The sequence below is a fragment of the Columba livia genome, chromosome Z, assembly GCF_036013475.1.
Source record: "Columba livia isolate bColLiv1 breed racing homer chromosome Z, bColLiv1.pat.W.v2, whole genome shotgun sequence".
Classification (NCBI taxonomy): domain Eukaryota; kingdom Metazoa; phylum Chordata; class Aves; order Columbiformes; family Columbidae; genus Columba; species Columba livia.
In genome coordinates this window covers 5,500,997-5,645,175 of record NC_088642.1, presented here as the reverse complement: position 1 = coordinate 5,645,175, position 144,179 = coordinate 5,500,997, and the positions used below count along the sequence as shown (strand labels likewise).

Below are 144,179 nucleotides of genomic sequence, written 5' to 3'. Positions count from 1 at the left end.
AACCATCCATGCAAAACATTAATTCATGTTTTTATTTATTTCATTTGGCAGTTTGTTTTGCCACCTTCTCTGCACCCAGATTTATCAGTAGTCTGGCAACCTTCAAAGACCATTTGAGAAGTGGTACTAGTTTTGGCAAGGGCTAAATCCTAGCAGAAGACTCTCTAAAACTCACAGTAAATCTCTCTGTTCTGCTGCTCTACAGACTCTGCTTCACCATCTGCCTTGTGAATTGCATTTTTGTTGTGGTATTTCATAAGTTTTAAAATATGGTTATTATGAGCCATAAACCGACTTTCACAGAGATTATTAATTAAGTACAAAATATTGTACTGACGTGCCTTGTGAAGTATGGCTCATACGTCACAGTACTGCTGCCATTATAACCATCTGCATAATATCAGATTGGAGTGCTGGAAAGCTTTAAGTTTTTTGTTTGTTGCAGGGGGGAGGTTTGTTTTGTTTTCCCTTGTAGCAGTCCAAGAAGTAAAACATGGAGCCTTAAAGTCAGGTGGATGAGATAAATTCAAACAGATCTTATTGCTCCCAAACACTCTCCTGGAAATAATGGCATCTTGACATTTTATCAGTCACTCATGCGGTCATTCTCAGCGGTATCAGCCAGAGCTTGAAGGATAGAGCCGTAAAGAAAGGATTGTCAGCCATAAACATTCCTCAAAACCATGAAAGCCACAAATGAAAGCTTAAGTAATGGAGGACGGAATACCCTTGATATTTCAACAATTACCTGCAACAACAGGCTTTGTTCAGAGCCCTGGCCATTTTTTCAAAAGCCTTTAGTTGTCATGGCCAGAATAGGATAGGGAAAAAAAAAGAAAAAGGAAATAAAAAGAAAGAGAGAAAGAGAAAAAGATCTCTGATGTGAAAAGATAAACTTGAGTGACTACATATATGAGGAAGTTTATGGAAATTCTTAATTTTTTTAAAAAAAACAAGATTTATTGCCAGGTGTTAGAATTATTTGGCTTGTAGTGAGATTCTTTTTTTTCCCCTTTTTTCTACAAGAGATCATTAGAAAGACATTCATGCTGCTGAGCTGTTACCTCTGTGGCCATTTCTGATGTCAAATTATGGAGGAAAAAAATGACACTTGCAAGCACATGGCAATTGAAGGAGCTTCAGCAACAGACAGAAGCGAGCAAGTGGGAAAGCAGAAGTGAATTCAACTTCATTACGCTTTGGAAAAATATCGTATTTCTGTGGAAGACAAAAAAGAAGAAAAGCTAGTTTTAAATAGTCTTTGTGCCATTAATTTAGAGCTCATAGAAACTAAGTAAAATGTAGTGCTTGGTATCCAAGTCAACCCAAGCTCTGGAGGCAGCAAACATGAAAGGTTAAATGCTCTAGAAATTGCATTTATAGAGTTTCTCAACTTAGGAGATTAATAGTTACTCAAAGCAATAGATAAATATTAGCAAAGGACCATTAGCAGAGAAAAACACGTCAGTGAATCAGAGCTGCCCAGCTTATCAGATCAATTTTAAACAGGTTTATCTTGGACTTCTCCAGCACCTTAATGAGGAACAAATTGGTTTTTTACCCCTTTTTGTTTCCTGAGCCTTTGTTGACTTTTTGATGTTACCTACATACAACCATTAATACAAATGGGTCAGTGGCATAAGAGTGTTAATTCCCTCTCCCCCGCAGGTTCCTGAACACAGTCATTTTATAAAAGTTCCCTTTTATTACTCTGCTCATGGTCACCTAAAGTTTAAGAACAAATGAGTTACTGTTGTTTAGTGATTCCTACTAAGGGAGAAAAGATGAAGTAATGAATGGAAATGAGACCTAGAGGCAGGAAGCCAGCTTTTCTTTTATGTATATATAGAAAACAATATGAACAGCTAAGGCAGAGCTTGTACATTGGTGTGAATGAGTCTATGGCCAGAGAGGAAGCAATCACATCCTGTGTTTTCAAGCAAATATTGGACACAGTTGAGTAGGGAAGCTCCATTTTACCCCATAAACCTCAAGCAGGGAGAAAAGAAAAAAAAAAAAAAAAAACAAAGAAAGGAAAAAGAAAGGGAAAGTGACGTTTGAAATATTTTACTTGTTAAAACAATACACATGGGTTGCACTTTGTTAATGGTAGAGAGCAGAGCAAGGACACTCTTTCTTATCTAAACTCATTTGCTCACATGTAGAAAACTGAGCACATTTGAAAAGCCCCAGGACATGCCCGTGGCCTCTCACAGCCATCTTAGAATGCTGCAGGTCCTTATAAATCCTGGACCATTTCTGACACTATGATGCAGATCTCTTGAACACCCAAAATTGTTTCAGATGATTCAAAGCACATAAGAGAAGGAAACTGGAATGAACTTGGAATGTTAAACCTCCCAAGACACGGAGACACCTGCCTCTGGGCCAGGCATTTCATTGACTATTGACTTCCGTGGGCTTCTAATGACATCTGGTACCTAAACACTTCTATGGAGCTGACTGGAGGATACTTTCCCTGGGTTACCTCTGTCAGGAGTTCATAACATTGCTCTGCAAGCTGGGGACTTGGTTTTGCTCCTGACCAGCTGAAGTCATCTTGACAATCCACTACCCACCTTTGCGTTCATTTGTCATTGTATAAGTTTGATTTATTTAAACGGCTGATCGCAAGGCTGAATTATTCTATGTGCCGGTTAACAGAGCCTCAGTCTTCTTTAGACACCAGTAAATGCTGGGGTAACAAAGCAGTTTTATTGGCCTTCGGATGCTGAGGTGCAGGTGATCATTTTAAAAGGGTGCTGGAAGCTCTTCATGCTCTGGGACATCTGTGACATGGGAAGTAGCTGCTCTGTGGACCTGTGAAGTAGTGTCAAGAAGGAACATGCTCCCACCTCCATCAGCATTTGTGTGTCTCTACAATGAGGTACATAATGCAATCCCTTTCCACCCACAGACCTCACAGACTAGAGACATCTGCTCATTCTACTCCCATGATCCACTAGCCAAAAAAAGCTGGTAGGCTTCTGCAGAGGTCTTTACTTTAGATAAAGCAGAAATCTTAAAAAAAAAAAAAAAAAAAAAAAAAGAGAGAGAAAAAAATCTAACAGGACTTTACATCAGTATTTGGTTTTACAGATTATTTGGATGTATAAGGTCTGACAGGATAATGTAGGAAACTCTTTTATACCAATTGCAGCTGACAAGCCAACGCAGCTACCCTTATCTTTTTTTTTTTTTTCTTATAGTGGGAATCTCTGAGTCCTTCAAATAATGATTCAGGTAAGTTTAGAAAACTTCATTTGGATTCATATATTCATCCCATTTTTCATGACAAAACAAGTGAGGTTTTTTTGTGTGAACACCTCATGCTATTATAGAGGGAAGAACAGAGTTACCATAAGGTTAAATGTTGCAATGTAAGTCTGAGCAAGTTGAAATACAGAATAACTTTTCTACTTTCTCCAATGAAATATGCATTTTATCTTCTATGAAGACTTGTTTCTTGCTAGTCTCTGTCAGCAGGAACCATCAACATAATAGTGTTTTGCTGACCTGTGAAAGAGCTTCTGGTAACCACTACTCAAGAGCTCCATTAAGACGGAATCATTTAAGCTGATTCCATAACACTGTGAAAGTTTTGTAAAATGAGGTTAGGAGGTTGACGCATTTTATATAACCAAATGCAACCATTTTGGGCCTGAACTTGTGAGCTGCTGAATAGTCTCAACTTTCATTAATGTTATAGACATGCTCAGCATTTTATGAGACCAATATCAATGGAAACTAAAATTTTAAGATAATGCTCTAGTTACAGTAACAGCAATGAAAGTGCACAGGAATTTGAAGACATTTCCAAACCAGAAGAAACAAAACCCATGGCATCTTTACTTGTTACTGATGGCAGTTTCTAGTTAAAACCTCGCCTTGCATTGCCTTGCCTTCCTTCCTCCTCTTTAGTCTGATACGCCTCTTAGAGAACTGAGTAAAGTTAATCTGATTCATGACTTACTGCATTTTTGACACTGTTCCTCAAGTATCACCAAATATATGATATGCTAATAATTACTCAGGCAGCTCTGGCTTTTATTAAGTATAACATAACACAGAGAGCCCATTAAACATGAATGTCAATGCCAGTATCCAATATAGATGAATCAGATCAGAAACTAGCCTGGAAAGAATCCAGTCCAGTTTCCTATTTTCTCAGGAAAGCTTGTAATTTAGTCCCACATATAAATGTACTGAACACTGTTTAAAGCGTTGTTCAGTTTGGTTGACTCCAACAGGAGACAAGTTTCAGGGCCATATTCCTCTAATAAATACAATCTTTATCACCTTTTCCAGGCTAAATATGTTTATTTCTAGTTTATCCATATCAGAAAGACCTTGGTGATACCAGAATGTCTATGACACCTGAACCCGTGGTGTTTTAGACTTTTTCTGTAACATGTTCAGAATCCTCTGTTCCTACTGACTGCACCAGACCTGGACAGATTCCACCAACCAGATCAGAGCAAGAATGCCTTCAAAATTAAATTCCATCAGTGTAAGTAGAAACATCACTGCTAAAAAACAGGTTAAATAATAGTTTGTGGGAAGTTATAGACAATTTCCGAAACAAATTCTTTCCTCTTGAAACTCCTAGGACTTGAACACACAAATCACTCCTGTTTCTCAGGCTATTTATCATTTTTAGAGGCTATAAATTATACACACCAAGCACCAATTTTATACACCAACAACCATAACAATGCAGTTGCAAAACAGAACACTCTGAAGGGTACGTTCCCCTTTCAAAAAGGAAAGGAAAGAATAATAATGCAATGCCTAGGTCTGCAGTAACACTTTTCAATCAAAGATCTCAAACTGGTTATAAAGGGGATTTTAACCTCATTAAACACCTTAAAGACTGGAATTTAGCCATTATCTTCATTGCTTTCCATGAAAGGGGACAGGGGGAAGAGTCTTTTAAGTTTGTGTACCTTAAGGGGAAGTTTTGCAAGTGTTTTCCAATCTTGTTATGACTGGTTCAACTCCAACTGTTTTCAGCAAATTTGGGAGCAATGTATTGATTATTCTGAACCAAGATAGATTACATGATATATAACATGCTGACAGCAATACTGGATAGATCAGGCTCCTAACACCAACCAACTGACTGTTGTTAGTATTGCCATTGAATTAATTTGTAGGGTAGAGATGTTGTCCCAGGAAATCAAAGGTGTATATCACTGCTTCTCTGAAGCCATGGATTCACCGATGGAGTTCGGAGTCTTCCACTGTTTAGAAAGGATTATGTTTGTCTTTTGGGAGAGCTTATCACAAACTGGAAGTGGAAAGTGACCCTCAACTCCCTGACAAGAGGGACAGCCTGAGTGAAGAGAGGCAACTCACAAACCCAGGGCCAGCAGGATGAAAGCTCAGAGACACCATCTGCATCACAGTTCTCCTTCTGGCTAGTTCTTTTTAACTCACACTTAGCCAATTTCTGGGTCACAGATCAGCACAATCTCCCTCTAGTCACTAAGCACCTACTATGGCCTGGGATACACGTCAGGCCAGATTCAGGCCTTCATGCTTTTTGTCAAGATGGAGATGCCTACAAATGAGCTTAGAATCCTGAGCTTTCATTATATTCAGCAGTGATTCAGTCAGTAGTATATGGAGCACTATTTGATTCACCCCAAAGTGGATAGTAACATTTGCTTAGCTGTAGGTCACCACCAGTGCTATCAACTTGTTCAAAGAACAGCTCTTAATACTCCATGGACTGGACTGGACTAACCGCAACACACATATAGACGCACAGCACATATGGAAACATTTACCTGTAAGACCCTGAATTTAGAGCTGAATCCCACCCTGAATTGCACTGCTGCTTGTCAGACATCTATTTTTTTCAGATACTGAAACACCAAAGTTAGTAGAGTCTTGTCCTCTGTGCTTGTTGTTTGTGTGATATTTTGTCTCCTGCTTTTGCTTTACTAACAGCATTTTTTACAAACTTTTCTGGACAAATGGGCCCAGGGAGGCTCAGCTGCTTACTCAGGGTCACTGGCACAGAAATATAATCCAAATTTCCTGCATCTTCTGCCCCAAATCACTAGGAAAAGCTTCTTCTCCTGTGGAAAACATGGCTTTTATTAGATTCAGCTTATTTTGCAGAAAAAAAAGTCTCCTCCAAAAACTCTCTCTGACTGTCTCCAGAGGCTGGTCTTCTCCATTTGAAAATCACTCAGCTCAACTCTGACATTGCCACTGGTTCAGGGAGATCATGCTGTACTGCTACACACTTATCTTTCAATTTTGATGTTTTCTCTCTTTTTAATACCACATGTAGATGGTTACAAATCCTTAGGAGATCACAGGTATTTTATATTCCCCTAGAAACATGTAAACTAATAAGCTATTTCCAAGATACCTGGATTTTAAGTAATATTTAGGTTCAGAGAGCACTCAGGAGGAAATTTCCAATTTCTGTTTTGCCTCATAACCACTATGTAGGTCAGTCTTTGTTCACCCTTGTTACAAAGCAAATTTCCTTATAAATGTAAAAATTGTAACGTGAAAAATGTCTGTTTCTTTACTTGTTTCATCAGTTTGGACCTCAAGAGACACATCCTATGTGGTGAGGATATTAAGGGAGTTTGGTGTTGAGAGATGTAGGAGACTGGTTCCCCAAACTCTAGCACAGCCATTCTGGTAAGAGCTGTACATGCCGTGAGTCAGAGCATCTCTGAAGCACTAAACAGCCAACTGAGACAAAAGATAAGAAAGGAAATGTCCATCGAGGCACCTGGCAAAAGTTATAGCATAGGTCAAGAGGAGAACGAAACACGGATTACAAATCCCTCAGCTTGCACTAAGTCTTCTTGCCACAAGGTGAAATATGAAAGGACTTGTTCATCTAGCCTTTCTATTCCAGTAGCCATCACTAGATGAGATTCCCCTACATTTTGTCCAGACTAATTAGGCAGTTTTAAAGTTCCTGAGTTTTCTTCTGGAGTTTCAGGGGTCAGAATGAGATGCAAAACAAAATGAACCAGAAGAAGGAAAATCTATTTGCTTTACCCTTACTGCAGAGATGTTCATAGGATACATACGTGTCATCTGCTGATTCTCCCCAGGGAAAGATACATCACAGTTTTGAACTGTGGTCTTAAACAAAGGTGCTTGTCTTCTACCCACCCCCAAAATGTGTGTAAAACCCTAAAATGTGTAGTCTTTGCTCTTTGTAAATATGTTTACCTGGGATATGAATTCAAGTCTGAGCTGTGTTTTGCCTGATCTGGAACTCACTTTGCCAAGAGGATGCAAGCAAGAACACATAAGTGCTGACAGTTCTCCAATGCCATTTCCACAAATTGTCCTCCAGGGACAGATAAATAATGAAACAGCTCGATGGGAAATAACACTAAAACATCTCAGTCCACCGAACCACAGGATATGCACCAGACACACATGGGTGAATGCAGAAACGCTGAGAACATTTAGCAACCCAGAAAGGACTTTAGGAATCCTCATGCCTGCCCAGGATAACTGAAGCATAAATCTGGAGTAAATGGAGCAACAGTGATGTAAACTGTCATAACAGATTGAGAACCAGACTCAGAGCACCTACCATCCACCTACATGATAGGGAAAATATTCATTATCTCTGTATCAAGGCATATTTCTTGATATTTCTCTTTAGAATGCCTACCCTGCCTGTTTTAGCGGCGCTGAAATGCAAAATAGTCATCTTGCATTTTCCACAGCTGCCTCCCATTCTGCTAATTCAGTTATGCAAGACTTGACCCAAATGATTCCTCTCTCTTGACTCTTTTTTACTACTTTGCTGATATTTGTAGGCAGTTTTTATGTCTGACACTGTCAGTGAACTGAGTTTGATCAGGCAAATTTTTACTCCCAAGACTGTGCTGCTGAATTAGAATGGTAGAGTGTGCTCTCAGCTAAGTGCGTTAAGTAAAACAGCATAACAGCATGCAGCATTTTAGACCTGTAGCCTTCAATTTCCCCTCCTGCTCAGAACTTATCAGGGACATCTATTAACATCCTGCAAGCACAGGATTTTTTTCCATTCAGTGACCATTTCCTTTCCTATTCATAACTAACATGCAAATAACCATTTCAAACACTGCTAAGCATTGAACACTGAGCATTCTAAAATTATTTTACTGCCTTCTTGATTGTAAAGTATTTCCTTAAAGATCTCCTTGAGCTTTATAATTACTATAAGAATATAAAAACTTTTTCCTTATTTGGTAAGCAGTTTGGATCTCTCTAATTTTAGGAGAGATAGATACTGCCATGGACCTACATATGATCTCTGGGATTTCTCAGACACATTAGGGACTCCCAGATAGACAATTTAATGCTTGTTATTGACAGGATTAACTTCAGTTTTTCCTAAGCAAAAGACAGCTGGAGGACCTACAATATTTTGGTGCAGTCATTAAGCTGCATGTCGATCTCCTCTCCCCATTCAAGAGTTTCCTTTTGACTCCACTTTCTCAGCCAGGGAGATGGAGCATTGGCTCTGATTTGAGAAGATATCATTAGTGGTCCAATTTCCTATCATTGGTTTTAGGTATAACACATCTTTTTTAGTTATTGAGTACCATTTTTTAGCTGCGAAAATGGCTGTGGAGCAAACTGTAAGTTTCTATTAATATGGTATCTGTTGTTCTTTGGAAGGTTTTGTGGTTTTTATGCAAGACTGCAGTATCCCACTTGGAACCACCTTTAACAACAAGAGGCAGGAGAGGGTCTTTAACCACCTTAAAAGGGAAATGTTTTTCATATAGCAGCTCTTCAGTTTTCATATGGCTCTTGCTCATTGTGCTTTGATCCTATTGACGATGAATGCTCTCTTGCTATACCTCAGTGTGATATAATGGAAGGAACGCCATGTGGTAGTCTGCAGAAAAGTCGATTAAACTAGCAGATATAAAACTGCAAACAGCTTTTATGCGTCACTAATGGACTGGGACCGCTTGGCTTTTATGATAGCTCAGAAAACCTTACACACCTGAGGTGCCGTAAAAATGAGTAACAGTTAAAAACAGGAAGAAATGTAAAGGATGAGGGGCAAAGCTAGATGGCTTTTGGCATTAGCTGTTCAACAATGTCAGACCATGGTCTGTTTATAGGTACAAACAGAATGAGCTCTCCTTCTCATGGGAGACCTGCCTTGATCCCACACATACCCTGGAAACTTTGTGATCAAAAACTTTATTGTTAATAGAGTCCCTTTCCATCTGTTAAAAAGAGGGAATGGCTCTGGTCAACAGGGACATTTCAATTGTAGGTTCAATGTTTAGCTAACTAAGGATGTGATTTGGCACTTTCCTCTGAGTTAGCATAAATACTGGTCATTAAATATTTCCCCACATTGTGCTTAGCTCTGGCTAGTGCTGTCTGCCCTTTGCTTTCAGAGGAATTAGACCCTCAAGGCTTTTTGCCTTATCACCAAGTTGCCACATGCAAGCTCTGCATTGTGCTGTTTTCCTTTTTAGGGCCCAGGACTCAAAACGACAAAAGTTCTGCAAAATTCTCTTCTTCTGTACTCTGCTGGCAGACACACAGACTAACTCTCCAAGACAAGCTTAACAAAGCAGTATCAGAGAAATTACAAATTTCTGTAAATAATGCTGAATACTGCAAATGATATGCCTCAAAAATCACTTGATCGTTAAGCAATAGAAGATTTCTTCTGTAAAATAAATAAACTGTGAAAAGAGAAGGTAAATTTGTAATTTAAGATTAATATGATCTGAAGGAAGATGTTGACCAAATACAAAGATACATTATGTGTCATACACCTTTGAAAGATTTTGTCCCCAAAATGAAACTGAAGTCAGGTCTGACACCTGATTCATACCAACAGAGAAGTCTCCAGCACTGGCTCAACTAGGCAGCAGGCAGTAGGGTTTTTTATGGCGAAATCTTTTGACCATCATAAATTTTCACGCTCTGTACTTGGATACCATGGTGAATGGCAATAGATTAGATCCATTTTTCATTCTTCTCTGAGTCACTGCCTTAAAGGAACGTGACACTTAGCAATCTAGTCATGAAAAAATAAAAACTCTGTGATGTCTTATTAATATTCCTGCACATAGTTGGAGGAAAAAAGTTAACTTACAGATAGTATAGCTCAATTAAGTGAAAAACACACATCCCAAAGAAAACCCAAGCCTAATTGCATAGCCTTGACTTAAAATGAATCAGGTTTGATTTTAACTTGCTGGGCACCAAAATTTATATTCTATTATTTTTTATCTTGCTGTGGTAATTAATGTAAGAAATGTTTCATGCCAAGTTAGCTTTGCCTGTAGTGTCCCTAGATTAAAGGAAAATGGAAATAGCATCTCTGTCAGAGTGGTTGCAAAGTGTTCTCATCCCCTGAAGGAAACCCAGGCTCTGCTGACTAAGAAGACTTCAGCTTTTGATCATGAGTTATTGGATATCGACCCGTCATTCAGTCAGGGTTGCAAACTGACTGTCCTGAACTGAAAGGGTTGGAATCGGATCGCATCCAGGGGGAACAGTTCTCCCAGCAAAACTTCCTTCCCATCTAAATCAAGCCTACAAATAGCAACTCACATTTGTCAGACATTCATCAAATGTGACATGCTTCATGGAGCCAGGCCACAAAAACAGAGGAACCTGTCATAATAACCTCACGCAAGACAGTAGGCAATCCTGGTGCTGCATGACATGCCGAGTAGCAGATATCATGCTTCCCAAACAGGTGAATGTAAAACTCAATCTCGTAGAAAGAAAAATTGTCACTCATAAATTGAAAAAAAAAAAAAAAAAAAAAATGACAACTATCTGATCCAATTAAAACATACATTGATTAATGTCAGGTTGTGTAAATGCTGACACACAGGGATTGATCCCGCTTGGAAATACTGCATAAAGCAGCAAACCCCAAAACTGAAAGTTATCAGTATTTCCAAACCCACCAGGAGTAGCTGCTCATCCCAGGCAAAACGGTTCTCCAAAGTTAGACAGGTATCTCAGCCTAGCACTTTGAAGCACTACTCATTTTGACAATGATAATCACTGTTTTTGTTATTTTTCAATACCGCTTGCTACAATTTAGACACTTTGGTACACTATCAACCTCATTCACTGATCCTCACGCAGTAACGCAAAGTTTGCAAGACCTGGGATTATAGAAGTACCGACTCCAATGACACAGAGAATACAAGATATGATGAGCGAGAGCAGTCAGTGTCTATCCAAGCCCAGCTTGCTTCAGCAATACAGCAGAACTGCATCAACAGGTATCATAAGAGGGAGATTTTGAGATGTAGCTGAAATCAACAGTGAAAGAGAAGTAAAATAAGACAAACTTTTAAAACCAAGGATATTTTTAATAAAGCTGTCTCAATTTCAAAACTAGGGAATGGCTTTGGAGAAAACTATTTTGCCCCCTAATGATTTGTCTCTCCTAAAATATTCTCTAAGTGGACATTTCTACCCTCAACTATTTTTACATCCCTTTCTATCTTGTATCTTCCCACCCCTTTTTTTCTATCTTGTGTCTTCCTACCACCCCCTTTTCCATGGGGGAAAGGAGAAATGAAATTAGAAAAATTTTTGCTGAGAAAGGTTGGATGAGGTGACCCTGGAGGTCCCTTCCAACCTGTTATTCTATGATTTTATGAAATTAGAAAAATGAAATTACAATGGAACACTTCAATAAAACTTCAGTGACAAAAAACCTCAAATAAGCAAAAAATCATCTGATTTGGAAAGTCGGAAATTTTCATGAAAATAAAATATTTTCTTTCTTTAGTAGGTTTACTGGGAAACTCCCATATCCAATAACAAGTTTGTTTTTTCTTGTACCAAAAGAAATTTAAAATGGATGGTTTTGTTTGGTTTTTGACTGTTTTTTGAAGCTTGTTTTCCCATATACCCACTTGCCAACGGGATTATGTGTTGTGAGGAAAAGCCAAAGTTCTAAGTATAGATAGATCCATAGTATATGTACTGCTGAGGTATAAATACAATAGGTCAGGGCTCCCAGTCAGTGATTCAGGTGCCCAGTTCTGTCTGGTAGTGTCACACAGGTGGATGTTTCAATATAAAATGATACCTACATTTAGGTACCTGAATGGCCCCTTTGGATATGACTCAGACAGTATCCTCTTGGGCAAAATTACATTGATTTTCCTTGTATCAGTTCATTCACCTTCAAAAAAAAAATTGAATACTGATATCTCTTGTTCATCACTTAGAAAATTCTATTTAATCCATTGAAAAAAATACAGACACAAACTATTAAAATAAATTGACCTATCTATCCAAGCTATTGATGTATTTTAGATCACTAGATGAAGTAATGCTATATACCAAGAAAATATTCCAGCTGACTGGACAGAAGGAAAGTAAAACTCAGACTTCCCCTAGAAGAAATCATGACTGCTCAACTCAGTCTTATGTCCTTTAGGACAACAGATAACTGTGATAGTAGGTAATAGTTCATAGTTGTTTTTTTTCAGGTAAAACAATAGATGTCAGTAATTTGCTGATAGAAATTTTTGCCTTTTTGGTGGTCAAGTTCTAAATTACTCTGACAGGCATTTCACTGACAACCTGTGATAGTACTGTATGGTTAGAGACAGGTAACAGTGCCCATCTGGTTTATGTACGCCTAGCAGTCTGTGAGCTAGAACTTATAAAACTCCTAAAACTGCAAGTCACCTTGGAAAAAAACTCCATAAAGAACTTCACACAGGCAGATTCTTCTTCTTAACACAGACATAAGAAATCCTTTATGTCGTGACAAAAAAATGAGGAAAAAAAGCCTCTGCATTTTTGACTATTTGCAGCTGGAATCAGGTGCCTCATGAGTAATGCCCCGTGAGGAAGAGGCTGTAAACAAAACATTATTTTGTATTGTGAATAAATGGGTCTGCTAAGTACTGTGTAAATCCCCCCAGGTACCACTGGACTGTAGCTCTGACAAAAATGCATTTGCAGAGCACTTAGTGTCAAGAAATCCCATCTCTTGGTGCCAAAGGGTTAAGAGTCTCTCCAAATCAGAGGATAAACTCATTAAAATGGGCCATTATGGGAGGAAGAAGAACCCCCAAGACTCTTTCCCCATTTCTTTGACAGGTTAGCAGGAGGAACCAAAGAACATAATACAGGTTTGAGTGCACATAAAACGATAGTAAGCTCCATAAGGAGTGAGGATACCGAAGTAAATAGAATACTGAAAGTCAGCAGAGGCAAAAGTTAACTTAATATAAAATACTTGACCCTCAGGTAAGGCATTAAGATGCTGGTTTGGCAGTCAGAACTGATAGCAGACTTGCTGAAAGGGTATTGGCTTCAGAAAGAAGACAAATACAATCCTAATCCCTTTTTCCTGCCACACACTGGAGATGAGTGAAACCCAAGGGGGAAATTCTTATTACAGCAAATAGGTGCAAGTCCAGAGGAAAAATTAAGTCAACTTGACAATTTACAAATTTCCTTTCAAGCATGAAAGGTGGATGAAAACAGAAGGTTATTTTTAAACCCAAACCACAGTATTTTGTATCTGTTAATATCACTGCCAAAGAATAAGGGACACAGGAAAAGAGTTCATAATGAACCCAAGCTTCCACTTACTGGAACAAAGCCAGGACAAAATAACTTGTGTCAGACAAGCAATATTAGAAAATCTAATACAAGCGTTCTTCCCATCAGGGGCAGTGAGACCTGGCGGTTTATCTACAGCTTTCCGGGTGAAGATGCAAACCAAGGTAAAATCTGCTTATGCCTGACTTTTCTGGTGTAAGGAATATACAGCACAATGTTCCTCAGGAAAAATAAATAAATAATAATATATATATATATATATATATATTATTATGTGTATATATATATTCCTCTGCTGTTTGCTTTATGTTCCTCCTGATGTATTCCCCTGCAGACAAAAGAGGATTAGGAAGATTAGGTACAGTCAAAATATGCTATCAGCATACCTGTACTGTTCCACAAATGAAACAACCTGAGCTTTGTGGAAAATGCCCATAATGTTAGGTGGGCATCTGCTTAACCCTTATGGACCTTTAACACGTATTTTGAAGTGCTCAGGCATACCAGGACCTAGCAGTATTAAATCTTTCATTTTCAGGTGGAAAAATTGCAATCCATGCTATGTTACAGCGAAGTGATTGAACAGATCAAATTATATCCTGCCCACTAGATAGAGCCAGATACTCTCTGATCCTGAATCTTGTGCTCGAGTGCTCCTACCTCCCCTCTGACACCCAGCAATCTGTACTTCCACTGTTTATTTTGGGGGTGGAAAGTTATCCCCTTTCCAAGTGCATTGTGGGTTTACACCAACACAATCATGATAGTGTCAGCGAAGATTACACCTAGGGCCGAAATAGCTAGCATGGGGATGAAATGCAAAATGCTGAAATCACATCCTTTCTCAATCCTCCAACAAGCTGTTGCTTGGCCTTTTTATTCCCTCACTGAAGAGCCAGATGCCTCTTCCTGTTGAGTAAGGAAATCAAATAAGACCATTCTCTTCAAGGAGCTGCATGAGCCCTAGGCACCCGTGGCTGCGATAGAGTCATTGAATAGTTTGGGTTAGAAGGGACTTTTCATGAAATCATGTGCTACAATTAAGAAAGATCTGATGCTGAGAAGCAGATAAATGGTGGAGGAAAAGAAACTGCATCTCAGGGACTTGCCCTTCCTTTGCAGACCACAGAGGAGCCAAAGTGAGGTGGCAGCTCAGAGAATTGTTTTGGAAATCTGCTTTCTTGCTTCTTGCAGAGGTCACCCACGTGGAGAAACATGTCTATTACTAGGGACAGTCTGCAAACTGAAGGCTGAAGCTGTGGACAGTTTTGCAGAGATAATTGCCTGGAGGAGAGAACATCAATTAAAATTCTGAAATGGAAAACATCACGGAGGCTCATAAAAAGACTACATTTAAATGTCTCTGTCAGCAGATACGCTAGATTATCATTTACTACCTCAGACAGAAAAAGGGTGACTAACCAGTGAATACAACAAAAATATCAAGCGCAACCACAACAAAATACTACCGGAAATTTCCACTCCAAGAAAGGAGTCCATCTAGTGACATATTTTTATTATTTTCCTCTATATGACTTATAGCTGAATATGACATATATGTACGTAAACTAGCATGATGGCGTCTAGTGTTGTACAGATGAAAGTAACTACATAATTACTGACACAAATTGGGCTGTAATTTTATTAATATACAGCAAGCATTTGCAGGATTGGGGCCTCATGCAAACTTTCCCCAAATCTCAAATTATTATTTTTTAAATACTGCTCTTCTTTGACAGCACCTAATTAGAGAACAGTTTGGTGGAGAGACCTATATGAATAATTACATGAGTATATAAATATTCATCTAAATAAACATATAAATATCTACAGATGAATATATAAATATCTTTACATAGGGAGATTTGAATAATCATTGAAATACATCGTGGTTCCAGCAATATCAACAAAATTGTAACTAGAATGCAGAACAAAATTCCAGTTGGCTTGGTTTTTAAGATTTGTCACCACAGATTCATCCTCTCTAATTTTATATATTTAGTTAATATCTATAAGAGAGGACTTGGTCACCCTTGAATTTCTCTGTAGTTTAAAGAGAGAGAAAGAGAGGAAGATACTCTGAGAAGATTACTCTGATATTTTGGGGGGTTGAATCACCCTCTGGATGTGTCGATTTTACCCCTTGTCTAAGAAGACAAAGTAGAATTGTTTCTTGTTAAGCATGTTGGCTAAAAAACTAGAACTTGAATTTGGTCCCTAGTTCCAAATTTTTTGATCAACCAAATAAAACAATGCCTCTCCTTATCTGGTGCAGATCAGTAGAAAGGTGTTTGAAGCCAATGAATTCAGTCTAATTCGCACAGTGACTGACTTAATCTTGAGACAGGCATCTGAGGCTGGTGACATCAATTCTAGAGGTGTCAGCCTAGCATGTCTAGCCTCAGACATTAATGTTATAACTTTTTGACACCTGAAGTTACATAGAATCATAAAATGGGTTGGAAGTCACCTTTTAAGGTCATCTAGTCCAAACCCCCTGCAACGAGCAGGGACATCTTCACTCAGACCAGGTTGCTCAGAGCCCTGTCCAGCCTGACCTGGGATATCTCCAGGGATGGGGCATCCACGACCTCTCTGGGAAATCTGGGCCAGTGTTTTGTCACCCTCCGTGTAAAAAATTTCTTCCTTATATCTAATCTGAATCTCTCCCTTTTAGTTTAAAACCAATACTTCTTGTTTTGTCACAACAGGCCCTGCTCAAAAGTCTGTTCCCATCTTTCTTATCAGCTACTTTTAAGCACTGAAAGATCACAATAAGGTCTCCCCAGAGCTTCTCTTCTCCAGCTGAACAACCCCAGCTCTCTCAGCCTGTCCTCCCAGCAGAGCTGTTCCAGCCTCGGATCATTTCTGGGTCTCCTCTGGCCCCTCTCCAGCAGGTCCATGTCTGTCCTGTGCTGAGGACCCCAGAGCAGGATGCAGTAGTGCAGGTGAGGACAGGTTACATGAGATGATCCTCTCCCTCCTCTTTTCATTAAATGCTTGTTTCAACTCATCTGGGTGAATCTTAGATTTCCTTGCAAAATCATTTCCTAAAATTCAAGAACAGCTAGAATGAAACACATCAGGTTTTTATCAATTGCTAACAACACTGCACCTACTGTTCAGGACAGAAAATGATTTAAGTTTGAGCTATACACGTAGGCTTCATCACAGATAATAGAAAGAGGTAAACATCTTCAGAGGGCAATTAATCCGCAGGCTCAGTCTTGCTTTTGGTGAAGTGAAAGTCATTTCGGGGTGGATATGAAATGTAGGACTGTCTTACAACAGTGATAAATATAAGGAGAGGTGTCATGAGACAAGAAGAGTGAAGGTAACAGTACAGCTGCTAAATATCTGAGCTAGGAGTATACAGGCTGGAATTCATCTCATTCAACTTCACCCACTTAAAAGATCATCATCAGACCCAAGTTAATCATCTAGGCTCCCTTCTAGTTGACGGAGAGAGACAGCATGACCAGATGGTCTATCTAATTCTTGTCCACTATTGGCAGGCTGAAATATTCATGGCATGTTCCAGAATTTGCCATCAGCTTTAGCAAAAACCATGGTAACTAATTACTAGATTCCTTACTTCTAATAAACTTAAGTGAGGTGAGGTGAGTTCCATACCAGGTATTTCCTACGGAGGCATATTTGCTTGATTTAACTGTGGAGTCATGAACTGGCCATGATCCTTCAAAAATTCTTCCATGTTATTGGCTCAGGGAACATAAGGCCTAGGAAAAGAGTATTAGCTCCACAGCCTAAACACTTGGATATTATCAGCTATTCACTGTCACATAATTATAACTATATGAAACCCAGTCACTTGGTTTTGCTTAGACATAATCAATATTTGTCTGTATTTACTTTTCAGTCCTGAATGGAAGATATCAAAAGGAAGAGAATTCCCCTCGTCATAGTACTTTTTTCTGAAAGTCAATCCCCTTCTCCACTGTAAATGTACACTTTTTTCCCCATTTGTATTTGCCTGGCTTCCAGCCACTGACGCTTGTTAAGACTTTTTCTTCAAGACTCAATATGCTTTTACAAGCCAGCATATTTCCCTTAGGAGACAACTTGCACATGGTCACAAAGGGATTATACAACAAATCAAGGAACGAAACCTCAGACTCCGAAATCTCAGGATAATGCCCAGATCATCAGCTCATCCATGCTGTTGACAGCACTTTGGAGAATGGGAATGGATAACGGTTATTAATGCAGCATGCAGAAAGGGCTGTACAGGTGAGACTATGAGAAAGGACAGTGCTACCTCTTCCTATTCCAGTGTCGCAGAGACCAGTGCTTTGTGGCTGGGGGACAAGAGAAGTGACCTGATTTTAAAGGACAGAAATCCTCAGGAATTCAGCTCTGCGAGGCTCTGGTCTATGATGAGGCTCACTGTTTCCTAGATATCTGTTTCAACCTGTTGTTAATGCAATAAAAATTGTCTGCCTTGATCGTCCTCTGACTTTCATGGACCAAGTGGTGCTACCTGCAACACTGCAAGAATCAGGTGCCCACGAACTCAGTATCCCTCCTCCTCCTCCAGCTTTCATTCCTGGCACTCTGAGGCTTTTGTGGCAAAGGCCCACGAAAAAGGATGCAACTTTTTACAGAAAGTGGCAAATTTCATATATGAGAAAGCACCTTCCCCCTCCCTGGGATTTCACCTTGGCATTGTGAACTGAAGCTCTGTTCTCTGTCTGCTGAAGCCCCACATAAAAAGAAAATTGTTTCTCATAAATTACTTCGGAAATGCACATTGCATGTTAATTGTAAAATAAACAGTTTAAATTCATTTCATTGAGCACAACATCAGAAAGAAAATGAGCCGACTGCAGTAGATTATTTTTGTTGGATAGGTTTCAATCATCTTTACTGATGCCCTTCATCCTTCTCCTGATTACCATCACTAAAAACCCCTATAGCAAATTTCGTCTGAGTATCTAAAAATAGAGATATTTATAACTTGTCTGGTTTTGTCTCACATCTCTCCTCCCCTTTTCCTCCTTGCATTTCTGATCAGACTTATTTCAGACCCTGGTGAAATATGTAAAGCACCCATGCAAACACTATACACAGAGGGGAATATGGAGGTTTCACAGTCTTCTTTTTTATCTGTATTTTTGTCTCCTGGCCAAAGGAGTAACCTCAGTCCATTCTCAGTTGCTCTACTAGGGGATGTCATCCCATGAGACTTGCTCGCTTAACTGCTCGTGTGAATGTTGTTTATTATCACTCATGTTCATACAGATTAGCAAAGACTTCTTAGACCAGTTAAACCAACCTAGTTCATTTTCACTAAATAAAGAGTGGAAGAGACAACACAAATAGTCCATCCAGCAGGCCAGCAAGGGCAGCGGTGAATGGATGGGGTTGGACAGGGAACAGCAACTTCTTCAACTAGTTGCACTATAGCCACAGAGATGTGTGGTCAAGGCCTTAGTGCAAGACCTCACTTGGAATAAAAGTGGCATAGCTCTACAGACAACACATGGTGAGAAGGTGGATGCAAAAATAGCAGGTTTCACAAATCTCAGAAGCAGGTGAATGTCACCCTTCTGAGCTAGTTCCTCATTGATCTTTTGGCTGACATCCCAAAAATTAAGCAATTCGTATTGAAGACAGGTGTCTACATGTTGAACCTTTGTAGGTTGTAAGTCATACCTTAAGGCACAAGATAACTTGAAACTTAGCCCAGGCTTGTTCAAAATTCAGCTCAGGTTCATAAAACTACAAACCTCAGTGAACCCTGTGAACTTGGCTCAGTTTTAGGGTTTGAATAGTCCAGGTCTAAAAACATTTAAAATACTTCTCAAAAAGAGCCTGGGCAACAACAGAAAGCCTTGGGAAAAGTTCCTCCGCATAGGAAAATAGCTAATGCATCAAGTTATGGTTTCTTAATGGCATTCAATTAACACATCACCGTTGTTACTTGATTAAAAATTAACTGTGAATACACATTTAACATTTAGTACTTACAAATGTTCCTTGATTTATTAAAATTGTCAGGAGTTAAGGAGTCTTGGGATAAGGAAGGAATATTTTCTTTGCCTATTTTGGTAGCTCTGTAATGAAGCAAGCAGCTTTTAATAGAGAATTCAGACTTGCTGAAAACTTTTCTGGAAAGAACGTTATAAATCATTCCTCACATATTAAATACTAATTTTGCTCAATTCGTTTTTGTGAAAGTGTGTATTGGCTAGCAGCAGTTGCACTAGAAGAAACCCGCTTTTTGAGGAGTGCAGCTGAGTTTCCACTCCTATCAGTGTTTGCTAATGGGGAATCCTCTGAACAACACTTGCTTCTTTGGAATAACCTGGTATCTCATCTGAGGGTCAACAACGGCAGAATGGCATTACAGAGGTTTTTCACACTGACTTTTTGGGTTGCTATATGCAAAAAAATGCCACCACAGGCCTTTTGCTGCACGGTGCTGCTGCTACGGGACAAGAGGTGACACCCCCAGCATGCTGTCACAAGCAAGCAGGAGGAAAGCTGGACTCAGGAGAAGCGCAGCCACATGCTGGACGATGATGTGCATCCTATGTGTGGAGGGTTTTCAAGAGACCAGCAATCCCATCCAGCCCCTGATGGTATTTACAGAACTATTATTATTTGACATCAGTGTAGCTCTTCCTCCTGTGCCTGATCTTGCTAAATTTGGACATGCCAGCACCGATGCTGTACACAGGGCTGGCTCTGACCGCACGTGCAGTTACTGCAATCACATGTTCAAACAGACATTTAAGCCTCTGAAGAAATATTTGTACTCTCAGATGTGGCTAATGTGTTTACTGAACCAGGTCCAGGCAATGACAGGCATGAGGACACTGCGGAAATGGAAACAGTCCAACCAAGAAGTAGCAATAGGATTGCAAGTGCTCAGCATTTCAGCTAAAGAAGTCAGGGGGAAGAGGGCTTTCCTCCTACCTGAGCACTGACATTTCAGATCTGCCTGCTTTAGTCCACGACTGTGCCTCTCTGATTAAGTGTGTGACATACGGATGCAGATCACGGAAACAAGACCCCTACAATGTGAGCATTTGGTCACCCTGCTCGTGAGATGTTGACAAAAATCTTTTGAACACAGAAGCTGGTTTTCAGCACTATAATTTTCCGCCTTTGCCCTCCCATATTATTCTGCCCTCGGTATTACACAAATATAAACTAGAAAAAAAAAAAGAAAAAAAAAAGCATTAAAAATAAAATAAACAAAAAAAAAGCTTGAAAACACTTTATATCACATCCCTCTCTGACTTTCTCCCAGTGAATGCAGCAGTATTTTTCCCTAGTTCTGTACCTAATCAAACTCTTGTCGTGACACAGGGATTAATCTGATTATTAATTATTTGCATTAGGAAGATACCATCTGCCCTTCCCTCCCCTCTCTTCTTCCCTGCACGATTAGCGATTTATTGTGTTGAGCAAGACAGGTATCATGTTAAGAAAAGGTTGTTTTCCCTGTTTTAGGGAAGGGCGGTGAGATGGGGGGAATTTCATGATTTAGCTGAAGCAGTCAAAAGCATCCTATCCATTTCTGTGGACTCCAGATCAGCCTCTAAGTGCAAAACTGCTCTGCATAAGACATCACTGCAAGACAGAGATTTAAATTGGCTCCAAAATAGCTGAGTGCCCGCACTGCAGCATCGCTGACTGAAGAGATGTTAGTTCTGGCTGCGGGGACAGACTGGCCATCCCAGCTTGGTGATGGTAAACTGAGGTTCTGCAGCCTCCTCGTTCAGAGCTGGCTCAATGTACAGTGCTCCACAACGCCCAGGATAACCTTCTTCAATTCACCCCGTAAGCATTGTAGTAAAATAAGAAAATAGTGCACTATTTGTAAACCCTGCTTTCCACTGTACACTTTTAAAGTGTATCTGCTGTGCTGATAAAACAGGGTTCAGGATGAATGTCAAATCAAAGTATAGCTTTTGCTTTTGTCTCTTGTCAAGACTTCTGTCATGTTTAGTGTGTTCTTGTTAATTTCTAAAAATCCATCTTGTCCAACAATGATGTGACTAATCATTCCCTAGGAAAAAGGGTAACCATTGATCTATGATACCAACAGTATAATGCCTAAACATTCTGGTAGATTTTTTTGTCTGTAATACTTATTAAATGAAGGACTTTCTACCTAGAAGTTCTCAGAGAAGTTTTTAGAGACATCTAGATACTTAAAGATACTAATAAGTGGTAAGTGTAGTTAAGAAAAAATGCTTATCTCCTGCTGAAGTTATGGGAATGAAATACGTAAAATCTTTTGAAAATCTTCCTTCTCATCTGCTGATCTTTAATGTAAGCATCCTTGAAAATCTGAGTCTTGTACGCACTTAAAAATGAGATCCCATTGTGCATGTCTGACACTCTTAACTGTTGAACTATTTTGCGAGCATTACTTGCAGCCTGTGATGCCCCAAGAGAAATCTAGCACTGATATCACCTTTTACCAAGTGAGAATGCTGACTTTCACATGGTTAAAAGTCCATGAGCTGATGACCAACTCCCAGAGTCTCTCCAGATACTCCCTACTCTGTTTACTAGACTGGTTTCATCTCACATTCTTCCGACATGAACCACATCTCTGCTGTTACTGGCATTTACTGCTTAAGTCTGAGCCTGACATTCTTCAAGAAAATGAAGAGAAAGGGATAACTCACCCCAGTGCTCTTCACGTAATGAGTATGACAGAGCTTATACAAGTCAGAGACAGAGAAGGATCTACCCAGGCAACAAAAGAATCTCACGGAAAGCAGGTATTTGCCAGGCTGTGAGATAATAGGTCCATCTTCACACACACAGAGAAGCACAGAGCATAACAACATGAATGGGAGGACCCAAATAACCTGAGGGAAGAAATGTGTCCCTGCTGTGGTCCCCTCCAGGGCTGCTCCAGGAGAGCATCACTCCACCATGGTGCTCTCTGGAGCACCCTCGGGACAGAGAGAGGTCACCACCCAGGGACTCATTGAACGGGACTTACTATGGGATGGTTAGGGGAGGAAAACAAAGGTGGGAAAGGGAAGTATCAAGGTGGGGTGGGAGAACTGAATGTGGGAAAACTGAGGGGAAAGAGGATGAAATGGCCAGCTGTGCGTAAACAGAGCTTGTCAATGCTCTTGTCTGGATCCATTATCTGTGTGTGTGTGCGTGTGTTTGTGTGGTGGTGTGTGCATGGGTTTTGTACCTCTGCACCGCCCCCAGAGTGGGGTTTTTGCCTCAGGACCTCTTATGTCCAATTGCCAGCAACATGGGAGAGATTGGGATAAGCAGGAAGCTACAGGGCAGACTGAGTGTCTGAGAACAGCTACTGGGGGATCCATATGTTATACATACCTGTATATTTCGCACTGACAGACTTGCGTCCCAGTCAGCCAGAGGGGGGCACAATGAGGCTGTTGGTGCTGATTATGTTTGTGCAAGTGCTCAGTGAGTCTGTTTGTGATCTGTGCAGATCTGAATACATCTATATATAAATATGTATGCTGTATATGTGTGTTTGTGTGTGTGTGCCTACTGGGAATACATGCTTAGTTTCTCTACTGGTTGGACCTGGGATATTGATCTGCAGTAATTCCCTAGCAATATTCTCAAGTCATTAAAAAATGCAGGAGCACCATATGCTAAACTGCAACAAATTCAGTGATCTCAGTATTTGGAGTCAGGCTTTTGAGGTTGGAAGAGGTTACTATGTCGTAACATTCCATTTGATAAGCTTCACCAGCCAGATCCGAGGAAGGGAATGAGAAAAGGAGGTACCTTTGGACAGGCCTGCCAGGCGTATGGACAGGGGAGCCTTTCTTTTCAGTTGGATGATCTCAAGCACAATTGCATGGAACAGTTTATTGTGCAAAAGGAAATATAACAAGAATCTAATGTGGAAGAAATTTTCTGGTAATTACTGTCTTCTCTCTCTCTACAGGCTGATATTGCTTGGTGCTTTTATTTATGGATGCTCTTTACATCCAAGATGACTGAAGTCTCCCTTGATGAAGGCACTGAGACAAATAGCAGTTGGGTACCTAAATATCTCTGAATGCCTCTGAAGACCCTGAGCACTCAAAATTCAAAATGGGCTTAGATACCTCCAGCTGCAGAACAATAACTTTAATAGTCCTTTTCCCCAGACAGTCTCAAACTCTGGAATTTGAGACGATAGTGAGAGGTTTAGAGCCATTACAGTCTCTTATTTCATATCCATCTGAATGAGGACAGCCTGGAACCTGGAATATCTCACTTTTTGGTTAAACAACTAGACCAGTTTTATCTGTGAAAGGAGCCCTAATTGAAGTAAGGCCTCGTACTGGACTTGAATACGTCAGGGATGGTTCAAGATCTACCTGTCAGTTTCAGAGGTTTAATTCAGCATAATCCACGTATCTCATTGGGATTTAGGTAGCAATTAGCTGGCCCACTACTCAAACTTAAGGGTGCCCAGGGTATGATTTCAGGGTAAAAGCATGGACACCCAGAGAGTTTATGATTCTCATGGATTAAGCAGTTGAAAGGCATGTGGTTTGGATGACAGTTTGAGAATAATTTTGGCACCAAAGTCCTTCTTTGCGACTGCTCCTGAGATGCAACTCTGAGCTGCAGAGCAATGAGCTGTGCAGGCAGTGTTTGCAATTAGAAAAGGTTTAATTTCACCGTGTTTTTTCCATTTCATTGTGTAGCACTGAACCTAGAGCCACCTGGAGCCACCCGGGCTCCCTCCAGTGTCCCAGGTAAGCAGAAGGGACGCCCTCGTCTTTAAGCCCTGCAGCATGAATTACTTTTTTCATAGTTTCCTCTTTCATCTATAAGAACGAACCTGGATGTTCAGCTTAGACTAAGATAAAGGCAGGCAGAAAAGATGTATCTTGCCTGCCACAGCACCCTTTCCCAAAGCCCTGTCCTAACTGATACTGAGTACAAATGAGAGAAAACTTTGGGAACTGACTACTTATTTCAAAATCTTACTGTATAATTGGAAGATGTTCATTAGAGCAATACAGCTTGTTAATTACGAAGCATTAAACATACGGGGCCAGATTTTGACATCTTGACGATGACGGCAATTGTGTATACAAATAGTCCTGCTGCAATAAATTGGACCATTTGTGCAATGGGATCTACCCAAGGCTACGAGTGACTCAGTGTGAATCCAAATCTGACACCTAATATTTATAACGGGGGACTAGATGACTCAGGGCTTTGTAACAAAACACAGAGTTTTTCAGCCTCCGGCTACCTGCTTTAATCTCACCGCTGTCAGCCGTGACAAAAAGTCAGCGCCACATGACAGCTGTTCAGAGACATCCTAATGAGCGGGTGATGTTGGAGGTCCTAGTGGACATCACCCGGGAAAGCAGAGCTACACCCGGACCTCCACGCTGGCAGCCGCAGCGAAAGAGCAGTGGCCTCCAGGTCAGGGTTGGAGCATGTCAGGTGGCATAAAGAAACCGTCACCACCGCAAGTTCTGCAGCATCTGCTTGAGGAGAAAGGCACGTCCCAGCTCTCTGGGCACTGTGAGGACAGAGCTCCCCATCAGCATGCAGGACCGAAAATAAAAAATCCCCCCTTGACAACTTTGGCTTACAAGTGAGGCCTAAACCATGTATTCTTCAGGGAGCGCAGCAAACCCAGAGACCATAATTAAAATATGTTAATCTACACTGGGCACTTACCCATGGATAAACACTTCCATTTGGCACAATTTCCAGCAATCTTCTTCTGAGATTTGAGCCTGATTTCAGAACCCCAGTCCTTTCCCTTTTGACATTTTTGGTATTACTTTTGAGCCAAAAATATTTTTTTAAAAAAATTGAAATAAAAAAGAAAATTAAAATAATTAAAAAAAAAAAAAAAGAGAGAAAATGAACAACAGCAACAAAAAGACACTTGTTTTCTTCATAAGCTTTGTAATTCCAGTTTGTTTTTACTGGGGGTGGGAGAATGCTGTAGCTAAGCTATGTGTTCATTACAGCCAGGGGGGAAAAATGAGGTTGGCTCCTAGTTTTGCTTATGTTGTTAAAAGAGGCTCTGAAGCTGCAGTTCTGGAACAGGTCTCCTCTTTCTTTGAAAGCATGCTGTTTGATAGACTGTCATTTGTCCCCTCCTTTCAGAAGAGCCAGCTGGCAGCTAAGTGCTAAAGCCAGTGACTTGCATGTGTTTTTCTGACATTTAACAAATGGGAACAGCTTGCAAATCTGCATTAACTCACTCTGTCTCACAAATAATCATCGGCTACGCAGTGTAGACATTTGGAACATTAGCGCAAACACAAAAGGGAGCGGGAGTCTGTGGGAAAAACAAGTTGGCAAATAAAAGATGTTTTACTAAGGGACAGATATAGCTTTTTGCTTCAGATGGAGGGTTCGGATACAGATCCTGAAGATGGGGGGTGGGTGGAGGTATGAAAAGTGCACGGCAAAGGGAAATAATCCTCTCCCTCGAACCACAGGGGAAGAGGTCGGATTTGCACCTGAAATGAGAGCTTCTTTCACCTACCATTCACAAGTACTAATCAGTGAAGCATTTTCATTTTGCAGGCACCACCTGAGATAGTCTGAGGAAAATACAGAAAAGTGCACCCAATGCCTGGTTGTTTCCTCATCAGTGCTTCTGTTCGAGAGCTTATGGATGTCCCTGAGATTTTCTCTTTGTAAATTATTGTAGAGCCTGTTACCAGGATAAAGAATACTATGGGATGGTTCAGGTAATAAAGGAGCACGGATAAAGCCAACACATGATCAGTTCCAAGGCTAAAATATAGCACTCAAAACATTTACATTTGAGGCTTAGGCCAGAGATTTGGACTTTTCACTTGAAAAAGAAATGGATACTTAATTCTTTTAGCCTTACTGAAAACTGTAGCCACAGCTTTCAGGGAGAGAAATAAAAGCCCAGCTGTTATTTAATCTTAACCACTCTTTTTATTTCCCATTCTGGTGACTGAGAAAGGCATGTCTGCAGGTAACAATGCAGACTTTTTCCCCTGCTTTAAAACAAAAAACCCCTTCTTTGTAGGTTCACAATCTTGTAGGTCATGAAGGGACACAAAGCACATGAAAAGTGATGCGAAAGCCTCACGTACAGGCCATATTCATTTGAGGTGATTATCTTCCTTTGTAATAGCAACCAATCCAGGATTCCAGAATTTGGACCAAAACACCTTTCTTGCTGAAGCTAAGGACTAAGCCTGTGAATCATCATAGGTTCACGGCACCTGCAGGTGCTGCTCTGGAAGCCGTGAAGAATGAGTTGCAGTGACAGACTTGGTCCGCCTCCTAGGGCAGAATAAAACCGACACAACAGCGTCACAGTTGAGCAGATGCTGAGGCAGGCAGGACATGGAATTTCCAGACAGCACCTTACGGATTTGAGTGCCATCAAAAACATAATTTTGCAGAGTGGACAGGTACATTACTTTGCATTACTAGTAGCTGAGGAGGAAACATGCCTTGGCTGCCTCCATGTAGCACACTTACATTTCAGAAAATATCGCTCAGTGTGGACATATTCCTATTTCTGAGAGAATTTAACCAAGAAGATAGAAACGATATACTGTATCAGTTTGCCTTTGAGTTATCCTGCCTGACATTAGTTGCAGCTTAAAATATAGACTATAGATAAGTTTTTAACTAGTCTCACTAGTGCCAGAAAGGCCTAGGATTAAACCTGGTGCCAGCTTTTCCACTAGGTAGGATTCAGCAGCCCGCAAAACCCCAGGAGGATGTGTCCCTTCAGGAACGCGGCTGGCCAGCAGGAAAAGCCTTAGTGTGCTCTCGAAATCATGGAAAGCTGAACACTCCATCCATTGGGAGTAAAAGCAGCCCCAGAGCTTCCTGGGTCTGCCTGTGCAGGCAAGTCCTTCTCGGTGTGCAAAACTTGTCTCAGAAAGAGCAGCAGAGCCATAGGTGCTGGGTGGTTTTGTTTCCCCTCACCTGAACCTCCGCAGGCATGCTTTTTGTCTTTTGAAGGTTAAAGATTCAGTATCCTAGGCAAATGAGACTTATTCTTTCTCACTCAGCTCTGTTTCCCCCACCTTTCTCTTGCAGATATTTAGTCTACTACTAAAAATCATATGGTCATTCAAATCAGCTACGGGAAGTTCAAGACCATGGATGATGAATGATGTGCACCATCGCTAATTATTCTGTCATCTTTTTCCTGTAAGTACTGGGCAATTTCAGTGAAGCTTTAAGTAGGGAACCCAAGTCACACTTCTTATCACTTGTGCACTGTAGTGTGTTTGCCTCTTTGAAATACAAGAGCTGCCATTTCTCCTGTAGCATCAACATTTCTTTTCACTGCATCCCTCCACCTCCTTCTCTATCCTTCCCCCTCTCTCTTTCACAGCACTTGGCAAGTTTCTCCCTGACAAAATGTCCATCTGTAAAATATAAACAGAACAATAACACCTTGTAGGCATGATGTAAGTGTTGATGTGGTTTTATTTTTGTACAGGTATTTATATGTTAAATTAAATACAGTCCTGGCAGCTTTGTAATTGCTTAAGAGTATACTAACAAAAGCCCAACTGCTGAAGTGGGCAGAATTGCATGTTCCTTCATTTTTCTTCCTCTCCTTTAGCGTATTCTGTGCAGCACAGCAATGAGTGTATGATTTACTACTGTCCTAGAACAATGTCTGCAAAACTTTACATTTGATTCTCTTCCCTATCTCTGGCTGTTCATACGCACAGATACACATTTTGTATCTGGAGTCGTCCCAAGCAAAGATCAAATTCATCCTGTGCATAACCACCTTGAAATCAGTGAAGTTTCGCCACCACGGATGAGTTTGGCCATTTCAAATAAAGCTCTGCAGTGCTTACAAGATATATATGAAACAAACCAAAAGGTATTCCCTTCCAGACTGTGAAGCAGCAGATCAGACAGACAGATGGAGCAACAGACAGACAGGAACAGATAGGATTTGGGCTAAGAAGAAGAAATGGTGAATCCTTTCATGGCTGAGCTAAGGGCAATAAAGTTCAGGAAAATTTTGGAAAGGATTCCAAGGACTCAGAAGCAAGTCGGAACTAATGAAACAGAAGTTACCAACTAGAAGAAAGACAAAAGTGTTTTCAGGCATGCTTACATCAGGTCCTAAACCTTAACCTTCTTGCTGTCATAGGACATGTCTGGTCAATAGGTACAACAAGTCTGTGATTTCTGAAGATGTTACAATGCATCTTTATAAAACACCACACTGCAAAACAACAACTGCCCAGAAGGTTAAGTCTGGACAAGCTTGGTTCTAGAAGATAAGTACCTCCCAGCCAGCAGCTGGTCAAACTCAGGAACTGCAGAGTAAACATCAGATTCAAAGGTTTTGCACATGATTCGTTACCAAATCCAAGTCCTTTGGTGCAAAGCCATAAAGCAAGAGCAAATCTCAGTGACGAGACCAATGATACAGCTATCTGTAAAACTTCGCTTTTGTGAAAAAAAATGTTCCTGCTCATGTGTGCTGTCATGAATCTAATAAATGTGTTTTGTTTTTTTTTTCCTGAGGAAGAACTTGTCCTGTGCTCAAAGAGCTTTGGATCAGGCCCAAAACTGCTGGTTTTGTCACAGACAAGCAAAGAAATAGGAAGAAGCAGCCAGAGACTCAGTTTTTTCCTAAAGAACAGGTAGATCTTGGTAACAAAGTCACTTTCTGCTAACTCTCTGGGTGATCTATCACTTCATAACATTTTAGATGCACCTTTCCCACCTTAATGTCATTCATGGTTGTTTGTATAAAGACATAGCAAGATTCTTTGATCCTTTTTTGTCGTTGTTGTTGCATAATCAGAGACACCAAAGAGACATTTGGAGGTTTTAGAGCTCAATGGCACAGAATACCTCAGAGACAAATCATTTGAGATACTTTTAGAAAAGATCTAGTGGCATTTTTTTTTAAGGAATAAGAATCAGACTAACCTTTTTATGCACATTAAGCAACAGTATTGATCTGCATACCTCTGGGGACACTTTGTTGGCAGAAGAGGTCAGGAAGAAATGCTCCCAGTTGCTCAGCAGTGTGTTGAATGGGAGGAACTACCGGGAGATATTTGTTATTCATTATTACCTGGGAAATCTCCTTGGCCTCTCCAGTGCCACTCCTTGCCGTAAAAGTTTATGTGGGGAGTGAGCCCAAGACAAAGCACCAGATTAAACAGTTGAGCCTGGGATGAATTCGGAGAGGTGACCCAGCATGGGGTGAATAACAGTTTTGACTCATGAGGTTTCAAAGTCGGACTGAAAGTCCAAAATCTGTAGCCAAGGTGCTTTTTCAAACTTCCAAGTATTGACTGTGATATCATTCCTACAGATGGAAATCTCTCCCCTAGTCACGTTTGGAAACAGACTCTCCTTTCTGGGAACTGGAGCTGGAAATATGGAGCAGCTTCAATTGAGCCATCTTTCCTCTGGATCCTGCTCCCTATCTCTTCCAGTTTTTCCCACAGAAAATATAAAAATTGCAAAGTGTCAAAAAAGTAACACCCAGGTGTTTATGGATGTGCAGGTATGTATTTACACACATGTGAAAGAGAGAGATAGGGAGAGGATTCCTGCCCCAGAAGTGTGATTAAATCCAAAGAAGGTTGATAAAGGATCTACTATAGTAGGATGTAATAAAAGAAAGAGTTATTGTATCTTAGAACTGATCAAGGTGATAAAGTAACTGATCACACAGAAGAACTGCACCCAATTCTACTCTATGAGTAAACCATCCCGTGGCTCATTCAAGAGGCTGTAAATTTAAGCTTAGTATTTCAGGTCTACATCTAAAGAGTGACAGAGCCTCATATCTCCTGATTCATCCAGAAAGAATACATCATCTTTTTGTACCAATCTAATCAGGAATCTTTTTGCCATGTCCATTTTTCTTTTGAAGTCAAAAAGCACTGAGTAGACTTAGCTTGGGGTGTTTTTTTTTTGTTTTTGTTTTTATTTTTCTTTTTCTTTTTCTGGATATGGGGAAAATAAAACCAACCTCGACTTCGCTAAAGCTTCTGACACAGGTACCTTCACTATACGTCTCACAGTACAGCAGTTCATTTCAACCCTGTGCTTTAAGTACCATCTAGTGGTTAGAAATATATTTGCGTCCCTGTTGTTGCAGGATCTTCTGATTCAGATTTCTGTGTCTTTTAGAGATGAACTAGTCTTACCATTTTCTGAAATGAAATAATAACAAACATGCTTCCATTTATTATTCTTCCTTTTTAAAAAATAAAATAAAACCTTCATGTCTTTTTACTTACCCTGTGTCAGTTCCAACAGAACCACTGCAATATTTAGGAACTTCAGAGAAAAAAGGGGTCAATAAAAGTGTATATGTGCCTGTTTTTCTTTACAGACAGAAAATAAATGTCACTGTGTGATCCTTCTTTTCCTTATACTTTTCAAAACAACAACAAAAAGATTTTTTCATTAAGAGTTGAACCCATAGGTCTCTGAATATGCATTTGAGAATTCGCCTTCAATTTGAGCCATTTGTTACTGTTGAAAGTATTGCTCCATCTATCTGCCTGTCTTAAATTAATATCTTTCTTTGTGTGTTCCCCCTTCCATATTGTCTGCCATCTGTTATATGATCACTGAGAGATAACGCCTGGTTCGCTTGTTTGATTAGTTATCTTGCTTTCTGTTTCAGTGGACATTGGTTAAATGTGCCCACAGTGTTACTCTCCTGATATCAGCAGTTATGCCATGAAGAGGTAGAGGTGACCTCCTCCTTTCCAGTAAATCCGTGTGATTCTTTTCTACCTTACGGGTCCAAAAGCTAGGTTTGTAAATCATAGGCAGTCACCTTTAAATAATCATTAGGGAGAAATTAGAGTTTGTATCATTCTAAAATAGGCATTTATGACAGATTAAATGAAAATGCTCCTTAAGGCACCTGTCTTCTCCCCTGATTACAGAAGGAGCTCACCGATGTAGGTTAGGTGATGTCCCTGGACCACGATTCAATTCCTTGCTGTCAACCCCCAGCATTGGTCAAGCTGTCCCAAGCATGAAACATCCTGCAGGAGACCTGCCCTCTCCCTGTCTGGCAGCCCAAGGCTGGAGGATATTAACAACAGCTCAAAGCACCTGAAATCAGGGAGTCTGAGTTGAGTCTTTTATGCCTGGGATCTCCTTACATGCAGGGGGGACTTGTCAGTACAGTCGGATGGAGCCGGGGGACAATGCTGCTCACCCAACACTAGAACTACTGCAGTAGTTCCCACCGGCAGCACTGACGAGCTCTTCACCAGCTCTAATGACAGTTTAAACATCAGCCTGGGCATAAACATCCCTAGGTGTCTAAATTAAAGCATTTCACCTGTGCACGACATCGCGCTTAACATTTAGTCAGGTAAAATTTTGGCAAGAAAAACTCGGAAGGTGGCTAATTTCACCTTGTAAGTCTAACTGGCAAGTGATGTGAGAAAAATAAAGACAATAAAACATTTATCATTTTCACACTGCCGCAGCACGGGTTATTACCTTCCCAGAGTTTGTCCCCACAAACATTCAATTTGGTGTTTGTCACAAGTGATGGAGCAGGTTCCCATAAAGAAGGTCCTGCTGCTGCTGGAAAATGTTTCTGTCCCTGGTTCTTGGACCCAGCTGCTCATTCCCTCTCTCCCACACTTGAGATTTCCAGACAGATCTACATGTAGTCATAGTCTGACTCTAGAGATACCGACAATGTGTGCATGGGAGGAATCCGTATACGACAGTTTTAAAAACTCTGTTAAGTTCCTGAGAAAAGCAAGAATCATTTACCTACTTCCCATTTGACAAAATTTAGAGATTAGCCCTTTTCCTGTTAGAATACTGCTCATGCTGCTTGTACCATAAATCAAAAATCTCTGCCTAATGTTGAGCTGTGAGGTTTCATCCTGGAAATTCTGCCAGAGACATTTTGACATGAGCACAAGATTTATTGCTGGGCAGCTAGTGGATCTGAAGTCTGTGATGACAGATAGTCTCTTTTGAAATGAGTATAACGACACTGAAAGGATCAACCTTAACATCCCTGGAATCTTCTTCTGCAAGCTGCAGGCATACACACATGCATATTTTTGAGGAATCCCTGTCAGTAAAAGCAGCAACACCACACAAGGTTAGTGAGCAAAAGAAAATGTACATATTAGTTTTGCCTGCATGGGTGGGGGCCCAGAGGGTGTGATGGAGTCCTGGATTTAAGTTAAACTAGTGGGGAGATGCTGCTCTTACACTGGAAGATATTGCACACCTGCACGCTAAAGCACATTGCTGTTATGTTACCCAGAGTGAATAGTTTATTACGTATCATTACCTCGAACAACAGATAATCAATTTGGATGTGTCCTTATTTACCTGGACAAACACTGCAAGGCTTTGCAATTTAATGGCCTAACTGTTTGTTAGAACAAATAGACCTATTCAGTTCTGAGATCACAGTCAATCTGACGGTTTATAGCCGGTTGGTTTCTGCTTTCGAACTGTGAAACCCTGATTTGTTTACAAGGTGTAAAATTACCAGTAAAATTCTCACATGCAAACGGATAAGTCCCTTATTGAAACATATGACGGCACTTGCTCATTGCAGAGTGAAAACAGCCTTGCTCAAAAACCCAGCTCAAAGCCTCTGGCCTGCCTGAACTTCACATCAGCCCTGATGTGATGCCAGATGTGAAGTGGCCCAGACACCAGTTGTCTGCACAAGAGTGAATTTCAACTATTAATTTACAGGTTGAAGTAGGAGCTTTTCTGCTCATTATTAAATTACACTATTTGTGTATAGCCCTGTTGAGCAGCAATGGGGTACTTGAACCTAACATAGCATTTAAAACAGTAATTCTTCACTCCATCTTTGAAATTATTAGCCTCGGTAAAACATTATAAACCTGAAAAAGAGTGCTAAATCATGTCCCCTTGGTTTAGCAACATACTCCATCTTGTAATCACACCAGTGTAAACAAGCTCAAGGTTAAAATATGAAGGAATATCTGATCTGAAACCTCTGCCTTTAGATCTTAGAAACCAAAAGAGTCAGAACAAGATGTAAGGAAAGAAAAGGCAACAAGAGGAGAAAATGCAATTTACCATACTAATGTGTTGGTTATTTTTTCTGTTCAGTTGGGTAAGCCAAGCTACATCCTGAGAATCAGAGAGCCAAGGTAAATTTTGAAAATATCAAAGTGGACCTCAGTGGGAGCTGAAGACGGAGAAAGGAAAAGTCTGGCAAGTGAAACAGGCAGCAGATGTAGCAGTTCAAGTGAAAAGCATCAGGCCTGTAAATTTGCTTTTTGGCCCACATGGAATGAGTTGCTGTGTTCAGTACAAACACCACCATATCCAGCAATATACCAGCACTGATCTGCTTGAGAGATTCATTGGAGTTTGGTCTTCTAAAGAAGACACTTACCAGGACACAATGAATTATTATATATATGTGGATTGTATGCAATAAGGAGATGCTTCAGAATACACAGGGTGTTTCAAAAAGATGGACCAAATTTCAAAACAGTATATTTCGCAATATCTCATGAATGACTGAGGCCAGGGCCTGTTTGTGCACTGGGAGAAGCATCCTGCAGGAATTATTTAAAACTCTATGTCCCACCCTTTCAAGTGGTGAGAGTTTCATTCATGGGCAGTTTGTGGTTGCAGAGACAGACTGATTTCAAATTGGGTCCATCTTTTTGAAACAGTCCACATAGTGATGTTCAAAGAGGACACTTCAAAGTGGCATGTGGATGTCTCCAGTGCCCTTCATCCAGAGGACCGCTGTATCTATCTGCATTTTTCAGTGTTTAAATTTTCCTCCTTCCAGGGATTTCCATCATGTTTTTAATTAAATAGTAATAACAAATTGTAACACTTCCCATGTTTCATTTAAGAACCCAGTCTGTTTTAACCTCTCTACATAAACTAGGTTCTCCATTTGACTGTTCTTTTTAATAGTCCTTCTCTGTACCCACTCTGTTTTGGATTTGCCTTTTTGTGGCCATTAGTGCCTCCAATTTCCCATTACAATTATTCTGTAGTCATCTTCCTTTTAGTTGCATCACTCCAATCACAGACACCACACAACTTCTAGAAAGCCCAGCTCTTGCCTCTTTCTCAGTAACAACTGATGGTCTCTCAATTAAAACCAGCAATGGCTAGGTTAAAATTCCCCCAAAGCTTATGAATGATATCACAGAACTAATTCAAAGGGATCCGGTCAGCAACCTGAAGGAAAGATCCACATCTGACCCAATGTTTTGATAAAGTTCATTTAAGTCTTAGTTATCTCACCCTTGTCTATGCTGAGATAATATTGCCACTTAAATCATGTTACTAGACACATCACCAGCATCTGAAGGAGGTTTATGTGAGATGTAAAACCGCACAAGAAACACAGAACACAACAAACCCGTAGCTCTAACTCAGGAGTATTCATGAACTTAGGATGCTTCATTGCCCTATTCATCTTCCAGTGATACTATTAACAACTTTGTTTAAAGGCTCTGTCATCTAATAATAAAGTTAGTACACACTGCCACTTAGATTTCCCCATCATGAGCACTCTGAATTGGTGGTATTTTGCTCACTCTTCTAAAGCCTTAGACTTTTTTTTGTTTTCAGTTCTTGGCATTAGTGATCATATTTGTCAATCTTTTCCTCGGATTTTCAATTTAAGGTTTTCATCAAGTGGAAGAAAAAAAATCCACGGCTAATCCTTCTCCCTCTTATTACAATTATCACTAATATTATCATTGTAATTATCCAACACAGATGTAAGTTCTTTAGCTTTTTTCCCTAAGGCTTCTTGCCTCAGAATATCTGTGAGTGACATAGGAAAGGCTTTTATTTGAGATCCTGAATAAACTTTCAGAAACATTTTCAGGCCAGGGTGCTATGAGGATTTATTTAGTTATTGCCAGGGATTCATCTTTAAATTAACTGTGCCTTTATAGTACTAAAATTCTGCTTTTTCATTAATGACATAGCTTAATTGCTTCACAATCAGGGAAAAAAAAAAATAGAAATAAGAAGAAGAAAGAAAAAAAGAAGAGTTGCAAACACCTGCCTGACTTAACCACATTAAGCAGCGTGGTGCAGAATATAACTTAACAGTCCAGTGAACTGTCAGTGGCAGAAGTAATTGGAAATTGGTGGGATAGTTCTTCATGTGATGGGGATGGGAGTTTTTCATGCCTATTTTTAATGGGCAAATAGCTCTTAGGGCAGCTTCATATTCTGTCATTAATTTGTAAAGATCCTTTATAATGTAGAAAAGTTAAGATAGCAAAAAAAAAAAAAAAAATCCAATTACATGTTTAATGACTTGGCATTTGTGGTAATGCTATCTAGCACTAATTCACCTGTTAGAAAACAGTCTATCTTTTAGCCCCTGGGGTTAATAGAGTGCAAAAGCCCAGCCTTATCAGAGGGTGGGAGAAAAGTGATTAATTTTTTCCTACAAGTAAGAAAGAAAAGCACAAATGACAAAATTGATTATGAGTTTTCAAAAGCTTTTTGAGCCTAGACTGTTTATGAAATATATATATATTTTTTTTTAAATAAAATAACAAACTTCTAAATGCTGGTGTCTCTCTGTCCCTCAGCATTTTTCAGAAAGGCATGTGGGTCTTTGGTCCCTTTGTACCCAGCAGGAGCACCCACCAGACTGAAGCATTTACATCATGTCACGGGGCTGCAGCGATGGTGCTGCACAGCCTGTCCTTGAGATCAAGGCCTGCTTCACTTCTATATGGAAATAGGATCCATAATAAAAAATGTGGTTTGATTAGTCAATAGGTAGATGGATGGATTTATCCTGTCCTCAGCTGCACACTCGTAACTACACTGAAATCAATAGCAGATGCATAAATGTAACTAAGAGCAGAATTTTCTCCACAATGGCAAAGAAATATAGTTCATGCAAACATCCATATTCATTTACATGTTTTTCTTTATCGCTCACTACTGTATTTGCATCTCACCCTGGACAAAAGGCTAGAAAAGGCATTTGTAATGAACTCTTCCATTTTAAAACATTTAAATAGCCTGTACTGTGAATTGCATATTCTAACTGACTGCCCTGGTGTGAATTTCTGAGTCCACTGAAAGGAAAAGAGGCAGGATTTACTATGTTTATGCAAGATCTTCCTTTGCTTAATATCAGATTTGTCTGTGTCAAGGCTAAACCACGATTAGCAGCAGAAATACTAAATGATGTGAGAATTCATGCAGTACTGTCTAGCTCATGTAGACCATGGAGATACTGGTAATAGTAAAAAAAACAAAACAAAACAAAACAAAAAACAAAAAACAAAAAACAAAAAAAACCAAACAAAACAAAACAAAAACAAAAACAAAAACAAAAACAAAAACAAAACAAACAAACAAACAAACAAACAAACAAAAAAAAAAGCACAAACAAAAATAACCACAATTGCCATCAGTCCAATTTCTAAAACTAGGGGTTTCACATTAAAGATAAGTGCCGGCTAATGGCTGGAAAACAAGCCCAGAAATCAAGGCTTATCTCCCCTGCTCCTAACTCAGCTCGTGGTTCATCTGTCAGGAGCTAATGAAGGCTTAATACTGAGTATTCAGAACACTGAAATCCAGTGATTTCATCAGAAATTCTCTAACCTTGGGTTTTCTCAGCAGTCAGCACGTATAACTTGTTCCTGAGCCCTTTAGGCTCAGTTATGGTTTTGTCATTAGCTTCAGTTGGAGAAGAAAACATTGAAATTTATATTCCCTGTCCCTGAGCACCGCCCATCTGTGGCATGGAAGCACCAAAACCCAGTGCACCCTGAACAATTTGTATGTGTCTGGTCCTTAAGAGAACTAACACTTAGAATGTGCCCTTTAGTGATCTGGTGGACACAGAGAAATTACATACATCTCAACTTAAGGGCAGGATTGACCTTATCTAATATATAGCTTATAAAAGCAGTATTTAATACAATTACATCACCTATATTCCGTTAAATATTTTTGGAGAAAAACAGGATTGCAAACAATTATTGAAGGTAAGTGTGATTATATTCCTCTTAAATGTCTCTTTCCATGGGCTCCAAAGCAAGGTGAGGATCCCCTAAACAAGGTAAAATTATTTATCCCAACATAACAAAGTAATTTTAAAGAAATTATCAATCTATTTTTTTATATCCTGAAGCTTTATTTGGACTCAGATCCTATGAAAATGGACCCCACAGTAAGTGGATGGATGGATGGATGGATGGATGGATGGATGGATGGATGGATGGACAGATGGACTAAATTCTGTCTTTATTCATTTAAAAGTTGCTGTTATTGATGCTTCTTATTTGGAACAACCTAAAACAGATGTTCAGCTAGTTTGGGGAAGCATGGGGTGCAGGTGAAAGTACGTCTCACTATTAAAAAGACTCAAACTTGTTTTCTCTAAGTTAGTTGAAAGTGATGTGCCCTCATTCCCATGGCAAGGAACATTTCCTTTAGTGCAGCTGACAAGTTTTTCAAGGTGTTTCTGCACATTCTGTAGGGAAAGCAAATTGTCATCAAAATTGAAAATTCAGAATATTTTTTTTTTCCCCTGAAGGTCCTTAGGGCTCTTGAAATGCTAAGTAGAAAACTGAGCTCAATACATATGGAGATTTTCATATTTTAAAAGACAGAGTGTCAGCCGGCAGACGCAGCAACTCCAAGAATCTTCAAAAAGGCAGGAGCAGAAAAGTTTACTGCTTGTTCGGTGGACACATTATTTTACCCCGTGTTCTGCAGACTGAGAGGCAGATTGCCTAGGGTCAGAGAGTGACCCTGCCCTGCAGCATGAGTATTATTCGTTCTTTTTTTTTTTTTAAAGTGTAAATTTACATTTGGCTGCAACCTGTCTCCTTAATGATGGATCAGCTTTTTGCACAGGTAGAAGCTCTGATTGATGGGGCACAGGGATAGGAGAGGAGAATGGAGAAAACAAGTTTATAAATTTGACATAAGATTTGAATCGCAGCAGGAACTCTGCCAGTCTCCTTAGGCATAAAATTGGACTGGCTGGAGATATATACTGCATGTGTGATGTTTCAGCACTTATTGCTTTCATTATATCTTTACTTACTCAGTTAACAGACTACTGAACTTGCAAAATCTGGCAGACTGGGTATTTTTTTTAAACAAATTTTATGATGGGGGGAGAGGAGGAGGAACTGAAAAAAGAATGAAAATTACATACAAGATCTTCATCTGGTGTAATCCAATATAATTTAATTGATTTCACTGAGTTACACTGATTTTCTCTATTTGATGACCTGACTTAGTATTTTTGTTTTGCTTTAGCTTTTTTTTTTCCTTCTGAACAGGCTGTGTTGACATTTCATGGTTCCTATTATTATTATTCCTTCTCCTTCCTTGTTTCGGGAATTATATGGCTTATTGACTAAGCAACATTAGAAAATTAACGTTAATGAGTCAAACTCTTCTCTAGTGAAACTTTATTTGGTTCAAGTAATATAGGGATGAATGAGTTCAGGGACTCCTCCAAAGAGGGTTATTGCAGATGTCGACTCTGTAATGAAATGGAAGTCCACCACTTTGTTGTCATTACAACAGAAATCAAATGTTGCAAGAAGCCCAGTGCTTCAGTTGATGTGAGGAAACCTGAGGGTACCGAGCACAAAAAAGGTTAAATTATACCTCATTTTAATGGATTGGAACAAATCCTTTAATATTACCAAAAATGCATTTAATAATACTCCTGCTGGTGTTTACCTGTTCTCTTTAGCACTCTAAGTTGTATGGCCAAGCAGAATGGCCATCTTCTCCACCGTACCTCTGTCAATGGCAAGTTTGGGAGGGGCTTACTGACTGGTATGACATCTGTTCCAGAAGCAAGATGACACTGTGAAGATTTGACTCCTTAAAATAGCAGAAATGCAGCACCAGTCTGGATATGTCTCAGTGAAAACAGACTGTTATGGACAGGATGAAAAAATAAAGAAGGTGGTTCCTACCTTATTGTGGTCTTAGCAGAGCTGAAACCCTTTTTTTCTTGTAAAGAGGCAGACAATGAGACAGATCTAAACAGCTGGTGCTGGTAATAGTAAAAGACGGGACTGCAGATGTGAAGAGATGTCTGCAAATCCTGGGTTTTTTTGAGCACAAAGAATGATGCTGGACAGAAGGTCGGAGGAACAAGCACCTGGAAAGTTTGTTCAGCGTCAGTGTCATTTACTAAGAAAAGGTCCAACACACAGTAGACAGAAAACATTGTACCTTTTACTGTAGTGTTTAGGAGCCAAGTCCTACAATAGCAAGGTACAGTAGAAATGTAGAAGTCCAGATGAATTCTTCCTCAAAGCACTCTAGTCTATATCTAACAGTTGTTAATCATGGAAAAATATAAAATCAGCTGGCAAGTGAATCTTGTTAGGTAAAATCTCATTCCATACACTTATTGCTGCTCTGAGTTTTCAAACTGTGCTTTATGCATGGCTTTTTGTTATCTGGGTAAGCAACCGCAGGGCCACCCTTGTGAGAGCCTCAGCTCCCTTCAGGGCTATATGCTGCTGGCTGAATACTCTCTGTTAGACTTGGGACATTTGCTCCCTGTTCCATATGGTCTAGATCTGAATGTGTTGTGAGCACATTACAGGTACAGCTTTGTAACAAGACTAGATTTGTAAGAATGATCTAGTTTTGGACACAAATTACACTAGTAGGTTTTCATTTAACCCCAAACTAATGTGTTGGGTTTTATATCTCACTACTTTTGCACAAAAGGGCTTATAAGAAAGATGGGTACAAACTTTTTAGCAGGGCCTGTTGTGATAGGAAAAGGGGTAATGGTTCTAAACTAAAAGAGGGGAGATTTAGGCCAGACATGATGAAGAAATTTTTTACACTGAGGGTGGTAGAACACTGGCCCAGGTTGGCCAGAGAGGTGGTGGATGCCCCGTCCCTGGAGACATCCCAGTCCAGGCTGGACAGAGCTCTGAGCAACTTGATGTGGGTGAAGATGTCCCTGCTCATGGCAGGGGGCTAGAGTAGATGAGCTTTAAAGCTCTCTTACGATTCTGTGATTCTACAGATACTTCAAAGTATTCAGTATCAACTGTATATGAATCTGTGACATATATTTGAGGAAAGTTGTATACTTTTCTTAAACGGCATTTCTACTCATTTTTAAAAGAAATAAGTTGGCCACCGTGTTAACTACCTCTCTGTTGTGGTCCTGAAGACCTGTCTGTCATTGTGGTATCTGAACAGCAGAAATATCCACCATGTAAAGTCTCTCTCAGGATATTACTGGAGGGAAAAAGGCAGTTGCCAATTCATTTTTTTTCCAGTTCATTAGTGACTCAAAGTCATTACCATCTGACAGATGTACTAATAGTTATGTATAGTTTTTAGTTATCTCAGTCTGGTTTCTAGTGGACAGATGTCCACATTCAGAATAGAGGAAACTAAGTCTGACAACACAGGCACCTTCAGCAACTTTGCTGAAAGTTTTTGCCAAGAATGTAGGATCTGGCTGAACATCTGAACTGATCAGGCCTCTGGCTTATCTTGGTAGTCCCACTAGCAGAAAACAGATGGTATATGAGGAAGAAATGCTGTCCTCTGGAAGATGGCATATATTTCCTGGTAGGATTGAGAGCTTACATATTTCTCTGTGGCTATCAAACGAATATGGACTGTGAGTGATATTTTTGCTTCAAAGCAAGAAAAATAGCTTCATTCCCTCCAAAGAGAATCATGCCAGCAGCAGAGTTCTCCACTGCTCCCACTGTTTTCTTGATGCTTCATCTCATCAGGCTTCTAGGATCCGACAAACTGTCACACTGAAAAACGGGGAAGGGATGGGAGAGATTTTAATGCATGAACAAAGCAATGAAGACTGTCAATCTCACACTTGCTGTAAGTTTTCCAATTACAAGAAAGGCAAAATAACGGTGACTAACTAAATCTAGGTCTAGCTAGCCAGCTTCTTATACTCTTCATAAAAAAAAAAAAAAAAAGTACATTTAATCAAAAAGTTTGCAAATGCTTCCATGTGTGGAGTTAGATTGAAGATTTAAGACCAAACACTTAGGTAAATGTTAGGCACTACATGAACATGCGGTTGAGCAGCGCTGTGGCAAAAAAACAGGCTGTGTCCCAGTGCCTCAGCCAGGGAGCAAGGCAGGCTGGGGGACAGCCAGGGTACCCCAGACCTGGCCATCAGGCACTCCCATGGTGATGGGCTGATGCCAGGCCAGGACATCTGCCCAAGAGTGGGCTTTGTCTCAGTGGAGTCCACAGCTGGGTCAGGCAGGAGCAGGAAACTGATACCTATGGTGTTGCTGGGATGCAGATCCCCCCAAAATGGGGTCCTGGGGCACAAGCAGGGGAGACTGGTGACTAGAAAGGCATATCACAGTATCACAGTATCACAGTATGTTTGGGATTGGAAGGGACCTCAAAAGATCATCTAGTCCAATCCCCCTGCTGGAGCGTCCATCAAGTCACTCTCAGTTTCCCAAGGGAAGAGAGAGATGTCCTTTTTATGTCAACATAACGAAGGTCAGAGTTTACTTCACAACACACTTGAAGCATGAGCAGCCTTGACACTCTGGTTCACTTCCAGAACTTATTCCTGCTGTCACATATATGCAATTGCCTGTACAGTGTGTGTGGTACTTCACTCCTGGACTGTTTTCTGGAATATACTAATAAGTCCCCTTAAAGAAGAAACCCAAGTAGAGTTGCCGGGATAGTTTGCTTACAGGTGTGCTGCACCTGTAAGAACAGTCATCCCTTGTTTGACACCTGGTGCTTGGAATAACCCTGCGCTACTTCAGTAGTCCACAAACACACAACCACCACATAATGTCTTCATGCCACACCCTAGATGTCACACTATGTCACATTATATCAGGCTCTTTAAGCTAGAAAACCAGCAGTGTGGTCCTCTGCATTCCCAACTCGGCTTCCTCCTGTCACTCTGATCAAGCAATAACCACCGGTGGTGGTCATGATGGGTGCATCTGGTCTTGATGGATGTACCAGGCTCAAGGTTCAAGGTGAATTCAGGGAATGCAGATAACAGCACAATAAACAAGGTGTAATTTATGATGATGTGATGATGTGCCCACCTGGTTACAGTGTTGGTCTCTGCCTGACTCAAGCTGAAGTTGGAAGAGCCTGGCACCTGTGGTTGGTATGCAAATATGACTCCGAGTCAATCATCTCATTCCATGAACAGGGGACAGCACATAGCTCTTTGAGCTTTCCTGCATGTCAGCAGGCTGCACGTCAGGATCTCCTCTTGGGTAGGGACACCTCTCAAGGTTATTCCTTGAGACTGAGAGAATCCTTATGGCATCAGATACTTGGTAAGCAAATTGGGAAAAACTGCACCGAAACTTTGTAATATTAGACAAGTGATATAAAGTGATTGCACACCTATAGTTCTTTAGACATAAACCATTGACCAAGTCTGGATACACCTGCACCTAGACTCTTCTCTAGGAAGTTTAGGGGGGAAAGGGTTCCCGTTTTAACCTCGTGACTCAACAGGAGGGTCTCCCTGACACTCTTGTTTGACTCTGTCACCTACACAGTAAATTATCCCGTGTACCTCACCATAGAATGTTGTTAAATCAGTTGTATTTACTACCAAACTTTCTTATCAATAAACATATTGCTGCTTCTCTCTTATGAGTGAAGCACATGTCTCTAGTTGTGAAAAAAAAAACACAGAAATTGTCATGTCTTTTGACCACAAAAGTGATCGCTGAAGCTTAGAGAAGAAACAGACCAAATATTATTGTGGCTGGGACACACATGGACCAGTCTGCACAGGCCAAGTCAAGATAGGGAAGATGTGAGCCCCACATACTGCTTCTGATCTAGCTGAAGATGTCCCTCCTCATTGAGAGGGAGTTGGACTAAATGACCTTCGAAGGTCCCTTCCAACCCAAATTATTCTGATTCAGGGGCAACAGCCTATTGTGGCTGTTTTTAGCAGTGTAGATGATGCCTTGAATGCCGAGTGCCCTGAAGGATCGACAGAAGTGGCAGGAGAGTAAATAGGATAATGCTCTTATCCAGCTCTGCACCTGCTCCATACCAGATGTCCCTGCTCAGCTCTGGTGTGCCACCTCAGCGGTAGCAGCGTGGCACGTTCTACAGATGCAACCGCTTAGACATCTGTCACCTCCGGCAAGACCCGTGTCAGCAGCTTAGGCAATGATTCCCAGATATGTATGATATGTTCATCACTTCATTTTCCAAGTATGTTGGATCCTTAAAGATGAAAAATACTCCTTCTATCTTCCTCTATGGTAGTATTTGAAAAATTACAAATGTAAGGTTAGTAATATGAAGAAGTACTATAAACCAACTTTTTTGACTGAAATTGCATCTTTCTACAATTTTATTGTAAAAAAAAAAAAAAAAAGAAAGTCTTTCCTAAACATTTTTCTTCTCCTTTGCCTGCCACAGACATAATTTACTTTTTTAGTTGGACACACTGGAGTCTGAGAAAGCTGGGAAATACAACACCTCAAAACTTTTTTTTAATGCCAATTTCAGAAGTTTTACATATTTTTTTCCCTTAGCTTTTTTTCTGATAAATAAACAAAACTTGAATAATGATCTGAAAATGTCTCTGTAATGGTGAAATCGATGGTGAGATTAATCAACTGATACTACCAATTCTATTAATTGAAAACTGATTGAATTTTTCATGAGACAGGTACACACATATGAATGTACTTGTCATTTCTGTACACACAGAGATATACATTTCTGAGGTTTATAATTGTGAGATTTGTTTGACTTCTAAATTTGTGCAGTTTGATGGTTTACTTTTCCTCCATAGCCAAGAAAAACAACACATTTGTTTATCTTTGTTATGGAAAGCAGAGATTTTATGTAAAAAACTGGGGTGGAACCAAACTAACAAACAAAAGCCATCAAAAATTATGAGGTAAGCAATAGATGAATGGCAGATGCCAGGCCTGTAGAAACTGTAATTGTGATCAAAAAGTGACAAAACAGAAAAAGCTAGATAAAAGATTTTTTTTTTAAAAAAAAAGAGAGATAAGTTATTTTAATATTATCTGTGCAAAGGAATTTGTTAATTTATTTATGTTTACATTATGTTTTGCACTCATGACACATACCAGCTTGGCAATGCTGGAAAGCAAAGGCTTAATTTTACTGATAAACAGTTCTGGGTCATGGTTGCCTTCAATTTCCTAGTTGTTTCGGAGGAAAAGGAAAAAAAAGAACTCCTGGTCACAGCAGCTGAGGGGAAAAAATAGTGTTGAAATGAAATAGTCCTTCTTTTCTTAAAGAAGTTTTCCTCCCCTGCTTTGGCCTCCTCCACCCTTGCTGCTGACTAGCAAGAGGAAAAGACCAGCTGGCAACATGTTCTTCCACATCCGCTCATTAAAAGTTCTTGCTGTGAAAATGGAGGAGAACACGCTGGTTCCAAATGACAATTACATTTTTTAAATACAAGCAGCGTGTGCTGGGAGTGAGCACCTCTACCTTGATGCTCCCTTAGGACTAGCGCTGCTGCAAGTACAGCAAGCTACACCAAATCAGCACTTTTTACACTTTCATTCAGCAGCTCTGAGAAGTTCAGTGGCTCTGGTGGATCTTAAAACACGAACTCCAGTTACTTTGCCTACATGGACAGATAAGTGTAGGATAGGAATGATGTGTATATTTTTTTCCTTAAAAGTGCCTGCAATCCTTATTGAACCTCAAAACATTAAGGATTTTTTAAAATAATGTAATTATCTACAAGTTGTGGGTGATTTTGGGTTGCCTGTGTCAGATACAGAGTCATTCTGCACACATATTTTACAGTTATGTTTTCTGTTAGGTGATGATCACTGATCGCCTGCTGCTGACTTCTGAGGCTTCAGGAAAAATGTAACAAATGAAGAAAAAATATTCTCAAATTAAGCATGAGAGACACTTGATAAAATCAGCCCGATTAATTCAGTGATTCAACCTGTGATGTCTGCATCCTGCACAGCGCTTGCTGCACGGTGACAGAAGACCATTGCCATTTCTGCTTGGCCCCCTGCAAAGGTATTAGTAACATAAACGAAGAACTGCGAACTCCAAAATCCAACGGTGTGGGACTACTTCTGGAGAAATGTGAGGCACAAGGACTGCGTGGAGCCAGTACCCTCCTTCCAGGGCACAGAAAGGTTCTAGAGATAAAGAACTTTTCTGCAGAGCAGAGAGTCTCAGCTGGAGGAGATGCTGTGAAATCCTGGTCCTGCTGAGCCTCCTGCCGGGAAACAGAGCAGGAGTGGACAACAGGGTGACCATGAGTCAGCAACGTGTCCTTGTGGCCAAGAGGCCAACAGTACCTGGGGTGCATTAGGAAAAGTGTGACCAGCAGGTCAAGGGAGGTTGTTCCTCCCCTTCTGCTCTGCCCTGGTGAGGCCACATCTGCAGTTCACAGCCCAGTTCTGGGCTTCCCAGTTTAAGGAAGATGGGGAATTACTGGAGGGAACCTAGTGGAGGGCTACAAAGATGAAGAGGGGTCTAGAACATCTTTCTCAGGAGGTAAGGCTGAGAGAACCAAGTCTGTTCCGCTTGGAGAAGCTGAGAGAGGATCTTATCAATGCTGATAAATATCTGGGGGTGGGTGTCAAAAGGATGGATTAGACTCTGTTCAGTGGTGGCCAACAACAGGATGAGAGGCAACAGGCACAGACTGAAGCACAGGAGGTTCCATCTGAATACGAGAAGAAACTTTTTTACTCTGAAGGTGCCAGAGCCTGGACCAGGCTGCCCAGGGAGGCTGTGGAGTCTCCTTCTCTGGAGACATTCAAACCCGCCTGGACACGATCCTGTGTGGTCTGCTCTGGGTGAACCTGCTTTAGCAAGTGGGTTGGACTAGCTGATCTCCAGATGTCCCTTCCAACCCTAACCATTCTGTGATTCTCCCAGTTAGAACCTTGAAACCTAAATGCGCATCACTCTGCTGGCAGCTACGGCGCAACCCAGCCCTCTGCACCCCCAGCAGCCATACGGCACCCAGCTGGCGCAGCCGCCATCTCGCCACCCCTCTCATGGGCGCCGCCATCTTGCGTGCCGTACGGACAGCAACCCTATCTGGGTCCGCCCACTCGGCTTACTCAGGCCGGCAGCCATCTTAGTGAAGGGCCATTACAGCGTGAGACGGCGGCGCCTCCGCCCCATCCTCCTTTAAGCAAGATGGCGGCGGCGGCGCCTCCGCCCCCATCCTCCTATAAGCAAGATGGCGGCGGCGGCGTCTCCGCCCCATCCTCCTGTAAGCAAGATGGCGGCGGCGGCGGCGCATGCTCAGATCGAGGCGGCGGCGGGGCCCAGGGGGAGGGGGGCGGTCGCTGCTCATGCCCGCTGGTTGTTGTGGTGGAAGGCTCTTCACGGACCGGCAGCAGCCATGGGCGAGACCGAGAAGCTTTACTATGTTTACAGCTGCGATCTGGACATCAACGTGCAGCTGAAGATGTAAGTGAGCTGGGGTGGCCGGGGCGGTGTGCGGAGCGGCGCGGAGCCTCCCGGCTCGGTGGAGGCCGGAACTGCGCTGGGTCCCAAAGCCCGGCTGCCCCGCGGGAGTGCGGCTGCCGGGCGATGCCGGCTCCGTCTCCCCTCATCAGCACCGGGAGGTCTGGATGCCGGCGCCTCCCGTTTGCCGCGGGACTGCCGGGCGGAGGCAGTGCGGCCCCGTCCCTGTCCCAGGGGCCGCGGCGGCAGCAGGGCCGCGGTTTTGGCTCTAAACTCCGTACAGACGGTCACGGGCTTGTGTCCCGTGGTGCAGGGCGATGCTTTAAGGCTAAGATTGATGCTAAAGATTCTTGATAACCTTTCATCTGCAGATGTCACGGGTCCCTCCTCAGCATTCGGGGAAGTCGAGGTCCCGGCGATACTTTTTAGGGTTGGGAAGGACCCACAAGAATCATGGAGTCCAATTCCTGTCCCTGCACAGGACAACCCCACAGCTCACACCATGTGTCTGAGGAGGTTGTCCGGTCTCTTCTTGAACACTGTCAGGCTTGGGACGGTGACACCTCCCTGGGGAGCCTGTTCCAGTGTCCAGCACCTCTGGGTGAAGAACCTTTTCCTAATGTCCAACTTAAACATCACCTGGCAGATCTTCCTGCCCTTCCCTCAGGTTCTGTCATTGGTCACCACAGAGAAGAGTTCAGCGCCTGCTCCTCCTCCTCCCCTTGTGAGGAAGCTGTAACCATGATGAGGTCTTCTCTCAGTCTCTTCTTCTCCAGGCTGAACAAACCAAGTGACTTTAGCCACTCCTCATATGGCTTCCTCTCCAAACCCTTCACCAGCTTCGTAGCCTTTTTCCTCCTTGTTTGCATGCTCCTTTGAAAGTGAGTTGTTCTTATCCAGGGTGTTTGTTGTAGGTAGATCCAGGTGCTCCAATACATATATTCCTCACTGGGTATATGCAGGTGCCCTTGTTGGAGATGGTATTGTCACACTCTGATGTATTTGCTGGTTCATTTTTTAATGTTTTGAGATTTTTCTGTATCACAGCAGTCAGATGTTTGCATTTGTGCAGAAGTGGTCTAGCTGTCTTTAAAATCTAGTATACCTAATATTGATACTTTAAGGTGTGTTGCACTTTTTTTTGAAAACTAACTTGGAAAAGTTTGTTTGGGGCTTGTTTAGCTTCCGAATGAAAGATGATATCCGAAGTCAGATGCATGTGTCCTCTTTGCTAATTCATCCTGCCTAACAGAAAATATAACTAAGATTTTTTTGTGCATCAAAGCATATGGGACTGAGAATGTGCTAGGCCACTTTCTTGTAAGAAACTTGTTCACCTACTCTGAAGTATTTTTGTGGTACTTAAAGAATTTTGTTTGCTGGAAGATCGATCTTGCGTGTTTTCCCATCGCCACCACAATTTCTTTTATGTTTTCACATGTGCATCCACAGTCAGGTATATAATATGCATAATTGTTTTAATGTTAGTATAGCTGAGGCCTGAGAAATTCCATCAACTTACTCTGACAATATCGTGCTGTAGATGTTCGCAGTGCTTTAATCAAGTTTGGTTTGAACAGCTTACTTAGTTGAACTTTGATTTGTTGTTGATTTGGGAGATGACTGGACTGGCATCCAAAGCTAGTAATATGTTTCACCTTTCAAACATCTTAACAATAAGCCTTTTTACACGCGTTTTTTGCTTTGTGGGTTGTGTTTGTTGTTTGTCTGTTTTTCCCCACCCCCAAATAGTATTTGGAGCACATGTATGTTGATATTTATTCCTTTCAATAATAAGAGCAGCATCTGTCATATCATTGTTGCCCTGCTTAGGATACCTCATTTGATGCTGTCTGAAAATCTGCAAGTTATACTAGAAGAAGTTATGTCCAAACAAGTAATTCTTCCCTCCACTGCTCTTCCCTCCCACCCTCTTAAACAAAACTCTGTTCATCACTTCATATCCTGAGTTCCTCTCTAATATTTGGATTTTGCTACTGGCTAGTAATGCAAAGTGATGATAGCCTCAGTACTGGGTAATCTAAATATAGGACGTGGAAATAGAACAGGCTTTTTACTGTGGATAAAATAATTTTTTGCTTATTTATTTTATCTGTTTTCCCACCTTCCTTCATGCCCTCCCCCTAGAGGAAGTCTGGAAGGGAAAAGAGAACAGAAGAGTTACAAAGCTCTCTTAGAAGATCCGATGCTGAAGTTCTCAGGACTGTATCAAGAAACGTGCTCTGATCTGTATGTAACTTGTCAGGTGTTTGCAGAAGGGAAGCCTCTTGCTCTTCCAGTTAGAACTTCCTACAAAGCTTTTAGCACTAGATGGAAGTAAGTGACTGCCTTTTATTTCATATTCTTCTTAGTTCCTAGAGCATCAATTACATAAATGTATCAGAATATTTTTATTTGCATCAGAAACATGCATTTTCTGTTGTCTTTTTCAAATAACTTATGTCTCTTTAGGTCTCTGTATGTGTATTAAGTGTTGCCCTGATAGCACAAAAACAACTTTTTTGGGTAATGGGTAAGAAATAAAATTGTTATGTGTGTGACTGGATGTGGGTCACTACTTAAATAAATTCTAGGACCTGAATTAGCACATTTTTGTGCTGTTTACTGGACAGACTCATCTTTGGTACTTGGTCATTAAGCTAGAGTATTTTCCTTTGGTCTCTAGCCTTTCAATCGTGCATAAGGCAAGTATTTGAATGGTTAAAGCCCACAAGAAAATAGTCCGTCTGCCATTAGAAATTCATATTCTAACTAGAATCTGAATTGGGTTGAATAAACTAATACAAAATAACTTGAACTCCAGATCTTTATGACTAATAGAATGTATTTCTCTGCAGTTGGAATGAATGGCTGAAGCTGCCTGTGAAGTATCCAGACTTGCCTCGCAATGCACAAGTGGCTCTGACCATCTGGGATGTGTATGGACCTGGTAAAGCAGTTCCTGTGGGAGGAACAACAGTCTCACTCTTTGGGAAATATGGGTATACTGCTTTTTCTTCTGTCATACAGGTTTGAAGCTGGCTTGTGAATAGGAAGGTAGCAGTGTTTTCAAGAGGTTTTTTTATGGTTTTGTTTTTTTTAATTATTTTTTTTAAACCAGGTAACAGTTTCATGTTTGATTTACTCTATTTCTTCTTAAGTGTAATTTCAAACTTTTTACAATGTTGTAAAAAAAGAAAGAAAGTCTTAGAATGCCAAAATGTAGGCTTTTATATTTTTTCTCAACCTGTAAACTGGATTTTAAGGTAGCAAATGCTGAAACCACTTTATGTTTATATTTTTGTGATGCTTGGATGCCAATACTCATTGCTTAAGATAATTGATTTAATTGGCTTGCAGTTCAGCTGTTAATGTGGTATTGTTTATAAGGATTAAAGTGTAACTCAGTAAACCATGAATTTTCAAAATTAATCATCTGTGTCCTAATAGAGAGTGAGTTTGGTAAATTTGTGGATGGTAACACCAAGATGGGAAAAATTACAAGTGTGCTGGAGGATGATAGTACATCAAAAAGATCTTGGCTAAGTGCAAAGGGGACTAAAAAAAACCATAAGATGCAGTTTAAGGAAAAGTATGAGGTGCTGGTATGGTACATTTTGTAACTGATTGTAGTCAAATATAGAATGGGGAGCAGCAGCGCAGCAGCGGAGTAAAAGACGTGGATTTTGCAGTGAATCTTAAGTTTTGCACAATTCAGCATTCTGATGCACTTCTGAAATCACAGAATCACAGAATGGTTAGAGTTGGAAGGGACATCTGGAGTCCAGCCAGCTTGCTAAAGCAGGTTCACCAAACAAATGTGTCCAGGGCTCCAGACCCCTAGTCATCTGATCTCCACATGAAATGTGCAAGCAACATGGAATATATGAACAGTCTACAACTATATGCATCAGGGAAAATGTTATATTCTCCTTCTCCATACTTGTCCACTTGACTGGGATATGTTCAGTTCTGTTTAAGTGATTTTAAGCAAGCTGCTGACCACTGATTCAAAGGGAGTCCATGTCCTGAACGTCTAGCAAATAGGTGTGATGGAGGAGGAGTAAAGACTGGTGAGGCTGGAGAAACAACTATAGGAGCACATTTCTAGTATGTAAGTAGCATTGGAAAATAGGGAGAAAGAGCCTTTTTTTTGTATTGTCAGTGGATAAGAAGTAATTATGCTAAACTGAAGTTCAGGTAAAGTTAAGGTTAGCATTAGGAAAGCTGTTCTAGTGATACTTGAATGCAGAAAATTATTGTAGAGATAGGTTTTATCTCTGTCATTGAAGATACTGTTTTGACAAAAACAGTGACATGGTTTTAGGGCAGAAAATGGAACTGGATCAATTGCACTGTTCCTCAAAGACTCCTCATACGTTTTAAAGCATTAGAGAATTCTTAAGGTATAGTTTATAAACAAAATATACTTTTCCTTCCAGCATGTGGGGCCTGGGGAAAGTAAATGGACAGAAAGACGCAAATAATATCAAAATTTTGTATTTACTTGTAAATGGAAACCCTTGTAGTAGTATTCCACAAAGTGATGTGTAGATTGAAGGTAAACATTTTTCCAGTTCTGATTACCTAAAGTTGTTAGAGTTAAGTGATCATCTCTTACTGGCAAAACTAATGAACTTGATTTCTTGGGGCATCTTTCAGAGGTGGATCAGCAGAAGTATGCAAGGGTTGCAGGGTTTTGCAGAGGAAAGGTGTGGTCAGTTACCCTTCAAAGTTTTGAAATTACCAATTCAATTTCAAGCATAGATGGAGAAAATGGTGTGCTGAGGGTTGGTGTTTTGTTTTTGTTTTCCTTTTTCAGCTGGCAGCTCAAAAGGCAGCTTTTTATTAGTTGACCTTCAAGTGAAACTTAGGTAGCTTTTTAGTTGATTTTTTTTCAGACTGTCAGACCTAAAGTCAGTATTACAATTTGCAAGTCAAGAGGAATACTTTCTGCTTCATTACAAATAATAAAAATATGAAGGTCACGCTCTGTCCTCAGTTTGCGTTTGTACCACCTCACTGACTTTGGGAATTACCCATTTTTCTTCCACTTGCACAATAAGTTATCTCAGACTTACTCATTTTTGTTTAAACTCCGTGTACCAATAAAAATGAAGGCCATAAAGGGCACAAGGTGCAAGGTGCTTTTGCAGTTCAGTTAAATTATGCATGGCAGCACATTTTTCTGTGTTTGGCAAAGGAAGCTCCTTCGTTTTCTTGCAGCTGCTGCTGTACTTTAATTCCTGACAGCTGTGTTATTTTGAATTTACTGAAGCAGTTCTGCATTTTTCCCTGCAGTATGTTTCGTCAAGGAATGCACGATTTGAAAGTCTGGCCCAACGTAGAAGCTGATGGTTCGGAACCCACCAAAACTCCTGGGAGAACCAGCAGCACAGTCTCTGAAGATCAAATGAGCCGCTTGGCAAAGGTGATGGATAGCAAGTAACCTTTAAGTTGTATGTGAAAAGCTTTCACTTTCACTGGAGGGGAATGAAGACAGGCTTCTCATGTTATTTTCTCATGTGAAAGCTGTCTTCGTTTGATTGTTTAGATATTTCACAGGATTTTTATGAATGAGTAAACTAAATCATACTCATTTGCTTCTGAAGTGTTTTTAAAGCGAGACATTTAAGTACCTTTTAATATAGACAGCATTCTGTTGTTAAAACATCCTAATTCTTTGTAAAGAATGAAAATCTGAATGTTCCTTGAAGATGCTCGAAGCTAAAATTCCATCAAGTTGGGCAAGGGGTGCTTCTACCAGTAACTTGTGAGGACAGCCTAGTTTCTTTCAATAGCTATCCTTTAGATGTAACACTGATGTAGTGTTCGGACGTGTATGACATTAGAAAGAATTTGAGTAGAACTTCAAAAGTTGACCAGTATTAGTGTTTTCTTCTCCCAGCTTGATGACAGTGTATTTTTGTAATCAAACCTGCTTCTGGATTTGATCAGTAAATGTTAGTTTTTGAAGTGTTTTACTAGCTGATCTCTCTTTCTCCAGATAAGCTTAGCCCAAGGTTGCTGAATGACTCGACCCACTTACTTAGTGTACTTTCTTCTTAATCTTGAACTCCTAGCTTTCATCCTCACCCTTTTCCAGTGAAACATAGGTCCAGAGCTGTAAATATGTCCATTTTCTCATCTAGAGATTTATCACAGCCATAAAATAACTTTCATTTAGAGTCTCTCTTTTATTAGTCTAGCTCACCTTGAATTTATAACGAAAAACTCATTAAAGCTTTCTGCCATTGGTGCTGCCCCATTTCTTGGTCATAGTAGAATAAATCCAGTGCAGCCTAAGGAAGCTGTGTAGACAGAGACTAAATATCAAGTCTTTGTATCTGTAGCGATGAGATACTGAAAGTGTAGTGCAAGTATCTGACAAAATGTACAGTCTGGACAACTCCCAGCATGCAGCAAACCTTAAGTCTTCTATGTGTTTTTTTCATAGTAACCTCATCTCCTTGGAGGAAGCACATTGTTGCTACATATTGTGCATTCTCCTACATACAGTGTTCCATTCATATGCTGTCCTGGTACTCTTTGCGTATTACACAGTATCACAGTATGTTAGGGATTGGAAGGGACCTCAGAAGATCATCTAGTCCAATCCCCATGCCAGAGCAAGAACGCCTAGATGAGGTCACACAGGAACATCTCCAGGTGGGTTTTGAATGTCTCCAGAGAAGGAGACTCTGCAACCCCCCTGGGCAGCCTGTTCCAGTGCTCCGTCACCCTCACTGAGAAGAAGTTTCTTCTTGAATTTAAGTGGAACCTCTTGTGTTCCAGCTTGATCCCATTACCCCTTGTCCTATCATTGTTTGCCACTGAGAAGAGCCTGGCTCCACCCTCGTGGCACTCACCTTTTATATACTTATAGACATTAATAGGCTCCCCCCTTAGCCTCCTCTTCTCCAAACTAGAGACCCAGCTCCCTCAGCCTTTCTTCATAAGGGAGATGCTCCACTCCCTTAATCATCTTGGTTGCCCTATGCTGGACTCTCTCCAGCAGTTCCCTGTCCTTTCTGAACTGAGGGGCCCAGAACTGGACACAGTACTCCAGATGGGGTCTCACCAGGGCAGAGTAGAGGGGAAGGAGAACCTCTCTCGATCTACTAACCACCCCCCTTCTAATACACCCCAGGATGCCATTGGCCTTCCTGGCCACAAGGGCACAGTGCTGGCTTATGGTCATCCTGTTGTCCACCAGGACCCTCAGGTCCGTTTCCCCTACACTGTTTTCTAATAGGCCATTCCCCAGCCTATACTGGAACCTGGGGTTGTTCCTGCCCAGATGCAGGACTCTACACTTTCCCTTGTTAAATTTCATTAGGTTATTCCCCACACAACTCTCCAGCCTGTCCAGGTCTCTGGATGGCAGCACAGCCTTCTGGTGTGTCAGCCACACCTCCCAGCTTAGTGTCATCAGTAAACTTGCTGATAGTACACTCTATTCCCTCGTCTAAATCGGTAATGAATATATTGAATAATATTGGCCCCAGTACTGACCCCTGAGGCACTCCTATGCCCTAGCCATTGACTAGGCAAGAAATGGTAGGTGGTGTAATTGTATAGCCTGTTCAAATTTAAATGCTCATGGATGGGCTGGTTGACCACAGAACAAAGTTGAAGTAGTAGTTGTAACCTTTCCCTTAAAAGAAATAGTTTTGGCGATCTCTTCACTAGCTGCTTTGTAGACAGATACTGATTTCTTTGAAACATTGAAAGGACCTGATGTCTTCTAGTCCTTTCACATCTCTTCTTGCATACTGCAAGAATTAATGATTTTTTGAGGAGCACTTGTAATTTACTTGGAGTTGAAAATATGATAATTGCTCGTGTTTGTATGCTGATTTTTTTTTCAAAAATATTGTGTGTCAGCACATCTGAAACTACAGGTAGTGTGGCTTATAGGTTACTTCTACTCTTCTACTGTTAGGTAGTCCTTTAAACAACTCAGCTTCTTACTATTACTACAGCAGCATGTGGATATAGGAGTAAAACTTGAACTACTTTTCAGATGACTAAAAAGAAAGGGAAAACAAGCTCTCTGACTCGCTGTAAGTCTTCAGCTGACCTTTTGTGATGCGTACGTCCCAATCAGAAAACTTGGTTAGATAAAGCTAACAAGGGCAGAATTATTAAATTTGGATAATGTTTGAAGTATATTTTTTTGTTGGGCTCTTTAAGTTTTACTATATGAATCTTAGTAACATAAAAATTGAAATATCTTTGTCACATGACTTTTCTTGAAAAACAGGTTCCATTTTTAATGTATTAAAAATACAAAGGTATGGCATGGCTTAGCTCTGTGTACCGTGCAAGCAATTTTTTGCAGTTACTTTTTTTTTTCTCGATGATTTCCTGTTAGCATCTCTTTTAAATTATAATTTTGATATTATTTTTATTGCTCTGAGAAATTTAAATGTTATTGTGTTTTTTCATGCAGCTCACCAAGTCTCATCGACAAGGTCACATGGTAAAAGTGGACTGGCTGGACAGACTGACCTTTAGAGAAATAGAAATGATCAATGAGGTAGGTCATCTGCCTGCTTAGGATATTAAGTGTAGACACTTGTGCTATTTTTCTTCAACTGCCAGTGTATATGATAAAAGGAAAAATAATTGTTTACATTTCCGAAGTTGATTTCACTTTGCCAGTAATGAGAATCAGAATGGCTTGGGTTGGAAGGAGCCTTTAAAGGTCATCTAGTCCAACATCTTCACCAGCTCAGGTTGCTCAGAGCCCTGTGCAACCTCGCCTTGAATGTTTTCGGGGATGGGGCATCTACCACCTCTCTGGGAAACCTGTTCCAGTGTTTTGCCACCCTCATTGTAAAAAAATTTCCTATTTCTAGCCTGAATCTCCCATCTTTCAGTTTAAAAACATCACCTCTTGTCCTATTGCAACAGGCCCTGCTCAGAAGTCTGTCTTCATCTTATTGGCCCCTTTTAAGTACGGAACAGCCGCAAATAAGGTCTCCCCAGAGCCTTCTCTTCTCCAGATGAACACCCCAGCTCTCTCAGCCTGTCCTCCCAGCAGAGCTGTTCCAGCCTGAGATCATTCCTGTGGTTCCTCTGGCTCCTCTCCAGCAGGTCCATGTGTGTCCTGTGCTGAGGACCCAGAGCTGGACCAGCACTGCAGGGGGGTCTCACAAGAGTGGAGCAGAGGGGCAGAATTACCTCCCTCCACCTGGTGCCCACGCTCCTGGTGATGTAGCACAAGATACGATTGGCCTTCTGGTCTGCAAGTACACATTGCTGCCTCATGTCCAATCTTTCATCCACCAGTTTCAAGTAAACTTCATCACAGAAAACAGAATTTATTAGTAATTTGGAATAGCTTGAAGCAATTGCTGTTTAGTATAACTTACTTGACTCTAAGGTATATAGTGTGATGGGAACCCTTTTTGGACATATAGTCTGTTCTTTGGTTTTACACCTGTTCAGCATTATTGATTTTTATTTTGGATCCTGAGGAAATGCACTTGTAAGATTTGAATGAATATTTTGAAGAAAAGTAGTTAAATACCTGAATGAGGTGTTAACCCTCATTGAGCAAAATCACCCCACAAAATGTTAACTTGATTATGCTCATCTGGCACAACAAACTCCATTGCTTCTGACTTTGCTCTCTGAGATTTTTGTAATCTTCTTTATAATTAGACCCTGGGAATCAGATTATTTTTGAACTTGGAATTTGTGTTTTTATAAACCCTTATGTTTGTTTTGTTTTGTTTTTTGTTTTGTTTTGTTTTTTGTGTGTGTGTTGTGGTTTTTTTTTTTTTTTTTTTTTAGGACTCAGCCTATCCCTTTTTTTAAGTAAAAATACAGTAAAAATGATCGATACCCAGCACTGTGCCTTAAGTACAGAGGCACTTTACCTGTGCTGGAGAGTCAATCCGTTATTAATGCATTTAAATGAACTTGAGTTGCTCATTATTATTGGGAATGCTGCATTTTTTTATTAAATGCACATTCCTGGTGATGGTTATGTATAACTTCTTTCTTGTTTCCTACATAGATTTTAAAATTCTAAGTACTTTTTTTAGGTAAAGAATTTAAAAGACTGCATACATGGTCAGTTCTTCCTTGAAATGTTTTATCTAAAATGGTGATTTTTTTTGTTGTTGTTTTCGTGTCTTCTGTTTTTTGACTCTGAGATGCATAATTGTGTGTAATTATTCTTTTTAAAAAAAAGGCAAACACCAAAATCCAGCTGTCATCTAGTTATTCTTCATTGCCTTTTTTCAGATCTTTAGCACACATTTGCAACCCACTGATGAAAAGAATATGATTTTATCTGTTGCATGTGGTTGTTTGTCGTGAGGGGGAAACGTAAGGAAGCAAGAATGTCAGGAAGAAGGTGATATGGTCTCAAGTAGTGCTATGAAGTGATTAACTGAATAATTGCTACAACAACTGATAATCTAATTAATCAGTTACTGCACAAATGAAGTAGGGTAATTGCTGTACTAAGAATGCTGAAGATTGATGCGCTTTAATATATGATACACATCTGTGGTGGTTCTCTTTTCAGAGGGAAAAACGCAGTTCTAATTTTATGTACCTGATGATTGAATTCCGTTGCGTCAAGTGCGATGATAAAGAATATGGAATAGTTTACTACGAAAAGGTATGTGCCTTGCAGGCTTTATGATCTTCTTCAAAAAGCAACACATGCACCTAAAATGGATAGGTTTTTCTGCTGAAGTGAAATATTCTGCTGCAGGATAGTGGCAGACAGCTGTCAGTGGCAACTGTTTATGTACATACAAATCAAATAGTACAGATGCAACAAGATTGCAGAAGTCAATAATTCGTGTAATGCAGTTCAAGATTACAGAATTTAATAAGTGTGAGGGATTAAAAACTTTTTTATTTATGGTTCCTTCAGTTATCCAGCAGTACTTTCAGAGTAGCTGTATGTAATATGATGTCTTATATCAGGAGGATGTATACCTGTATTGATTGGTAACTTTACAAAAGGTAAGTTATTAAAACTTCACACGACAGCTCTGCTGGTTAACATTTTATCTGAAATGAACAAATATAGAAGTTTAGTCTTTCACGATGAAAAGGTTTTGGAAGTCAATTAACTGAAAGATTTCTGGATTGGAAAGTCTTTCCTCTTTTACTTCTGTTACAAAACAGATCTCTAAAGCTGTGCCTTCAGTGGTTATTTTATGAGTTCAGATTTAATGGAATGGAGGATTAACAGTGAGTTTAACAGTGGCATTGAAAAGCTTTCTCAGTACTTTAACCTGTGTACTGTGGAAAGACCCACTGCAATAGAAAAAGCAGTATACCTATAATCTGGTTTCAAAAAAATTTGTCAGTGATTGACTCTTAATTTCAGCATGTTGAGATTAATCAAGAAAATGGTTACTGGATGATGCAACTTTATGGGAAAAACAGAAAAAGAGACCAGTGTCTTGTTGAGATCAGAAGCACTGATTTTAAGCAGCTTGTATTCTGAGAATTTTAAGCAATCAGTAATTCAGTCCAAAAAAACATTAACACAGTAAAAAACAGATTACGAGTATTTCTGTGTATGTAACATTAGCAGTTGATATGGACAGAAGAACTGTGGTCTAACTTAAGAGTCTTCAAGAAGGTTGTGGAAAATGTAGTAGTATATTGCATGAAGCGAGATTCCACAAAAAAATTCTGAGAAGGCACAGATCAGAACCTGTCTCAACTATATGATGTGTTGCAAGTTCAAACTTGTGGATGTTTGAACAAAGAACTGTTTAAATGGTATTAATCTAGCCCATTGAATTAAGGTGTTACTGAATATCTGAAACTATTAACGACAATCATTTTAGAACTTGTAACAGAGATGCCACTTCAGAAGAAGCTCATAAGGTTCTTTTTCAAGAACCATGTGCCATGGTGCCATGAGGATGGAGCCAGGCTCTTCTCGGTGACAACTAATGATAGGACAAGGGGTAATGGGATCAAGCTGGAACACAAGAGGTTCCACTTAAATTTGAGAAGAAACTTCTTCTCGGTGAGGGTGGCAGAGCCTGGCCCAGGATGCCCAGGGGGGTTGTGGAGTCTCCTTCTCTGGAGACATTCAAAACCCGCCTGGACATGTTCCTGTGTGACCTCACCTAGGCGTTCCTGCTCCAGCAGGGGGATTGGACTAGATGATCTTTTGAGGTCCCTTCCAATCCCAAACACACTGTGATACTGTGAAGAGCCGTGTCTTGCAGGCATGATATAAAAGTAATGCATGTGGATGTCTGCACTCTGTCCGCATAGCCGGTGTGGTGGTGGCTGCCTTTGAATGTGCCGGAGGGAAATGGTGGTTCCATTTGTCTCTTGGTGTGTCCTCCCACAGTCTGAAGCAAGTATGTGGGTTCTGTTTAGGGTAATGAGTTTTTGTATTCTTTTGGTGTGTTCAGTTGGGTTTTGTGCACTTCTTTGTGTGTGGGCGTTTTTCTTTTTTTTTTAATGAATTCTGGTGGTTTTGGTGAAACCGTGTCTTAGGGAGATGTCTAGGTTAGCTCTTTAGCATTTTTTTTTGTGGAATGTAGTTGATGATGGGACCTCTCCTCACCATAGCAATTCTTTTTGCCTTTGGAATAGTTTGATTCATGGTGCATCTAAACACTTCTAGAACTGGCTACTGTAGAGGACTTTATTATTACAAAATTGCCTTGTGATACAAATCAGAATGAAACCTACAATGTGTCAAATTCCTTCCTGAAACACAGTAAAGTTACTTACTTCTTTGAAAATCAAACAAGTATTTTTTTCCTGAGAGAATGGCGTGTGTATATATATGGCAAAATATTGAAACATCTTACTAACTGTTAGATTTTTACATTAGAATGTGCTCTACTTTTTACAGGTGCAGTCTGAGGAGCATGGCTACTATGTGGCTTTCTGTCCTCTTGGTGTTCTTATTTGCATAGTTGAATGTGCCCTTCCTAAAAATGATTTCTCTCCCTCACCTCCAGAAACCCACCATTGTAGGTCAATTCTTCCTGATTTACACACAGTTTATTCCTTTGTCATCATTATTGTTTTAAAGATATGCAAACTGTGGGAAAGGACATTCAGACTTGAAGCATACAGTGTTGGGCTGAGACCAGTTGTCTGAGGTTCAACAAGGCCAAGTGCCTGGTCCTGCACTCAGGTCACAACAACCCCATGAACGCTTCAGGCTTGGGGAAGAGTGGCTGCAAAGTGCCTGTGGGAAAAGATCTGGGGGTGTCGATTGACAATGGCTGAATATGAGGCAGCAGTGGCCCTGGTGGCCAACGTGGCCACCAGCATCCTGGCTTGTATCAGGAACAGTGTGGCCAGCAGAACCAGTGCAGTGATTGTGCCACTGTACTTGGCACTGGTGAGGCCCCACCTTGAATCCTGTGTTCAGTTTTGGGCCCCTCACTACAAGAAAGACATTGAGGTTGTGGAGCGAGTTAAGAGAAAGGCAATTGGGCTGGTGAAGGTCCTGGAGCACAAGTCTGATGAGAAGCGGTTGAGGGAACTGGGGCTGTTCAGCCTTGAGAAAAGGAGGCTGAGGGGAGACCTTATAGCTGAAAGCAAGTTGTACCATGGAGGGTGTTGGTTTCTTCTCCCAAGTAGCAAGTGATAGGACAAGACCAAAGGGCCTCAAGTTGTGCCAAGGGATGTTTAGACTGGATATTAGAAAAAAATTTTTGCTGGAAAGGGTTGTTGAGCATTGAAACAGGCTGCCCAAGGAAGTGAGGGAATCACCATCCCTGTAGAGGTTTAAAAGATGTATAGGTGAGATTCCTAGGGAACATGGTTTAGTGCTAGTTTTAGTTTATGGTTGGATATGATGATCATGAGGGTCTTTTCCAATCATAAAGATTCAATGATTCTATGATCTTTCTTTTAACAGATGTTTCTGAAGCATGTTAGAAGGCATAGAACAAAATGACTGAATTGGCTGCTCTTGTGATAATAAAGTAGTTGAATGGGTAATAATACATATTAAAGCTATAACTAGCTGCAGTTTGAGGGATTTGTTGTTATGAAGTAGCTTTTCAACAAGTTCTTGACCCTTTTCTGGCAGCAGTAGGAAACAGTACATAAATTAGTGCCTGTGTTCTCAGTTTTGTCATGCTTTCGATGACAGTGTGCAGTATATATATCCAGCATCACCAATCCAGTATATTGAGTCTAATGAAAGTTCGTTCTGTTGTCACCTGCCTGTGACTGATAGTTGAAGTGGAGATTACTTGTCACAGTTTTGTTGATAGATTTGTTTTCCAGTGTTTACGAAGAACTAGCCTGCTAAATAGTGGCTGATAGAAATTTGAGATTCTTTGACTCAACATTCAATTACAATGAAGTCAAGTGGCAGTGGCTCTTTCCATGGTCTCTTTTAACTTAATACAGCATTCAAGACGTGAAGTGTATTAGTCTCTTAGTAATGAGAGCATTGCTTCCGATTCACTGTTTAGGCAAAAATTCAGTGTGACTTTCGAACTGCAAATAATAGTAGCATCTATCATTAACTTTTTTTTTTTGTGCAGGTTGCAAGTGAAACCTTTGTACAAATAAATAAACTGATAGCACTGCTGCTTTGAGTTCATTAAAAAAGGCCTATTATCAGAACCTTTTTCATGGCCCAAAGGAAAAAATAGTAATGTCTACAGCACTCAATGTCCATTTACTTTTTATGTGGGAGAAGCTGGATTCCATTGATGTTACTCAAAATGGTGTTTTAACTAAATAATAAGATAAATAGTATCTCCTTATTTACTGATGTTGTGAAACTGTTTTTAAGGAAAGTATCAAGAACCTTGCTGGTTCAAAAAATTCTGCAGATTTTGTCGACTTTCTTAAATGGACTCTAGTAGTTACATAAAGTCACACACACTGACCAGTGCACTGAAATACCACTGAAGCTTTGTGACATACTTAAAGCAAGTTAATGCAGTTTTGGTATTTATGTTGCTTTTGTTTCCCAGTGGCAAAACAGCAGGTCATCTCAGATTTTGGCTGTGCTAGCAAGTAACACAGCCAAGAGGAGCTGATTTGTAGAACAAAGGAGTTGTTGCTTAAGGCCCAGTGTCTTAGTGCTTATACTTGAATGTGCTTGTACTTGAGATTAAGTTTAATCAGGTCCTGTGGGCTGGATGTCTGTTGGCAGTTGGAGGATGTTAGAAATTTCTGAAACTTCTGTGATGTTAACCAAAATTTCTACATGGCAGGGATCAGGAGAGACACTTCAAAAGCATGCACTTGAACAAATTCAGATTCTGAATTAGAACTGAGCCTCAGGCATTGGTGTGATTTAGTCAGTTAATGTGGTCATGGTCACAGTGATCCATGTGATGCTCTCCAAGTATGACAGACAATTAGAACAGAGTGTTAATCTAACTGGAAAGCAAATTAAACAACTGACGTCCTTCATGGGCAAACTAATGCCATTGTACCTTCTTGAGAATTTTACAAAATACTCTGTTTTGAAAACGTTATTAGCTCCTGACACAGTAATTTGTCTCAGGAATGCTTGGCAAAACCTGATTTCATAGCAAGTTTTGGTTAAATCTTAAGGCTTGGCTTTTCAGCATAATCTAACTGCATTTGAGGAGTTTAAAGAACCGTCATTATAAAATTTCTTTTGAAAGGTTAAAAAATGATGCCTGCAATAAGTTTACAAATAAGTCTTTTAACATTTGAAAAAATCCCCTGTCTTCTTTTAAGAGGGTATTATAAACATTTTGATCAAAGCACTGAAAGGCTTTGTATATTTTTTTTTTAGTTTTGCAAGTAAGCAAATATTAGGCAATTGTGCTTTTGTCACTCTCCTCATAGTAAGTCCTGAGTTAGTAATAGCTGTTCATAGGCTTTTGGTTGTGTGGTTGGTGCTCCATTTTTACCAGCTTAAAAGCTTTTTCAAACTTTTCTTTTACAGTTGTTTGTTTTTTGTTTTTTGTTTTTTTTAATCTGAATGTTTTCACCAAGAAAAAGATGTAGTAGTGTGGGTGTTATTACTGCTGCTTCCTGGAGAATCCACATGGAGTATGGATGTTATAAATACTTCAGTAGGAGCTTGGACGTGTATTAGGTGCTAGTGAATTCACTCCTGTGTCAACTTTTTTTGCTACAGCACTTTTACGTGAAGGGTCTATATGGAGTGGAAACTTGTTTGTCACTGAGGCATTGGTAACTCTTTAAGAAAGGTCAAGTCAGACCGCAGCCTTGTTACAGTGTTGATTAGGAGGAGAACCAATTAGTTAGAAATCAGTCTGTCATCTCTTATCATCAGATGTGTTTATTTTCAGAAGGATTTTCTCCCCCCAAAAAATTTCTTTTTTTAGAATTTGATTTTGTAAAACTAGAATATAATGATCTGAAAAGCATAAAAGCAAAGCCAAAGCAGAAGGAAAAGAGAAAAAAGGAGGGTGGGAGCAGAAGCAGACCTGAGCAAGTTATCTCAAAACCTCACTTAAGGAGTGAAATGTTGATATGTCAAAAACTTTATTCTTAGCTGAAATTTACTGCAAAATACATGAGAATAAACTAACTACAAATACAGCATAGCACATATTATGCTGGTGTTGTCTTGTTTTTTCTGTTTTACACTGTCTGTTAAATGAAATGTTCTTCTGTAGATCATGTCAATTAACGCTTATTTATGCTTCTAAGGGAAAAAAGAAACAGCTGGGTTTGACTGCAAGAGGTAAACAGAGATTTTGTCATGTGCTGGCAGGCTTTGTATTTTTTACCTTCTGCTTGGTTCAAAGAGGCAACTTTTAGCTTCTTCTTTCCCTTATTTATGCAGCAACAGGATAGATTCCCCTAGGGAAAACTGGCAAGTTACTGTTGTACTGCTCCAGAGCAGTAAAGTGTGGACTTCCATAATACAAGAGACTGTCATGCTCCGTGTGGAGCCTGTGATAGATAGGCACACGTATATCTTCCTAAATCCTTCTGTGTTGTACTAGTAGGAGATATTTTCTGCAACATGGTTGTTACTTCTAGGAAATGCTTTGGTTTTGCTGGAAATACGGACCCTTATTTGGTTCCTCTTTGCGCTTCTAGAGGTCACATGTAATGATGATGATGTCAATTTCTTCACTCACCTGTGTGCCAGTATGATAGTGAGTTGCCAAGCTGTGCCTTCTTGGATGAACTTTCTTCTGTCTTGCCACCTTGTTTATCAGCTGGCAAAAATTCAACAAGAAAAATAATCCATTTCTTATATTCTGTTTTCCCCTTTATAACTAGTCAGCAAGGTGCAGTTGCATCATTCTTTCACTGTAGTGTAACTCACAAAACTTTACTATGACATGTTGTTTGTTTGTTTTTTTCCCTATAAACTTGACGTGTCTAATATGCCTTTAACTTTTTGTCATTCAGGATGGTGATGAATCATCTCCAATGCTAACAAGTTCTGAAATTGTTAAGATTCCAGATCCCCAGATGTCTGTGGTAAGCATGCTCCATGCAATGCAGTATTTGGTATTGTATTGCTGAAATTTTCATAAATGGGGATGAAAGCTTGCCTGTATTGCTGTCTTTAATATTTAAAAATTCCATTGGAAAGATGTATTTGACCAGTTGAGAAATATCAGTGGGTTTGATTTTTGTAATTATGTTTTTCCTACTGCTACTAGAGTAATACAAGAATTGACTTAGTGCTTATGTTCATCTCCTTCTTTCCATACCTGATCTGCTTACTTCTGAGGTGTAGGAGAACAGAGAAGGGGGATTGTTGGCAAAAGAGGTCAGAGGGTGGGAATATAAGGTGAGAGGGAGTTGAAGAAATTTAGAGGAAGGTGCAGTAACTTGTGGTGACTTCATCTGTTAAAATATTTTTCTCCCTACGCTTTCTTGTACGTTGTCTTTCATGTAGACAGTGCCTAAGTACAGTTCTAGAAAAGATTTCCATTATTGTGGATGCCAATTCAGTGGAACTGGTATTGGCAGCTTTGGGAACCTTAATGTAAGTGGGCTTCTACTGGTGACACCGTTTGAGCACCGTGTAATCTAACACTGCAAGAGCAAGTCTGACAATGCTGAAAACTGCCTTGGCTGCTGAAAACTCGCTTACACCGTGGCTCCTATTGTGGCTCCTACTGTTGCTAACATGGCATTAACAGTGGGAAAACTTTCTGAGAAGTTTTTCTTGCATACAAAGCTTTATAATGCAAACATCCTAAAAATGTTTATGAAGCAGCTAGCACATTTGCGTGCTTTCTGAATCACAGATGTGTTGACTGAAATGCCTGCATTTTGCAGCAGTTCACCAAAAGGCAAGATAAGGTTTGTATATTGTGTGAAGTAAAAAATAAAAAGAAACACAGACCTCAAAATCCCCAACAACCCTCCACATAAAATGGAAGGAGTTTTTGTTTTCTAAAACAGCAACAACAAAAAAAGTCCAGAAGATGCTGTAGTTTTAGATGTGAATTTTAACTCTCATGCATTGTTCAAGATACTGATGAGTCTTTGCTAGATGGTTTCATTGCAGTAGTAATTTTCTCTGGGGTTTAGATATTTATGAATACTGACTTGCCATCTGTGTTTAGGAGAACTTAGTAGAAAGCAAACATCACAAGCTTGCTCGCAGTTTAAGAAGTGGACCTTCTGATCATGATCTGAAGCCTAATGCTGCTACGCGAGATCAGCTTAATGTAAGTCAGTCATATGATGGCCATATTCAATGTTATTAGGTAGATTGGTATTTATATGTCATGATAATTTAAGGAAAATTAATTTCAGTTTAAAGAAAGTTATCAATGGAGAAATGTCATTAAATGTTTCTTACAGGTGCTTAGTTAGCTGGGTCAAACTCAGAAAGGAGCAGAGGATACTAGCTTATTTTTGTATTAAACATTTTTTGGGAGGATAAAAGAAAGCATATTGTGCACATATCATGTAGGTGCTAATGGTAGTCTTAAAGTAACTGTGTATGTTGGCCAGCCCTGCCAGTTCTATCAACTAGATAACTGAGGGGCATCATCACAATAACGTGAGAACTTGGTGGTGTTGCAAAGTTTTTTCTGTCCTGGCTATTTTCGTGTGTGGTCAGTGTTGTGCTTTGTCACAGTGTAGTCTGTTAACTTGTTGATTATGCCCGTTCATGTTTTTAACCTCACTTCCTGACTATGTGTCTAACAGATCATAGTGAGTTATCCACCGACAAAACAGCTAACGTATGAGGAACAGGATCTGGTTTGGAAATTCAGATATTACCTTACTAATCAGGAGAAGGTAAGTTGAATGATTTGAGAGGACTTATTAATGTAAAAGATGCTTCATCTGGTACTCATTCTGCAGTGTTCTGTCCTTCTGGAGGTACAGAGCTTCAGTGTCTTAGAAGCTAGTCAAGAATATTTTAACATTTTCTTTAATGTTACTGATTTCAAGATTGGTGACTGTAATTTTCCCTCTTAGATTATATGAACTGGCTATTACTACAGCAGTCTTCCTACAAGCACTGACTGTCAGCTTAAAATACCAATTTTGACAATTCTGTCTTCAGCAGAGAAAAATTATTAAAGATGAGCTTCATCCTTTTCTAAAAGGGTTGACATTACCAGAATAAGTAATAGCACATCAAAAGCCCAAAGTGAATTAAATAATCCCCCAGCAGTGGGCATTTTTTATGTGGTGGTAATTGTCGTAGAGCAGTAACCATTGGCTTCATATTTGTTTAAAAGTAACCCAGCTGCAGTAGTTTGGGACGTGTTGAAACAATCCAATATCATATTGTCATCTACATCAATACAGTTCCTCAAGTCTGTGCTTATGTAAATACAGCATAAATCTAGTTCTGCCTTAAGGTGAAACATTGATTTCTTGAATCATTTGTTTAGCCTGGCTTTTCGCTTATGAACTGTCCTGTCTCCTATCTAGGCCTTGACAAAATTCTTAAAATGTGTCAACTGGGACCTACCACAAGAGGCAAAGCAAGCACTGGAGCTACTGGGCAAGTGGAAGCCCATGGATGTGGAAGACTCTCTAGAACTTCTGTCATCTCACTTCACCAACCCAACAGTTCGGCGTTATGCCGTCGCCAGGCTTCAGCAGGCTGATGATGAGGTATTCATTGGTCTGTGGGTACATGTGAAAGGAAGCTGGTCTCATTTTTAGTGTCATTGAGTACTTGAAATGTTTGCTACCTTTAAAGGCATTTAAGTTGAAATTCACTGTGATGCTATTTACTACAAACTCTTTATGGAGCAAAGTCTTCATATTAGGTGTCACTCATTGATAATTTTCTTGGTGTGAACAGCCAGTGATAGCTGGCTTCGTCAAATGAGGTGGAACAACCATATGTTCTTCACAGAAAACAATGATAAATTTTGAATGTTAACCTGCGTGGCAGCACTCTGAACTTAAATAGTCTACTAAAGGATTTCCAACAAACCTACCTAGTAAATTGAAGCAGTCAGTACTCTCGATGAAGAAAATGAGTGGAAAGACATCTGTGGCAATAAGGTGTTTTTAATTGTATACTCATTAGAAGATGAGCTGTGATTTGTGAGTAGGAACCGGTTAATACATGCTAATGTTAAATTTTTATTATATATTTTATTTTATTTTGACAGTAAAAAAATAATACTCAAAATGTATGACCATATCTTGAATCCTTGGATTTAACAAGAGTTTAAAATAGGGAGCATAAATAAATCATTTTTTTGCAATCTCACTTCAATAGCCAAGGTCATACTGCTTTGAGTTTAAAAAATGTACCCTTTTAAAAACGTTTGAAACAACTGAACGAAGCACGTTGAATAGTAGATGTGACAAATTCATTATAAAACAGCAAGTAATTAAAGTTTTGCTCTTCGTTCTAAAATAGATCAGTTATGTGGGCTTTCCTTGGATTCCCAGCTACACAAATAATCGGGGAAAAAAAAAGTAAAGAGTGCATAAGGGAGGAGAGAATATGAATTTCTGGAAACATGGTCCACATTTTATGCTTGAATTTTCTTCCTGGGAACAATAAACTAAAGGGTTTATTTTGCGGATGCTGGAAGTGAGTAGGGTAGCTTAACTAAATAGAACTTTAAAGTGGTAATTTCACTTAATTAGCAATTACTACCTTTGAGTAACAAAAAATAAGTAGTGCGATAGCTGAGTATCTTTTGGAGTCAAACTATTCTACACTGGTTTTTCTATTGCATATTGCTTGCTAGGGAGATCTCAATTTCAATTTCTTTATAGGTCACTAAATCCTAAAGTTTTTCTATAGGTAAGAATTTTGAAAACATATGGAGTCCTATTCAGCTTTGACTGACTCTCAGTTAGTTTTCATTTTTTTTCCTTCTTTAGGATTTGCTGATGTACCTGCTACAGTTAGTCCAGGCATTGAAATATGAAAACTTTGATGATATAAAGAATGGACTGGAACCTAGCAAGAGGGACAGTCAAGGTTCAATGTCAGAAAGCATGACAACATCTGGAAATAATGGTGCAGAAATAGACAGGTAAGAAGCTTAGATTTCCAGTAGAAAAGCAGAAACGTGTACCATTTTAAGCCCTCAAATTTATTCTCGTCTTTAAGGACTGTTGTGTATTCAACATCAACATAAAAAATTAATCCCCATGATGTCACAGAATATGTTTCCTGACTACAGGTAGTTTACAGAGCAAACGTTCTTAATCTTGAATTTACGGTCTTTGACCTTACTGCATGAAAGGAAGCCAACTTCTGAAGAGCAGGAAAAACACTGGCATTGCTTTCTTCTGAACTTGCATAAGTTAGAATATCTTCAATTACGTTGTTGTATGAGGCTCTGCTTCAATTAGTCTGAAATGGAAAGAAATTTCTTCCTGCTGCTGCAAAGAAGGTGTAGGGAGAATCCTGTGGATGTAAAGGAGCTGGGGGAACTCACTTTTTGTTCTTGCAGGAATTCGAAAGAAAGGCTGAAATATCTAATTAACATGGTATTAAGCATGGTGCGAACTAACTTGGTTAAGCAAAGTCTGCTGTGAATATTTAATAAAAATTTACAGGATTTTTAGTCTTAAGCCTCAGTGTCTAATCACTTGCGTCACTAGGCTGTATTACAAATATTCTGCTTTTCATTGATCTTGCTGCTAAGCTGTAGAGTGGGTGTCCTGGGATGTATGGTGTGGTTTGCAATGACATTTAGATATTAGAAGAGCTGTTTGGTTACTTCCTTTCAGGTAAATTTACTGTCTTATAGTTTTTCTTGCAAGCATTGGATTTATCTGCTCTGTTATGTGTAATTGCATTTCAGAGACAAGTGTTTACAGGTGTTGTGTGTTAGCAATTTCATTTTAAGAACATCTAAAAAAAGCTTATCCTGAAAATGCAGATTTGCTAAATTCCCATCTATGCTTATTTTTTATGGAAGATAAAATGCAAAGTTTGATATAAGTGAATGTCCTTTGCAGCCATAAACAGTGTAGCTATCCGGGAACAGACTTTTTCCATTTCCAGGAACTGTAGCTGTCAAAGGTGCAGTTCATGCAGTTTGTTCTGAAACAGGAATGAGGTACTATCTTCAAATATACTTATTTTCCAGTTTTCTGAATTTATTATGCTGTGAAAGTGAAATGCATTGCTATTACTATGCAAGAACTTTGACTTATGTCAGTTACGTTCTTTCCTTTATGTAGTTCCCAGATAATGAGTCCTGTTCCACCTGTTTCCTCACCACCTCTTACTTCAAAGACAAAGGAGCTTGCAGACAATGAAAACCTTGATGTGAGTCAAATACTTTACCTACATTTTTTATACTTGAGACTTTTTAGTGACTTAGTACTGGTTTTACTTTATGTTTGTGGATATTTGAATCTTTCTACTAGGTCTTGCTGAATACTTAAAGTACTCAAAGAATATAAATGCAAACTAAATGCAAAGAAAATAGCAATAGGCCATCTGTTTATGTACTTGGTCCCACTATCCAAAATTGGGGGACTGGGCCTTGAATTCTTCATAGAATTGCTCTACTTTAAGAGAAAATTACTGCAAAGGCTATTGCATGCTGATTAGATACTGACAGTTGCATGTTTTTGAGGTGTTTTACAGCAGATTTGTAAATGGAAACCAGTTATCCAAATGTTTTGACCTCTGAAGTCTCTTATTCCTGTAACCATATTCATTGGCAGGGCTGTCATCCTTTTGTACCTAAGTGAGACTGTTTGTTGATTTACATCTGCCAAAGTTTATACTCAATTTATACCACAAGTAGGAGAGTAATGAAAATGAGACTGAAGGAAGGGAAATACAAAAATAAAAGACAGTTTGAGGGAATCTGATTTTAATCTGCTTTGCAGTTAATTAATCTTTGAACTAAAGATCCATTCCCTATTGCAAATCTTCCTTTTCAGTCTTAGTACCGCATAGAAAATAAGCCTCAAATTGAGCATATCAGTAAAGATGCACAGATTTCTAATGTTAGTTGGAATATTAAACCTTGAAAAAGCAACTAAATACTGTGTCTCCTTTACAGATTTGTTCTTTATGTCAAAATGTAGAACATCTTAATGAGCCTTAGATTTGGATTCAAAACAGGGTAGCAAATCCCTTTCAAGGCTGAATCTTACAGCATGGGATAATTGCATAGGGGGAAGGAGTAATATAAAGAGAAACTTTACATTAAATATTTATTGTTGGAGAACATCATGTACTTCTGACATATTTGTAAATATATTACTGTAGTACCAGACCTGTTTTTATTTGTGTTGTTTTTGTTGAATTTGTTTAGACTAATGTTAAAAGATTTAAATATTAGGCTAGATTGGATTCAGCTTTTAGAAGGGAATGTATCTTTTGAAACTCCCTGCAATTATTTGGGGCTTTTCTATAACTTTGTCTCTCTCTAAAGGGCTCAGACTTCTTTCTAACTTAATTTTGCTTTTCTTAAATCCCTTTCAGCAAGACCTTTGCACTTTCTTGATATCACGAGCATGCAAAAATTCCACATTGGCAAACTACTTATACTGGTATGTTAGAAATTCTTTATTTATACTGTATCAATGTCTAATTGAAATCAAAGCTATAATGCCCAGAAGGATGCACAGCAAAACGTGGGCTGCCTTGAGAACTTAAGAATCTCAGTTTTTGTCAGGATGAAGTAGTAAATTTAAAAGAACATGCATTGGAACAGAACAATTAGTGAAAGGAGGGTGCTGGTTTTTAAAATGCACAAAAGTGCTTTACTGTTAGACAAGGGAAGGTGATTTGTAAAGCATTAAGTACCCAGGGTTAAAAAGAAAAAAAAAAAAAAAAGCCTAACTGTAGTTAATAAGTTGTCATTCAGTTTGTTTATAGTGGTGGGAAGGAGGTGGAGTTAATCTTCTCATCTTCTTTTCTCTTAGCTTTGTGTTTATCCTTTTTGATTGTGTTGGCTGGAATATTAAGGTTATGCACTTTAGTGTTATTCAGGTGTGTACTTTATGAAGGTTTGTAAAGCACCAGGTTTTTTGTGCTAACCTAACTGATTTTTAGATTCCATTTGTTGTTGTATTATAAGCAGGAACAAAATATCATTGCAGATGTGTGCTTTCTTAAGGGGGGAACTTCAGTTGTGGATAGTTCATCTAGATAGTGGAGGGGTAAGATTTCTCTGCTAAGGATCTTGTCTTACCTTAGTGGTTTAGGAATTAAATTAGGTGCTTAAACAAGTCTTCTGCGTGCCTTCTGAGTGAGTATTCGCAGTTAGAATTATGTAATTTGAAGAAAGCTGAGATGAATGGAGCTGTACCCATGTGAAAGTGTATGTGTATATGTTTGTTCATATACACAACACATACAGCTATTTCCTTGTATATACATATGTATTTTAAAATAGAGCGCTTAGACGCCTTTTACATGGCTGAACTTAGGTCAAATAATTCTCATTTGTATCCTTCGTAGATGTATCTGATAATTAAAAATACTAATTCACATTATCATGTGTTAATGTGCTATAAATATTAACCACCAACTGTGAATTAGGAACAGTGAGGTATGTGATGTAAACCTACCAATCTGTCCTTATAAAATTCTTACAAGAATTCTGACCTATCCTAAGAATGATTGCTTTTGTAAATGTCTTTTTAAGTTGTATTATTTTGTTGCTTTTTCAGTAGCTTGAATTTAAAATACATGAATGCATGACTTAACTACAGTTCCTTAGTGTGCGTACTTTTATTTCTGTGGCCAAAGATATTTAGCTTCAGAAAAAAGTGCTATTGAATTTAAATGCAAACCTAAGTGGTGTGGGTAGAAGCCGAATGCCTGACCTAATCAAATATTCTTCATTTAAGATAAGAGTTTAGTAGGTTAGCTTATTTCTATCACATTGATAGAAACTAGTGCACATTTTGCCAACATATCAGATATTCAGTCCGCAGGAAGTTCAAATATCCAGAACTGTGAAGTTTTTGTCTTAGAACTAAGAAAATAAAACACACCCAAACAAACAAACCAACAGCAACCAAAAAAACCCAACAACAAACAAACAAAAAAAAGGTCACTTTATTCTTTGTGTTCTTTCAAGACATCTTATTTTCTCGGTGACAAAATACAACTGTTGCAGCCACTGTTTTAGCTGAAATAGCCATAAATTGTCTTGGCTGCTGATCAGTTACTTGTTTCAAGTATGTGGACGCAGCATGCACCTAAAATAATCAATGGAAAAAGTACAATAACCCTTGAAAATCAAACCTCCTTGCTCAGTTACTTGTCATTGTAAAGCTGTCCTATCCTTATATTTTAACAGCGGCTATAGAAGTCAGTGCTACTGATTTTATTTTTTCTTTTTTTCTGTCTCTTCTTCAGATGTGTGAGACACTTACCAAAGTATGAAAGACTTACTTCTTGTTTCAAGATAGCTTTGAGAAACTGTGTAGGGCTTTTTAACAAATGAAGATGAAAATGGCACGTTTCAGTTCATTAATTCCTGTTTTCCTTGAAGTTTTGGTACACAGACTTTGTAAATATGGACTTATTTTCATACACATATTACTGCAATCTAATTTTGTAATTTTAGTTAGGGAACAGCGTAGAACAATATATTAGCAAAGTTCTACAAGCAATCTCTAGGCATAGATTTCATTGACATGATATTCACAGAATGTGTTACATACACATATATTTTGAAATATTTAATATATTGTGTATTTATATATAAGGCTGGTTAAATCTGGTCAGCTGCAAATGACAGACCTCTAATCTTGTCCTGTAATCATTCAGTTGCAAAGAGATTCTGCACAAGTGCATAGAGAAAGGATAATTCTGGCTGTCAAAGTCCAAGCATGTTTGTTGGCTGAGGCTGATTGTCTGAGGTTCAGCAAGGCCAAGTGCCAGGTCCTGCACTTGGGTCACAACAACCTCATGAATGCTACAGGCTCGGGGAAGGGTGGCTGGAAACTGCCTGTGGGAAAGGACCTGGGGGTGTTTATTGACAGTGGCTGAATATGAGCCAGTGTGTGTGCCCAGGTGGCCAAAAAGGCCACCAGCATCCTGGCTTGTATCAAGAATAGTGTGGCCAGCAGGACCAGTGCAGTGATTGTGCCACTGTGCTGGGCCCTGGTGAGGTCCCACCTTGAATCCCGTGTTCAATTTTAGGCCCCTCAGGCCAAGAAAGATGTTGAAGTGCTGGAGAGAGTTGAGAGAAGGGCACCAAAGCTGGCGAAGGGTCTGGAGCACAAGTGTGATGGAAGTGGCTGAGTGAACTGGGGGGTTCAGCCTGGAGAAAAGGAAGGTGAGGGGAGACCTTCTCACTCTCTACAGCTGCCTGAAGGGAAGTTGTAGCATGGAGGGTGTTGGTCTCTTCTCCCAAGTAACAAGCAATAGGACGAGAGAAAATGGCCTCAAGTTGTGCCAGGGGAGGTTCAGATTGGCTATTAGGAAACATTTGTTCATGGAAGGGGTTGTGAAGCACTGGAACAGGCTGCCCAAAGAAGTGGTGGAGTCACCATCCCTGGAGATGTTTAAAGGACATGTAGATGAGGTTCATAGGGACATGGGTTAGTGCCAGAGTTAGGTTAAGGTTGAATATGATGATTTTGAGGGTCTGTTCCAACCAAAATTACTCTATGATTCTATAGTGTATGGAGTCATTTTTTAATTCAAATGCACTGGTTGAAAATCAACTTACGTGCTAATTTCTTCCTTTTGTTAATAGGGGGACTATATTTTTTACTGGATAATACTAGGAGATATATTTGTCAACAGAAAGAAGAACTGTGCAAGGCTTTTTACTTGTCAGTGCTGTGAATAGAAATAAGCACAAAAGCTTTCCAAACAACTGCTTAAATTAAATTTTCAGTTTAACTGTTCCAAATTTTGCTGTTTCAGTCTTTGAGAAATAAAAACTTATTTTGAAATATAAGCTTTGCAGAGCTACTTCAGGACCAATACTGTCTCTTCCGCTATTGCCAATGGTAAAATAGGGAACAGGTAGGTCGGGATTCTTCTTGTTTTTGCAGATACACTTGAATAGCAAGTTGGCAGCCACTACATTATGTAGAGGGTAATAAACACAGTGGAATGCCCACTTCTCCCATGTGTACTTCGTGGTTGGAGTGTTCATATGATTTGGACTTCTGAGTTGTCCTGTTAGAGTGATGCTACTTCTGTCTAAGTGAGAAATCTCAAAAACTTTCCTAGTCTCTCCTGGTCCAAGTGGGAATTTGACTGTGCAGTTTTGAAGAGTTGGCCTCTTGGTTGATACCTTGTTTAAAGATGAATGTTATTTTTAGTTTCAGGCCTATAATACAGGGCTGTTGTATTTCACTCAAATTGTATAGCACCAGGGAACAGCATAACTTGGTTTGTTTTTATGTTGCAGGTATGTAATAGTGGAGTGTGAAGACCAAGACACTCAGCAGAGGGACCCAAAGACACACGAAATGTATTTAAATGTCATGAGACGATTTAGTCAAGCTTTGCTTAAGGTAATGCCTTTGTGTAAGAAAATATTTAGTGGTTTGTCATCTTTTAAATAGGCACAAGTGTCTAGAAGGAGGACAGTTTTTCATGTCATCTATATTAAAATTTCAAAAAAAGCTTCTGTTTTTTCTTGAATTTTGAGTTTATGGCAAACAAAGGAAACTACTGAAAAAGAAAATAAAAATATATAGATCCTTTTCCTCTGTTTTATTGCTTGTTCCTGTTAGTAAAATGCTGGTTCTAAAATGTTTGTTTAATCAATCTATTTTATTTACGATTTCTTTTTTGGAAGCATTTGTCCAAATTTAGACAAGAGGCCTATCTTTTGAATCACAGACAGTGTTGTTCTGTGTGTCAGCAGTGGAGGGTGCTGGAGTAGTGGGGAAAAAGAAGTAAAAACAACTGAAAAAACATTTGTGAATCGCCATCTATAATTTATAGCAGATACACAGTCTTTCCTGATTTAGTGTATATCATACTTCTTATTGATTCCCATTTTAGGGATGTTACTCAAATCTGCTCTTAACGCTTCTTATGAATATGCCATGTGCTTATCATTACTAACTTATTTTGTCTGCATGTATAGATTTGTCACACATGACTGTTCACCACTGAAATTGTTGATGCAGATTGAAGTGCACTGGTAGTTCATATAATTGATGGCCAGCTACAGTGATTCTGATTCTCTTTTATGGAAAATACCTTTTGAGTCGACAGGAAATTGATTGTTATTCGCTTAGCTCTTAGAAGCCCAAGGGCCTAAGAATAAAATAATAATTTCTAGATAAAATAATTACAGAACAAAGAACTAATTTTGTTTCTTTTAATTCGCTTAGGGTGATAAGTCTGTCAGAGTTATGCGCTCATTGTTGGCAGCCCAGCAGACGTTTGTAGATCGGCTGGTTCATGTAATGAAAGCAGTGCAGCGTGAAAGTGGTAATCGTAAGAAAAAGGTAACTGAGGGATTGGAAAATTTGTCTCTGGCTAGAATTTGACAATAGGAATGTTAGCTTTTCACTAAAAATTCTTAGCACTGAGATTTAGAACAGATGTCCATCTGTCCTGTAATAATTTTAGCTAACTTTAAACAAGCTTTGGAGAAGTTTAGATGGGTCAAAGTTCCTAAGTGTTCTGAAAGTTTGTAGATGAAAAACAGAAGAGGCCCTTGAGAAAATCTTGGGATATTTTGGGAAAAGGAAAGTATGGGAATAGTTGCTGGTCTAACACTGAATTTAGTTGCTGGGGATATAGGAAGGAGGCAGATGTGGTATGAGAATTATGTCAGGATAGACAGTGAAATTTGACCAGCAGCAAGGTGTCATTTGTTCCAAGAGCAACAAAACTGTTATTTTATAAGGTATGTGTTTCGCAGAACTTTGCCTTCTGTTGCATCTTGACAAAAAAGATTTGTCATATGTGCATTTTAAGAACCTTGCCCTTCTTAGTTAGATACTATAAGAGAACTTAAAGTATTGAGAGGAAGCAGGAATGCCAAAGGGATTTCTATTAATGCAGTTCTTTTTCCTCTGACACACACCAGTATTTTTAAACATGGATTTTTCAGTCTAAGAATTTTTGTCACCTTATTTCTTTAAATCTGTGCAGTATATTTGTACAGGAAAATGAAACACTTAGGCATAGCATCATTTTTATTAGTTGTTATGAATGTTCTATGTATTGGTAATAATGGTGTAACCACTGGAAGAGGAGGAGAATTTTCAATTGATAAAAATGTATTTCCTGCTTGTGCAATACATTGATAGCATTCTGTCAAATGTTCTTCTATAATTGCCAGGATATTTCTGTAAAGCGAAGAAAAACATGGCTTTGATTTTTGCATTAAAATCTAACTAGTGACATTTGACCACTGGAAAGATTCCTAGTAGTAGCAGTCTATCTTGCTTTGTCTCTGTTTATGCCTCTTATATTCAGTAGAGGGAAAGACTACTGACTTTCATGTGTTTGACCTTTATTATGCAGGACACCAAGTGTAAGTAGTGGAAAATCAACCAGTATTGTATTTCTAGTAACTGCAGATGTAGGAATGTAGAGCAAGCCCTGAAAAGAGATTTGTGCAACCTGTTGGCAGTTTAGGTCATTGGTGGTAGGAGATCTCGAGTTCAGGGGTTCAAAGGATCAGACCTAAGGATTTGAATCAAGTTTCTGAAACAGAACTATCATTCAATACTGATATGGAAAACGTCATCCTGCTACTTGCATAGGCAATTTAGAAGTAAATTTTTGTGAGACTGTTATATCTGGAACTTATAAAATCACTTAACTAGTTGGAATATCTGCTTCCTTATTGAGATTACTGCAAATAGATAATTTTTATTTCACTAGATTTCAAGTGTGAAACCTTGATTTTTTTGAAGAGTAAATAATTTAATAAATTGGATATTTATTAATGTATCCTTTGTTAAAAGACTCTTTAGCTGTTCATATATACCTAATATGTGCTTTATGGTTTGTTTGGGTCTTTTTAACACTATTTGATTCTTTTATTCTTTTAGAACGAGAGGCTTCAGGCTTTGTTAGCAGATAATGAAAAGATGAATTTAGCAGATATGGAACTTATTCCACTTCCTCTGGAACCTCAGGTGAAAATTAAAGGGATAATCCCTGAAAAAGCCACACTCTTCAAGGTAAACTAGGTGTTCTGAATAGCTGAAATACAATCAACTCTTTAGAGCACTAAGTTCTTAATGTGCAAACTTCAAAGCAGCTTTTGTAAGGCTGATATAGTTTATAAAGTTTCTGAAGTCTTTAGGCTGAAGTCATGCTTCCTCGTTCAGAATTCCTCTGAACCTTAGGTAGACTGTGTTCACTGGGAATGCCACTCATGATCAAAATCATACAAATCAAGTCAGGTATGTTGCACATCATCTAGATGTATCCTAGATGTATTCCATTGCAAAGTAAAACTGTTAAATTGTTAAGAGACTGGAAAGAAGTAAGGTGGTCCATTTCATTCTGTTGCAGTGGGTAGACAGGAAGATCCTGTATCCTTTAGGTTAGTTACTCCTTAAACAAATCTGTAGCAGTTGCTTGTGATCATATGCCCATTCCTTAATCTAGTTACTGAAGAGTCAGTATGCTGTTGAAAGGGCTGGGGTTGTTGTAAATTATTGCCTTAATCCAGTGATGTAGGACCTCTTTATAAATTTACTTTCAACTTGTATAGGTGACTGTGATCTAATTTTAAGATTACCAAAATGTGCTCTGCCAGTCAGGCCTGTGCCCAGGAAGTGTTCTCTTTCAGTTAAAAAATGTTCAAGTTGCTGTGGCAACCAGTGTTAATCTGTAGTTTCTACTCTATCATAAACTTATTATGCTCATAGTTTCTTAAAATAAGAGATGAACATTTTTCCATAGTTTCCTTGGTTCCCGGTCTTTGCCTTGCTTCATTATGCACCAGTGAGTACTTTTGAAAAGTACATTCCATTCCATGGTCTTGCACCTCAGATTGGAGGCAACATTGGAAAGATCTTGTCATGAAAACAAGGGTTTGCAAACCTGAGCCAACTTTTAGCGTGCGTATGATTTAAGGGTCAGAGGAAGTATGTTGACAAAAAGACTGCTGGTACAGCAACTGAGTATTTCCCATCAAGAGTAATAGCTTAACTTGACCAGGACAAACTCCAATCACTCTTCCTCATGTTGGTCATCTGTGGCAATGTAGAAAATTTAGGACCAAAAATATGAGATGTAACTTGTTTCAAAGTCATAGATGATTTTGATTATCCTGATTCTGAAAGGGTGCAGATTTCCATTTAATATCTCATTCTGTACTGTGGGATAAATAACAAACAAACATAAAGAGGGAAGAATGGCTAATTTTTGGTGCTCTTGGACATTATACGCCAGCTTTTGTAGAACTATTTAAAGAATTGTTTTTCCTTTATTTAAATAATAATAATTCATTGCATATGAGAATCTAATGTAACTACTCAAATATTAAAGTCTGTATTCCTTTTTGTGTTTGCTTGGTTTTGAGGCAAGTGACTAGGTCAGTTGAAATAAATGAAATCATTCATGTTGCTAATTGATCCCCTTCAACCCTCTTTATGCAGAGAAATTGCAAACAATTAAATTGACTTTCTCAAACAATGTAAAAAAGCATTTTTGCTTTTACTAAATGGATTAAGGAAACAATTAATTGTTTAAGATGTCTTGCCCCTAGCATTTCTTTGATGTTTATCCTATAATTGTGTCTCTTTCTGATCTGGTCAGCTTAAATTTGTTTTATTGTGACCTTTTGCATAGTGCTTCTATGGTGATTGGAATTACATGCATACAAACAAAATTTGAATCCCTCTGTGCTTTCCTCTGCAGCTGCTGGGGGAGGGGAGATGGGGAAGAAAGTGTATCCTTCATATTCCTTGCTAAAAAAGGAAAGCCTTAAGGTGTTTCTTTTTAAAAAACATGCACTTCTGGTAAAAGAAATTGTATGTTCTAATTGTTGAGTCCTAGACAGTGAGTAAATGCTTTTAGAAGCTTTAGAATGTCTTCTAATTCATGAAACTTCAGGAACGTGGGAAGAGTTCTGCTGCTTGCTGCCATACTGTTGGTATTCAAATGGGACTATTCTAAACCTTTTTGAAACTGAATTTGACACTCAAATGCTGTGAACTGTTACTTGCTTAATTCACACAGATTTCCAATGCAGTAAACAAGGATTTATATTTTAGAACTCCCTTGTAGCAACAAGTTAATATGGACTTTGCTGTCAACCAGTTTAGTATAAGAAGTTTCCTTTTCCAGAGTGCCTTAATGCCTGCCCAGCTGTTTTTCAAGACAGAAGATGGAGGCAAATATCCTGTAATTTTTAAGCATGGTGATGATTTACGTCAAGATCAACTTATTCTTCAGATTATTTCACTAATGGATAAGGTGAGAGTTATTATTTCACACCCTTGTCCTTCTGCATTTTGATTTTCCTTGTTGAGAGCAAGACTGTTGAAAACTGTTAGTGCATCTTATGTTGGTAATGAACTCCAGGGATCTCAAATCTTAGTTGCCTTTTTCCTTTTCTTTGTACACAAGCAATGACCTTGTGTATACTTAAAAGTAAATAAATAAATAAACTGGCAAACAAGTTTCACTCATTAGTGATTTCAATGAAAAACAGTGAAGATCATTGTCCAGTACACATTCCTTTTAGAAATTGAACCTGCTTGCTTTTTTTTTTTTTCTTCCAGCTGCTAAGAAAAGAGAATTTGGATTTGAAGCTGACACCCTATAAAGTACTGGCAACTAGTACAAAACATGGTATGAATACTTTTATTTCGGAAAAAATACAGTATTAGAAGGAATCTTCTTCTGTTCATAGACTGTTGCAACACACTATTTTCCGAAGAGATTTTTTGCTAGTACAGCGTTCTAAAAAGGAGCTCAAATGTTTATGAAAATCTTGTTGCAATGTAGGTCATGGAAGTGAACAGCCTGAGTGACCACAGTGTTCTGTAGGTGACCCAAATATCTTCATAAAAGAAGCCCGACCTGGATTTAGGAGTGTGTGACAATATTTTTATTTTTCCCGTTAGCTTGTGCGATCTCAGACAAAGAACTTGTAGTACTCCTATTTATAGATCTTTGTGTGAAATGAAGGAAGGAAAAAAGAGGCAAAGAAAAATCCCACTTGGCTATGCTTTTAGATATTCTGGATAAATATTTAGAAAGCTATTGATATATATTTCTCTTCTCATGAAAACTTGGGACTGTAGACCTTTAAGCTAATTTGGTGTTAATGGCCAGTTATTTTGAAAGTACTGAAGGCAGAAAATGGGGGCAAAACATGTCCCAAAGCATGTCATAATGAGAAGCAGTTGAATTGTATGTATTAGTGTTGTCCTTTAATAAACATGCATCACAGAGTATCTTCAAAGTTCTGTGCGTTGGAGACTCCTTTTGATTGTTTTCTGTCACAGGCTTCATGCAGTTTATTCAGTCAGTACCAGTTGCAGAAGTTCTTGCTACTGAGGAGAGTATACAGGTATGTGATGAGGGCATTTTTAAGTAATCTTCTGACTAAAACCAGTATAAATTGCAAGCTTAGATCTCACACAAAAGTCTTTAGTCTCTCAGCTAATTTTTTTATGTCTGTTGTTAGAAGACAACTTACAGCTTGAAACAGAGTATTTACAGCAGAAGTTTTGCTTTAAAAGAGTATACTTAAATTACCGTATTAGTATCTCATGTCCTAAAAGAAATACTATTTAAATAAAGTGTGCTTTAGTTGTGATACTGAAGTGTTCTGGATTTGCAGTAATGCTGAGTGGTAGGCACGTGACACTTTTCTGTAGTTTAAAGTGTTTCTGTTATTCACCCAGTACTTTGGATTAATACCTCAAAGTGTGTTTAAATGATTTTTTGATGGAACAACTAAATAGTTCATTCATACAATTTCTGAAGTCTGTTTCCCTGCCACAGTGGATGTATTGATACTGTGTGATTTCATTTATTATTTTTTTTTCTTTTTCTCTCCAAACCTTCTGTAACTGTCATGGAATTGAGTAGGGATACATAACTGAGCAGTGGCACACAAAATTCATGCTAATTTCAAGCACTGCACTCAGGCGAGGTAGCAGAACTCAGCTGGTTGAGATTAATATAGTTACATAAAACACAGCAAATTGCTATATAAGAGATGTAGCTAATATGTTTTTTTAGTGAATACACAGCATGTTCATGGTGGATTCAAATTGTCACAGTACCTTTTTTCCCTTTTTTGTAGTTGATATTGAAGTTTGCATGTGTTCATAGCTCAGTAACTGGGAACCAAAGCAAATGGTTGACAGATTCTATAAACTACATATATTAAAAATATGGAGATTAAAAAATACCTATCATTTGCCATTATAATTTACTTAACAAGTAGATATTGTGAACTGCTTATAATTTCTAAGAAAAATGTTTATCATTAATCAGACAATGAGCGGCACAGAGTTGCCTATCTTTTTTTGAACTTTCCATTACATAAAGATTGTGATAAGCCACATCTACACATTCAGTAATTGTACAGTTTATGAAGTGTTTTATTGGCAATGGTTTGTAGTCTTGGGAATGTGCTTCATATTCTAGTCATTTTGCAATTACTTATAACATCATATTGCAGTCTAAAATACATAGCCCACTGTTTTAGTTGCTGTGCAGATGTAAGGAGCAATTCCTCCTGTGAAGAATTGCTAATCTAAATAGACAAGGTGCCAAGAGAGTATGATTTAAGATTACTTCACAGGTCAATGGCAAAATACATTATAGAGCCCAAATTTAATGTGCCGAGGCATGAAAAAAATAGCTGGGCATTGTAGGCTAAGGAAGTAAAACCTAAATGAACACTTGTAGGTGTTGTGAAAATTTCATTTATTCGTTATGTTCCTTTTGGGTGTCACAGCTGTTTTAATAAAATTGGGGTCTGTATATAAAAAATATTAAATGTTTCTCTTCTGAATAGATTTAAAGCAACTAACCTAACACCGGCTGATAATGCAGACCTGCAGGACAGGAAAGAGGTTTTGATGTTTAAGTGTTACTTACCTTCTACCAACAATCTTGAAAATACAGTTCATGGTTTGGTTTGATTTGGTTTTCTACATACTTCATGGAAAATTTTGGAGCACTGAAAGTAGCTTTCTACTACCCTGTTAACCTCTTAAAAATTTCCTTCCACAATTCACTTACAGATTACATTTACCAGAATCTCTCTACTCTGTCAGCTTTTTAAATGTATCTCAGAAGGGCTTGTTCTTCTGTGAGTAGTGATAATTAAAGCTGTCTCCAAGCCTTAAAATTCTGATACATGTTACAACTGGATGGCTTTCTAAGCAAAACTTTCTTAAATAGCCTTCAGGTGCCTTCATCCAGTACCTTCTTCTCTTTTTAAGATTCCTTTCACTTTCATATTATTATTTTAGTCACTTAAATGTCATCCAGATGCCTACAAAGCTCCTCTTAACAGTGTTTGCGAAGCTTTATGTTTGCTTAGTGGCAGAAACCTGTGCTTAGGCCTGGAAAACCTTATAAGAGCATGTGTCCCAAATGTAGCTGTCGATCTGGACTGTTAGTCCTGTTTTAGTATTTGTTGACCTGGCCTGAAGAGTTTCCTGTGGAAGTATTCTGCGCTCATAGTTACTAGTTAGTGACTTCTCAATGCATTGTTAATTTTCTGAAGTTGTTAATAAAGAAAACTACTTTTAAATTTCAACTTGGAATCTGTTTCTCTTGAGTGTGAGAATGTGATCAGGACAGAAAATAAATAAAGCAATATAAGAGTAGGTTAGATCTTACTGGGGTTTTTGGGAGTGGTTGTTAGTGTAACAGATTGTAATAACAGCCATTTTTGGTCTTGATTTAAGTCTTTTTTTTCTACCAGTTCAAAAGATCCTAGTTCAGGTCATGTGGAATAAATAAATATGTTGTTGACTTGCCCTGCAGAACTTCTTCAGAAAACATGCACCTAGTGAGACTGGTCCTCATGGAATAAGTGCAGAGGTAATGGACACATACGTTAAGAGCTGTGGTAAGTTACAGTCCTGCAACTGATTACTTAATATCTGAAGTATAAAGCACAGGGTGGATGAGGTATTAAGGTGTATCTGTTCAGATGACTGCAGATGGAGAACTGTGCGTGTACTTCCTCTCAGAATCCCTGTGAAAAGAATAGTTTTGAGTCTGCCATGTGATACACAATTCCTCTGCTCAGCCCTCCTCCTCTCTCCTTAAATAATCTTTGCTTTCTAGCAATAACCTTACCTCTGCCTCTCCACATTATGAGTTGGGGTCTATGTTTCAGGGAGATGTAAAGCATTTATACAGCAGTAAATCATCTAGATTTGAGGTAGAAAATTTTAATTTCCTTTTAAAACATTCAACTTCCTGCTCCATTTGGATGGCAAGAAAAAGTGGTATTTCTTGTTCAGTAAACAGATGGCAATCTTAAAATGTCACATTTGCTGTCTATTAAATTAAAAGCAACTTTATTCTATTGAAAAAAAAAGTAATCTTCTATTTTCCCCTTGTCTTTTTGAGTCTTTAGAACAGCTTCAAACTGTTCTGGTTAGTGGGTGATAGTAAGAACTAAAATGGTTTGCATTAGTTTTAATTTATTTACTGCTGCCTGGCTTACTGCTGACATACATGTTCAGATTAGTATCAATGTCTGATGCCTGTTTACAATTGTCTTAAAATATCAGGTTTAAAATGCATCCATTCATTTTATTCAAACTACTTCATCTTCCTTTGAAGTATCTTAATCCCAATATTGAATGAATTCAGACTTTTAGTGTTAGGCATGTAATTGTGTAGAAATAAATGAGGATCTAGGCAGTACCGAATAAAATTCAGAGTTTTAATTTATTGCTCCAAATATTCTTCGTAGTGCTGACAGTCATGATTATTCTTCACCAGCACTACCCCTGCCCCAGTCTCTATGGTATATTTATTATTTGTGAACAAGAACTAAGTTAACGTCTTTTGTTGTTGTTGTTAATAGAGTAGAACTTGCTATTCTCCAACGTGCTTAAACTGATGTTTATAATTTACTTGTTACAGCTGGTTATTGTGTAATTACATATATCCTTGGAGTGGGAGATAGACACCTGGATAATCTTCTGCTAACAAAAACAGGTAATTCCATTTAGCACTAAAGTTTTCCAATAGACGTTGTTTAATTTCTATTGTGTTGGTACTGTTTTGCTTCATTTTTCTTTTGAATATAACACATTGGGAATTGTACAGGGTATTTCAAAAAGATGGACCCAGTTCGAAATCACTATATCGCTGCAACCACGAACCACCCATGAATGAAACTCTCACCACTCAAAAGGGTGGGACATAGAGTTTCAAATAATTCCTGCTGGATGCCTCTCCAGCGCACAAACAGGCCCTGGCATAAGTCATTCCCAAGATACTGCTTTGAGTTTGGGTCCTTCTTTTTGAAACATAGAATATATGTTTAAATGTAAAGTTATATTGTCTTGCCTAAGGTAATATTTGATCCAGTGAATCAAAGCTTAGTTAGTAGTGTGTTAGTAGTGTGAAGTGGCAGTTGAAGAGTAAGAAAGCAAGTGGATGTCGAGGGTTAAGATTGCGGGGTGACAATAGAACCCTGGCAGATGTATTGTTAATCCCCTCTTCCCCCCCGCCACTTCCCCCTTTTTGCCCCTCCCTCTCCTCCCTTTCCACTAAGGAGAGGCGATTGGGAGGAAAATGACAGAGAGAAGAGAGTTGGAAAAAATTAAAGATGTTTTACTAATGCTACTAATAAGAATAGAGAAAATAATACAAAATATACAAAACCGATCTTGAAAGTCTCAGCAACTGCAGAGCCGGCACCCGAAGTCCTGGACTGGATCCTGCAACCAACCGGAGCTGGATTCAGTCTCTCACTAGGCCTCAGTTCGCAGGGACGACTAGCAAGGTCCTCTCCTAATGTCGGCCATAAGCAGAAGGGAAAAGGGACGAGATCCTTGTGATCTCCCACTTTTATATGAAGTATTCACGTGAATGGAATGTTATACGCAGTTGGTCAGTTTCTTGCTCACTTGTTTCTCGTCACCCCTCTTGCGAGATGTCCATCTGTGCTTATCAATAAGTTTGCGTTCCACTGCTAGGTTTACCAAAACATGTGTCTGGTTCTCCAGGAAAATGCAGCTCATATGAAGGCTTTAGCTGACAGGCAAATTCAGTGAAAGAGAAACTTGTTTTTAACAAAACCATGACAGTGGATTAATTGCTTTCCAAACACATCTGTAGGCAAGATGTGATATAATGTGTATCCGATACATGGTATTGATGTCATTTTGGGAATCATTTTTGCGTCTGCAGGTAATGGAAGTTAACTTCAGCTCAACAAATATGTTTATAAACACTGGGATTTTTGTATAGTTTTCAGTTGGCTTATTTTACAATCCTGTGCTCTACCCTTACTTTTTTTTTTTTTTTACAATTTAAAGCTGTACCTATACGTTATTTCTTTTTAAACATAGGAATTTTCTTCAGTGATGATACCTTTCTTGAAAGTAGGATGGGCATAGTGTAACATAAAATTCAACTGTCTTTATTTAAGACCAGGAAACATTTTACTGTTATCTTAAACTTGACTAAATCATAATTGTGTTGTTTTTCAGAACTCTTAGTTCTCCAAAGAGAACTCCAAAGCTGGAAAAAAGGATGCATTAAAAAAAAATTTATAAAATGCCTCTAACCACAAATATTGTAATAGTTCTTTATCAAACCATTTATTTTTTTAATTAATTTGTAGCATTTATGTTTCATAGCTTTTTTTTTAAGATGCTACCAGAAAACAATTTCAAGATCTAATAATTGGATGCCAGTTGTATTTTAATAGTTGTTAAATAATTCTGGGGTTTTTATGTATGCTGTTGCAAACACAGTAAATGTTTATACGAGCACTATCAGAAGTCATGTGGAATTAGGTATAATGGGGATGACTTCACTGAGACATCCATATGAATTCTTGTCTCTGATTTAACTTTTACACAAAGTAGTTATGTGAGCTTTCCATGTCTACATGTTTTTCTAACAAATGCACGTGATATGTCTCAAAAGTAGGAGTGCCACCTGAGAACTCTTGAAGCAAGATTCACTTCAGCATTTCCTGTTCCCTATGAGTTTGTGTTCTTGATAAAACCAAACAACTGTACAGCAAAAATCCACGTTTTTCATCAGCAGCCTAACTGAGCTGGATGGACTATTCGGCTCCAGTTCAGATAATATGTGTATATATATTTCTTTAAATATATTTAAATATATTTCTCTAAAAACTAAGTATATCCATTAGCTTGCAGCAAAACCTGTGCATCTTGAAAGCTCAAAATAGCAGATAAATGGACTTCAAGTCTGTCTAACTTGTTGTAACTTTTTCAATGTTGTTTTTTGTTGCAATCTGTAAGGATTAATAACAGACCAGGTAGACTGAATAATTGTAGGAATTCTAAATAAATAGAAGACTTCTCTGCTAGAGGAGATTAAAGATTTGAAAATGTAACTGTTCCCACTGTTGCAAACAGTGTCTTGGGGTGAAGGGAAATTCAGGTATTTCAGTTGAAAAATGAGTTTGTGTGTAGCTGCATGACTTTCACAAAGTTCTAACAACAAAAAAATAATATTTTGTGGAAATTGGTTTTCAGGTTGATTTTTTTTTCTTTCTGTTTGTTTGTTTGGTTGTTTTTTGAGCTTCTTGTTTGGTTTGGTTTTGTTTGTTTTCTTATTTTTGAACTACAACTTCCCATAGGAGTTCTGATGCTTCAAATACCTTCCTTACGTTATGATGAAGAATTAGGAGTTGTGGTTAAGTAGTTATTATAAAGTGAAATGTTTATTGAATTAGAAACATTTAAATTAAAAAAATGTTATTTGGGGACAGAGACACATCCACATAGAAGGTTAGTTAGTTTACAGATAAGGCTGAAGCATGTATTACTTCAAATCTGCATTTAAAAATATGTCTCGAGATCTCAGTCATTTGTCTAAGGTGATGGGTATAAATCTTGCCATAGCAGGTACTGCTTGCATAGTCAGACTAGTAATATTTTTGTGTTTTGGAGTAAAGTGCAGCTTACCTGTCTATGGTAAAAAGTAACAGCACGATGGCTGTTGGCTCAGTGGAAGAATTTAAGCAGTACAGCAGAGGGCAGCGCACATCCATGATACATTCTGAGTCTGAAATTGTTTTCATCTGCTACGTAGCTGTGCTCTGTCATATACTGAGATTTACTGAAGGTTTTTGAGCAATCAAGAGAAATTTGTGTGTTCCAAATACAACAAAGGCTTGTTTGTTGCTACTGAAAAATCGCTTAGACTGAAGTTGGAAAAAGCTAACTTCATTCTTCTCTTGAAGCTTATAAGTACTTTTCTTGAAAATTATGTGACCAGATATGCATCCTAGATGATATTTATTTAGTGAATTGAAGCTTTTTCAGTAGGGTAAAGAATGCTGAGTACCAGCTGTGGGTTCACATATTTTCATTTATACGGCAATGTATATGGTTACCTTTTTCAGCTCTACCCATGGGTTTGGTGGATGCAGCCACATCTGTGTTTGCTTCTTTCCAATAGAATTTTGCATCTTCTTCTAACATAAAGGTGTCTATGCTTATAATTGATACAGTACAATTTAAATATTACTTAATGCTGAAGTTCTTAAAAACAAATTGTTTCTCACTCAGTGTTAGAAATGGGATTTGTTTGTGCTATAGGATGAAAATGTCTGTTATCTGGGTGAAATAATTTCTGCTGTCTTTCATGACTCTTTTATGCCTCTAGTTCTAGAAATAGGGAGACTGGTTTTTAAGTAGCCTTAAACAAGAAATCTAGATGTTCGGCTTTTTAAATGCTTTACCATTATCACAGTATCACAGTATGTTTGGGATTGGAAGGGACCTCAAAAGATCATCTAGTCCAATCCCCCTGCTGGAGCAGGAACACCTAGGTGAGGTCACACAGGAACATGTCCAGGCGGGTTTTGAATGTCTCCAGAGAAGGAAACTCCACAACCTCCCTGGGCAGCCTGTTCCAGTGCTCTGTTACCTTCACTGAGAAGAAGTTTTTTCTCAAATTTAAGTGGAACCTCTTGTGTTCCAGCTTGATCCCATTACCCCTTGTCCTATCATTGTTTGCCACCGAGAAGAGCCTGGCTCCATCTTCATGGCACTCACCCTTTATATATATATAAACATTAATGAGGTCCCCCCTTAGTCTCCTCCAAACTAAAGAGACCCAGCTCCCTCAGCCTTTCTTCATAAGGGAGATGCTCCACTCCCTTAGTCATCTTGGTTGCCCTACGCTGGACTCTCTCCAGCAGTTCCCTGTCCTTCCTGAACTGAGGGGCCCAGAACTGGACACAATATTCCAGATGTGGTCTCACCAGGGCGGAGTAGAGGGGCAGGAGAACCTCTCTCAGTCTACTAACCACCCCCCTTCTAATACACCCCAGGATGCCATTGGCCTTCCTGGCCACAAGGGCTCAGTGCTGGCTCACGGTCATCCTGTTGTCCACCAGGACCCCCAGGTCCCTTTCCCCTACACTGCTCTCTAATATGTAATTTCCCAACCTATACTGGAACCTGGGGTTGTTCCTGCCCAGATGCAGGACTCTACACTTTCCCTTGTTAAATTTCATTAGGTTATTCCCCGCCCAACTCTCCAGCCTGTCCAGGTCCCGCTGGATGGCAGCACAGCCTTCTGGTGTGTCAGCCACACCTCCCAGCTTAGTGTCATCAGCAAACTTGCTGATAGTACACTCTATTCCCTCGTCTAAATCGTTAATGAATATATTGAATAATATTGGCCCCAGTACTGACCCCTGAGGCACTCCACTAGATACTGGCCTCCAACTAGACTCTGCATTATACTTCAATGGCAGCTGTAGAAGTTTGTCTGGAAAGACATATAGGCATCCTTCAGTAAAAACATCCTCATCTATCAGTAATGTTAAAAATTACAAGAATACTTTCATCAGTTTCACAAATGTACCTTAGGTTACATTATGTAGTCAGTTTTGCCTTACAGGAGTATTTATTTTTTCTGAGAATTTTCAACTTCCTGGGACTTCTGGACATGAAATATTTTATCAATTCTTGTGAGTTTTAATTTTTTGTTTCCATATCTATAACAGCAGATATTACTGTGACTTGTAAATAACAAAACTCTGTTTTGCGACTGAATACTCCGCTTTTAGAAACATCATTGCCTTGCTGTAGGATTACGGGCTGGTTTATATATTAATGCCAGTGTCTGGCTTACCAGCTAATATGCCCTTTGTTGCCTTGGAAGGAAGAGCTGGGTGGTTGTGAACCTGCGTTGTGATATACCAGATGTAGCTTGTTCAATTAACTTTCATGTAATATGCATTATGCTATTATAAGTACATTTCAGATATGACATGCCTTCCCTTGAAAATACTTTCTTCTGCATTTATTCCACTCTCTGGTTTTGATTGTGGATCTGTTTACTGATGTAACAACCACATACGGTTGCTTTATAGACAGACAAAGATCTTTTCGTATTTGCAGGCTATGTGTAGATATTTTAGGATATCCTGAGGCATTCAAATGCCGTTCTTGAGTAGCACCTCATGTGTTTGTCTAATTCTCACCCTAGTGACTGGACAGCTTAATTTTTCAATAACCTTTAGGGTACCCACACGTACATCCAAGTTCTCATTATACATTGCCTAAATACAGTCACTTTGATCTGAACTCAGCACCTGTAGCAGTAGGGCAAATTGTTATGTGGGTAAGATTAGGTTATTAATATCTGTGGGCAGGTCAAAGACTGAGGCCTCAGAACTTGAAAATCATGTTTGCTTCTAGCATCATTTGTAGATAGGTAAAAGGACTGGACTGTCTTCTCATTTAGTTCATAGAGGTAGCGCCATGGTCTGTCTTCAGTGTGAAGTGCACCAGCTGACACCTGATTTATTCTTTATTCTCAGTTAGAAAGAGTTGCCAGGTAAAACAATAAAAATCAGAACAGTTCCGTGTGTAAGATGACACTATGTGTTTGTACTTTCAGTGCTTTTCAGTTAAAACCACCTATGCCAAGGCAGGTTTGAAGATTATAAAAATGCAAAAGCTATAGGATTCAGACTCTCTCTCTATATCAGTGCTTAGATAAGTACATTGATAAATACATTCATTATTGTTTGAAACTTCTATGACACATAAAAAGTGGTGGAATTCTTAAATATGTTTTTAAATGTTACTGGTCTCAATAGAGGAACATCCTTTAAAAAACAAACAAAAAAAAAGCTAACACATACTTTTATTGTTTAGATTTCTCTCTCCAATTCCAGTTTCCATTATGTCTACCAAAGAGAATATAAACTTGTAGCTGTTGATCTGCTAAAATGTTTTCTCTTATAGGTATCTTAAACAGTATTTCTCATTTAACATCACATCTCACATCGTTTTTTTCTTATAATATGCTTGCATGGAGTGTATTTTGAGAATGGACAGCTTGAGGTGTGATGGGAAAAAATTACAGTGTTTATCACAAGCTGGGCCTTTATCTGTTATTGGGATGATGATAAACTTTACCTCGAGATGTTGCTGCATACTGAGTTTAAAGTCTGTATCCTGAGTTAGTCCTTAACAATTCATACTACTTCCTTCCACTTTTGTGAAGTCTTAGAAATGTTATGACATGTAGCTGATGAAAAATATGACAATTAACTAGGCATTCAGATTTTTTTTTTCACCACGGCAGTGCTCTGTTAGCAAAGTAGAAAATTTGACAGTAGTATCAGAATTTGCTGGGAAAGCCAGGAAACTACCCCATCCATCCATCCATCCATCCATCCATCCATCCATCCATCCATCCATCCATCCATCCATCCATCTCCACACTTTCATCAGTGGAATTTTTATCCTATTGCTTCCAATTTCAAATAGGAATTTCAGTCAAGATAGTCACTAAATTGTACTTTGTTTATATGAGCCACATTAAAATAATAGTGGCAGTTGCAGTTTACATAAAAGACATTGAAATTCAGATCTTTGAGATTTTTGTGTAATGATTGGGGTTTTTTTCCCTTCTTCCCAAAGGTAGGAACAGGTAAGTTCAGAATAATTTCTAAGGCTTTATTACCTGTTAAAAGACAATTGTCATCAGAGTTATATTAGTAGATACACCTAACTTATTTTGCCTTCCACATTTTGTTTAAGGATTTCAGACTTCTGTGCAGGTAGTAGCTTTTCCCAACAGTCCTCTGGTGAAATAAGACAATTTCTGTGCTGCTATCTGGGAGCTCTCTCCTGTACTAAAATCTATGTATTAGCAGGGATAGACAAATCAACCTTTCTGGCTGCGGTCAGATGTTATTGGCTGCTGCAAGCATCAGGTATCAATTTTTAGCCTTCACAAGTCCATGCTTCACTTAATCAAAGATCATGTCACTCTCAAGGCTGAAAGGAACTCAGATGGACATTCAAATCCCTCATGGCCTGACTGCTAGTCGGGGAAACTTTCCATGTTTGATGCCGTTTCCTTGAACTCTCCAAGGGCTAGAACTCTTTTATTCCATATATTAGAAAACCAGTTGTTCAGTAGAAAAATGTAATCAACTTCATAAAATTTAAGAAAAAAAAAAAGCTTAAAAGTACACAGTAGTATCAGGTTTTCGATTTTGAATGAAATAATTTTGTGTGTGCATGTTGCAGTATTGCATATTCCTGGAAGCATCCTCTTCCAGTCAGTAAATGCCTATGTCTTGCTTTTTCTACTGTAAGATAAATTAAATAGGGAGTGGAGAGTGAGTATTAGGGCACTGTTTTTTGAGTTGATAGACTATTTGGAGTCTTTCTAGCAGAGTTTTTTCCTGAAGGAGTGTTAATGTCATCATTTAGACTTTTAGGAGTGAGGCACTTTAAACATCAGAAATGTGTCTCCAGAGCTGTGTGCCTTGAACTATGTGTAAGTGCCTATGAATAGTCCTTCTAGCCTTGAAACACAATGGAAATTTCATGCATACTTGTCTGTGGTATCAAGGTGTTCCCTGAATTGTTATCTCGTGTTTCCTCAGATGCCTAAAATCTCCCATTTTATAAGGAACACAGTATTTTAAATAAGTTTCTAAGGTTTCAGTGTCTAACTATTAGAAATCTAGGGCGTTTATATTAATAACTAGGCTTATAAGAAGGTAAGAAGCTCAGAGGATGAAATTTGCTTCACTTGTCTTTAAATTCTCATTTAGTTTAAAACATGACTCAGACAAAGACCCCTTACCCTTACGGTTTATGCTCATAGTCTTATTTTTCCCCAAGTTTACTATCGACATTTGATACTACGTAAAATGTTGACACAAGTGATTATGTTTGCCTTTCCTTCTACAGGTAAACTGTTTCATATTGACTTCGGTTATATTTTGGGTCGGGACCCTAAGCCTCTGCCTCCCCCAATGAAGCTGAATAAGGAGATGGTGGAAGGCATGGGGGGCACGCAGAGCGAACAGTACCAGGAGTTCCGTAAGCAGTGCTACACGGCCTTTCTCCATCTCCGCAGGTAACAATACTGTTTTCTTGGTAAAATTTATTAGATCCACCATAAAGCAGGAATGAAGAGGAATGAATGAATCAGAGAAGATATTTCTGTTGAAAATTCAAAACGGCTTCGGAGTCTGAGTGTAGACACAAGAATTTGTAGGAAACAAAGCAATGAAAACATCACAGCATTGTAATGGGGAGCTTGAGTGTAATTGTCTTTCAAGTTAAGTCCCTAATTTTGCTTGTTTAATAAACTCAGTAGCTTTTTTCATAACTCCTGGAGTATTAATTTATATCTTGCTTTTTGGATATGTTTTTGCCTTTAAGCAACTTTTTCTCTGGTTGTTGATGATGAGTTAACCAACTGTCCTTTTAACTCTTAGTTATGACTCATTTGCTGCTGTATCCTCCTCCGGTTTAGATTAGTGATGACCAGATTCTTTGGCTTGAATATGCCATACATAAATTTAATTGGCTTCAGGTCCCGTGGGACAAAAATTAGCTCCTTGTAGTGACAATCAAGTATGTTAGCTGATTCTGTAGATATCCAGAACTGTGACAGCTAAAACCTCTTTAGACTGTATTTATTTATGGACCATCAGATCTCTCCTTTAGACTTGAAATCAACTTCATTCTTTTGCAGTGACCACTTACCACTTATCACTTACCATGAACTTTCTGAGCCAAGTGATTGATTTAGTGCATCTTCAACGGAGATGAAAGGATTTCACTTTGGTATCAAGATCACATAAAATAAACGTCCAAATATGTGGGAAAAAATAGCAATATGAAAAGCATATGTGAAAAGAATTTGTAGTACGAAAAGAAGACAGTGATTTAAAACAATATGCTACCTGTAGTTCTCTCTCTGTTAGAAGGAGAAAGAGTAAGGAGTTTATGAACTGAAATTATTGGTTTAAAAGCAACTCAGCAGCATCAAAAAACATCAGCATGCTATTAGCAAACAATAGCCATGACTTCAGACAGCAATCAGGATGCCTAATGTATCTTCAGTGGTCTAAATTTTGCTTAAAACTGTTTTGTAACACTGTATTTCTTATTTGTGAAATACTTGAGTTGTTTTTTACTATTTAAACCCAGCTGTTTCAATGGAAAGGTCTGTTGTGTCAGGCAAGGATTATCCATTGATTAATTTATGTAATGATTTGCTACAAAGATCATTAAGTGTGGAGTATAGCAGTAATTTTGTGCATAAAAGTAAACTCTAAATCAAGATGGTTTCATTTTTAATGTCTGGGATTGTAGTTGTAATTATAGTCTCTCCAATATTTGTTCAGTTTAATAGGAAACTATTTTTAAATGGATCTGGGTAAATATCTTTAAGTCTTTCATCAAAGATAGCATAGAATAATGTTATTATAATTATTGCTTTATCCAGCTAGACCTAAAAGTAACTAAGATTGGTTGCTTATTGAAAAAATAATAATCAAAAGTGGAATGGCTTATTTCTAAAAGTTTTGCATGTTGACACAGACCTGTTCACAGATACTTCTTCTGGTTGAGTAGTGTGAAATCTTATCGTCTTTGATTGCTAAGACAAAATGCAAACTGTATCATCTCTGTCAATTCCTATTTTATTCTTCTTTATTTCCCTGGGGCCATAGACAGTTCTCTACGCATTTGAAGTGCTGTGTCTCAGTCTTCTAGAATTCCTGGTGGAATGGGTGTTGCATAGTAAAAATAGAAGCAATTTGAAACATAAGTGGAAAAATAGTTTTGTTTGTTGTTGTAGGTTGGAAACAGTTTGGCATATAATCATTAGTGTGTGCTTTTTGGTGCGAGTTGTTTTTTTTTCTTCAGGCGGTGGGATATATGCTTTCCACTTTTTGAAAAACGATGATCATCCGTGTGTGTCTGTCAGCAGTGCTGTAATGAAGGAGCAGCCTCTGCGTTTTGAATGTGCTGCTGTGCAAATTATGGCTGGCAGCAGAACTTGCATCCTCCCTTGGGCTGCATCTGCCTTCTACACCTTCATTATACACATTGAGCCTAAAGATGTTCAAGTCCTGTTATATGTCAGCATTTCCTTTCTCTGAGAAATCCCAGTTTGCATGTCCTCAGCAGGATCTAGCAGACAAGAATCCCTCATCAACATCTGAAAGTTTTAGAAAGTGAGGTTTTAGATTGTAAAGATTTCCACTCCATTAGTCATGTAAGAAGTTTGATGTTGAGTTTTAGTTACTGGACACAGGTAGGACAAAGAATTAGGAAGTAGCTGGAGACAGAAGCTGTAATTTAGGCTGAAATATTTGTTCTTTATGGATGGGAATATCCAGCTGGGTTGACCAGAGTGTTTTTCCCCATCCTGTTCTCAGGGGTATAGTGAGCAGAGAAGGGCATGTAGTTCCAAATGAAGAAACTGTAGGCAATAAGTGGAAAGCTGTGATGCCCATTAGGAAGTGCCCGTTCTTTGTAAAGGTGGTAGCAAGGCAATGCAAGGCCTAGACAGTCTTCTAAAAGCTGGGGCTGGATGGTCAGATGGGCGGAGCAGAGGTGAAACTGGATGAGATCAGGTCAGTTTTGCTTGAGTTTGGACTATGAGGAAGTATTTTTGGAAGGCTGAATGCCATAGTTTATTATAGCTAACTGGGACATGACAGTGACTGGGGAGTGTATGTAGTCTTGAGAAGAGGTGAGTCCTAGAGGGTCACAACTTATACTGCAGAAAAGGTGATTGCATTTTAAATTTTTAAGTTAGACTAGGTAAACAGGGTTTTAGTTTGAGACTGCAGAAAGCACTCTGCTTTCCTGTCCTGTCTTTGTGGTGGAAGTTTGTGGCTTCGAATTTGAAAAAAAATACTGCAATGCCAAAAGCCTAAATATTTGTTTGGTGTAGGACATCTTTATGCAAATGAGCTGGTAAATGTTGAACAAATACATAAAGTGCTTAGGATCAAGTATACTTTTAATGAGATATTAAACACTTTAAACCAAAAGTTAATATTCTTGGGAAAGATGACAGTGAGAATTTGGACCTTTGTCTGATGTGTGTGTCTTTCTTTGTATATTTGAGGCCTCTTCTACATAGGATTAGAGTTATTTTGTTGGATTTCTTTAATTTTTATAGAACCTCCTTAATTTCAGGACTTTATGTTCAAACCCTATGTTTAATCAACCTCCAGTGTAGTTGACTGCTCATTTATTTTGTAAATTAATTTGTGTGGGCCTTTGAGGAAACCAAAGAATGCATTTATGTGAGGAGGATTTGAGGTCAGGTTTGAGTGCTTAACTGAAGCTCTTTATACCTAGAAAAGCTGAGGTCCTAGTTTGTTTTGGATATGGGTGGCAGTCAGCCATGCCAGAGGCGTTTGTTAACACAGATGTCAAAGATGGGTGATAGGACTTGCCTGAGAAAGGTCTGATTTTTACAGATTAGATTCCTAACTTGTTGCTTTGTTTGGGTTTTTTTAGCAAAATGTCTAGTGTTAGGTTTAATTTGGGCTGTCAGTTGACCAGTTGTGAGCATCTTGGCATATTTGCCAAGGATGTTGCATCTGGAGAGGATGACAGCCAACTGTCTGTAAAGTAGGAAGCTCCTACCTCTCTTGTCAAGTCCTGCGTTTCGAACAAATTTTCTAAAAAATCTGTGAACTGTGACAAGGATCATAGAGGCAGCTAACATATTTACTTAATAAGCTCTTTTCATCCTTAGACCACCGTCTAGTTTATTAATGATTTAAAGAAATACGGCAGCAAGGGGCAAAAGAAAGACCTGCAGATAGCATAGTGAGCATCTCTTTCCTAATTTTTGTCTCTTGCTACCCCGTAATGTTCCAAAATTACCTTGTCTTGATTTTTGTTGAATGAGATTCTTCAGAGGATTTTATGCTTTTACTGTAAGCACCAAGAACCAAAACGTTATTGTATGGAACAGAACCAGCTCTTAACTGGCATCTGGCACTGATGCCCAACATTTTATGAGCATCCATCACTTAATTAATCCCAGTAACCTGTACTGCTCAGAAGCTCTTGTTCTCTGTGTTGTTCAAGAGCAAAAGGGACTTTGAAACTCTGGACTCTTGGGTAAGTTAAATGGGAGGACTACCAGTGGAAGCTACTGATGACCTAGGAAGAGACTTGAGAGAATGTAGCTGTAAGATTTAAGCGTGTTTCAAGTGAGATTTGCTTGTTTCGGGCAAATAGAAAAAAATTTCCTTAATACCTGTGGTGACCATTCCTGGCACAAAAGCATCTTGACTGCTGGATATGTTAGTGGAATCTGAAACAAAGCGGTAGCATAACTTTTTGTGTCTGTCATCTTTCTTGTGATTTTTCTTGATTCCAGCCCCTGGGAAACTGAAACAGAACAGCTGAAACAAATTAGACACTGAAGATTTCTGCTCAAACAGTTTATTTTAAATCTTTGTGTTACAGAGAGTTAAAACTTAAATTGGAATGTGTTGGGCAGTACTAATTTCATTTCACAATGAAGCATCAAGAGTTTTTGTTGGAATTACGCTTTTCCAGAGAGATTTTTGAGTAGTATTTACTTTGTAAAATACAACTATGAAGCAGTCGTTTGTGTAGTTAAAATACTTTGTAGTCCTTGCAGTTGTCAGCTTATATATATTCAGCAGCTTTTTAATAAACAAGTTTTGCTGCTAAGAATTCACTTTCTATCATCTATGAAACTCCTAGTGCTCTTAACAAAGTGATATTTCAAATATTGAAGTCAGTTACATACTTGGTCTCTGAAAAGGGGCCCCAGATCTCTCTACAGAGGAAGGGAAGTTGCAGATTATGCTGAACAGCTTGAAAATTATCCTTTCAAAAATCACCTTGCAGCTAGTTTCCTGCAATGGCAAAATCGAGATCTTTAAATGATTCACAAGTACTTCTAACACCACATTAAAGCTGAAAATTCCACTCTGTCCTATCTTTTTTTAGTGGTTATAAAGGTCGTGTACTTCATAAATGCAGTATGCCTACCAGTGTTATAGCAGCCTAACTGCGTACTTGGATCCAGTTAAATCACTTACACTGAAATTGTTGTGGCAAAAGTCCTTACAGCAACTTGAAAAATTGTTTGTTGAAACTGTGAAGACTTCAGCTGTTTGAATTCTATTTTATATAATACCACTATATCGCTGACATCCTTTTAAAAAAAAAAAAAAAAAAAAAATTGAATCAGTATTCTAGGATATGATTATCCTACTAGAGGTAAAAAATGTCATTAAATCCCCCACTATTTGAAATTATATTTGATGTGTCTCTGCATGAATGTTCTGACAATTTTTAAAAGATTTTAACAGAATCAGCAGTCTGGTCAGATTTTGCATCCTGAGATCGTTTGAAGGTTAAACTTTCACTGCTAATATCAAGTATCTTGTATTTTTAACACAAGTATGTTCAACTAAATTGTTATGCGTCTCCTCTGAATCATTACCAATTCACGCGAAAATGATGGTGTGTTCTTAAATGAATTTGTTTACAAAATATCTTTTGTACCATTTGCAAAGTGTCTTACCTAATTTACTCTTCTGCTTAGGTATTCCAACTTGATTTTGAACTTATTTTCCCTCATGGTGGATGCCAACATTCCAGATATTGCTCTTGAACCTGACAAGACTGTAAAAAAGGTAACCAGAAAGCTCTCCTTGTCTTTCAATAACGAAAGCCATCATGTAATGAAATTTTCAGTCACTTGTGGTCACGTATTTGTAGATGGTGACGTGAGAATACTTGCTACTGTTTTATGAAGTTTGAGCAATTTCTAGAATCTTTGTAGTTAAAATAGGAGAATCTACTTTTGAGATCCTGTAACATTTATGTACCCATAAATAGAGAATCAATCTTTATCTTCCGTGCAGTAGCTCAGCGTCTTCTCTAGCACCCTCTTCCAGGGGCTATTTCAGCATTCTTCTGAGACCAGTGATCCTACCTTATGAAACTTCTGATGAGTGGAACAGTCAGCACTGACTGTATCATGAAAGATTGTTCCATCTAGTCTGGAATCCCGTGTCACGGATGGTTTTGTAAAAACAGTCTGTTGATAGATATAAAACCAGTCTGCTGAAGATGTAAAGCCAGTAGATTGGTATATCTTCATTACTAAGAAATTTTTGTTTTATTGTGAAAACAAACTTGTATCCCATAATTCTAATGTGGTCCCTTTATACCAGCCTGAATCATTCTTCTCCATTTGATGTTTCAGCAACAGCTGACATTAAAAATACGGGATAAACATTCATCTAGATTTCGTTACACTTACATGTTAGGCAGATGTTAGCTTTTTTTTATAACCTTATTTATAGTGAAGGGCTGTCTGGTTTAGTTCCACAAAAGACTTTGTGGAGCCTGTGTATCCAATGGAAACCAGTTCAGTATAATTTTCATTCAAACTGTGGATTTTCTCTAAAACAGACTGTTCTTCAGTGTTTTCAATAAGGTATGAAAGCAGAGATTCAGAAACTTTAAATTAATATTTTATGTTCTAGTTCAGTTCTCTTAAAGAAAACTAAATTGTGACTCCAAATGGATACAAGGAATTTGTGTAGCTATTCACTGTCATTTCCAGGATGGCTGGGCTAGCCAGAACTGCTGTATTTTGTGGTAAGCTGACAGCTCTCCCTTCACTTGACTGTTTCCTCAGAAACTAACAGCTATTTCAATATTTAACCTCTGTGCCTAAATACCCTGCAAAGATTGAAAAGGTTACTCATGTAGAACATGGGACGTAGATGCTTAAAGCAGAAAACCAAAATGCTTCAATACCTACAAAGTTGTAGATGATGGGAATAATGCCATTTTGGAGAGAGAGGTTCTTTTGAAGTGTATTGGGTTTGCGTGGCAAGGTTTTGTTAGCAGGGGGGTATATGGGTGGCTTCTTTGAGAAGCCACCAGAAGCTTTCTCAATGTCCAGTAGAGCCAATGCCATCAGCTCTTAAGACAGACCCAAGTCTGTCCAAGGCCGAGCCCATCAGCAACAGTGGTAGCGCCTCTAGGATAACACACTTAAGGAGGGGCAGGTGGGAAACTGCATGAATGGCAACTGCAACTGGAGAGAGGAGAAAGAATGTGTGAGAGAAACAAACCTACAAGCACCAGGGTCAGTCAAGGAGGGGCAGAAGGAAGAAGTGGTGTATGTGCTGAAGTAGACATCCACCTGCAGCCCAGGGAGGACCCCATACAGGTGGATGCCTAAAGGAGGCTGTGATGCTGTGGGAAGCCCAAACTGGAGCATGCTCCTGGCAGGTCCTGTGTCCCTGTGGAGAGAGGAGCCCATGCTGGAGCAGGTTTGCTGGCAGGACTTGTGACCCCATGGGGGACCCAGGCTGGAGCAGTCTGTTCCTGAATGACGTCACCCTGTGGAAGAGACCCACACTGGAGCAGTTCGCGAAGAACTGCAGCCAGTGGGAAGGAGTCACATTGGATAAGTTTGTGGAGGACTGTATCTGTGGGAGCGACCCTGTGCTGGAGCGGGGGAAGAGTGTGAAGAGTCCTTCCCTGAGGAGGAAGGAGCAGCAGAAACCATTTGTCATGAACCCACCACAACCCCATTCCCAATTCCCATGTGTTGCTCAGGGGAAGGAGGTAGAGAAAATTGGGCATGAAGTTGAGCCCGGGAAGAAGGGTAGGGTGGGGAGAAGGTGTTTTGAGATCTTGTTTTTATTTTCTCATTTTTTTTATTTTCTCATTACCCTACTCTGATTTGATTGTGTACAATTTTCCCCAAGTCAAGTCTGTTTTACCTGTGATGGTAGTGGCTGAGTAATCCCCTGTCCTTATCTCGACTAATGAGCCTTCTATTATATTTTCTCTCCTGTTGACATGAGTAGAGGAGTGAGGGAGTGGCTTTGGTGAGCATCTGGTATCCAGCCAGGGTCAATCCCTCACATGAAGGAAGAGACCTTCCTAACAGTATGCTTGCATCACATGCCTATGGATTTCATCTTTATAAAGATGGCATGTTTCGTTCTGGCTACCTATTGGAAAAATGGGGAGGAGTATTTAGACTGCAAAGTCTACAGATGGATGCACAACAAATCCTGAAAGAAACTGAAGTATGTATCTATAGGTAATGCAGGGGCTAATTTTGGAAAGTGCAGGGACAGATTTTGTAGAGTCTGTCGTTGACTGAAATACTCATCAAGAAGTCAAACTGATGGTTTCGTTGAATTCCATAAGTGCTGATTCTTTCATGTTTCATGTTTGCAGCAGTGTTTGAGACTTGCTGTGTATTTTTATCTTGCTCATCTCTGCCCACAGTTCACTGTCGATGGTGTAGTAGTGTTCATTCTTGCTTTGAATGCTTTCTTTTGAGCTCTGACATTTTTTTATTAAACTGAGTCTCCCAGGGTTCCCTGCCAATTAACACGTAATGTCCTTGTTTCTTATTAGTATCTTGGCACTGTATTTTATGTCGGTAAACTCTGCAGCAGTGCTGTCCAAGGGTATATGGCTTTCTGTAGTTAATGAAAACAGAATGTCAGATTCTGCAAAATATTTTTAAAGGATGGTTTTAATGTAGCACCATTTGAATATTTCAGACACATCTAAAACTGTATTACTCTGTATAAATTTCCTATATGATTTTCTTGAAATAGCAAATCAAGATACAGAATCAAAAGCCAACAAGTCATTTCTACAGCTGCTAAGTATGTTATAGTTTACTGATGTACAGTAGTTAAAAATCAAGATTTCATAAAACATTATTGTATTGTATCCAATGAGATCATGGAAAGAAGCAAAAGCTAGAATCTGTGAATAAGATCAGTGTGGTTACATCTACATTACCTTACAAGGTATAAATAACAGTGCCTTCTTTGCGTGAAAAGAACAAAAGTTTAGTTATTATGTGGCAGATCACTGTTAGATCAAATACAGCAGTTAGTTATTGAGGTTCTGAGCTCTGGCAGTGCTGCAGCTTGGTGAACTGTGACTTTTACCCTCATGGTAGGTTTGAGTCTGTCAGGCTTTAAAGTGTGAAAAGAGCTGGAATTGAACCTGTAAGGCAGGTGTTTATAATAAGGAATGCCAATCACCTTCACATTTTCAAATGTTTTGAGAGGAAAAAGGTTTACTTTCCCAAGTTCTGCAGGTTCATTTACAGTGTCCTTGTTCCTTAAGAACAAAACAAACAAACAAAACCCCCATGCAGTAAGGTTTATTTAATCAATTAATCAATTATCAGGAAGATAAACGAATTGTTTAGCTCGTTCATGTTTTCTTTGTTGTTCATAGACTTTTCAGCCCTCCCCCAAGTATTGTTATTCTATATAAACTCTGTTGCTTTTCTTTTATTCTCACAGCTCAGCTGTTTTCAATTCCTGTTAACTCTTCAGGTTTGGTCCTTTTGGTTCCAATATTGTCCTTTGTATATACTTCTGTAATTTGTGCAAAATTAATACATCATAATGTGATCCCTAAAGAGAAGGTGAACAGAGAACCAGTTGTTGACATTATGATCTATGGATGCATATGACAGTCATTGTTTTCTTGAGTTCTCAATTTTTGACTTTGTTTTTTTTGCTTAAAAAAAGACAGCGAATCAGTTGTTAGTGGACTAGGATCAGAATCATCTTAACCCATTATAGAATGGTGAATAGGTCATTGTTTTTTTAAAAATAATGTGTTAGAAAACTTGGTTTAGATGTTAAATTCCCATTACCCTGTCTGAAATCAGCTATGAGCTTTGTTAGTGCTAATAAAAAAATGAACAGGGTGTCTTGCATCTCGTGGCCTGAGTGTCAAGTTTGTTCAGTCATTTAACAAGATAATATTGTACCCTGTTGTAGGAAAATTTAATAAATGCTTTCAGCATATCAATTGATTTTTTTTTTTTTTTTTCCTAAAGCTTTAAACAAAAAATCCATATATATTTCAACAGACTCAAATCAGCTAAAGATTCATTTTGGACTCACCTGTAAAATTAAATTACCTTTGATGTGTGAGTCCAGTCAATAGCCATTTCAACCGTGATATCACTTTCATGGAAGATAAAGGTGGATATTTACAAATGTTTCTGTATCTAAGACGATATCCTGCTTAATAGTGTAGCTGGAAGTTCATAGCCAGCTTTTTCCATATCGGTACTGTACTAATACTCATCCTCTGCTTTGTAGAGCCCTAATTTTTGCTTTAGGGGGCTGGGGAGCCATTGAGCCTCTGGACCCACAGGCAACTGAAGTCAAGTCACTGAGGTAATGAGATAGGTTATCTTTGTCTAAATTTGGTGATGAATCAGAATACTATTTAATGATTAAAATACAATGAAATTTCTGTAGTCAGAAAAAAAAAATCTTGTTTTTAAGGGAAGGAATTCTTGCTGAATGGAGTATTATGCATCAGTTATTTTGGTATAGAGATCCTTGGTACTGGAAATTTTCAGTAGGTGCAGCTATCCTACTGTTACGAAGCAGGCATGAATTATTCTAAAGAGCACTTCTAAAGAAGCATTTTTCATGAATGGCCACAGATTTCATTCTTCATTACAATGTTAGATGGTAGCTCAGGTTCCAGTCTCATTTAGCTTCACAGAGTGATATAGTGTGTGCTTCTCACCACTGGGCAGGGGGTGATTTACATTGCAGGAAGTATCTGCCTGATACTGAAAAATACAGTAAGATGTAATAACATGCTAGTGAGTAAAGCTGCCTTTGGAAATATTTTTGTTGTTCCCCTTTTCTAAACTTTTAGAACATAACCTGCCGAATTTTTAGAGCCAGAATGGAGGTTTAATTTTTGTAATCATATACATATAAAATTTTCATATACCATGCAACAACGATGGGTAAAATCAATTGAAATAGAATAAAAAAAACTACTGCCGTTTTGTACATCTTCATTTTTTTTAACTCTCTTTTGTCACTTCTCATTGATATATATGTGTGTTATAACAGGATGCTGACTAGTTAAACTGAAAAGATGGTTAGAAGTCAGCAGTCCTTAGAATTTCATATGTTTCAACAAATCAGGAAACAGAGTAAGATCATAAAAGAATGCATTATGTGGAACATGTCCTCTTGAGTGAGGCAGGGGTGATTTCAATTGTGATTTTTTGATTATTTAAGAATTTCAGACTGATACGTTAAATGTGACTTTTTAGAAAAACCTGTGGAAAGAGTTCTTAAGGAATATTATTACTAGCCTGGGGAATTAAAGGGAAGGCAGGTTCTTTATAGTTGGAGACTGTTTTTGCAAAGTAGCACCTGCCTTCCACTATTACATGACATCCCAAGCTTAAAGTCTAACTGAAAGCATTTTGTCTGCATGTCCTTTCTGTCCAAGAGTTGTGAAATGTCTTGGGAGAAATATGTATTGAGTCAAAGCAAAATTGAAACAGCAGTTTGTGTCATATACAGCTTTCTATAAAATAAGTATAGATTACATCTCTTTGACATGGTTTATAGCACAAGGTGGTGTAAGCAGAGCTGGGTGCACTGTTCCTGTCATCTGTGATGGTACTTCCACATTCTTCTTATTCAAAAGAGAGCAAACTCTATACAAACTGGTTTTACTTATCAGAGAAAGATGACAATGCAGATATTTTCTTCCTGTTATCTTGAATAGAACCAGAAACTCCAAATGGCCTCAATGAGAGATGCAGATTTGGAGCATACTAAAATTATTTGACAATACTTTCCTATTTGCTTTACACAGCATCTGTTTTCAGACGTTAAATCAGCGCTGACATTAATGGTGCATTCTGACACCTAAAATTGGACTGAACATGAGATAGTGAGGGTTGGCCTGAAAATAAAAAAGTTTTGCAACTATTCTTTGAGAGCTTATGGAAAAGTGTTTTTCAACCAGCCTACTTTCAATGTGTAAATGAAATATCGCTGGATTAATTGCCTAGTACCTTTCAATTCTAAGAAAAGCTTGTTTTAGTAGCTCACTTCCCTCATTCCAGATTCAATCACTATTTTTCCACATAGGAGAACCCAGAAAGTGGTGATTGCTAACTACACAAAATTGTCCTCATCCTCAAAACCATAGGAACCCTCTTCAGATTCTTGGTGTTTTGTTTAAGAGTAAAACATTTGTTAATTTTTGACCAAGAAAAGATAGCTGCAGAGCTTGAAATTACTTGTCTTTTTGCTCCTTTTATCTCCTTTTGTCCTCTACATACTATTTATAAAGAAAACTGTCAGCCAGTGTGCTTCACCTTATGGTTCATGACACGATCTCCTACTGCCACTCTCTGATTTAGGCTTTTCTTGAAGACTCATTTTGGCTCAAAAATGTCACAAAATGAAATAAAATTGAAAAGTAGCAGAAGATTCTCCCCAGTTTGCCTGTTCTTTCTGTGGCCTCTGAAGTAATTGCCTTTAAATTTTCAACTCCTTACTTATTCTTTCCCATTTCTCAGTTTTCAGGAAAATAGCTAGGCTGAAATGTCTTTATGTTGACTTATCAATGCCTAACTGACAATAAAATTAAGTGCTTTTTTTTTCCCCACACACACCCTTTTTTCCTGCCAATGCTACTTGCTTTTTTCTTTCCAGTACAGCTGCAGCACTAATTGCTAATTGTAGGATTTTTTTCAAATTAGCCAGTGCTATAAATTTAAGTAGTAATGACTAAAATCTGAAGTCAATTATACAGCCGGTTTCACGTAAGGAAAAGGTAGACCATCACTCTTGAGATGTAGCTAATGTATTCAGCATTGTCACCTCCTAACAAAAAAAGCTTTTGATTTTTCGACAGGAAAGCCAGATGGCTTCTATCTGTCCTTCATAGCAAATTTGACCTTTAAATTAGAAAACATCAGGGACCAGTGATTCATTGGCGCACAAAGAACTCAGCAGGCATTAAAGGACAGTGTCCTAATTGACTGAGCTCTATTTCAGATGCCCATTGATTAAAGAAGGTGCTGCAAAGATGCTGCAACTGTTTCACTTACAGGCGAGGTTATTGTGAATGGAGACTCACAGACCTGGCTGCCAGCAAGCAGAAGGTAACTGCTGTCTGTGAAAATAGCCCTGTTCAGTTCTGACAGCGCCTTTGGGTATATGTGAGGAAAAAAAGCAAAATTCAAACTGTTCAGCAGAGTGTGGAGTGTAGCACTGAGAGCACCCTCTGTGTTTCCAAGTCTGTGCAAACATTGACGAGGTCTCATGCCCCTTGGTAAGAAAAATAATAACATAAATGTTTGGAAACCAGAAGAGAGAGCAGACATATTTTGTTCCTTTCACATTAAAGAAAACAAAGTAAAATGATTCTTGTTCTACAGGTATGAAAGCTGAAGTAAAGACACAATATGAGTTGAGGTACAGGAAGAGTTTCTGAGTTAGCTTTTTTCCTAAGCCTGAGCTAATTTTGCTAGTTTCTTCATCTGTAGTAGAACTCTCTCTGCTCTTTCCCCGCCTCAGTCCTCCCCAGGAGTTAGTCAATGGGTAACTGAGAGTTGAATTCACGAGATAATGAAATGGAAAGGATTTCTAATTTAGTGCTTGGCATGCCTTTTTAAGCAGCGGATATCTGTCCCTTTTCACTCAGCTGAAAATACCAGTATTTGTTAAAAGGTGAGCTAGGAAATATTTCTGAGATTTGTTAATGCCAAGAGGACATCTATAGCAGAAATAAACTCCGATTTTCTTGATCAGATTCTGTTTGTTTCAGTATTTATATTTGCTTGCTGCTCTGGGGAGGTTTATTCTTTGTAGAAGTGTGACATTGACATGGAGCTTATTTTGCCTAGGCAGACATTCATCTTTTTGTCTGTTTGGGTAATGATGCTGCAGCTGCACACCCAGCTTTTTTCTGTTTCTAGGCTGATATACATTAATTCATTAAAAAAAAAAAAGAAAGGAATAAACATCATAACATGGGCCGAGTGTGAGAACACTCCTGTGCTTTTTATCATGCTGCCTATTTAATTATAAGGCTTTGGCCAATATGATGAAATTCTGAGCTGGAACAATGTTATCTTTCTGTACTGCAGCATCTGAAGCCTTTATTTTCATGGAAGTTCAGTTTAGAGATGTTCACAAACATCTTTACTGTATTATATTATTAAAAAAAAAGCCTACATGGGCTTGTTTAGAAACTGCAGTTTGTTCAAATCAAAGCCTTGGAAACAAAAGCTGTTATTGGAATAGTCTTTCAAATAAAATTGCTCATGCAAATAGAATATCTGAATCGTTTGTAAAGCATGTTGTTTAGACTGCAAGAAAAGTCTTTTGCTGAATAAGATGATGTTGATAAGGATTAAATCAAGCATTTAGTGCCAGTTTCTGCTACATGAATGTTGGATGCTGACTGTTGTTAACAATTCCAAGGGGAAACAACAAAAATAATCATCAAAACCCTACCTAATATTATTGTTTTCTTTTTTGGCTATCAATTGACTTTTATCAGAGGATTTAATAGTATGCAGGATACTTACATCCAGTGTGTGATATGACCCAATGAAAAAGGACGCTGAAGTTTCTCTTAAATTTAAGTAGCTGACTTTGCAGCGAGCAGTCCCGGATTGGAGTGATAAAATCACATAGCTAGTACTCGTAGAAAACACCAGCAGTGGTGCCTCATGTTACTGGAAGAATAAATACCAGAGCAGCCAGCAGTCCTCAGAATGGCTGACTTGCAAATAGTGTAAAAACTAAAAAGGATTGAGAAAGGGTTCTCAGATGTATGTGAGATGTAGCTTCAAATGTATTGCTACCTTCTCTAATAATTGTGAAAAATATAGCAAGAAATGTTCATGAATTTTGGATTCAGATACTGCCCTCAAGTTTATAAAAACTTCCTAGGAATTTCTACAAAGTCTATCTTAACCTTGAGCTTAAAGTACTTGTTAGTTAATGCTTTAGCAGTGAGAAGATGCTTGTCTACTGTCACCTCAAACCTTTAACTGCAATTTTTAATGATGATTATGGTTTTCTTGAGTATTTCATCTCCTCTTTATTGCCATCCTGATTTTTATACTGAACACAGCTCTGTGAGCCTGACTGCAAGTTTTTTTTTGGAAATCAGCTTCATGCAACCTGTTTGGTGCCATTCTGAAAACGAGTCTTTTTATTTCTTCTTGAAGACACTTTAAGCGAAAATAATGTGCGAGTTTACCAGCAATTAACACTGCCCGTTATTCTCATAGCTGGAATGCTCTTTGCCTCTCAGTTAACTTTACAGCTTTTCTTTTCTATTGAAATGTCACATCATATAGAAATACACAAGTTATCAGGTTTTGAATTCTCAGATCTTTAAAACAGTTTTTTGGTGTTTGCTTTGGTGTTGTTTTGTTTTGGTTTTTTAGTGTAGGCTTTCCTTTTTTTCTTTTTGTGGGAAATATCAGTGTTTGCCACAAAATAGTGTAATTTCTATAGCAGTCTTTTCTGTCCATGATGTTCTGCTTCCCCATAACAACATTTGTAGTGTGGGATGTCCTTTACCTACCCCAGAATTTAAGATGTGGGATTCTAGCTACTGTTTTCTCTGGCCGTGTCATCATAGGATCCTGAGGTTTTTTTACAATAGATGGATGAAATGACCACTTGATCTGGGGTTTTGTTTGGTTTTGACAGGAAGAGAGGAAGTCAACTGTAATTTTGATTGGGATCTCACATGATTTGTAGCTTGAGTTTGGGGCTTTGGGGGATTCTTTTGGTTTTTGATCGTTTTGGGTTTTTTCAGCAAAAGTGTAAACAAAACTGATGTCTCTTCTTGTTGTTTCACCCCCCACCCTCCTATATCTTAGCACCTTAACCCTTATGTTTAAACTGTTCTAGAAAGCACAATGTATTTGCAAACTGTGACACCAATATTAAAAAAAAAAAAAAAGTAAATGCAACTTAAAACCATATTAAAAATAAGGGCTGTATTTTGTTTTGAAAAATTTAGTTAATGCTTTAATCTGCAATCTTTCCTGATACTGAGAAATTCATTGCATGGAGCAGCAGTAATGGAGTGTGTGGAGACTTTTGATATACATCAGTTACAGAAAAAAAAACCCCACACATCACCAAAAAAACCCACTACCTTTATTGTTGTATTTTTTTTGCATCCTGTGCTTTAAGGTGAGGGATATGCCAAGTATCCAGTTCATGCTCTTGCAGTCATTTCTTCTTGAGTTTGTTTGAATTGTAGTTGATACATCTATAATTTTGGTGGGATAATCATGGTGCGAAGTAGTAATTCTTCATAATTTTACTGCAAAATACATTTTTTCACTTTTTTGTCGTGTAACCTTGCTAATTTCCATCCTCTGTGTGATTCTGCTGCAAGTGATGATCAGTTTTCTTTCTATTCTCATCATGAGTTCAGCTCCAAGTAACTTACATTTAAATGCTTATTTTCTCATGCACACTCCCCCATGTTTTATTCTGAACTGTTCCTCATGATTTATGGCCTCTTCTTCCTTTAATTTTTGTTTTCTTTTTCTTTTGAAAAAGGAAAGCTCTGTCGTGATTACTGACACTAACTTTCTTACAGGACACTTCAAATTTGACTGAGGTGTAATAAAATTTTTATCCGTGCAGATTCCAATAACTATGCATTCCTGTTCTTTTATGCTTTATTACTAAACTATCATTGTGCGGGGCGATAGGAAGTGGACAACATGGAACCTTAAAAGTTGAACATCAGTATCTTCATGGAATCTCTAGTTATTTATCCAGCCTTTTCAAACTTAAACATTCAAATTCTGCTGTTGAGACCTGACGGAACATGTTTAAAATAATTGTGTGTATATGGTGTGGGTTTTAAAACCTCCCTTTTCGGGAACAAAGCAGAAGTTTAACCGGATTCATGAAGTGTGTTTAATTTCTCTTTGACAAATACTAATGACTAACCTAAAACAATTCACTTAAATGTTGAAGTGAAAACTCTAGGTAAACAGTTCACATGTGACAGTTTTGACACCTTAATGGTGGCTGTTCTTCTTAAGTTTGTAGACATAATTGTGTAACTCATCAGAATTTGATTCCCTTACATTCTGTTTTTGGTGTTCTGTGGTTTTGGGGTTTTGGTTTTTTTACACCATGCAAAAATCTCTTCCTAGTTGTACATCCTCTGTGAGAAACTATTGGTTTTCAGAACAGATGGTTTGCTTTGGAACTCAGAGATTTCAAATAAGAATTACTATTGGTTTTGTCACAAGAACTATAAATCAATGTATATTAATCTTGCTGCTGCCATTGCAGCTCAAGAGGTAATTTTTCATCTTGCCGTATTCTCAGCTAGTTTGCAGCAGCCAGTTTTAATTGCAGAACTGAAAAACTTTGATGCGAGGATCTAGTACTTGGCAGCATTTGATCCTGCTGCTAATTACAAACTGATTTAAAGGTCTAAATCTGGGTAAATTTGTTTTCATGTATATCAGTGTGCCAGACTGTTTCTGGGGAAGGTGGGAAGTGGCTTAAAGAGTCATTAATTCCATAGAATGAAGCTGCATCCTAACATCACTAATGGCAAGAATTTCTGAGGAGCTCTTCTGTCAACAAATTAGAAGATCACTGAAGTGCACGATTATTGGAGTTGTGTAAAAGAACGGTACAGTTTTGGTTTGGTTTTCTTTCTTTTTTTTTGAAACTGCAGTTAAGAATTTTGCTGAATTCTCATTACATCACCTTTTCTACGAGCGTGAAAATAGATCTGATAGAAGCCTGTGCTCTAGTTTGGGAAGATATTAAATCTCATGCGTAATTGCAAGCATGTGAATAGTCCGTTAAATTCAGGTGGATTTGACCATGTGCTTCATTGGCTCTCAAACTTCTAATATGTCTGTGCGAGATATTAAAGTTCCTTCTCATAATGTTTGTTAGGAAGACAAAAGTTCTATAATATTAGCGTGAAATATCTTCTGAATCCCTCCCTGGTACTTCCCTCCTTGAGAGTTTCAACTTTTTCAGCTTGATTTGTTTTTTCATATTGATCAAACTTACTTTTAAGGCAAAGTGAAGGAAAAGCTCAATTTATGCTTACTTCAAACGTATCAACAACAGAGTTATAATGGTATTCTGAGTGAAGCAGCGTTATCTTTCCATGCTTGGCAGGCTAACTTGTGCTTTTAATTGTATCGCTGAAGGGCACTATTCTGGAACACATTGCCTTTGGAAAGAAAGCAGAGTAATACTAAGCTGAAATCTTGGCCTATTTTGCTATCATAAAGAGGGTAGTTATATATGCAGTAACCTTTGTGGCTATAAAGAATATAAAATGGGAAGAGAAGAAGGTAGTAATATCATCTCACAAATTCAACCTTATTAAAAACATTGAAATAATTTGACTCACATTTTTGTCAACCCTTAAAAAAAAGTGAATGTGTGGAAAATGTACAGGAAAGACTTGATTCTGCCTTACAGTCAGTCTCCTTAGTCATATCCAGGAGAAGGTTAAGAAGCAACTTAAATTATTTGATACTTTTACCTGTATTAGAGATTTCTGATGGACAGTTCTTTAATGTAAAAATTTGTAATCAGCTCAACCGTTTGAGGTGGAAATTGGACAAATTCAGATAGGAAATAAGTCACAATTGTTACATAAGGCAATTAATAATTGAAACAATTTAACTAGGATGTGAAGCATTCTGTCTCATTAAAAAGACTCACAGATAAACTAGAAGTTACATACTTGATGCAAAAATTGTTTGATAAAATTTTACCTAGCTCGTTAAGCAATAGGCTGAAATAGATTGATATGGTGGTCTGCACAAGGGCTCACATCATTTGAAGTTTATGAGAATAAAGCACGTGATTAGATGGCAGCAATTAATTTTGTGCAAGTAATATGAATTTGCTGGGCAATTTTCATATTGTAATCACTACTTTGCAAGTTTGGAGGTAGGATTGATTAGAGAATGCTAGGATCTAAGGAGCAGGATGCTAGGACTAACTAGCAGGTCTTGAACAGCACAATTGGTTTTCCAATTTGAGCACCTGAAGTTCACATTATCCAAAAAACAGAGTGTGTCAGCTCTAGGAGTCCTTCAGTGATCATCTAGTCCAACTGCCTGACCTTTTAAGGACTGACCAAGTTAAATAATGCTGCAAAAGGCATTGTCCAAATGTCTCTTAAACACTGACAGGTTTGGGGCATCAGCCACCTCTTCTGGAAACCTGTTCCAATGTTTGCCCACCCTCTCAGTAAATAAATGCTTCCTAATGTCCAGTCTGAACCTCCCCTGATGTAGCTTTGAACCATTGTGATGTTTTTGGTTGTTAATCAGAAGGAATCTGAACACTTGCCATTCCTATGTGCAGACTTCGCTGCACATCCAACACTTCAGAAAACTTAAATTATGTTTTGATATCTGTAGCACTTTCACAGATCTATGTATTAAATTATTTGAACTCATCCAAAATGCTTATTTATGCATCTACCTCTCATAAATGTTGGGAGGGATAAGGCATGTCTGCAAAAATTACTTGGCTCCCGTAAAGCAATATTTTTTCCCTAAAGATCTGTTTAAGCTCTTGCCAGTTCTATGTACAGAGGTTTTTTTTGAGTATTACCAAAGGAATGTCTGTGGTAATGGTGCTTTTGAGATGTTGCCATCTGGAGCAGTCCTGAACAATTGCCATGGAATTAGCTGGAATTCACAGAAAGGCATCCACTGCAGCTTTGTAAATATTCATAGGTCAAGGCTTTGCCAAAGCTGAAATTGGAAAGTATAGATGTTGTTGCTGTATTGCTAATTATAGTGCTTTCAGCTTTTAATTCCTACACAAATTGCAAGAACTAAGCAAAATGTATTATTGGTACATAAAGAAAATAAACAATGGTTGGAGACGCTGTTACCCCTTACAACTGAACCTGGATGGTGGATATAATCAAAGTTAATGAAATTCTCACATGCCATGCAAAGGTCAGTTTTGACAGGTTTGAATTGCTTGCGCCTTCCTGGTTCTGTATTCTTCACTTAATTGCCTTACAGTTTCTGAAAGACAGTTTTACCTCAACATAAGCTTAGAATAAGGCAGTATTTAGTTATTTTCAGAGATGGTTAGAATCATCCAGTTTCTTCCAACTGTCTGTTTAATATGTAAAGTGGTGTGTTTCTTCACAAATGGCATTTCATTCCTGTTTAGTGAATGTTGAGTATCTTCTCTTACAACATTTTAGTTCTGTTTCAGCTCTTGTGTCCAGGTACTTCTCTTGGCTTTCTGGGCTCGAGCTTTGAAAGTACTGCTGGGGGGGATGAGGCATAGGGTGCTGTTTCTAGCTTATTTAAATACTCATCTTTATGAATCAGTTAAAAATAGATATTTTATGTAGCATCGTAAATTTCATAGAATGGTTAGAGTCAGAAGGGACCTCTGGACATCACCTAACTCAGCCCACCTGTTAAAGCATGTTCACCCAGAGCAGATCATACAGGATCATGTCCAGGCAGGTCTTTAATGTCTCCAGAGAAGGAGACTCCACAACCTCTCTGGGCAGCCTGTTCCAGGGCTCTGGCACCCTCAAAGTAAAGAAGTTTCTCCTCATATTCAGATGGAACCTCCTGTGCTTCAGTCTGTTCCCGGTACCGCTGTCACTGGGCACCACTGAAAAGAGTCTGGTCCCATCTTCTTGACACCCACCCTGGAGATATTTATAAACATTGATGAGATCCCCTCTCATCTTCTCCAGGCTGAAGAGACCCAGCTCTCTCAGTCTCTCCTCATAAGAAAGGTGCTCTAGGCCCCTAGTCATCTTTGTAGCCCTCTGCTCCAGTAATTTCTTGTATGTCTTAAACTGAGAAGCCCGGAACTGGACACAGAACTCCAGATGTGGCCACACCGGGGTGGAACAGAGGGGAAGGAACAACCTTCCTCAGCCTGCTGGTCACACTCTTCTTAATGTACACCAGGTACCGTTGGCCTTCTTGGCCACAAGGGCATGTTGGAGCTCATGGTCAACCTGTTGTCAAACAGAACTCCCAAGTCCTCTGCAGAGCTGCTTTCCAGCAGGTCCACCCCTAACCTGTACTGGTGCCTGGTTCCTCTCCTGGTTGTTCCTCTCCAGGTGCAGGACCCTACACTTGCTCTTGTTGAACCTCATTAGGTTCTTCTCTGCCCAGACCTCATGTCTGTCCAGGTCTTGCTGAATGGCAGCACAGCCTTCTGGAGTGTCAGCCCTTCCTCCCAGTTTGGTATCATCAGCAAACTCACTGAGGGTGCACTCAGTCTCTTCATACAGGTTGAATAGGACTGGACCTAGTACTGACCCGTGGGAAACTACACTAACTACAGGCTTCCAACCAGTCTTATCACTGTTGATCACAATCCTCTGACCTCTGTCATCCAGCCAGTTCATGATCCATCACACTGTGCATTCATCCAGCCCACACTTCCTGAGCTTGCCTTAGGAGTGAAAGAGATTCTCTACTAAACTTCCATAGCTGAAATCACTGTATCTGCTACTGTATAGTTCAAATAGAAGAGTCTATGTTTTAAATGTTTAATTGAATTAATTTTTGTCATCTCTGCCCCCATTCCAGGTACAGGACAAATTTCGTTTGGACCTGTCTGATGAAGAAGCTGTCCATTATATGCAGAGTCTAATTGATGAAAGTGTCCATGCCCTCTTTGCAGCTGTGGTGGAGCAGATACACAAGTTTGCACAGGTGAGACATCTTCTTAGTAGTTGGTCTCTGTGAAAATACTGTGTAAGGTGTGAAGTTGCAAGTGGTAAGTTCAAGACTTAACTTCATTGTTTCTGATGTTTTAGTCCATTTTCCAATAAGTTCAAAGTGTTCAGTGATGTGACCAGTTTTGTTACATAGGATAAGAACTGCAAATTGTAAAGCTGGAGTTCTGAGGGAACGATCCAGAATTTTCTTAGCTTTCAATCCCACCGTAAATGAGTGAGGATGAATTTCCTTTCTTTCCTACCTTTGCTAGACTTCCTCAACTGTGCATTCCAGCTAGTCATTTTGATCATTAATAGCTGTAGCAGCTTGCACAGCAGTGAGCATGTAAGGGACGAGGAACTCTGCTCATAACAGCATCCATATCCTCTGCAGTGCTGACAGTGTACCACAGAACATGGTTCCCAGCAGCTGTCTGAAGACCCGTCCCCTATGTCAGAGGCCTCCACAAAGATAAAGTTCCTGAGGGATGATGCAGTTTTTGAGATGTGAGGCTGTAGGAGCTGGTTGAGACTTCTTGTTGGGGCAGTAGGATTGGGCTCCTTGCTTGCAGAAGGTGTGCAGTGGTCTCATGTCTACACTATCAACTAAAGGAGCTGTAGGAGGAGGTCAACAAAGTGCACAGTATTGGGACTGACGAGAAAAAAGTTGACCAGACCTTCACTAAGACCTTGGAGACAGAAGAGCTGGAACCTCCAGCTGCATTGAAGGAGGAGCTAGAATAGATTGTGCTCATTGAGTTAGGAAATAACTAGAGACTCTCAGGATGGTGATGGCTGGAACCTTTAGACTTCTGGTATTAGGAGTGGTGGCTTCTGCTCTACCTGCAGATCCACACCTGCAGAATAGATTCAAGGTGATTGGGACTGTTCAGCATGGATTTACAAAAGGGAAACCATGCCCGACCAGCCTGATAACCACCTAAGATAAAATCACTAGCTCACTGGACTGAATGAGAGCTGTAGGTATTCTTTATACTGACTTTCACAAGGCTTTGACACTCTTCCATAATATCCTCATAAACAAAACAGAGCAATATAGACTAGAGTAATGGATACTGACATAGATTGGAAACTAGTAATTGTGCTGGGATTAGAAGGCTGTGGTCAGTGGCAAAAACTCCATGTGGAGGCCAGTCACTAGTGGTGTACTTTAAGGGTTGATACTGAGGCCTAAATTGTTTAACATCTTCATTAATGACCTGGATGACTGGATTAAGTGTGTCCTCAGCAAGTCTGCAGACAGTACAAACTGGGAGGAGTAGCTGGTACACCAGAAGCATGTGCTGCGATTCACAGGGACCTTTACAGGCTGGAGAAATGACTGCACAGGAACCTCACGAAATTCACCCTCTGCCCAGTGTTGTGTGAGATACGTCTGGAGCGCTGTGCCCCTTTGGGGCTCCCAGGTACAGGAGAGATATGGACATACTGGGCTGTATTCGGCAAAGGGACACCATGGAGATAATCAGGCTCTTGGAGCATCTGTCATATGAGAAGAGGGTCGGCCTGTTCAGCCTGGAGAAGGCTCAGGGGGATCTTAACAATGCCGATAAATGGGAGTGAAGAAAATTCAGTCAAACTCTTTTAGTGACAGAACAAGAGACAATAGGCACAAACTGAAAGCCAAGAAATTTCACATAAAGAACTTTTTTTTTCCACTGTGAGTGTAATCAAGCACTGGGAGAGGTTTCACAAAGAGGTGTCAGAGTCTCCATCTGTTGAGATACTTAAAATCCAACAGCACGAAGTTCTGAGCAAGTTCTGTTGTGTTTGATCCTACGTGAGCAGGAGAGTTGGACTAAATGATCACCAGAGGTCACATCTGCCCTCACGCTTTATCTGATTCTCACTAATGGTGTGGCGAAAGCTTCTTGTCTCCACTATTTTTATCACTAAAATTTACCCTTGCTGTAGTATGAAGAATGTAGTATGAAGTATGAAGAATGATAGCACACATATGTATGCTATCTTACTACAAGCCACAGTAAGACAATAAAATGTTTTATTCTTATATCTATACTCACAAAAGCATTTCTTCTTTGAATTTTCCATGTTTTTTCCTTAAAGCCATCTGACATATTTAGTTTGTGTTTATCAGTGACTTCAGATATTACACTGTTTGCATTAAGCATTAGATTCATGACAATAAATGGAATTCAGAGAGAAAATGTAACCAATCTGAAAAGCCAGTTGTTATTTGAGGGTTTTTTAATTGATTCTTTATTCAAAAGGCTGATCAAATTCTGCTAGAAACTGAGAACTATTTTTATGGTTATCTGTTTTGCTAAAGGTCTTCAAACTAATCTGTTGTTGCCTGCAAACTTAACTTTTGTTTTGAAGGATTGCCCTGTAGTATAGGGGGAGAAGCAAAAATGGCATTTCCATCTGTATATATATTTAACAAAGGTGATCTCTTATGTGATATGAAAAAGGAGTATAATAATACGAAAAAAATGCAAAATTTGTTGTCATTCATTATCGATAACTTTGATCATAGGATGTAGGATGGTTAATTTCATAAGACAAAGTGAAAAATGCCCTTCATCTACCTTGTGGATAAAGAAAAATAATTTAAAAAGCCATTAAAAGATTCAAGAATAAAATTAAAGATTAAAATTTCAAGTTCCTCTAACAGCTGTGTAGACCTTTCCTTTAGTAACATACTGAGAGTCACTTTTTTTTAAGACATGTCTTTTTACTTCATTGTTTGGGGTATTTTTACTTGATTGGTTTTAGGTGACTGCCAGTCTCTCCTAGATAATGATTATTGCATTTGCAGAGCTGTATTAGTAAGTCAGAGTTTACAGGTTTGATTTATGTGACCTTTTATTTTTATTTTTTTTCTGTTCAGCCTTGTTGCTTGACCTTTCCTCAGCACTTACAACTGCTTTTAAAATCACAGGACAGACTTTTTCAGAATACTTACAAATACGTGAGAATTTGAACCCCAGGCTTCTACCTCCCAGGAATGGTGTTCTGAGCAATAGGCTGATACACACACCAGCACGCACCAATTGAATCTTCTATTCATATTTTGGGAGTTAAAAAGCAAGCCCACAGTCTGTATTGCATTTTGGATACCACATAAGCAGATGTTACAGCCACTAATGCAAGCCTGATCCAGTTTTCTCATTTTGGGTTTTTTTTAACCTCTCCAGCTGGCTGGTGCTGGGTTCCAGTGTGGAGAATTTGGGGCTGAATTTCCTGAGGCTTTGAACTCTCCTCACACACTGGTGCAGAATTCGCTACGTATGTGCTTTTAGCTTTCGACTTTTAGATTCCTAAAATGAAAAAAATACACTGTGTTCCTTTTTAAGTGCTTAAGGCATCTCGGCTCCATGTGGTGTAGGAGTCTTCTGCTAGTTTTGGAGTTGTGATTACTGCCGTCATTCATGTTATGTTAATAATTACAATTGCAGGCTTTTCCCTGCAGGAATAAAAATAAAAATAGTTATCAGCAATCGACAAATCTTAAGAATCTGAAGTCAATTTAATATAGTAAAAAAAAAAAAAACAACTTACAAAAGATCCATCAAATTTAATGCAGTTAATGTCTATTCTCTTTATATTACAAGTAAAGTGGGTCACTTTTTAGTGACATTTAGTACTTTATTAGTCAAAATCATTATCTTTCCTTTTTGTCTGAGGCGGTCTTCCTAAGAATTTGCAGCTGGAGCCTTCGCAAAGTGTGTAAATTGTTGAATAAATGAACAATTAATGTGTCATTGAATTTGCTGTAAAGCACTCATCTTACACAATGGCCAATTGAAGCTTGCAATTTGTTCATGTATAGTGCTGCATTGAATTACCAATGTCCTTGCTCTTAGTAGTAATACGAGTTGTCTAAAAGCCCCAAAACCACTGTGCAGGTATTTTGACACGTGCTTAAACAGCACATTTTGCCCTATTGCCACACAAATTTTCATTTGAAATGCCCTTCTGCGTGTTTTCTTGTTTGTCAATAGATATTTATTCTATTACTGCCTCCATAATAGGCCTACAAGGAATCTATGCTGTCTACTGCAGCAGTTAAGAGCTTTTTAATAAGGTTTGTTATTATAGTAACCATTCCGTATCAGCATTCTATATGTCACTCTATAGTAAGTAAAGCTCTTGGTTAAAGCAATCTAGATATTTTGGCATCAGCTTAGTATTGTTCTTTTTTAATGATATCATAAATTGAGTTCAGTTCAAAGCTGTGTTATGAAGCCTTTAGTTTAGTTTCTAATGTATCGCTAATCTGTTATCTTCTCATATATTTTACAGACCTTTTTATGTAGCGCTTGTCTCCTTCCTAATGGTTATCAAAAAACTGTTGACTCAAAAGTAAATAAATTTAACATTTAGAATAAGTTAGTGGTGTACAATGGTGCTCAAGAGGAGAAAAAATGTAGTCTAATTTTAGTTGATGCTAATGAAGACTAGATAGCCATTTCTCTCTGGAGAGTCATCTTCGTTTTAGCAGCATTATTTATTTCTGCAGAGGAAGGAAACAATCTTCAGTTGAAGTGACTAATTTCACATTTTGTTTCTCTTGAAAATTTACAAGTCAAGTCAGTTGCATTCAGGCCTCATGTTAAGCAATGATTTAAAAAATGGTAGCTTGAGGGATGAGGGATGTCCCTCCTGAAATGCAGCTCTATGATTTGGGGTTGCACTAGTGGTTGGCTGCTCCCTGCGTAGGCGTAAACTCAGTTTAAGCTGTTATGTGGCTCTAAGGTATCTCCAAGCTGTGGTCGCAGTGCTGCTGCATCCCAGGGTGCAGCTGTCATTCCTTTATTTCAGAGCAGGACTTCTGTTTTCGTGCTGTTGGATGCCAGAATAAATCAGGGAAAATCTACCAGGAGGAGAGTGTAGCTTGAATGGAACCATTTCTCAAGAGGCAGATAGTTTGTTTCCACACTGTTCGTTACCCTGAAGGGTTCTGAAAATTGCCTACCATTAGCATGTTACCATGTTTTTAAACCCAGAGTTCAACTTACATGTAACTTTTATTCTTTGGGAGTAAACCAGATTGAATAAATGTTGTGCTATGTATTCTTTTGTTTTCTTTTAGTATTGGAGAAAATAAGCCTTTGCCTGCCTGTGACGGAAACAAGCAAATGCTCAAGAAAGAGACTTTCTCAAGCCCTTCTGGACTTCACTAAACACTTTTGGAAGGCAAAAGCTGCAGGTTTGGTAGCATGGAGAACTGAGAGCTCAGGAGATAGAGAAACTTTTTTGAGTCTCACTTCTTTGAAGGTTTAAAAACAACTTTTTTTTTTGTTTATAATGCCCTTTGGGCTCAGATACTATGGCATTTCTTCCAAGTGAAAACATTTGAGCCTCAAAGGTTGAAGTAAGAAACTTGCTGCCAAGCCAAAGATAACTGGAAGAGGCTGGATTTGATGATAAATTCTTGTACCTATTGATATATTTTCTTATTTAAAAATAGAAATCATTGATGTACTGAACATGCGTATATACAGAGTCACAGCAGTGAGGCTACGGTTCCTCCATGCAGAAAACTATGGGGATCTCCTCTTATCCCTTCCCAACAAGTTTGTTCCTTGAGCAGGTTTTAGTGTAATTTGTCTGATCCTTTATTTCCCACCTTGGGCAATGTTATCGTTTAGAAAGGACAATCATTTATTCCCTGCTTACAAAAATGTTTTTAAGTGCTGATATGTTAGCCAGCAGTGCTTTCTGGAGAAACTGCCAATTAAATCATCACTAACAGGCTCAGCAACCAGAATGTGCTGTGAGCGGTTCAATATTTCACACTTTAACTCGGAATGTTTTCTGTACGGTGGTTATATATTCTTGACTCTAATAAGCTCTTCGTTATTGCAGTCTTCAGGTGTTCTGTTTTGCCTTTTTAATCTTACCTGCTGAGACATGGCCTACTAGAGGATTATGTTTGTAACTCTTGGCTTTTTGCAGGGATTTTCACTCATAAAATGGCTTTTGTGCCACATGTTGAGTTCATAATGAATCTGTTTTGAATGATCAACTGTTTAATTAGCTCTTCATAGATGTGTGGGTGTCTTCAAAAGGTGCTCAATTACTCTGGTATTTTTTTTTAGTAATAATTTGAATCAGGAAGAAATCCCTTATAATGATAAGAAGGACAGATTGAATCTGAATCTGGCTGATATTTGCGGGTCATTCTTCCTTGTGCTTCTTTTGCTAGCAAACACCAGAAGAGATTTGCTGGAGGAAAGTCCACTACGGCTGCATAGTTATTTCAGCATATTACCTGAACTTGTTATGTTGCTTTTTGTTTGTTTGGGATTTTTTTTTTTTTGGTCTTGCTTTGTCTGTCAAAAATACATATTTCTCTACTGCCTCCATTTCCCATGATCTCATTCTCCATACGGTACTTTGTGGTATCTTATGAGGATATTCCTGAGAACATGGAATTTTAAGGTGTTCAGAGAAAACTGTGGAAAAAAAAAAAAGTTGTTTTGTTTCCTGCATTTGTTTTGAAGGGGCATCTTACAAATCAACAAGTTATGTGAGCATGTATGATGTAGCTACACTTTATTGGGCTGAGCTCTTGAATGGTTTATAGCCCTTTCCAATACATATATCCTAGGATTTTTTCCCCCACTTCTTTTTAAGAAAAATTCTTCTTCCTCCTGCCCAAGACTAACGATGGCTGAGAATGAGTCCTTGTTAAAACCCCAGAGACGTCATCAACTCATTTCTATAGCACATTCCACTTTGTGAAGAGGTTTATAAAGTGTTGAATGTAACTTTTATGAACATGTTATGAATTACTGCATGGTTGTTCACTGTGTCTTGCGTTTTAAAATGAGTATAATGACCTGTTAATCTGTTAGACTATGGAACCACCTGTTAAACTATACACTAAGTCATTCATATATGTTAGTACGTGAACCCAAATGGAATCTGAGTGTGATATGTAAATCACTGACCACTTTATAAACAGGGAACCTCAGGCACAGAAATGGTAAATCTTGCCTGAGTCAGTGGAACATAACCAGTGTGTTCAACTGTGTTTGTGCTTATTGAGTGACCCCTCATATTTTTTGGTGTATTTGCCAAATAACTTTGTAGAATATGTACCATGTGAATGCTGACAAACTCTGGGATATGTTTCTGATTGAGCTAATGACTGTTTCTGGGATGATCTGAATATTCTGTTCCCAGCTTCTATAAACACGTATTGCATGAAGAACAGGACAGCACCAGGACTGCTACAAAATACTAGATGTAAGTAAATCTGATACTTCAAGTCCTGTATTCTAAATGCCAAATATTGTTGAAAATTAGGCTTAGAAGTCCACAAATGAATACATTTCTTTTTCAAATCGTGCTACACAAAATAAGTTCTGACTTTACTTTGTAAGATCTAATGTCTCTTAGCACTTCAGTGCAGTATCATATATTTAAAGTAAAATGAACAGGAAAACCTGGGGGAGAATAAGCTGTTTTGTATTGAATTAAGGGTTTTTGGTTTTTATGTTAGTCTAAAGCTTTGACTATCTGGAGTAAGAATTTTTAATAGTTTATCTCCCACAGCTTGGTATTTCTGTGCAATACTGTAAGTATATTATGTGTCTGTCTCTAGTAACTTCTTTATCCCTTGAGTAACTACTACCAGTCTTGACTTGAGGGGTACAAATGCTAAAGGTGAAATTTCCACACGTTTCACACAGGTAGATCCCCAGTCAGAGGAAGGTCCCCAGGGAATGTCAGACAGCAGTTTCACCCTTGTTGAGCGTTTTGATTGCAGGGTGGCAATGAAACCGTGGCAGATGTATTGTTAAACCCCTCTTCCCCCTTCAGTCCCTTCCTCTCCCGCCTTCCCACTAAGGACAGGCAATCGGGAGGGAAAGAAGGACAGAGAGAAGAGAGTTGGAAAAATCAAAAGACGTTTTACTAATGCTACTAATAAGAATAGAGAAAATTATACAAAATGTACAAAACCAATCTTGAAAGTCCCAGCAACTGCAGAGCCGGCACCCAAAGTCCTGGACTGGATCCTGCAGCCAACCGAAGCTGGATTCAGTCTGTCACTAGGCCTCAGTTCACAGGGACGACTCGCAAGGTCCTCTCCTAATGTCAGCCATAAGGAAAAGGGACAAGGTCCTCGTGATCTCCCACTTTTATATGAAGTATTCACGTGAATGGGATGTTATATCCCGTTGCTCAGTTTCTTGGTCACCTGTTTCTCATTGTCCCTCTCATGAGATGTTCATCAATTCTTATCAATAACCTCGCATTCCATTGCTATGTTTATCAAAACATGTATCTGGCTTTCCGGGAAAATGCAGCTAATATGAAAGCTTTAGCTGACAGGCAAATTCACTAAAAGAGAAAGTTGTTTTTAACAAAACCAGGACAACCCTGCACATGCATTTTTGTGTATGTATATGTGACGGGGATGTACACATACAAAATTGCACATGGAGTGAGGCTGCGAGCTCCACTGTGTGTATCAAAGCATGATGCAGTAGTTGATAGGAAACCAAGCTGTACCATTTTGACAGAATAACTTGTCAAAAGTCATCCTATTAAGTTTCTCCAGAAAGCACTGCAGAGAAAAAAAAAAACAGAACAATTGAAAACTAGTTTTGCCGTGGGCATGTTTTACCCACCAGTTGTCTTCTGTATAACTAGAGACAGAAGGTGCTATAAAGCCAGCTTCTGAGTGTTTCATTTGCCTTTCAACGTCTTGGTTTCATCTTGATTTTGTGGAACCTGTGGTGGTCTTTCTGTTGGGATTGAGGGTGAGGGAAGCAAATTAAATTATTCCTTTTTTTTTCTTTTCTCTCTCTCCCCTGCCTATACACTGTCATTGTTTTAAACTGCCAGTTGTTCAGGAGGATAAAGTGGCACAGTCATCTTTTTTTTCAGGGGAAGAAGCAGCAATTGCCAAAATACTATTTTTGGGGGGTGGGAAAAGGAGAGGCTCTTTAATATGAAAAGCACATATCCTTTTGTCAAGAAATGTCCCTGTTCCTATAGACGGTCATCTAGCTTTGTTTTTGTGGGTTTTTTGTGTGTGTGTGTGTGCAATCTAAAATAAAAAGCACTTTTGCAAGGCTTTGGGGAAATAATGCCTTTGGAAAAGGGAAGGAGGAACAGAGAATGGGAATCTTAACACCTCCTCGCAGCGTGGGGCAGCGGCAAAGAGGCAGAATGGCTGAGTGGCCTTTTGTAGTCAGCGAAGGTTTTAGTCACAAGATGCGGTATCATCAGTGGATGGTAAAATACTGCGGTTATTATGAAGTAAAGAGTGTACATTTAAGGAGCCTTAAGGGAGTTGTTGGAAACAGATTGCGGGAAGATTGTGGTAAAAAACATATTTGTAACCTCTTTCAGCCGATTTGACGATTCTTTGTAATGGTGAAGCTACTTGAAGAGCAGTGTTGGCGTCCTCCTGTCCTTCCAAGTATCCGTGGTTTAGAATGGACTTTGCTGGGGTGGGGAGGGGGAAATTTCCCTTTGGAGGGTAAAATACCTAACACCAGTTGGTTCTAGAGTATCAAACAGTGATGCAGTTCACCTGCATGGGTTCAAACCTGAAACAGCAGGAATGTTGCTTGGAGAGGGATTAATAGCTCATTGACACAAACATTAATCAGGTAAGCTGTGTGTGGGATGGCCCTTTCCAAAGTGGATTAATCTTTACCACAGATGTTGTGTAAAATTTAACAGAGCCATTTTTAATTCCTTCCCTTGACAGAAATGTGTCCTAATTTTTGTGCATCCCCCTCAGTGAGGGATCAGATGATGATGATTTTACAGTTTCACTCAAAGGTGGGTTTTCAATTCATAAACTATTGTGCACACAAAGCAAAGGGATGTGGAGGGAGGGCGTTCCAGCCTATAGTCCTGATAGTGACAGTGGGATAATGGCACTTTCTCCATCTCGCTAGGTGCTTAGATATTAACTAGAATACGTAGTGGGTAAATCATGCAGATCCATATCCCACACTGTCAAACAAACTTCTTCATCTGTTCGTGATCTATAAAATTGGAAGACTTTGCACAGTGCTTTCTTCAGTGTGCCATCTTTTACTGGGAATCAGATTGTGAAGTTAATTGCAACCAAAGGCTTTTCTGGCACAGTCGCATAGAAACAGCTTTCTAGCTGAGAACATAGGAAGTAATTAGGGAAAAGCTCTTCTTTTAATAAACCGTTCACAGACTACTTCCCTTTGAACTTCAGGTGGAATAACAAGCTCCCTGTCTCCATGCAGATATAGAGGGGTACCTACTTGTCTTGCCTAGCCGGTGTTGTAGCACAGTGACAGGGACACTGTGTCCCCAGGACAAGGACAGGCTGTTTTATCCTCTTCCAGTAAATAGTGGGTTGTTTTTTTCTTTGTCATGCCTGGTGATGTCAACTGCAGTCATTCAGTCCAGTCAGCCGTCTGTTACCTTTCTGAAGCTGTATCATCAACTGACATACCAGGGAGAGATTTCTGACAAAAGCAGAACAGATTTAATAGCAGTGTCTACTCTCTCAGGTAGGCAGCTTCCCTTTCAGCTTAAGCCCGCACTTCTGTTTGTTTTGTTTTTTCCCTTTGTCCCTGCTGGGAGCCATTCTTGTGTGGGTAACAGTTTCACTTCTGACGCTCAGGTTTGATCATGACTCAGATACTGAGTTTTCTGACCTGGCAGAGGTGAAGAGGAGATGGCTGATGCTGCAATGATTATTCGATTCATTCACCAGCCTCAAGGGTGAGGACAGCAGTAGGCATGGTAGGAAGCTTTCTTTAAAAGAGTGATTCAGCTGAGATGTCTGACCAGATTCTGCCAAGGCAGCATTACACTGGAAGTTAATTCTGTTTATTTTCCAAGGGAAAGCACAGCAACAGACCTTGGGGTAAGTAATTAAGTCATTTTAAAAATTAAATACATTGTAGAGAGTTGGCTGCCACAAGAACTGTAGTTGTTTAAATCCTGAATGGGGACAAGAAATGTGGTTGTGTAGTTCAGGGGTGTTTTGCATGGTTAGTCCACACAATTTACTAAAACATGTAGGCGGTATCTTTTCAAGGATATAGGGCCATATTGCATTTGTCTTTTCCAAGTCGCAAACAGCATGCCAATAACAGGGTGCTGAGTGGCATCTCACTCTGCAAATGAGGAGATGACAAGTCTTAGCTCCCATTCTGCTTCTGTCTTGGCAGATGCTGATTTTTGAAATGAGATGGCTGTGTTACAGTCCTGGCTGTGACTTCTGTTGTCCATTGGCCTTGAAGACTTTTCACTTTTTGAACTTTAGTTTCCCTCCCAGCCCTGTAAACTCAGTGGTGCGGGACCATTTTTAACTTGTCTCACACAAGAAGTGCCATAGCTTGGGGCTTTAATTTCAGATGGATTGGGGAAGTGCCAGTATAATCTGCCAAATAGCAATGTGTTGTGATTGCATTTTGCATTCAGTCCTGGTTTGTTGGCTTGTATTTTTTCCATACGTTGGAGTTGAAAGATGCCTGAAGAAATGTTCTTACTGAAACTCCTGTTCCTGTCAAACACTGTTCTGCTGGTTCTTTCCATCGTTCTGTCTTAGAGAGCTGCAGTAAACACAGGGAGAATGAAAATGTTTCTTTTGTTAACTAATTCTAAAGTTCTGTACATTTCAGCTTAACAGAAATACAGCAAAATAAGATGATCAGTTTTTCAGCTTAAGCAAACAATAGCCACAAGACACATTGTCAGGCCTTTTTATCAGGGTCCATGTTTTCTGCATCTGCCTCATCCAGCTTAATGGATACCTGATCCTGATTTAATGTACTGCAACAGATAAATTATTTTATTCAATTAAGAGATATAGCCAGAAGGATAGCTAAAAGCTGTACATTTTTTCTAGCTTAACACTCTGTGGAGTGTAAATGGGTGTTTACAAGAAAGAATTACAAGTTCCAAGGATTATTTTCCAATTTGCAGTTAGAGCTGTGTAATAAGCAAGAAGACCAACTCATTTTAGACTTGTAAATCAGCATAAATGAGGACACCCACAATTCAGTCTTAGATCTCCATTACGTGTGTATACAAAAGGCTTACTTTGCATATGTTTTTTCCACTATTTCATTATTTTGTTGCCCATGTTAATATCTGTGGTCATGTACCTACAAATGCTACTCAATAGCAGTTTTATCGTTAAGCCATCAAGATGGTTCTTTTTGTTACTGGTATTTTTCATGCTGAGTTCTGGTGCATTACTATTCTAGTTTGCCAGGTCTCAGCTGTGCTGTTGGTGTTAGTGCAAAGGCAAACACAGGTGTGGTGGTAGGGTTACCACCCATCCTAATTTTTGTGACTGCAGAGTATTGGCCTTGGATTAGAATATCTCTGAAGATACTGCTCAAATACTTAACTACAGTTTGCACAATGTACTGTTACATGGAAGCATGAAAAGAGAATTTGAGATAATTGCAATGACACAGAATCCCAGAATGTCAGGGATTGGAAGGGACCTTGAAAGCTCATCCAGTCCAATCCCACCACCGGAGCAGGAACACCTAGATGAGGTTGCATAGGAATGTGTCCAGACGGGTTTGAATGTCTGCAGAGAAGGAGACTTCACAACCTCCCTGGGCAGCCTGGTCCAGGCTCTGTCACCCTCGCTGAGAAGAAGTTTCTTCTCCTGTTTAAGTGGAACATCCCATATTCCAGTTTGTACCCATTGCTACTTGTCCTATCATTGGTTGTCACCAAGAAGAGCCTGGCTCCATCCTCCTGACACTCACCCTTTACATATTTATAAACATTAATGAAGTCAGCCCTCAGTCTCCTCTTCTCCAAGCTCCAGAGCCCCAGCTCCCTCAGCCTTTCCTCACACGGGAGATGCTCCACTCCCTTCAGCATCTTGGTGGCTGCGCTGGACTCTCTCCAGCAGTTCCCTGTCCTGCTGGAACTGAGGGGCCACAACTGGACACCATATTCCAGGTGTGGTCTCCCCAGGGCAGAGCAGAGGGGCAGGAGAACCTCTCTGACCTACTGACCACCCCCTTCTAACCCACCCCAGGTACCATTGGCCTTCCTGGCCACAAGGGCCCAGTGCTGGCTCATGGTCACCCTGCTGTCCACCAGGACCCCCAGGTCCCTTTCGCTTACACTGCCATACAGACAGATTGAAGTCAATTAATCCTACTGGATCAAAGCTGCCAGGTGTATGCATGTTCTAATGGTCCAGACTACAGTACCTACAGGATCCTGTTCAGTTCTTTGCTGCCCTTGGATAACTATTGAATAATCTCTTCCTTCCCACTTGTCTTGCCAGGCAAGCAGATAAGGATCATCAGCCTCAGATTAGGATTAGGATTTCTAAAGGAAACTTGTTTTAAGGTAGGTCGAGGTCTAGCCAGTATCCCTCCTGGATTCTGGCTGTTACTCCAGAATAGCATGGGTTACCCATATTTTCCTTGTTATGTTTGCCAGCCTGCCATGGGGGTATTTTACCTCAGGCCTTCTCAAATGACACTGCTTGCTTATTTTCAGCCAAATTAAATCAAGGCTTATGTGCCTACTTTGTGATGAGCTGACTGTTAAATTATTACGTTCTACTGACTGTACTGAGTAGATTTCCATGGACCTTGCTGGCAGTTTAGATACAGGTATTTATATGAAGCTGAATTACACACATGGCAGTTCTGTTTTGCGGTATTTGCATGTTCCTTGCAGGGAGCAAACGGAGGGCATCCCTATCTGAATCTCCCAGTCATGGGAAGTCTGGATAATTTTGAGGGATTCTGAGGTTCTACTAATTGTCAGGGGAGAGGTTCAAGGCACTAGGTCATCTCCTTCTCTAGGACGAGATCACAGTTTCTGGTTTGCAGACATGTTACTCTTTGAGCAATGGAATTCACTGTGAGATGTGGATTAAGTGTGCGTCAAAATCACACTCAAGCTTTAATTTGTTTGACTATGTCACACACACACATTTTCTGAGAGGAGTCATAAGTACAGGAATGTTCAGAGAAAGGGTTTTCATGCAGCTGGTTACCTTAATAAGGTGGTTGTTTCCATAAGCGCAACTTCTGCAGAAGTTCAGAGCTTCACATTCAGTAAAGTATTAGGAGTGCAGCCCTGGCACTGGATTCTGAGATACTTTTCCCACATTCAGATGCCCTTAAACTGAACTAGAATTACATGAATGAGAAGTATCTTCCCAGAACCATAGGAGATGGTGTTGTCCTAAGAAGACAGACTGCTTTTACCTAAATTTATTCGTGGCTGATGTTGCGGCAGAGACTACCAGCTTTTTCAAAATGCCATCTTCTCAGAAGCTGGAGTAGAGTCAAAAGTATTTCACACAACTGGGCACATCAACCAAGCTTAAATCACAGAGTAGATAATTACATTGTCTTAGGAAATCAACTAGCTGCTCTTTTATGCCCAGCTTTGGGCTCTAAATCTTCATGTAGCATCCAATTGCCATGGTAGCTATACTTCAGTTGTGCTTTCTCTGATCTCTGTTCTTTACCTGCTTTCAGGTGTTTTGTGAAGCTTAAAATAACAAACGTGCTCAGATCATGGTAGTGGAAAGATGCCAGGAGAGGTATAAATTATTAACTTTTGTTACGTTGAGACTTGCATGAATTAATCTGAAGTTGAATTTCTACTGATACTGCAGTTTTTGAATGTGTCTTGAGTATTTAATTGATAATTGCCCTTGTATGTTGTTTAATTCCATGAAATCCTGCATGATTGATGGTGGGAATGAGGCTACTTTCCTTAAAAAATATTTTCAACCTAAATAATTTAAGAAAAGAGCTTTATTTGAATTTGAAATCATTACAGTGAATTTCTGCTGGCACAATAAAGGACAGACTTGATCCCAGTGCTCCACAGACACTATGCCAGCTGTTTACCATTTCATATGTATGAACAGTTTATCCAGTCTCCTTTAAATCCTACTGGCATCAGGGATCCAAGTGGTTCTTACTTCATCTGTTGCATCCATCTGTGTTGCCTTCTCTTAACCTTTTAAATTTATAAGCTCTTCTAAGCAAGGACCATATCATTACATCTGCATAGTGATTTTCACCATAGGTTTAGAATCTCTGAGCATTCCTGTAATATAAATAATTAAGAAAGAAACCAGCAATCCAAGCACAAATGAAAAGGCACATGTAAATAACATAGCTGGATCTTGACAGTTAAATTAACTGTAGAAGGAACACTAGATAGTTGCATAAAAGACAGGAGTAGCCCTCTGAAGAAAATGTATACCTTCTGCTAGAAATAGTTCACCTCACATATTCCTTTCTCAATCTGAAAATATAACAAAAAAAATTTGGTTTTTATTTTCTAAGTCAAAGTGAGAAGCACTATCAACTTTTGTTGTAAAACCAAACTGTATAATCACCCAGTAAAATCCTTCTAGTCTGCCTGCTAGACTGTGCCAAATTACTTCTGGTGGAGAATAAAACAGTTAATATATTCAGACAGCTTACCATTTTATGTAGGATAGAGCTGGAAGGAAATTCCTTGTGTAAAACTTCAGTCAGAAGAAAGTTATTATTAAGATGGCAGTAATGCATCCCTATGAATTTCTAACTCCACACTGAGAAGCCATGTGCGGGGTTGCAAACAGATAGCCAGGCCTTGTCTGTAACAAAGCAGTTGTGCCTTTGGCCTTGAGTGTATTTTGAGTGCTTCTCATCCTTTTGAAATGAAATCCTAAAATACTCCAAGTCTTGCCTCCTTCATAGGGTGACACACCTCTGTCTGTTGACAAACAGCCATTTCTGATCAAATCTCATGGAGTTTTGCATCCACTAATCTTTATGTGACCTGGTTTTGTTAAAAACAAGACCAGTTCTCTCTTAGTGATTTTTCCTTTCAGCTAAGTTCTTCTAAGTAACTTCACTTATCTGTGTTTACCTATATGTTTTCTCAGACACTGTGCCCCAAAGCTGATAAAAGCAACTAATGGCATGCAGAAGAAGCCCCATATTTAGATTTATTGCTATAACAACCAAGAAGACTGATAAGATTCCACACATCCCATAATTGAGAGGGGTGTGTTTGCAAGAAGGGGTGGACAGAAAGGTGACTAAAACTGACAAACCGAGTAGTCCATCCAATACGCATCATACACTCTATGAATGAGGGACATCACAAGGATCTCGCTCTCTTTGACCATGGCTGGCATCTGAAGAGGGCCCTGTCAACCGTGCCTGTGATCCAAAGCCTGAGACCCAGCATCCCTGAATCCAGTTCCAGTTTTCCAGGAAGTCCAACCCAGGACTTCTGGGTGCCTGCCCTGAAGCTGCTGGGGCCATGCCAGCTCTGCCCGGGAGGGGTTAAACGCTGCTCTACCCCAGGACATTGTAGGTTGGTTTTGTATATTTTGTATGTTTTCTCTATTTATTAGTAGCATTAGGAAAGCCTTTACAACTTTTTCCAACCCTGCAAGTCTAAGCCTCTCTTCCTTCCTCCTTACCCTTCTTATCTCTTTTTCATATCTAAGGAGAGGGTGTGGGGAGGGTGAGTGGGTAACAGAGAGCGTCTGCCACAGCTTATTGTTGCCTTGCAATTAAACCTTCATGGCATGTCCAATGTTAAACAAGAATTCATTGGAAATGTGAGAAGAAATAAAACAATGCAAAGATTTACAGTAAAGCAGTCTTTATGCATATCTGTCTTGTACAAGGAGATCCAACTACTTCAGACTCCTCCAAGCATCTAGTCACGGGTGATAGTAGTCAGTCTGGCTTTGAAAAGCACAGCAGAAGTAGGTAGTGAAAGCAAAGGCCATTTCACCTTCACCAGCCAGAAGTCTCCAGCCCTTAGTGTTGACAGAGGTGACCGAATTCTTCTGTCATTGTATAGGTCAGCATGCAAATGTGGAAGGCATTCCCATCAGCTGTATCGTAACCATCTCAAAAAGACAATCAATTGTGGGATCAGTATATTACTTCTATACTCCATCTGTGCATATACATTGCTTCCCTTTTTATCCTTCTCTTTTTTTGGCCCTTTTATTCATGTTTCTGTTTTTGCCATAGGAAACTAATTGAAAGGGGGCAAAATGCTGATGCAAAATAAACTCCATTTTCTGTTTTTAAGGGAGCAAATAAAAACTGAAGGAAGAACAGGGGGAAATAGTTTGAAAGGTATTCTAATAATAATAATACCATGAGGAAAAACTGGCGTTATAGAACCCCGTTTGTTAAAAGGCTTATTCAAGGAAGAAATCTCAGAGTTCTAATACACAGTTTTAGGAAGACAGCTTTTCATGCTTAGTAGCAGTCAAAGAGTAATTGAACATTAGGATTTGTTAGAAAAGGAATAGAAAATGTACAGAAAAAAAATCTTTATGCATGTGCATCCACACACTGAATCCAAGCAAAGCTACATCTGTCCCATCCCAAAATGGATATATTGGATCTAGGGAATATGAAGATGAGTGGAAATATAAGCAAGGGAAGAAAATTACTGCAACACGGCATGAATAGCTGGATCAAGGAAGCTTCAGTCTAGAAAAGGGGTGGCTGAAGAAGGATGTGACAGGAGTCTTTAAAATTTGCAGTATTGTGTCAAGTTCTGGGCTGCCTGGTAGAAGAAAGTTACAGGCTTATTGAAGCAAGTCCAGCAAAAGGCCACAAAGATGGTCAAGGGACTGGTCCATCTTTCCTCTAAAGAGGGGCTGAAAGAACTGGGACTGCTCAGCCTGGAGAAGAGAAGGCTCAGGGGAATCTTATTAATGAATGTAAGAATGGTGGGAGATCATGAAGAAGAGGGTGTCAGACTCTTCTCAGTATTGCCCAGTGACAGGACAAGATGCAATGGGCACAAGTTTAAACATGGGAAATTCAATCTGATCACAGAATGTTAGGAATTGGAAGGGACCTCAAAAGATCATCTAGTCCAATCCCCCTGCTGGAGCAGGAACACTTAGATGAGGCTACACAGGAACGTGTCCAGGCAGGTTTTGAATGTCTCCAGAGCAGGAGACTCCACAAGCTCCCTGGGCAGCCTGTTCCAGTGTCTGTCACCCTCACTGAGAAGAAGTTTCTTCTCATATTTAAGTGGAACCTCCTGTGTTCCAGTTTGAACCCATTACTCCTTGTCCTACCATTGGTTGTAAAACTAATTTTCTTTCTGATTCCAAGAAAGCTTTAATCAATTAATTAATTAATTGTTTGTTTTAATTGGGATACTGGTCAAACTTGAGTACAGGTTGCCCAGGTTTGAAACAAATAAAAGGAAGTGCTTTTTTACACAGTGTATCATTGAACCATGGATGTTGTGTGGATGCTAAATAGCCATTAGATAAAGAAACATTCATCTAGGTCAGTTAAACACAATGTTACCCACAGTTCTGGAATTTCCTGAACTTACAAGCCATTGGAAATGGAGAGAATACAACAGCAAAATGTCAATATATTCTTGGCATTCTCTTCACTCTTGTTTTGACTTTTTTTACTGGTCACGCTTGAAGACATGACACAGTACAGCTGACCTTGTGTAGTTGTTTGTATGTTTTTAAGTATAATGCATGTGCATTTTGTGATCCATTTTATTGCAAATGCTCTGTAAGAAAAGCATAAGAGATAATGGGTGTCTGTCTTAGAAAAAGAAAATATACCTTGAATGGAGAAAGAAATAATTTTCACAGAGGGCTGATTTGTTTAGCAAGAAAGCTCCATTCTCATGTCTGCTTTTGATGAATACTGTGTTTTAAGACTTTTTTAAAGCTGATGTTTGATATACAATATGGGAAATTACATACTGAAAGCTATTGAAGCACAAAGGAAAATTTAATATGCTTTTAAGAGGCTTGGTGTAATTCAGAGATATATAAGTATAAATAAAATTACTTAAATTACTTAGCGTCAAATGAGAATTAGAAAATCTGTTCCTTTTGCAAAACACAGCAGTATAGCTGTATATTAGGAGACTGAAGAGTTTCCCATTTTAAAAAAGCAAATGATGCAGTTTTAGGAAAATCTGGAACATATGCTGAAGAAAATGTTCACTATTTTTCCTAAGAATTAATTATGATGAAGAACTTGATTTGCAGAAGGCAGAAAACTGACAATCTGTAGTGGGCTGAAATTGAGGAGACTGAGTTTTGGGGCTTATTTTCAGTTTTGATTATGACAAATAAAGCAAATCAAAAAACAACTCCGGTCTTGACTTATAATGCAAAGAAGGAAAAGTGTGGATAAGAGAGTTTTTTTATTTCTCTTTTATTTTTTTTTTTTTTTTAGCTGAAGACCTGCATATTCAAACTGAGAAGAAAGAACAAGTGTGACAGGATTTTGTACTAAAAATCAGTACAAGGTTGAAAACGATGATAAATTAGACAGTGTAGGGATTAATTGAAGTCTGGGTAAGAAAGTCCTCTCTTGAAGATGAGAGCAGCTGAAGCTGCCTTTGAACTGATGTCAGTGGGACACTGTGATTAAATACATCTTGTTTTTAAAGCGCTGCTGATCCCCGTGGAGCAGTGATTAGGAACCCAGATCAATTATATGTTGGTATTGGTTGAAGAACCTTTCTTTTTCCTGCTGTTGGCAGCTTTGCGAGCCTCTGGGATGAGATGGTAAAAAGGAGGAACTCCAGGATACTAACCCAGAAAGGCTGTTTGGTTAGGATTGGAAAAGCCCTACAGAACATCACATCTATTATTTTTTTCTTTTTCTTTTTTTTTCCCCCCCACATCTGCCCTGGGTAAGTACTGACCTGCTGTGTCCAGCACTGAGCCTGGTGCTTGCTGTGCTCAGACGTCACGAGCTGCATCTGGAGGGCTGAATGCAGCTATAAATGTTGTAGGTCTCTTTGCCTGTGGTTTGATTGCTTTGATAATATGGTTCTATCGTGTGTGATGACAATTAAATAACATTTAAAGCATCAGACAGAAAAGAAGCATGAAGGAGCAGGGCTGGATTCAGGGGGAAAAAATGCTCTGATTTAAATAGTGAGATCTTATGGAGAAAGAGAGAGAAAAAAAGGGAGACAAAGAAAGAGAGAATGAGAGAAAGAAAGAAGGAAGGAAGGAGAAAGAAAGAAAGAGAAAGAGAGGGAAAGAAAGAGAGAGAGAGGAAGGAAGGAAGGTCGGTCCTGAGTACTTAAAATGCCTTTTGAGCAGAATTTTACTGTCTGGAGTGCTGAAACCACCCACTGAGCCAGGAAAAACTTTGACAAATTTCTCCGTTGCTCCCTTTGACCTTAAAAGTTGTGCTTCAGGATAAGCACTATATTATGCCTGCTTTGCCAGGTTTAAACAACACCAACACTTAAATCAAGACTCTGAGAGCAGGTGACCCTCTCCATTTGTGACAGGCTCAATCTGATGGGTTTGCTCCAAGGAAATACAAAAAATAAGTGCCTTTCAGGAAACTGAGACAGGATGCAGAGTCATACCAGCCACATCTCGGTAGCTGTCTGCAACTGATAAAACTCCAGAAGAAGGAGGCCCAACATCTGTGCCCCTTCCTCGGCTCCAGGCTGCAAACCAGGGACTTAAATCCTTTCCCTGAGTGCTGCTTGTTTCCATAGACTGTTTTGTGATTTCCCTGGGAGAGTTCTGTTCTGGCTGACTCAGTGGAAATACACCATTATTTCAAGGACCAGAGCAGCGACATGGCCAAAACCCTTCTGTGTGGTGTGATCCCCCAAGTGGTTGGACTCCTCGGTAATTAGAGCTCACACAAGCAGCTAGTTTTGATGACTGATTGATGTTAATTACCTTTAGGATATAATCCTTCTTGCCTCTGACTATTCAAATACTGGCCTGAAAAGTCAAGAGAGAAAAAGAGGAAAAGTGCCCTCTTGGAAACTGTTTTCATATCCATTATTTTTAGCCCATTGGCTGCTAATTATTCACTGCGTGTGAGCTCACATTATCATACATTGCAGAAAAGGCACCACGAAAGGTGTTATAGATAGCATTTATGAATACAAAGAGCTTTGAAAAACTACTTTTAATCTATAACAGTCAAGTCAAACCTACACTCCAGTAAGTAAATCACCTCTTAAATGGTTTGGACAGACTTTCCTAAAACTCTACATATAGTGATTTTATTCTCTTTAATCATTCTTCCATGGGGGTACTCGCTATGAAAGCAAACCCTGGCCATGCTGACAAATGGAACTGAGTGTGTTATAGTTTTTTCCCTTTCTCAAAAGAAGTCAAAATTATAGATATATTTATACATGTATATTTAGTTCAGGTTTGTTTTCAGACCATTGTTTTCAACTGGTGAAGCTGTTCTGTTCACCAGATTGACTATAGTATATATAGTATAGTATATGGAAAATAATATGCACTGCAGGAAAAAAATAAAACACATAGTGGTACGTGAGGGGCCTCTCTGGAAGGAATAATTTCCCCCTGAAGACACTAGAGCTTGTTCTGGGATTCTCCTATAACCATGTTCTGTCATCTCTTAGTGTGCAAAAGAGACCTCTGTCAAAAGGAAACTAGAGATCACATAGTCTGCAAGTCCAGAAAAATGATGCGCTACTTCCAGGGGTTTACTGGCTCAGCACAGGGGTCAAAGAAAAAGTTCTTATTTAATTCTGTTTGTTCCTAAAGAATGAGACAAGGACACCAGAGACATGGGTGAGAATAACTATTTCAAATCTTACTGATAGTGGCTTTCCACATGAGATTTTCTCTAGCAGCAAAGCTGATTTAGGGTAGCCTTGCATTTGTCCCGAGGGCTCATTCTCACCAATGTGTGTTGCTCTAAGATTGTGGTGAAATCACCTGAATCAACACAAAACACTATTAAAAAAAAAAAAAAAAATCCATGACTCTTTGAAAAGAAGAACTGTTGACAGGAGGATGGATAAAGAAATGGGATTAGAGAAGAATTTAACTCAAAAAGGTGAGGAATGTAATTAAAATACTTACAGCTGAAAGAAGATGAGATTTAATCAGCGATGTGGTACTTCCCTCTCACAAGGGAGCTGAGCTCTGTCTTTCCAAACAGGTCCAGTCCTTTCTCCATTATCCCTCTGCTTTCTAAGCACTTTCTGGCAGTGGCTGAAATGCTTTGCAGAAATTTAATCATGGTCTGAAGGTGGTTTAGAAGATTGGCTCCCATTCAGCTTGACACTTAGGCATTTAATTTTAATAATCAAATAATCCTGTGGGACAACTCTAAGGCAGAGAGTCCTTTGATGGGTTGGATTTGGCTTCTTGGAAACCAGGGGTTTAATAGCCATTGAAAGTACTGGGCTTCTCTGTTTGGCTCAGGAATGCCAGCAAAGTTGTAGGAGTCTGCTCTGGAGTTTGGATTTGGTGAACCAAAGCTGTTTTCTAGGAGACATGCACGTATGAAGACAGGTAAGCAAATTAACACAGAATTAGTTACAAAAAGGAGAAAAATGACAGAAGGCGGCCAACTCAAAGAACCTGAAGAGACCTCTTGGGTTGAATTCTGGCCTCAAGAGGCCTATTTTGCAAAAGCAATTCAGTTTCTGTTTTGTGGAGAAAAAGACCTGATACAAGTTTGTTTGTTTGTTTGTTTGTTTGTTGGGTTTTGGGGGGTTTTTTGGGGTTTTTTTGGGGCTTTTTTTGTTAATTTGAAGCAATAAAACAATTATGATAGAAGAAAATGACAACTACAAAAAATCAAATTAACAACAGTAAACCCGAAGTCCTATTCTATCGTCATCTTTTTCCTCCTAAGAACATGAGAAGACATGCGTAGGACACTTCACATGACCTCAAAGTTTAGCTACATCTAAAAAGGGTCACCATTTAGGAATGAGGTGACAGTGTGTCTGGTGCTGATTGCCACTTAATCAGGTGAGTTCCTGAGATATGTAATTCACAGCAATTTCTATGATGTCTCATCATAGACTGGGTAGATAGACTGAGACAAATGTTTTTAATGCAGCACAGTGATCACCCATCACTTCCTTGCTTTCTTAAACTGCTAACTGCTTCTAAGTGCACACCAAATCTAAGGGCACATCTCTTGGACCCCCAACTTGCTCTTTGAACACTGGAAGTGTTAAAGAACTGAAAAAACTGAGCTATTATAGAGTCATCACTTGGCCGAATTTCCTTGTACTTGTTACAGTGCAAATAGTGACAGTGTGGGGTTTTTTGCTGTTGTTGTTTTGTTTTGTTTTTGGTTTGGTTTGTTTTTGTTTGTTTGTGTTTTTTATTTTTTTTTTTTATTTTTTTTCCCTAAAGCTAGGAATTTAATAAAAATTTCTGGTGCTGCTACAGCTCTTTTAATCAACAGAGAAATTAGTAAGTCTGCTTCTTGATTAAAGATTAATTTCCATAAAGCATACACTCATATATCTTTGAGACACCTCTGATCCACCAGGTACAGTTGTAACTGTCCAACAGTTTCAGCAGTTGTAGTGTGAGGAATGGGCGAACGGATGAAAAGTGATAATATAAACCTTCCAGCTTCAGTGTAACATCACTAAGAGCATTGTTCTTAGCTTTGATGTCCGTGAAATAGAATTACACTAGCAAATTTCTTCCATACCAATCCCAAAAATATGGTCAATTAGGAGCCTGCATTTTATAAAAATTTGATTTATGAACCCAACATGGTGACTTGTTGAAGAATACTATTTAATAGTTTTGGATCCAGGGAGAAAGCCGACATCTTTTCTAGGAAGCATTAACCTTCATTTTTCCTCACTTGCACTGAACAAACTATTTTGTTGCACATTTTATTATTGTTAAAGTCATGTTTGAAATAATAACCATTGTCTGCAGTTTCACCTTCTGAGGATACTGTTATCACTGTCTTCAATGCCTTTTTGAAGAACATGAGGGAAATTTGGCCAGCCAGTTCTATGGTTCAAATGTGAATTATCTATGATAGTCTGGACCTACCCGCTGAACATCCTGGTTTGCAATTTATTGCAAGCAACATAGAATGTCCTGAGTTGGAAGGGATCCACAAGGATCATCCAGTCCAGCTCCTGTCCCTGCACAGGAGAAGCCCACAGTTCACACCATGTGTCTGAGGTTGTTGTCCAGTCTCTTCTTGAACACTATAAGGCTTGGGGAGCCTGTTCCAGTGTCCAGCACACTCTGGGTGAAGAAACTTTTCCTAATGTCAAACCTGAGCCTCCCCTGACACATTTTCCTGCCATTCCCTCGGGTTCTGCTGTTGGTCACTAAAGAGAAGAGATCAGCCCCTACCCTTCCTCCTTCTCCCCTTGTGAGGAAGATGTAGCCATGATGAGGTGTCCCCTCAGTCTCCTCCATGCCGAACAAACCAAGTGACTTTAGCCGCTCCTCATACAGCTTCCTCTCCAAACCCTTCACCAACTTTGGAACCCTCCTCAGGACCCTCTCCAGTAGCTTTATATATTTTTATTCTGTGGCATCCAGAACTGCACACAGTGCTCCAGGTGAGGCCGCACCAGTGCAGAGCAGAGCAGGACAACCACCTCACTTGCCCAGCTGGCAATGCTGTGCTGCATGAACTCAGGACAGGGGTGGCCCTCTTGGCTGCCAGGGACACTGTTGTGTCATGTTCAACTTGCCAACAAGCTGAACCACCAGATCCCTCTCTGCAGAGCTGCTTTCAGCATCTCGATCCCCAGCCTGTGTGTATAACCGGGGTTGATATGTGCCAGGTGCAAAATCCAGCACTTGCCCTTGTTGAACTTCATGTGATTGGTACTCTGAGCCTAATTAAGATTTATAAAATCCTGTTATTCAGCTTAAGGTGGTGCTGCACTTTATAGCCAGCAGGAACAGGGTGAAGAGCTGTGCTTCACTGGAACTACACAGAGTTTGGTCAAGGTGCAACAGTTAGAACTTTACCCAGCTCTGCAGTTCTGGCTACAAGCATTCCAATAAATTACTATTTCCAAAGCCTTGAGGGTTTGTTATTTCACATCTCTCACAGAGGACCTATTTTCTCCAGGCTTCAACAAGTGCAGAGAGGATGAGAGACTGTATGGGAGACAAGGAGGCAGAGAATGATCCCTTGGGCAGATGGATCTCTCTGAGAAGTGATGGAAAAGCTCCATAATGAAACAGACATTCCCTGCACTGTACAGACGTCATGTTAATGCCATGCCCAGGTGTAAAATGGAAGCTAATTGAGGCAATCGAGCAAAAGATTGGTGCATCACACAAGATGTCAGTCCAGCATGCAGAACCCAGGTGTTCTGTGGGAAATAATTAGATCAGGGAGTGAAGGCGAGATGAGGATTTGATGGGAGAAGCAGGAGGCTTGAGAGGAAAAAAAGCAAAAGAAAGGAATAATTAATGAGTTTGGTACAGCAAGGAGGGAGAGTAGTAAAGAAAAAATTGCACAGCCTGTGGCTCAGTGCAGGGCTTTGGGACAGTCACTAGGCTTTGATGAAAACCCCATGATGGCATCCAGGGAGGGCTGTTACTCTGTGAGCCAGCATGTGCTCAGGTGACCACCAGCATCCTGGCTTGTATCAGCACTGGTGTGACCAGCAGGCCCAGGGCAGTGCCCATCCCCCTGGGAAGGCCAAACCTCAAATCCTGGGGTAAATTTTGGGCCCCTCACAACAAGAAGGACCTTGAGGTGCTGGAGAGAATTCAGAGAAGGGAACGGGGCTGGGGAAGGGGCTGGAGCACAAGTGTGATGGGAGCGGCTGAGGGACCTGGGGTATTCAGCCTGGAGAATAGGAGCTGAGGGGAGACCTTATTGTTATCTACAACTACCTGAAAGGAAGTTGTAACATGGATGGTGTTGTCTCCTTTCTCAAGTGACAGGATGAGAGGAAATGGTCTCAAGTTGCACTACTGGAGATTTAGATTGAAAATTAGGAAAAATTTCTTCATGGAACGGGTTGTCAAGCATTGAAAGAGGCTGCCCAGGGAAGTGGTGGAGTCAACATGGCTAGAGGTGCTTAGAAGATGCATAATATGGTTCTTAGGGACATTGTTTAGTGACAGTGTTTAATGGTTAAACTCAATGACCTTGAGATTCTTTTCACAGTCACAGTTCCAACTAAAATGATTCTATGATTTTATTATAACATCTATAAGACAGTCTGAAGGCTGCTCTGAGGTGCTGATGGAGTACAGACCTGCTGTCCATGGGAGATATGGAGAGCTGGGCACACCAAGGGCTGGGCTCTTCCTACCTCTGGTGTCAACTTCATGAGTTTTTGGCTCTCTTTATTTCTCTCTTGATTGCAAAGGGGGACCAGAACTCCCAATGTCTCAATTTTAGATTTGCCAGCACAAGGTGAGATACACCCTGACCCAGGTGTAGTATCTATTTGTAATCAGATAAGTTTAGCAACCTGCAAGTTTTGCTGTCTCAGGGTGCCATTGCCCTAGAATGTTGTACCATCTGCCTCAAAGTATTATTTTTTTTTGCAGTCCATGGTGTTACCCACTATAATTTTCAGTTGTTTGCAGACTGAGTGTTCATTTTGTGCGTAATAAGCTTGTTCTTACTGACAGAACCTAACAATGATGTGAAAATGGTTTCAGTTCTGAGTTTCCCATGGAACTTGGCTTGTTTTGCCACCATCTGTCTGTATTACTAGCTTTCAAAACTGTAGGCTGTGAGATAAAGACTGATAGTTTTGTCAAGCCATCTCTCTGATTTTTAGCTTTTTTTCAAGCAAACTTGTGAAAACATGTATTGAATCCTAGTCATATCTTAGAGGCTGAGACTAAGCCCTAAAGTAATCAAGTAAGAACTGTTCTGTAACATCCTAGCAAAAGCTAATGAAGTGTTCTAATCCTCTGTGTGGTGGCTCTTCTATGGTTCTTTATTTTCTTCAAAGAAGCTTTTTAAAAAGTCCAAAAGACAGGGAGAAGAATGCTTTATTTCTCTGAACAGAAGGTCTGTAGAGTATATGATGAGACCCTGTTTTTGAACTGAATCTTTAAGTGATTTCTGACACCTAAACAGGAAGAAATACACTGGCCTTTTCTTTCATTGTAGTTATCTGATGGTGATGAAATGCCTACAGATCTGTAAAGTTCTCTGGGTGCCATATTTTTGGTTTATAGAAGACCTTGGCAAAGGTGAGTTTTGTGCTGTTTTACACACAAGTGATTTTTAAAGGGTAGGATTTCTAACCTGCCTTCTACTTTGTTGTTCAGGGAGACAAAATTGTTTCTGCTGCCTCCAGTAGGTAATAACTTGAGTGTTTATCTAATTCACAGTAATTTCGATGATACAGCATCTCAGGTCTTTAGGTGACTCCTTGGATTTTCATTTTTCCAGTATAATGTCCTGTTATGCTCTTTTAGATCCTGTAAAGACAAAATTAGAGACTCTAGTTTAAAAATATTGCTTATGTACATTAACTCAGGAAAAAAAAAAAAATAAAAACAAAAAACCAAACCAAACCAAACAAACAAAAAATCCCCACCAAAAAAAACAACAACAAAACTCCGCCATACAGCACTTTGGCATTGAGCAAGGTCTTAACTGCCATGCAATCACATTGGACTAAATCTGTCCTAAAGTTTGTTCTCCCAGGCAGGATGGGCATGGCAAACCATTTGACTGAATGGCTCCACCAGAAGTAGTTATATGCTACATTTTTTCTGCAGCGTGCCAAGTTCTCTGCCATCCCTTCAGCTGTGTTGATACAACTATGTGTGGGGTTGCAGTTTAAACCAGGTCTCTGGAATTATCTAGGTTAAAAAAAAAAAAAACAACAATGCAACCTTGTTCTCTAATTTATTTTTGTACATTTTTGCTTTATCCAGCAGCACCATAGACTGTTGTTTCAGTACAGAAAAGGAAAGGGAAGGGAAGGGAAGGGAAGGGAAGGGAAGGGAAGGGAAGGGAAGGGAAGGGAAGGGAAGGGAAGGGAAGGGAAGGGAAGGGAAGGGAAGGGAAGGGAAGGGAAGGGAAGGGAAGGGAAGGGAAAGTATTGAGAGAAGAAAACAGAGAAGTGTAAGTAGTTTCATGCTTTCTTGCTGTGCTCTTTGCTTTCTTGCTAGGCAATGGCTTGAGCTGGTCACATCAGTAATAGCCAGTTCCCTTTGGAAGAGAAAAAAGATGGACTGTGGCGCCAAGTTAGAAGGGAAGGACCTGCACAGGAATGCTATACAGTGCTGCATTTTCCTGGCACATATGATGGATTTCTTTTTAATACTCACAGCACTGTGTAATTTTAACTGCTGCTTGCTATTTATTTTGCTTTAATCTGTGTCATTTCTCTGTGTTTTTTATCTTCTTTCCCACTGCCCCTCAAGTTATGTATTGCTAGCCAGGCTCCTATAATATTAGGGGGTCTTTTCAAGTAGGAAGGACCATGTTTGTGGGGAAGAAAAATTTCAATAAATTATCCATGAAATTTGTAACTGTCAGAGTAAAAAATTCAAAGTACTTTAAAAAAAAAAAAAATAAAATAAAGCAAATGTTTGCATTTACATTCCATACTGGGAACTTCTGTTTTAAACTGAAGCTAAAGCCTTTATCTGGACTGTCAGTGTTATAGATGATGCCTTTATATGTATAAAGATTTGCATAGTTTTTATCAAAGTGATGCACTTAGCCGATTTAACATTTAGACGTTTTATTTAAGAAGGGGGGAAAGATAATATTTTAGTAGAATATGAAAAATGGATCACCTTTATTCAGACCAGTCCATCAATCTTTCTTGCATTAGTTCACTTTGGGCACAGGAGCTGGTTTTGGTGTTTTTTCCAGATATAGTGTCTGCAAGACAGGCTATGGGTCTGGTCTTCCATCTTGGTTTTCAAACTCCACCTGTAAAGTGTCACTCCCTCCATACTCTTATGGTGCTGAATGTACTGGAGATTAATTTAGGAATCACCAGTTGGAGCAATGAGATTTGGGTTAGTTTGGGTTGGGTTGGGTTGGGTTGGGTTGGGTTGGGTTGGGTTGGGTTTGGTTGTTTCTTTAAAGCCTTGCATTAAGTTCAGGATCGCATCTTCAGATCTTATTGAGATCATGTGTAACCTGCCGGTCACTATGTATCGTGTGACCATGCTCCACAGATGGTGCAAATCTACTGTGATTCTCCCAAAGGATGAGTTCATAACAGCCTAGCTCAGTCTGTCAGAGCTGCCTTTCCCTGTTCCAGCACTAAGAGAGTCGTGTGACTATGCAGTTCAGGGAGCAAGCCAACAAAAACCTGATCCATCGCTTTAATAGTATTGGATTTCTTTGTCCTGAACTCACTGAACTGTCTGTTTGTGGCAGTCCCAGTTTAGTGTATCCTGCCATGGAGCAGCACCTCAGACTGTTGACACAGAAGATTTTATCCATTTCAGTCACTGGTGTGTGGTGGTTTGTATAACAATCTTAACCAGGGAAATTATATTAAAGGGTATTCAATCCACTGCACTGAAGCATAATAGAATTGAATAGCAAGAAGTTTAGGTCAAATAAATTCAAATGGAAAAGAATGAATTCTGTCAAGGTGTTTAAGCATGTGGTAAGCTTACCAAAGAAAGTGGTAAATTCACAGTTGAGCATTTACTCTGAGACTGGATGTCTTAATGATAAGCTATAGCTCAGCCACCAGCAAGTTATTTGGCTTGGTCGTGTTCAGTTAGGAAGAAAGAAAGAATAATTCCCTCTGCCATGGTGGGTGAAATCCTGTGGCCTGTGTTAAACAGAAGGTCATGCTTGCAGAGGGTTATGATCAATTCTCTTTTGAGATCTATGAATCTCTGCTGGTAGGTGCTCTAAGGCTGCCATTTGCTATGTGTTTTACTGAATATGTGAAGGGAAGTCCCAGACCTCCCAAATGTGAAATTTGTTGCAGTTGTATTAATCTCACAAAAATTATCTAGCCTTTGGACATATACATTTCCACACAAATCGTAACAATCTGCAGTGTCATCTTGGCACTCCCGAGTTGCT

General features: G+C 39.2%; 1 protein-coding gene and 1 long non-coding RNA gene across 5 annotated transcripts; both read left to right on the top strand.

Annotated features, from left to right (window-relative positions):
• The first annotated feature begins 46,803 nt into the window (after positions 1–46,803).
• On the top strand, positions 46,804–121,751 carry PIK3C3 (phosphatidylinositol 3-kinase catalytic subunit type 3). Of its 4 annotated transcripts, XM_065046926.1 has the most exons (26): positions 46,804–47,019; positions 49,165–49,353; positions 49,875–50,018; positions 52,318–52,447; positions 55,472–55,558; positions 57,563–57,658; positions 64,375–64,446; positions 64,871–64,960; positions 65,547–65,651; positions 66,139–66,231; positions 66,877–67,062; positions 68,299–68,453; positions 69,613–69,700; positions 70,874–70,941; positions 74,775–74,880; positions 75,712–75,828; positions 77,389–77,520; positions 79,640–79,768; positions 80,077–80,146; positions 80,806–80,870; positions 83,312–83,396; positions 84,428–84,502; positions 92,731–92,899; positions 98,390–98,480; positions 114,269–114,394; positions 119,477–121,751. In XM_065046926.1, the coding sequence occupies exons 1-26, from the start codon at positions 46,829–46,831 to the stop codon at positions 119,489–119,491; spliced, it is 2,874 nt and encodes a 957-aa protein (XP_064902998.1). In that variant the 5' UTR covers positions 46,804–46,828; the 3' UTR covers positions 119,492–121,751. The 4 variants fall into 4 exon arrangements, with proteins under 4 accessions (XP_064902998.1, XP_064902999.1, XP_064903000.1 ...); XM_065046927.1 differs by lacking the exon at positions 64,871–64,960; XM_065046928.1 differs by lacking the exons at positions 83,312–83,396; positions 84,428–84,502; positions 92,731–92,899; ... (1 more) ...; positions 114,269–114,394; positions 119,477–121,751 and adding an exon at positions 82,332–82,411.
• Positions 121,752–128,808: 7,057 nt separating this feature from the next.
• Positions 128,809–130,448, top strand: LOC110357419 (uncharacterized). The gene is made up of 2 exons (XR_002411070.2): positions 128,809–128,941; positions 130,286–130,448. It is a non-coding gene; the product is annotated as an uncharacterized LOC110357419 (long non-coding RNA).
• The last annotated feature ends 13,731 nt before the right edge of the window (positions 130,449–144,179 follow it).

Excerpts from the sequence above, each read along its gene's own strand:
- PIK3C3 (XM_065046926.1), top strand. The coding sequence starts at position 46,829 with ATGGCGGCGGCGGCGGCGCATGCTCAGATCGAGGCGGCGGCGGGGCCC. Across the intron at positions 50,019-52,317 it reads TCACTCTTTGGGAAATATGG|TATGTTTCGTCAAGGAATGC; the intron begins GTATACTGCTTT and ends TTTTCCCTGCAG. Across the intron at positions 64,447-64,870 it reads CAGATCCCCAGATGTCTGTG|ACAGTGCCTAAGTACAGTTC; the intron begins GTAAGCATGCTC and ends TCTTTCATGTAG.